General features: G+C 45.6%; 1 protein-coding gene across 1 annotated transcript; it reads right to left on the reverse strand.

Moving 5' to 3' along the window:
- Nucleotides 1-2,993: 2,993 nt before the first annotated feature.
- MXD4 (MAX dimerization protein 4) lies at nt 2,994-73,784 on the reverse strand. Its single transcript, XM_075848964.1, has 6 exons — nt 73,368-73,784; nt 70,577-70,676; nt 22,356-22,385; nt 7,975-8,089; nt 5,582-5,741; nt 2,994-3,204 (listed from the first exon to the last, which is right to left on the reverse strand). The coding sequence occupies exons 1-6, from the start codon at nt 73,429-73,431 to the stop codon at nt 3,056-3,058; spliced, it is 618 nt and encodes a 205-aa protein (XP_075705079.1). The 5' UTR covers nt 73,432-73,784; the 3' UTR covers nt 2,994-3,055.
- Nucleotides 73,785-144,179: the final 70,395 nt, after the last annotated feature.

Below are 144,179 nucleotides of genomic sequence, written 5' to 3' on the forward strand. Positions count from 1 at the left end.
ATTGTAACATTCTTGTTTATATCCATAAGCTGAAAACCTGTACAAACCTAATACTTCTCACAGCTGAGAGGTTGCTACAATTGTATCCGGTCTTGAAAATCCTCTGTAAGGCCCCAGGCACACGACCGTATATTTCATCCGTAATTACGGACCTATTCATTTCTATTGGCCACGGACACCTTTCAGTATTTTTATGGATGGGTGTCGATGCTGAAAAAATGATAGAACCTGTCCTATTCTTGTCCGTAGTTACGGCACGGACTCTCCCATGGAAGCCTATGGGCACTTCCATAAATACGGACGGCTACGGATGTGCATCCGTAAACCGTCCGTATTTACGGAAACGTTGCTATGCAACAAGTTGGTGACATCATTTGCAGCCTCCCTCTTTTTTAATGGATCCGTATATATGGATCAAATATGGACCGTATTTACGGATAGATGAAAATACGGTCGTGTGCATGAGGCCTAAGCTACATACATCAGCAGAATGAATCTCTGATAGTTTGGTAAAATATATTAGTATAAAGTCCAGATGGTTAAGCAGCATTACTGTATCTAGACTGGATACAATTGTAGCAAGTCATCAGCTGTGAGAAGTAGAGTAATAGATCTGTACAGGTTTCCGCCCATTCACTGACAGCAAACAATCCAATTCACTGACAGAGATCTTGAAAATGGTGAGGAATCGAAACACAAAATAAATTAAAAAGTTTCAGAACTTTCCATTATAGAATGATTAAGCTTTCTTTAAATAAAACTGGACAACCCCTTTAAATAGCTGCTATTTCAAAGTCCCAGATAACGTTATCAACTAGTGATACCATGGAGTGCCCTGTGCTTAGCAAGGCCACTAGTCACATTGGTTGAGCCCAAAAAAATGGCTATCTCCTCGCTGTAATATAGGCTAGGACTACGGCTCCATGACAGGCTCCGATGTAACCGTAGGATTGCGCCAGCAACAATAGTGGCTTGTCATGTTGCCAGAGCAACGGGACAACAGTTTGTCCCAAATAGGACTGTTTTCCCGTCCGCAATGGGTACGCAACCCGGCAAAGCCGTTACTGTAGCTCTAACACGATCGCCCATGTAGCCTCCGCTTAACAGGTCACGCTCCCCCCTACCCATCAAGCCTTGCTCTAACAGAGAAAATGAGGCCGCGTTACACGAAAGAAACTAAACTACGACTTCATAGTATTGCTACAATTCTCATAGATACATATTTAAAGTATACAAAATAAACAGTGCCGTTTCACAGCATGATTTTTTTTTCCCTACATTTTTTTTTTTGTTACTTTTTTCGTTCTAGACGTTAAAGTTCCTAGTGTGCTGAGGAAACACAATGTAATACGCAGCAGCCGTAAGCCATGCCGTCAGTAAAAACGCACCGGTAGCGGAAAGGTTACACACAAAACAAGCGGTTACTCCTTAGTCATTAAATTCTAACAGCTTTTGTGTTATCAAACCCAGTGCTGCCTGTTCAGAGGGGAGTCTCTGGGGGTTTCCGAGTAGATCGATGGTCCCGTTCCTGTATACTGCATTAGATAATACTGTAACTCCATAACGTTATATTGTATAATCAGGGAGTTGTGATGTCATCATGTCACAGGCTTAGCAGTGGAGGCTGCAGAAGTTCCATTTTTAAACCGTGTCTCCATATCTATGGGGCCCGCAGAAACCCCTGCCGCATAAGACAATGCCATAAGTGGACGGTGCAAGAGAGCGATGGCATACCGTGATATGATGTCATGACACAAGACAAACCTATATCACTAGAGATGAACCCTTCATTATAATGTTATATAATGGCACGTGAACCTGGACCCGACTATAACTTTTGCACCACGGGTCAGCGATTTCAAGCTAAAGGGCGTGCATAACATAGAGGTACACCCTGCGGCTGCTAGGGGGCCCTTGAAGAGAGAGGGGCCCGGCTCAGGTTGATTCCATCCCCTTTGCTACTGAACCTAAGCAGGACTTTCCTCTCCAGAAAAACGGCATTGTTAGCCATCAATGAGGTGGGGAATTGAAAGGGTCATTAGAGGACGTGGAGGGGAAAAAAACACCAGGTCTTTATATCCTGGTGGCAAAAACCAGCACCATATTGAGGGGCTCATTTTGATCTTTGCTATGAGCCCTGTTCTCTGTTATGTACGCCCCTGGGCTATATGTCTAGATATATATATATATATATATATATATATATATATATATATATATATATATATATATATATATATATATGTATAGTTAGTTCCACATTATCTGAATGCAGTAATCCTAATATCTGAAGATCATCCCCCGAACATGAGATACCATCCGGTCTGCCTCAGGCTAATCCGCAGCGCCATATACTGCAATGTAAAAGCCGATTGGTCAACAGCGAAGAGATAGAATACGATATACATATATGAAGTCACTCTCAGAACAGACTTTCCTCGTGTCCTCGTATACAGTACAACCTGTACATTGTAATAACCTCCCCAAATCACCACCAGACTCCTCTCCTCCTGCTCTCCCAACCCAAGTGCTTGAAATACTGACTCTGATAAGTCTCACTGCCTGTTCTTCAGACGCTCCACAATCCTTTATTTCGCTATGTGTAACTATGAAGATTCTCCAGCATGTAAAATACTACTTCATTCTGAAAAACTATATGATCTCTGGTAATCAAAAATATCTGACCTGCTTTTTTTTCTCCTCCTGTATATTCATGTAATACTTAGTAATGGAATGATAGGACTGCAAAATTGGGCTAAACCTTTTTTTTTTTTTTTTATGCTACTACCATAACAGCCTCCCCGCCAGGATTCCACCAGAAGCTTAGTCGGGGTCTCTAGTGCTATGGTTGCAAAGAAGGGAGCCCCGCAGCAAGAATGCTCCGTTTCAGGACTTTGCGTTGGATCGTGTCCTGGCTGAGCGGCAGATAACAATTCTTTTTTTTTTTTTTTTAGTCGTTTCCTTTGTTTGTTTTTATAATGTTTTTTTGTTTTGTTTTTTTTCAACATAAGTGCCTTCAGTTGGATGGTCCTGAATTGGTCCAGTAATTTGGCCACTATAAGAGACTGGAATTAAGTCTCAGGGAATGTGTGTAGCCGCTATCGCTTGAGCTGCTTTGCAAACTGTAGTGGTCATCAACATCGCTGGCACTTCCAATACTGTCCATTTCTCCTGGTGCAAACTCCATGCCTTCAATGTCCACTTCTGAAAAGACAAAGACAATGGAGAATGTTACTGCAGGACTCCCACTCCCCTTAATCAATATATAATACCTAGTAGGAGTGTTCCAAAACAAGTCTGTGCAGCAACGAGTGGCAGTATATTGTTACAATGTCTTATTCACAATTAACTTTGGAAACCCCCTCCCCCTCCATCATTGGTATCACGAGATACATGGGAGTCATTATGTACAATTTCGCCGGGGTGTTCATGATAACAGTTTCTATGACTTTGCAGTTTTGGACTGATTAGGACGTAACGTAATTTCAGGTCCATGAGATTAGAATAATAACCCCTCAACCAGAGGCATCTATTGCATTAGAGGGAATGGGACGTAAGATTGGGAATCTACGTGGCTGCGGGTCTGTACAGGATGGGGTATAGAGGGCAGTGCTGTAATTTAACCACTTAGAGGCCAGTGTCCAGCCTGCTGACAGTGTCCACTGTAGTAATTGTCCCTCCTAAATCTCACGATTGGAGATAATGATATAATCGGTTTACTATTATTACTGGGTAAGGTTCTTTCCCATAAATTTCAAACTCACTAATCTTAATTTATCTTGACCTGATCATGAGAAATGAGTATTATGTTGCATAACTTCTAATTCAGGTAAAATGAAAGATATTGTTCAAAAGTTACTCGGGTCCACATTATAAGACAGGGGGTCTGCAACTGTTGTGGTAATATTATCTGTTTCTGGGAAAGCTGGGTGACAACCTGTATGACCTTCATTACAGCTCCAGTAGGATTATCACAGGGCAATTAAATGGTACTACCATTATTGACAATTATCTCCTACCCAGCAGGATAGGTGATTATTCAGGGCAACAACACTGGGACCCCCATCTATCGTGAGAACGGAGGTTTCCAACCCCTGTTCATCCTCACTGCACCCCCAACAGTGAGGAGGACCTTAATTCGAGCATGCACCCCTACTGCTCCAATCAATGTTTATTAACCTGGTGGAAACAGCCAAGCACTTTACTCTGCTGTTTTTGTGCATGTTTGCTTGCAGCTCCATTTAAGAAGCAGTCGAGCAGTGAAGAGAAACAGGGAATTTGGGACCCCCGTTCTCGCAATCCGTCCCAGCCGTGGGGCCCCCGGCAGTCAGAAAATTATCACCTATTCTGTGGATAGGTGATCATTGTCCATTCTGGAAATACCCCTTTAAGTGTATGTTCACACGCAGTGTTTTCAGGCATATTTCGGGCCATTTACACCTTGAAAAACGACTGAAAAAACGGAAGCTGAACGCCTACAAACATCTGCCCATTGAAATCAATGGGAAAAACAGCATTTAGTTCATACGGGGTGTCTTTTTACGCCGCTGTTTTAAAAAAACGGAGCATAAAAAGTAGTAGCATATCACTTCTTGAGGCGTTTTTTGGAGATGATTTTCCATTGAACACTATGAAAAATGCCTGAAAAGAAGCCTCAGGGTTTGTTCACACGAAAACGCAAAAATGTCTGAAAATACGGAGCTGTTTTCAAGGGAAAACAGCTCTTGCTTTTCAGGCGTTTTTTAAGCCACTCGCGTTTTTCGAGGCATTCTTTACGGCCGTTTTTTGAGCGGTTTTCAATAGAGTCTATGACAAACGGCTCCAAAAACGTCCCAAGAAGTGTCCTGCACTTCTTTTTCCCATAGAAATCAATGGGCAGATGTTTGAGTCGTTCTGCTTCCGACTTTTTCGTTCGTTTTTCGAGAATAGCCCGTGTGAACATACCCTAACTGATTTTGTTCCAGTCTGTGAGCTCTCCTGATTTCTGCAGACAAATATTTAGGCACTGCCCTGCTAGGACCTTCTCTTCGATGACATCATGATAGATCTACATTTCCCTGCATTTCTTGGTGAAGGTTGTTGTCATTCTTGTACAATGTGAGCTCCTTTTCTCTCTCTCATTACAGCTTTTTTTTTGCACCCAAACGAAAGCGGGGGATGGTTTGAGAAAGTTGAGGTACTCCGAATGACAAAAAGTGATATGAGGAGGAATCTTGTAATGTGAACAAAGTGACGATGAGACCAGACAGCAGCAACATGAAATATACACTACATCATCCTGAATGAATAAACATTGACAGGTCTTGAGAAAAAACGGCAGAATTTTGTAAAAAAACAAAACACTAATTATACATGAGGATTCTGGATCAATGCGAAATATTCATTTTCGTCTGAAGTTGTGTTATATGCTCCTTCACTGAGTGTCAAATGCGGTCAGCGCAGCGGCATGGGTTACCACTGGGCCCTGTCGTCTGTGTCCTGGGTCTATGGACCCCTCAGCTGCAAAACTACGAGCTGCCCCCTCTACCTAATATCTGCAGACAATGATAAGGGACACATGAAAGCTGTTAGTCGCCCTCACCTTGTTCAGAGTCAGTGGATATGATGGAGCCCATACTATCAGTGCGCATGCGCTCCATCCCATGTACGGAGAGCTGATCTAGACGGCGCTTGAGGTAGCGATGTTCTCTCTGAAGCTGCTCTTTAACGTTCAGTGCTTTTCGGTCCTGTTCTTCTAATTTCTGACATGAAAGGAACAGAAATAAGCCTGGATCTGTAGGTTTATTTTGCACCTGATAAAGCAATATCCACTGACATTCTTGCTAGAAACAGGTGGAGTTATGTCATTTATGAGCAGATATAGGGCAGCGTGTGGTATATTCTGTCCAAATCCTTATGTTATATTGTGAAAATGTTACAGAGAATACACATTAAGTAAAGCAAAATCGAAACAAATTAAAAGATATAAAATACCAAGGTGCAGACACACATATATAATATAGTTCTGATAATCTGGATAGATAGATAGATAGATAGATAGATAGATAGATAGATAGATAGATAGATAGATAGATAGATAGATAGATAGATAGATAGATAGATAGATAGATAGATATGAGGTAGATAGATAGATAGATATGAGGTAGATAGATAGATAGATAGATAGATAGATAGATAGATAGATAGATATGAGATAGATAGATAGATAGATAGATAGATATGAGGTAGATAGATAGGAGATAGATAGATAGATAGATAGATAGATAGATAGATAGATAGATAGATAGATAGATAGATAGATAGATAGATAGATAGATAGATAGATAGATAGATAGATAGATATGAGGTAGATAGATAGATATGAGATAGATAGATATGAGATAGATAGATAGATAGATATGAGATAGATAGATATGAGATAGATAGATAGATATGAGATAGATAGATAGATAGATAGATAGATAGATAGATAGATAGATAGATAGATAGATAGATAGATAGATAGATAGATAGATAGATAGATAGATAGATAGATAGATATGAGGTAGATAGATAGATATGAGATAGATAGATAGATAGATAGATAGATAGATAGATAGATAGATAGATAGATAGATAGATAGATAGATAGATAGATATGAGGTAGATAGATAGATATGAGATAGATAGATATGAGATAGATAGATAGATAGATATGAGATAGATAGATAGATATTTTTGGGATTGGTGGTTCTCAGTGATTGGACTCCCACTGATCACACTTTTAACACCATGTTTTTTCCGATCTAACATTCTGTGCTGATTATCTTCTTAAAGGGGTTGTCCCATCCGGACCATACCTGTCCATAGAGGGGGGGGGGGGCGTTTGACCCTCCTCTATGTGCCAGAACAGACAACCGCTGTAAGAGCGGCGCCTGTTCTGGCGGATCCGCTGCATCCTTGCATTATATGGGCAGCCATTCATTTGAAATGTGTGGCTAGCCACTGCTTTCCCTGGCGATCGCTGGGGGTGAGATGAACCGCACTTGCGGTGATCAGCTGTCTCCTATATTAAAAGTGGTTGTCATTGATGAGACACCTCCTGTAATACATCTTTATAGAGGTTGAAGCTCCACTTTTTCTGAAACAAAGCTCCAAATCCCTTGCATGGAAATACAGTTAAATCATGTAATCAGAGTCCCTGCAGTCACCACTAGGGGAGATTACTGCCTACTGGGGGGAATATATCAACAGATTGCGATTTTTTTGGGCACATCATAGTTGCGACTTCTTACTTTTCTTGCCACTTTCCGAAAGTGTATACAAAAGATGGCGGGGTGTAGCCAAAGGGGGTGGCACCTCCACCGGAACAACAGATTTATCATAATTTGAGCCAGAAACTGGCGTAAGTTATGGCGCAAAACTACATTTACATTTCAATTGCACGGACAGCCGAAGATGCGCCAAATATATTAAGAGGTGTGCACCTTTTAATATATATATTGCATTTCCGGCAATGTAAATTAGTTTAAGACTGGGATGTGACATGCCAGTCTTAATATATTTCTCCCACTGTGTTGTTATTATTAATTTAATATATAACTAGTATGCTCCTCAGCTCCCTCTAGTGGTGGCAGCAGGTAGAATGGTATTTAACTCTATGACTATGCAGGCGATTTGGAGCTCAGTACTGTATAAAAAAAAGGAGCCAAAACTGCAATACAGAGGTCTTAAGAAATGTATCAGCACAGAACATTAAACCGAGTTAGATTAAAAAAATAAAATGGTGTTTAATTTCGTTTTTGTGCAATGGATAGAGGGAAACATTTCAATGTAGCAGAGAAAGCTTTTCATCAAATGTAATAGACTTTTTAAAGAGACCGGGATATAAGGTTGGGTTCACACGTAGCAGTCAAACACATTTTTACTGACTCCTGAGCCCTGCCTAAGGATAAGGGTTTCTTCTTCCCCAAAGAGGAACCTGCAGACACCTACCTTAATGTGCATTTTTGCTCTTTTCAAGAGACTTAGAGTGGTATGTCTGTTGCTGTCGGGTCCGAGCGGCACAAGTTGCTTCAGCTGCTCCAAATATAGCCTTAGTTTTGCTCGCCTAAAAAAATAAAAATGAAAATGGTGTCATGGGAAACTTAGTGCATTAGTCTCATTCAGTCTGACTCCCTATAGCGCTGGACATGATTATATATATATATATATATATATATATATATATATATATATACACAAACACATGTGAGCAGTTGAGCCTATAATGAGGAATAATATCCACAAATCTGTCAGCAGCAGACGTCATAAAACAGCCTGACTTTGGAGAGGTCTTTCTGAATATATAAGGGCAAGACAATTCCATACAATCCGATATCAGAACCTGACTGCAAACTTTCCAGCAGTCTAAAGCCAGAACATTAGATCTTGGATGACGACATTATATTATGTAAGTGCTTCTTAAAGCGTACCTAACTTTTCAGGTGACTTTTCAGAATAAGCTGACATATGTGTGTACATGAGGAATAACACTATTTCTGACCATTATAAGACTTGTATCCTGCATTATTTAGCAGTTTTCACCTCTGCAGGCTATCTCTCTAATGCTCTGTTTTCTCTGAGCTTTTATACATTGCACTCAGGGAAGAGGAGAATCCTGCTCTCCTATCTATCACACATATATAGAAGCTGCAGCAGCAGCAGGGAGGACATTATGCAGCAGTAATGAGCAGTGTAGCTGAGAACCCAGCACTGGGTTGAGACAGTAACGCTTACCAGGAAGTTGCAGCAGCGTCTATGTGAGTTTCTTTCTCACTCTACTCTTGCTCCCCACTCCTCTCCATAGACTTGTAAGGGCAGTGTCTGTGTCAATCTCTCTTTGCTCCCCCTCTTATCGCCATAGACTTGTATGGGCAGTGTGTCTATGTCTATCTCTCTCTGCTTCCTCCCCCTTTCTCTCCTCCTCATAAAGCTGTATTGGCAGTTTATCTGTGTCTCTCTCTCTCTCTCCTCCTGCTCACCCTCCCCTCTCCATAGACTTCTATTGACAGGCAGTGAAGAGACACACCCCTTCTTCCTGCAGTCTGTCTCCTCTGTGCTGTAACCAGGGCTGGACTTTGCTAGACCACAGGAGGTGGTCAGAAGATTACAGGAATGTAGACCCCTAGTGGCAGTAAGTTCACACAGAGTTTGCATGGATAAAACAGCAACATTTTTACAGTAAGTAAATTAGAAAGTTGATCTATATCAGGTAAACTATTAGATTAGCATAAGTTGTTTGAAAAGTTAGTCTATTTAAGCAATTCCCCAATATATTCTGAACATGACTTACAAAACCCTTTACCATATTCCCTCCAGATACCTGTATATAATCATTATAAGGCCACATGCACGCACACTTTTTTTTACATACATTTTTGGTGGCATTTTTTATTTAGTTACATTTTCTACATGTGTTTTCATGGCATTTTCTAAAGTCCTATGGAGAAGCCTATGAAGAAAATCTCCAGAAATAAAACCATACCCAGAGCATACGCCAGAAATAAAACCATACCCACAGCATACGCCAGAAATAAAACCATACCCAGAGCATACGCCAGAAATAAAACCATACACACAGCATACGCCAGAAATAAAACCATACCCACAGCATACGCCAGAAATAAAACCATACCCACAGCATACGCCAGAAATAAAACCATACCCACAGCATACGCCAGAAATAAAACCATACCCACAGCATACGCCAGAAATAAAACCATACCCAGAGCATACGCCAGAAATAAAACCATACCCACAGCATACGCCAGAAATAAAACCATACCCAGAGCATGCTGTAGTTTTTAGTTTTTTTTTTAAATATCCACCCCAAAAATGCTACAAAAACGACACAAACCAAGATGCTGTGTATGCACGGTAGGTTTTCTCATATTTTACTGTATAATTGAAACCATTTTGACGGGTAGGTTAACATATCGGTATCCAAATGATCAACTGAACCATCTCTAATACAGAATGTTTGTGAATCAATCGTATCACGTGATAGGATGTGATTACGTCACATGCCCTGACGGACTGACGTAGTGGAGCCAGGGGAGGGAGTTAAAGATTATATACACCTTTCAAATCGTTTTTTTGTTTGTTTTTTTAAATAAAATTGTCCATTATTGTGATTGGTGCAACTTTCTAAATACAGTTAATTAAAGATTATTATTGCTTTTTGAGATACAGTTGCTTTGTATCCTGTATACAGAGCAGCTGTATATCGGGCAGAATCCTGTATCTGTCGGGTCCGCGGGACTGACGGATTCAATGACAGCGGGTCCTCTGTGGCTCCGCCACGCAGGATCAAGCTGTTAACGATCGCAAAGTTCATAACTTAGATGTGATCGATACCAGGTGGATCCTGCGTGTCTCACGGACCTGACGGATTCAGGTCTCAGCGCATGATACAGCTGCTCTGTATACAGGATACAAAGCAGCTGTATCTCAAAAAGCAAAAATAGTTTTTAATATGTAATTAGGAAGTTGCAACAATCACACTGATACACATTTTTATTCAAAATAAAAACAAAAATTGATTTCAAAGGCGTATATCACCTTTAACTCTTAAAGACCCACCTTCAGGTCACTGGCTATTTGAAACATTACCACATGTGGTAAATAAGCAGCCCTCACAGGAGCCTGTGCCCACTGGCACGCCTCCACCCTACTTCCTTTTTTTTTGCCCATCTCAAGCACAACTTCTCTGGAAAACACCTTCTTATCCCCTGAAGAGTCCACGGAACGGCGGACAGAACCATGTCCTGTCCGGTAATGTTTCTACAACGGGTCAGCTAAGGGATTTTGTTAATTAGGGTAAAGTTCCGGTCGGGCGGCACCGTTAGGCCATAAGGGATGACTAGCCCCAAACTAGGGCTCATTAGGACAGCAGCTGTCCCTGCACAAACCTGCCTTTTACCTATTCCTGGATTTACCATCCACATTACCAGGACACCCCCCTAATCCATCTGACTGGGTAAGATCATTCTTGTTCTTTAATTGAACACTGTTGGATGGCCTGGCACTTCACAATTTACCAGTATATGTTATATTGTCGTTGCCACATCAATGTGAGAGACATTGGGGGAGATTTATTAAGACCGGCGTTTCATACACCAGTCTCAATAGAAAGTTGGAGTAACGCCACAATTATGGTGCAACATCCGCGGCCGTGCGCCGTCCGTTCCCCCTCATTGGACATAAAATAAAAACATACTCAGCTCACAGCTGCTCTTCTCCCCTCCGGGTCCCCTCAACATGCCGCGTCAGGGCCTTATGTGTGCCGCAACACTTCAACGTCATCAGTGCTGTATCACATACAACGCGCTGACGCTGCCGGACATCAATATGTTGTATGAGCTGCGTCATGCGGAGGGGAAAAGAGGAGGTAAGCACAAATCCACGCCCCTTTCCACAAAACTTGGTAGAGCGACGGAAAAAGGCCAACTTTTGTTTTTGTGTATCTTGACTTTGGTGGCGTGAATATTAATACACTTAGTAAAAGTAATGTTTTCATTGTCTCGTCCCTTTTGCTATTTTAGACTTTAAAGTAACATCTGGCCTCAGCATTTTTGAGCAAAAAAATGCACATAAGAAAACGCAAAAACGCAAGTAAACGCTGTGATTTCAGCCAAACAATAGCAAGAAAACAATTAAAATTTGCGATACATTAAGGTAAACATTGGCGGTTATATTGCGGTGACATTGACTATGATATAATGCGCAACTATGCTCAAGGGAATTCGAAATGTCATGAAATGATGAAGAAGCGACGAAAAAGACACAAAACATCTGGAAAAACAAAACATTCCTTAAGAAAATGACCATGTGGTAATCCCGCTGTAAAATACGACACCCGTGTCTCCAGCTGCATACAGAGTTAACTGGTCTCCCAACGCTGCTAGCTGCATGTGGTTCCGAGCCGCCACTAGGGGTGCAATTAGCATACAACTAAATACAGAACAGACGCCCTAGTGATGGCAGCAGGGGCGCTAAGATTGTAAGGGTATATTTAAATGAGTCATTTCTATTGCGGTTTTTGTTGCCTTTTCTTTGACAAAAATGGTGCGGTTTTGTACTGATTACAAAAAACGCAGCAAAAATCGCAATAAAAACTACTCATGTTAATACCCCTTTAGGCTGGGTTCCCACGGGTCGGATACGCTGCGTAGAAAACGGCCGCGTAAAAAAACGCCCAACGGAACAGAACGCCGTTTTTCCCATTGAAATCAATGGGCAGATGTTTGGAGGCGTTCTGCTTCCGATTTTTCGTCGGTGTGAACATACCGTTACTAAGCAAACAGCAGAGCAAAATAAACATTTATTAAGGGTTTTCTGGTTTTATATAAAGAAAGCTTATTCATTGTAGAATGAAATGTTATTTTTCACCAATTTCAAGATCTCGGATTGCTGTCAGTGAATGCATACATTCTTGTTTATATTCAGAGGCTAAAAACCCATCCCGATCATGTCCAACTAACACAGGTGCAGGGCTCGTTGCAATGTTTCAGAGCTCTCTCTCGTAGGGGGTGCGTTTAGATGAGATGTTTTTGCCTGCATGATAAAAAAAAGCATAAAAAATTACCGCAAAACGCATGTGGATTTACTGCAAATTGCCGCTGTTTTTGATGTGGTTTAGGCCTGTGTGGTTTTTACCGGTGAAACTTCTAAAATATATTGTTGTGTTTACCTGTAAAAACTGCACAGGCAAAAAACGCATTGCAAGTCGCAGCAATTCACAGTAAAACCGCTTCCGTTTTTGTCGCAATTTTTAATGGATTTTTTACCATGCGGCCCAAAACTTTTCATGTAAATGCAACCATAATGAACACCTTATCTGTTTGACTTGGACATGATCGGGATGTAAAATTGGGGTAGTTACCCATCGCAACCAATCAGATTCCACCTCTCTTTTACAGAGGCCCATTGGAAAATGAAAGAAGTAACTTAATTCGTTATCAAGAGCAACTACTCCGCTTTTCCTTTGCACCAGTTTTGATACATCTTTCCCAATGTTTCCATTTACTGACAGCAAGTAGAGATCTTGAAAATGTTGTGATACTGAAACAAAGTATAAGCATTCTAGAAGAGGCTGGACGCAGCTGCAGGCTTGAGGGAAGCCGACATGACCGTCCTGGTAGGGAAAGGGTTAATGTTACGAGGTCAGGGAAAGTTGAAGGAGCTGAAGGAGGGACGGGGAGGAGTTAAGGGGGGCGGGGGGGCCGTTACTGCGCTTCCCGCTGTTTCTCGGCATTGAGCCGGAAGCAGCGGGAGGAGTAACACACATTAAGCAAAGCTCCCCGTTGCCCGGTTCTTTAGTAATGGCAGAGGCCCTGATTTTAGAGCGGCTGCGTGCCGCTGCTGTGCACCACGGTCCCGGATGGCTGGAGGAGACCGTGGCTGCATTAACGCGGATCCCGGACGCCGTTTCGCCACGCCGGGCACGGCGTTCGGGGTCTGTTGTAAGGGACAGGCTCCCCTCCCCCGGCCCCCTTACGAGCATGGCTATGGCGGCGGGGGGGGAGTCGGCAACAACCGCTCCTGCGCTGGGCAGGCAGAGAGCGGTGCCAGGGGTGACGGCGATGCGGGCTGTGTCGACCCGTCCCTCTCGGCGGTCCCGACCTCCAGAGCGCCTTAGTCCGGAGGTAGTCCCGCGGACACGGCGTCGCAGAGGGAGCCCGATCCCGGACGCTGCAGGCCAGGCAGCTGGGAGGACCGCCCCTTCCCAGGCCCTGCGTCCTGGCAGGAATCCCAGGCCGCGACGGGGTCCGGCGGTAAGCAGGGAGTCGCAGGCTGGGCTCCCTGTCACCCCTCCCCCATCAGATGGAAGATGTCGAGAGCAAGGTACGGCCGCCCCGCATGGTGAGGTTCCGGCCAGGGGGCAGGCTTCGTCAGGATCGTCTGGACGGGCGACTAGATCTGCAGCGACGTCGAGGCAACAGGTCCGGTCGGAAGTCTGGGTCCCGGCGGTCGGGCGGCAGGTTGCCGGCCCATCGGTCAGCGCGTCCTCATCCCCTTTCCGAAGAGGTCGTTGGGAGGGACAGTCGTCGGCGAGAGAAGAATTGGAGGAAGGTGAACTGGACGTGTATCGTCGAGGTCAGGATGGTCCGGCTGACGGGAACACAGCGCCTGTGCAGCCCGGTGAGTGTATAACTCCATTATTGTCTTATCCAGCGATTTTTATGTCGGGTGTCGGCGGGGGGGCTGCTAGCATAGCATCGGGGGCCGGTAGTGGCGCGGGCGGACGCGACGGAGCGGGTTTGGCAGATTTAGTGGGTTGCTTACGGGAGCTGGTGGGGCGCCTGGATAGGGCCGCGGCGCCGGTAGTAACGGAATTGTCCCCTGCGGTAGTTTGGGAAGGCCCCAGGGACGTGGGATCGTTGCAGGCGCGTCCTGTGGTGGCGGTTAGAGAGGCGGTCGCGGTGTCGGTACAGACTGAGGTACAGAAGGACGGCGATCGAGTGCGCATGGATGATCGTGCTCGGGGGGAGGTGTATGTTTGTTTTGAGGGTCCGTTGGGGGCGCATTTAAAGCAGGAGGTGCGTGATCGGATCTGGAAAGATGAATATGTTGAAATTTTTTCTCTCTTGCCGCTGGCTAAATTTAATTTGGATAAGAGCAAGCGGGATGAGAGTAAAAAGGACGAGGAGGAACGGCGGCGGTATAGGCTTATCCCGCAGACGTTCGTTAATTGGTCGCAGGCGTTCGCCATATTGGCTAGTGTGATAGGGGAAAAGGCGCCGGAAAATTGTTCGGCGTTATTTTGTTATTTTGATGCTATTGGGGAGGCTCATAGGGCGTATGGGGGTCAGGCGTGGCTGCGATATGATGAGCAATTCCGTCAGCGGAAGGCGGTTCGGCCGGCGATTCGGTGGGACCAGAAGGATATTGCTCTCTGGTTACGGGTTACGGCTCCGGTTAGGCAGCCCTTTCTCGGGAGCGGTGGCCAGGGAGGCCAGTCTAGTCAGAGTGGACAAAGCGGCGGGGGAAAGGCGGGGTTTTGCTGGCAATTTAATGAAGGTCAGTGCAAGTTCGGGGCCACGTGCAAGTTCAAGCACGTGTGCTCCGAGTGTAATGGTGCATCACACGGGGCGGCAAAATGCCTGCGAAAAAAGAGGTCAGGGAACCAGCACGGGACTGGTCAAGGGGGTGTCGCCGGTGAGGGTGGAAAGGATGGCCCCTTATCTAAATGAGTATCCGGATAGGGCGGCAGCTAAGTTGCTTTATGAAGGGTTTCGTGTTGGGTTTGTTATTCCTCCACCTCCTTATGAGGTTCCGGTTACGCGGAGGAATTTAAAATCGGCTTACTTGCATGCGGAAGTCGTGTCGGAAAAGTTGTTAAAAGAAGTTTCGTTGGGTCGCATGTCGGGGCCATTTGTTGAGTCGCCGGTAAAAGATTTAGTTGTGTCCCCTTTGGGTATTGTCCCTAAACGCGAGCCCGGAAAGTTTCGTTTGATTCAACATTTATCGTATCCCAAAGGTTCGTCGGTAAATGACGGGATTGATCACGAGTTGTGTTCCGTAGTTTATACCTCATTCGATAAGGCGGTGGGGTTAGTGCGGGCTGCGGGTCCCGGGGCGCTGCTAGCAAAAACTGACATCGAGGCGGCGTTCAGGTTGTTGCCGGTTCATCCAGAAAGCCAACGGCTGTTGGGTTGTTTTTGGAATGGGGCTTTTTACGTGGATCGGTGCCTTCCGATGGGGTGTTCCCTTTCTTGTGCATACTTCGAGGCGTTTAGTAGCTTCGTGGAGTGGGTAACGAGGGGGGCATCCGGGGTCGACTCGTTGATCCATTACTTGGATGATTTTTTGTGCGTTGGCCCGGGGGGTTCGCCGGTTTGCGGTAATCTGCTTCACGCTCTACAGAAGGTGGCGAGGGATTTTGGGATTCCTTTGGCGCCGGAAAAAACGGAGGGCCCGGTAGCGACGATTTGTTTTTTGGGAATCGAAATAGACTCGGTGGCAATGGAGTGTCGTCTCCCGGCGGATAAGTTGGGTGCTTTGAGGCTGGAGGTTCGACGGGCTTGTAGAAGGAAGAAAATGTCGCTGAGGGAGCTTCAGTCGCTGCTGGGGAAGTTGAATTTCGCTTGCCGGATTATGCCGATGGGAAGGGTGTTTGGTAGAAGGTTGGCGGCGGCAACGGCGGGAGTGCGTGCGCCGCATCATTTTGTACGGCTCAAGGAGGAGCACCGAGCTGATCTCCAGGTTTGGGATGACTTCTTGGGCCAGTACAATGGTCGCTCGCTATGGATGGCCCCAGCGCAGGATACGAGTGATTTGAATATTTTCACGGATGCGGCTGGGGCGGGTGGCTTTGGAGCTTACGGGGGAGGTCCGTGGTGCGCAGGTCAATGGCCGGCTAGCTGGGTGTCCAGTGGACTCACGCGGAATCTGGCCCTGCTCGAGCTGTTTCCCATCGTGGTGGCGGCTACCATTTGGGGGGACAGGCTCAGGGATAAGAAGGTCCGGTTTTACTGCGACAACATGGGGGTGGTGCTTGCCATTATCAACATCACGGCGTCTTCTCCTCCGGTAGTTCAATTGTTGCGACATTTAGTGTTGGTGTGTTTGTCGTTGAACGCGTGGGTGGTGGCGGTGCATGTCCCGGGTGTACGGAATTGTATTGCTGATGCTCTTTCTCGCTCGCAGTGGGACCGGTTTCGGCAATTGGCCCCGGGAGCGGAACGTCTCGGTTTGGCTTGTCCGGAGCATCTTTGGGATCTGGTATCGGTCCCGTAGAGCAGCTGTTACAAAGGTCTTTGGCGCGCACGACGTGGAGTGCTTATGCTGCTTGTTGGAGGCAGTGGGAGGAGTGGGTAAGAGAGTTGGGTGACGTCAATACGGATAGAGACAGGTTGGTGGCACTTTTGTATTGGTTAGGGGATGCCTGGGAGGCGGGGTTTTCAGTAGCGAAGGTGAACCGGTTCATATCTGCTGTGGCGTTTGGGCTTAAGTTGCGGGGCTTGCGGGATGTATCGAAGGAATTTCTGGTATCGCAGGCTTTGAAGGGGTTGCGCAGAGGTAGGGTGGAGGCGGATAGTAGAAGGCCGGTGTCGTTTGCTTTGCTTGGCTCGTTGGGGGGTTCATTAGCATCGGTATGTCGTTCTTCAGATGAAATGGATCTGTTCCGGTTGGCTTTTTCGTTAGCGTTCTTCGGAGCATTTAGAATAGGTGAGTTGGTGTCGCCAAGTACTAAACAGGCAGGGGGGCTGAGATCTGGGGAGGTGAGCCTTTTTGCAGATCGGCTGGAGGTATGGTTGCGTAGATCTAAAACTGACCAAGTAGGGAAGGGAAAACTGATAGTTTTGTTCGCTCTCCCGGGGTCGGTAATGTGTCCAGTGGAGTGCATGCGGGGTTTTACGAGAAACAGGGGGTCTCCAGATTTGCCTTTGTTACGTCATGAGGACGGGTCGTTTTTGTCCAGGTTTCAGTTTGGAGCTGTATTTAAAAAATGTTTGACGGCAGTGGGGGTTGCGGCAGGCTCATATTCATCTCATTCCGTCCGGATTGGCGCAGCAACGGAAGCGGGGCGCTGGGGGTTGGATGACGAGGGGGTGAGGCGTATTGGTCGTTGGGAGTCTAAAAGGTTTAAGTCCTATGTCCGCCCCCATATGTTGTAATTTTGTTGTTTATGTTTGAAAATGTTATATGGTGGTGCCTAACTGTGTTTTCCGTTTCAGATTCGCCTCCTTGTCTGGTGTGGTTGATGGGTCATTCGTACGTGCACTGGGGGGCTTTGAGGGCGGACGTCCGCCCGGATGGTCGCCAGTTGCGCATTCCGCGACAGGATGCGGTTGTGCATTGGCTGGGTTTTAGAGGTATGTCTTGGAACAGGGTGTTGGCGGAATTCCAGACATATGTGCGGCTTGATAGGGTTCCGGAGGTTCTAGTGTTGCACGTGGGTGGGAATGATTTAGGAGTCCGCCCTTTCCGTGAGTTGGTGCGGGATATCAAACATGATATGTTGTGTTTGTGGGTATCTTATCCCAAGTTGGTGGTAGTGTGGTCGGACATAGTCCCAAGGAAGCATTGGCGGTTAGCTAGATCGGTGGAGAGAGTCAATAAGGCTCGGATAAAAGTTAACCGGGCGGTGTCCCGTTTTGTGGCGAAGAACGGGGGCATTTGCGTGAGGCATAGGGATTTGGAGTCAGGATTGGGGAATTTCTGGAGAAGTGACGGGGTTCATCTGACCGAGGTTGGCATTGATATTTGGAGCTTGGCTATAGCAGAAGGCATAGAAAGGGCGGTGGTGGTGTGGAGGAACTCACAGGCTTAAGGTGGTCAAGGCCTGTTTCGCGGTGGCGGGGGGAGTCCTTGAGGCCAGTCAGTACAAAATGGTGGGGGGGTCGCATCGGGGGTATGCGTCCCCCAAAAAAGGTACATGGTTGAAGACTTCATCGGGTGTTATCCCTTTGAAGTGGTCTTCTGGTAGAAGGTATGTCACTTGAAGGCTTCATCGGGTGTTATCCCTTTGAAGTGGACTTCTAGTGGTCGGTATATCACTTGAGGGCTTCATCGGGTGTTATCCCCTTGAAGTGGACTTCTAGTGGTTGGAGCCATCTGCAGAGGTGAACGGTGCTTCCGAGCTGGTTTACGGCTGGAGGTAATTAGTGGTTTGCAGATGGCTAATTCGGTGTGTTCTTGAAAGGAACATCTGAAGGGGCTTCAAGGACTTCCTCTGCTCGGGTTAATGTTAACGTTTAATTGTTATTTATGATTCTGACCCATGTTGGGTCATGTGAATTATTAGGAGGAATTCTATGGTGGATTCCTAACTAGTTATCCGAATGTTTCGGATTTAAATTGTTTTTATAAAACTGTGAAATTAATAAACGGCTGCTGTGGCCATTTCACATCCAACCTCGGTGTCATGTGTCGTTACTAAATGGGGGTGGGGGATAGTATGGTCTAAGGTTAACACACGACTCTACCTAGGCAGGTCAAGAAGAGGCTGGACGCAGCTGCAGGCTTGAGGGAAGCCGACATGACCGTCCTGGTAGGGAAAGGGTTAATGTTACGAGGTCAGGGAAAGTTGAAGGAGCTGAAGGAGGGACGGGGAGGAGTTAAGGGGGGCGGGGGGGCCGTTACTGCGCTTCCCGCTGTTTCTCGGCATTGAGCCGGAAGCAGCGGGAGGAGTAACACACATTAAGCAAAGCTCCCACCCTCCCACCCTTGTTTTGTTACTCCTTAGGTCTTATGTACGTCTGTCTATGAGCGTTGTGTTTTATTTTGTGTGCTTATTTAACATGTTTTTCTTTTTTCCGGAGTAGGTTCTGTTGTCATGGCAGCTGGCGGGGGGAGTCCTTGAGGCCAGTCAGTACAAAATGGTGGGGGGGTCGCATCGGGGGTATGCGTCCCCCAAAAAAGGTACATGGTTGAAGACTTCATCGGGTGTTATCCCTTTGAAGTGGTCTTCTGGTAGAAGGTATGTCACTTGAAGGCTTCATCGGGTGTTATCCCTTTGAAGTGGACTTCTAGTGGTCGGTATATCACTTGAGGGCTTCATCGGGTGTTATCCCCTTGAAGTGGACTTCTAGTGGTTGGAGCCATCTGCAGAGGTGAACGGTGCTTCCGAGCTGGTTTACGGCTGGAGGTAATTAGTGGTTTGCAGATGGCTAATTCGGTGTGTTCTTGAAAGGAACATCTGAAGGGGCTTCAAGGACTTCCTCTGCTCGGGTTAATGTTAACGTTTAATTGTTATTTATGATTCTGACCCATGTTGGGTCATGTGAATTATTAGGAGGAATTCTATGGTGGATTCCTAACTAGTTATCCGAATGTTTCGGATTTAAATTGTTTTTATAAAACTGTGAAATTAATAAACGGCTGCTGTGGCCATTTCACATCCAACCTCGGTGTCATGTGTCGTTACTAAATGGGGGTGGGGGATAGTATGGTCTAAGGTTAACACACGACTCTACCTAGGCAGGTCATGACATAAGACAAAAAATAAATAAAAAAACTTCTCTAATAAAGTGTGTGTTCCTGTGAACCTGCTGCTGCCATTGACATTTACTGGGAGGTCGTCACTCTTTTTGTGGTATAGGCTGAGCCCATTCAATGAGCCTCTTCTCTCCTTAAAAATACGCCAACCGCAAACTCCAGCGTGTCCCGTAAAGGGCAAATGAGTCAGACTGGCACGGCGGAGTGCACTTAAAATAGATCTGGAAGCAGGAAAGACTGGGAGGGAGCAGTGCGGGTCCTGCTAACACAAGATGTAACTCTGCTATGCTGCGCGCCCGACACTGCTGCACCGCAGTCCTCTACATATGTGGAGTGCAGATAGGAAAACGGCTCATTACACGCCACAATCATTTATTACATCTATACCCACATTTCTTGTAGTTATTATTTAGAAACGAGAGATTATCACCCGATCCATCATGGTGCTCTGGCAGGGCATCAGTGCCACGTCTCTGATTCTCCCTGTGGGAGATTTAAAGAGCTTGGCTCACCCCCAAACATTGGTGGCATGTCCCTAATGTTCGTTCTGCTGGGGTTTGACTGCTGTGACCCTTGCCGATAGCTAGAATGAACTGGCACGGTGCTAGGGAAACGTCCTGCCACTTTGTCTAATGTTTTTTTCCGTGTGGGCACATGAACAACCGTTATAGTGCCTTCTATGTCTGGTGCGAGTGAACTCCTTTAAAAAATATCATGGGCCCACGGGGCAAAATCAAATCTGGAATGGTACTTTGTGTTTCTATTCCTTGTCATTTCAGAGATCTCAGCTTGCTGTATGTGAATGCAAACATTTTTAAATTCAGAGGCTGAGAACCGTTCCTGACCTAGTCCTGCTCACACCACTGAAGATTTGTTACATTGTGCCAGTGTAGGTAATCTTCTCTGTGCCAGTGTAGGCAATCTTCTCTGCTCTGTTCACACTAGCGTCATTATTTCTGTTCATAATGGAAGTCATGATGGAAGACGTGACGGGACCAAACCGCCATTGAATTTAATAATATTGATAGAATAGTGATGGAGGCTCTAAATGCAAATGTGAACAGAGCCAAATCTCTATCCAGTCATGGACTCCAGGCTGAGGGCTTTTGTCTAGACTGATACATAGCAGCAAACCTTCAGCTGTGAGACGTATAAGGTCTCAACAAGTAGCGGATACACCTGTGACCACTGCTGCATCGTTGTCCATAGTTAAGTTAAAACAAGGTAGAAATGCCGCTCTCTTTCCATTCTCAATATTAACGGGCAGTGGCATAACCACCACTGTAGCAGCCATAGCGGCTGCTACGGGGCCCGCGACATGAGGGGGCCAGCGCAGCCCACCGGCACAACCCCCCCATGCCCGTTGGCGCCGCTATGACTGCTACAGCGGTACGGACGCCATATTTAATAGTATCTGCATCCTTACGACGTAGATACTATTGAACACTATGGCGGAGCAGGGAGGTATCTCCTTACTCTGCCATTTACTAGGCTACAGGCCACGTTCGGGACGGGTTTCCTGCGCAGGCCGGCATTATGACGTCACTGGACCACGCCGGCGTTTATTCGCTCCGTTCGTCACGGAAACGGGACCTAGGTAAGTATAACTTTTTTTGTTTGGGGGTCTCTATATGGCGCTATCTACAGGAGGGGGGGTCGCTATATGGTGCTATGTACAGACGGGGGGCTGTATGGCGCAATCTACAGGAGGAGCTGTATAGCACTGTCTACAGGGGGGGCTGTTTAGCACTGTCTACAGGGGGGGCTGTATAGCACTGTCTACAGGGGGGGCTGTATAGCACTGTCTACAGGAGGAGCTGTATAGCACTGTCTACAGGAGGAGCTGTATAGCACTGTCTACAGGGGGGGCTGTATAGCACGGTCTACAGGGGGGCTGTATAGCACGGTCTACAGGGGGGGCTGTATAGCACGGTCTACAGGGGGGGCTGTATAGCACGGTCTACAGGGGGGCTGTATAGCACGTTCTACAGGGGGGCTGTATAGCACGGTCTACAGGGGGGCTGTATAGCACGGTCTACAGGGGGGCTGTATAGCACGGTCTACAGGGGGGGCTGTATAGCACGGTCTACAGGGGCGGCTGTATAGCACTGTCTACAGGGGGGGCTGTATGGTACAATCTATAGGGGAGCACTATTTACAGGGGGCACTATCTACAAGGGGGGCTGTGTGCGACACCGAGAGGAAGGGGGCCTAGGGGAGGGGGAGCCCAGTCAAAAGTTTGCTATGGGGCCCAGTCTTTCCTGGTTTCGCCGTTGTTAATGGGGGTACATTTTTGACAAGGAGACAGCCCCACATGTATAACATTAAAGTCTAAGCCGTCAACATCCCCAGAACTGAGAATTTGCATGTGACAGAAGCGTCCATCTTACCTGTGCTTTTCTAGCTCGTTGTGCGATGACCTGTGAAAGAAAATAATATTATTATCAATATGCTCATATGAAGCAACTCTTCATCATTTACAACAACTGGGGGAACTCCGTTTATACAGGTGCGGCCACCGTCATTTATCAAAACTGTCTACTAATAAAACTCTTTGTTGCCCATAGCAACCAATCACAGCGCAGGTTTTAATTTTTCATGAGCACTATAAGAAATGAAAGCTGAGCTGTGATTGGCTGCTATGGACAACAAAGACAGATTTTCTCTTAGACCATTTTCATGAAGTTCCCCCATTGGGCCTCATTTATCAAAACTGCCCAGAAGTCTTTGTTGCCCATAGCAACTAATCAGAGCTCAGCTTTCATTTTCCCAGAGTAGTTTAAGTGATAAAAGCTGCACTTGGTTGCTATGGGGAACAAGTGCATTTTTACTGTGGGGTTATGTTCACACAACATATGTTTGAGAATGAAAAATACGAGGCCGATTTCAAGAGAAAACAGCCACTTAATGCAGACGTTTTTGGAGCAGATTTTTACAGCGTTTTTGAAACTTATTTTCGAAAGTTTTTTGTAGGATCAATGGAAAATCAGCTTGTAAAACGCTTCAAGAAGCGACATGTCCCTTGTTTTTTACAAGGCGTTTTTTTCATTCAGCAGCGGAAAAATACGCCTCGAACAACACCGTGTATTTCACATTGAAATCAATGGAAAACTTTGCAGGCGTATTTCTGGAGCGTAATACGAGCGTTTTACACTCCGAAATACGCCTGAAAATTGTCAGTGTCAACATACTTTTAGGCAGTTTGGGGCCCAATGTGGAAGATTCATGAAAACGGTCTAACAGAAAAACGGTCTATGCTGCCCATAGCAACCAGTCACAGCGCATTTTTCAGGAGCATGAAAGCTGAGCTGTCATTGGTTGCTATGGGCAACAAGTACAGTTTTACTATTAGACAGCTTAAGTCCCAATAGGGAATATTCGTGAGAATTGTCTAACAGAAAAAACTGTCTAAATTGTCGATAACAACCAATCACAGCTCAGCTTTCATTTCTTATAGTACTCGTGAAAAATGAAAGCTGCGCTGTGATTGGTTGCTATAGACAACAAAAACATTGTTTATAAATCTCCCTTTGTGTTTAACCCGTTAGTGACCGGCCCATCGTGTTTCTACGTCGGTCACTAACGGGCCTTATTCCAATGCCATAGACTTTTTACGTCGCGGCATCGGAATAAGTAAACTGAGCAGGGAGCTGTCAAATCTCCCTGCTCTCAGATGCCAGAGGCAGCTGAGGGCTGGGGGCGTCCCTGCTCTGCCGGGTGAGATAGATATTAGTATCGATCTCACCCGTTTAACCCCTCAGATGCGGTGCTCAATAGCGAGCGCCACATCTGAGTGGTTTTGGAGAGGGGGAGGGAGCTCCCTCTCTCCCCCACCGACACCCGGCGATACGATCGCCGAGTGTCTGTGTCTGCGATGGCAGCCGGGGTCTAATAAAGGCTCCCAGGTCTGCCTGTGGTGAATGCCTGCTAGATCATGCCGGAGGCATGACCTAGCAGATGCCTGTCCGTTTTACACGGACAGGCATAATACACTGCAATACAAAAGTATTGCAGTGTATTATAATAGCGATCGGAGGATCGCAAAGTGAAGCCCCCTAGTGGGACTAGTAAAAAAGTGGAAAAAAAAAAAGTGAAGAAAAAATGAAAAACGCACTTTTTCCCCCTTACAAACTGCTTTACAAACAAAATAAAGTAAAAAAGTTACACATATTTGGTATCGCCGCGTCCGTAACGACCCCGACTATAAACTTATTACATAATTTAACCCGCACGGTGAACGTCATAAAAAATAAAATAAAAAAACATGCAAAAATTGCAGTTTTCTGTGAATCCAGCCTTAAAAAAAAATGTGATCAAAAAGTCGCATCTACTCCAAAATGGTACCGATAAATACTACAAGTCGTCCTGCAAAAAAAAAGCCCTCATACAACCACATCGGCTAAAAAATAAAAACGTTACGGCTCTTCAAATATGGAGACACAAAAACAAATAATTTTGAAAAAAAAGCGTTTTTACTGTGTAAAAGTAGTAAAACATACAAAAACTATACAAATTTGGTATTGTTGCAATCGTAACAACCCGCTGAATAAACTTATTGAGTTATTTATACCACGTGGTAAATTTAGGACGCAAAAAAGTGTAGCGAAATCGCTGGTTTTTTTTTCTATTCCCCCTCATAAAAAGTTAATAAAAGTTAATCAATAAATTCTATGTCCCCCAAAATGGTGCTATTAAAAATTACAACTTGTCCCGCAAAAAACAAAACCTTATACAGCTATGTCGACGCAAAAATAAAAAGTTATAGCTCTTGGAATGAGTCGATGGAAAAACGTAAAAAATGGCTTGGTCAGTAAGGTCTAAAATAGGCTGGTCATTAAGGGGTTAAAGGGGCAATCCAGTCGCAATGATCGTCTGTTATAGATACATAATCCCTTTTTGACACTGCTCCGAGCTTTCTACTTCTGGAAATCTGACCCAATAGTCGAAGCAACGGTCCATTCATATCGACAAATTATCAGTTAGGCCTGATTCACACGAACGTGTTAAACATCCGTGGGACGGCCGTTGAAACAGCGGCCGTCCCACGGACCTACGTTATTCAATGTGGCCGTTCACACAGCCGTTGTTTCAACGGACCGTGTGAAGGGTCCGTGGGAAAATAGGACATGTTCGTTCTTTTCACGCATCACGCATCCTTCCATAGACTCTCAACTCCGGTGGATGCGTGACATCGCGTCCCGCAGCGCTGAGCACGGATGCACCTCGGACGTTAAAAACGGCAGTTTTTCACGTCCGAGATGCGCAGCGCTCGTGTGAATCCGGCCTTAGTGTGCAGTCATACGTGGCACATTTTGTTGCAGAAATTTTCTGTCAATGAAAATCAGCTCCATTGTTCTGTAGAAATAACACCAGTCAGATGAATAGTACAGATTTTCAGTCGCAGAAATGTCTGCAACAAAATCTGCCGCGTGTGACTGCACCCTAAGGGCAAAGCCCCACGTGGCGGAATTGCTCTTGAATTCCGCTGCGGACACTCCGCAGCGTTAATCCGCAGCGGAGCCGTTTCTCCATTGCCTTCCACTTCTTTTTAGTAGTGTTCGTTTAGACGTGGCTGAAAATTCCGCTGCGGAGCGGAATTTGGTGTCCGCAGCATGCTCTGTCTGTTGCGGAGTTGTGGCGGACTGGTTGCGGACTCATGGCGGAATTTCTCCATTGACTTCAATGGAGATTCTAAGTTCCGCAATGAAGTCCGCAGCTGTCATGCACATGTTATGTGTGCTGCGGATGCGTCTTGCTTTTTTAACATGACATTTCTTCATTCTGGCTGGACCTATGTATTTCTAGGTCTACAGCCAGACTGAGGAAGTCAATGGGGCTCCCGTAATTACGGGAGCGTTGCTAGGAGACGTCTGTAAATAGTCACTGTCCAGGGTGCTGAAAGAGTTAAGCGATCGGCAGTAACTGTTTCTGCACCCTGGACAGTGACTACCGATCCCAATATACAGCAACCTGTAAAAAAATATAAGTTCATACTTACCGAGAACTCCCTGCTTCTGTCTCCAGTCCGGCTTCCCAGGATGACGTTTCAGTCTAAGTGACGGCGGCAGCCAATCACAGGCTGCAGCGGTCACATGGACTGCCGCGTCATCCAGGGAGGTCGGGCTGGATGCCGAAAGAGGGACGCGTCACCAAGACAACGGCCGGTAAGTATGAAATTTGTTTACTTTCACTAGGGAAAGTGCTGTCCCTTCTCTCTATCCTGCACTGATAGAGAGAAGGGAAGCACTTTTACCGCAGTACGCAACAGCTAGTCCGCATCAATTTACTGCACATTTTGGGCAGATCTGACGCAGAATCTGCAACGCAGATTCTGTGCGGCATTGATGCGGACAGCTGCGGAGGAAAACCGCCACGTGGGGCCATGCCCTAAGGCCCCATGCACACAACCGTAATTGTGGATCAAAATACTGATCCGTTTATTTCTATGGCCAACCGACACCTTCCAGTATACTTACAGGTAAGTGTCCGGGCCATAGAAAACATCCGTAAAAAATAGGACATGTACTATTTTTTGATTTTACGGAACGTCCTCCCATTGCAACGGAATTCTGTGCGGAAATTCCGCAGCATTTACTGTAGCAGAAAAGTGAATGAGATTTAGAAAATCTCCTGCCCACGCTGCGGAAAAAACCTGCAGAAAAGTCGTGCGGAAAGTGTTCTGCGGTCTGATTTTCCATTCTGCAGCATGTTGATTTATGCTGCGGGTTCTGTGCGGCGATGCTGCGTTTAGTCCATAGATCTCAAATTTGTTTTGTTGCGGTTTTTGCCGCAGAAACGCAGTAAACAATGCTGGAAATCTGCAGGTGAACATATACTTTGCTATAATCAATGTCTAACACTAAATCCGCAGGTAAAATCGCTGCGGATAAAACGCAGAATTTTCGCACCTATATGCTCTGCAAAAACGCGCTATTTGATGCAGATTTTTGTGACAGATTTACCAGCGCTTTTATTTATATTCCGCTGCAGATTTTCGGTTACTGAAATTTCGCAGCGTTTGCACTACGTGGGAACCCGGCCTTAGGGTATGTGCACACGCTTAGCTACAAACTTCTGAAAATACGGAGCGGTTTCAAGGGAAAACAGCTCCTGATTTTCCGACGTTTTCTTAGCAACTCGCGTTTTTAACTGTGTTTTTTACGGTCGTTTTTGGAGCGGTTTTTCTATAGAGTCAATGAACAACGGCTCCAAAAACGGCTCAAGAAGTGACAAAAACGGCCTGTCAGATCAGAGCGCCGTATTTCCTATTGAAATCAATGGGCAGATGTTTGTAGGCGTTCTGCTTCCGTTTTTGTAGGCGTTTTTCGAGGCATAAACACCCCAAAATATGCCTGAAAACACTACGTGTGCACATACCCTGACTCTCCAAAAGAAAGCCCAGAAATCATAAACTAGGGTGGATTTCATATGCAGACAAAACAGAATAAACCCTAATGTAATATTGTCAGCATGGATGGCTGCCGGCCCAGAAAGTCTCAGCATCTTGGAATGCGGCACATTTGGAATAACAGAAGTCACCCCGTGGCATTCACGTACAATGGAAATACACAAAACACTCAAGATGTCTGTCCTTCAAATGTTCTAAGCGTTAGGGCTTGTTCACACACAACGGAATTGTTCTAGAAAATTTCTGCAGCAATTCCATTGAAAGTCAAATGCTTTCCGCTGCGGCAAAAACAGGCAATTTCCTGCGGTTTTTAACGGCAGAAAATGGTGCGTAAATTGCGGTGTTTTTCCCAATGTTGGGAGATGGAGACATTACAATTCAGGAATTGACATGCTGCGGCCCGAAAAATACGCAGCGCAGGTCAATTTCATCTCTGAATTTTTACGCAGCGTGTGGATGAGATTTGTTAAATGTCCCCCGCTATGCGGCTACTGTATTCCGCTGCACTTCTTTCCGGCCGGCGTGTGGACGAACCCTTAGTGTCTCTGTTCACATCACATTATGGGAAATCTCGCAGGGTATGCATCGAACGTAAAAATACCACTGAATACCACATAGATAGTGGCAAACGTCATCCATAGGCCGCATGCAAAAAAAACAAAACGATATTGCGATATATATGTATATTTTTCTCCATACCGATACGTCCGTGGTGTTATTTTTTACCTCCATGTGCCTCACATTAATAGAAATTAACCCCATCATGTACCTCACAGTCATAGTGGGCGACATTGGGTTAATTTTTGAGGTACATGATGGGGTTAATTACTGTTAATGTGAGGTTCAAAATTCATCACACCTGGCGCCTCACATTAATAAGTGACCCCCATCATTTCCCTCACATAATGGCACCATTGGGGTTAACCCCTTAAGGACACTGACAATTTTGCCTTTGAGGACAGAACAATTTTTTTATTTTTTTCCTCTTTGCCTCCCGCCGCACTCATAACATTTTTTTAATTTTTGCTCGACGTAGATGTATGAGACTTTTGCGGGACGAGTTGTGCTCTATGCAGGGGCCATTTTTTTGTATATTTACATTATAGTTTAATTTATATACATTTTTATTTTGACAAAAATGCAAAAAAAAAAATATGTATCATTTTTTCTTTTTTTTACAGCATAGATTGATAATCATAAATAACGCTATAAATATGTTGTGTACGTTATTACGGTTGTGACGATACCAAATATGTGTATATTATTTTATGTATTGCGATTTATATTGCATTTGTGTATTTTTGTTTACAGATTTATTTATTTAACATGACTTTTTTATTATTCATTTTACTTTTTTATTTTTTAACTTTAATGTACTGGCATATATCTATAAGCAGTACTATTAGCCTGTGTACTGATATTATTCAGGCAGTTGTTAGGGCATACCTCAGTACGGCCTAACAGGAAATATGGTCAGACAGCTCTGAGGTCCTTCAATGGACCCTGGGTTGTCTGTCCATATAAGGTATGTCCCTCGATCATGTCACAGGGATTCCCTATGACGAGATCAAAGATCTGTCCCCTTCTCATTTTCCCTTTGAATGCTGCGGTTAGCTCAGATCGTGGCATTTAATGGGATAACTGTTGGGACTGCGGCTGCGTATTACAGCCATTTCCCCAATCCTGATCGTTCGAGCACACTTGCTGTGCCCGCGCGGTCAGCGTGATTTGATGACAGAGTGAGGCACTGGAGACAGAGAACATGGGGGTGCAGTGTAATGCGCGCGCCATGTTCTCTTTCTTCAGGGATGGCGCCAGTCCAGTCACAACATACTAGTGACTAAATTCATGTATTACGATACTAAGCTGTGCGGCTGCACAGCTTAGTGTCGAAATATATGAAATCACGGAATTGAACCGTTTGCGGGTGCACAGCATCTAAATACTATCGATATTTTGCTGCATCGTGCAACCCTAATAGATAACCTACATATAGAGGACATTCTTTTAGCTGTGGGGTCTTATAGGGGGTCTTTGGACCTGTTTAGCAAAGGTACATACACTAAACATGCACACCGAACAAAGTCTCATGCTGCTCATTAGTATCCCAATGTCTTCACATGTCTATATACATGAAGCAAAGCGTGAAGAGGTTAATGGTTCCCATAAGTAGTTGCCACCCGGGGCACATGATAATCAGCGTTGAGCGTGTTGTATGGAATTGGAAAAGCATGGCTGCACGCAGAAACAAGACCACTCGTGTTTGCAGGTTGTGTCTGGTATTGCAGCTCAGGCCTATTAAAGTAAATGCTGCAATACCAGACACGTCCTAAGAACAAGAGTGGCGCTGTTTTTGTTAGAAAGCAGTCAGGTATTTTCATTTTGCCAAGAATATCAGTATTTATTGGATAATTAAGGGACCCAACAACACATTCTGGGGATCAATGTAGGATGTCATACATGGGTTCTACACTTCTGGCCTAGAATCGAAGGATCTGTGTCTTAAAGCTGTCCATACCCATAAAAAAAAATAGCCGACAATGACATTGTAGGAATTATGGGAGGGAATGACGCCATTAAGGTCGTCTCTTATGGCAATCTAAGTCCATTTCCGTATAACTGCAGGAAGTCCGGGTGTTGCGGCTGTAATACCAACAATAAAATGCGCCTGTATAATTACACCCCTCTGAAAGCGGCCTTGGGCAGACTGCGGGCAATTTATCAAAACTGGTGCAAAGGAAAAGTCAAGTCATTTCCCATAGCAACCAATCGGATTGCTTCTTTTATTTTCTAAAGGGCCTTAGAAAAATGAGTATTTAACTTAATTGGTTGCTATGGGCAACTACTCCACTTTTCCTTTGTACCATTTTTGATAAATCCTCCCCCCCCCCCTGGTGTATGGTCATTTCTGTATGGACTGAACCACTTTCCAGATAGGGGAGTCCAAGGTCAGTATTTATAAAAATCAGTCAGCCAAGGAATATGTGGCCAGCCCTAGACGGTGAAGCGTTGCTATGTCTTTAAATACACCGTGTATGGGGCCCAGTATATTCTATGCGCCAAATAAAATCAGGAGCCATGACAACTACTGTCAGACCGCCACGATTCTTAGAAATGCAAAGAAATCTAGCTATTTACCACTGCAGACAGGTTATAACCGGCCTCTCTGCCATGTAAACAGTCATTAACAACACAGGATACCAGAGAGGAGAGCGGCGGGGGCCACACTGGTCACACCTCGCACAGGGCGGCGTATACAGCTAACAATACACCAAAGAAGTGTCAGCTCTACGGGCGAATAACTGACTTCTTCATAGAAACTGATTCAGTCACTGGTACATATGGCAACAGAGGCATTTTCCAAAAGTTCTGCTATATGTTCTAATATGCTTTGTTGCAAACTGCAGGTGCCTAATATTTCTCACAGCTGAGGGTTTGCTACAAGAGATAAATACAGCAGCACAATAATTGCAATAATTTGCTACAATGTGTCAGTGCAGGTGAATAGTATCTGACTAGAGTCCATGATGTTTACCTCCCAGGTGATTGGCAGGTGTAGCAAATCCTCAGCTGTGAGTTAAGGTTTCATGGACACGACCGTTTCTTTTGCGGATCATAAAACACGGATCGTAGCTGCTTCCGTGTGCTGCAGTTTTTTTGCGGCCCATACACTAGAGTGGGTGAGACGGACTCCAAATACAGACAAGAATAGGACACGTTCTATCATTTTTCAGAACAGACACACGGATCCGCAAAAAAAAACCGGATGTGTGCATGATCCAATAAAAATGAATGGTTCAGTGTGCTATCCACAAAAAAAACTAAAAAACGGATAGGACACTGAAGGTCGTGTGCATGAGCCCTTAGGTGTAGGATTTTTGGCTGTACAGTCACAATGTTTGTTCTTTAGACTATATAGGCCTAGTTTTATGGTTTGAGGTCTGAGTGCGGCGCCTGCAATATGGACCATAAAATGTGTCCATATCCCAACCATGTTAGACTGGCCTTATGCTGGCAATACACTAGAGAAAGCTGTCGGCCGAACGATTGCTCGGCCGACAGCTATTTTTCCAGACTCCCCCATACACATGGACGCTTGGTTCGGCTGAGCGTGCATGTGTTTCTGGCAGCGACTTATTTATTTGCAGACAAACGGATCGGGCATGTTGAAACCCTTCTTTCCCCTGACATCTGGAGAGTCGGGACACCACCATATAAATGAGATGGTCGGCCGGTCCCGGCATAATCGGCAGGTTCGGCCGAAAAACATCTAATGTGGATCACCATGTGTGAATCCAAAAACAGCTCAAGAAGTCACATGCACTTCTTTTTACTCGGGCGTCTTTTTACGCGCCGTTATTTGAAAATGAGGCGTAAAATAACCCGTCGGAACAGAACGCCGTATTTCTCATTGAAATCAATGGGCAGATGTTTGTAGGCGTTCTGCTTCCGATTTTTACATTTACGCCCCAAAAAACGGCTGAAAATAAGCCATGTGAGCATGCCCTCATACAATTCATGAACTAGGAGGCTCAGGATGAAGCAAGCGATCGCTCTGTCCAACATTGGAGAGTTCTGCAAGGAATTGTGGGTAGAACTATGAGTAAATTTAAAGGGGTTGTGCAGTTTAGAAAATCCATTTTTATATACAATATTAGAAAACTCTGAGGCAATAGAGTGGGGGGCCCTCTGTTCAGGATCCTCATGACTTGGCCAGAGTGGAAAGTGGCTATATAGAACGTCTCTCACTCTGGAGGACCTGTCCTCTCCGGCATTACACTGAAAACCCATTGATAAGAATGGGTACTGTGTAATGATTAGTTTCCCCTGTGGTGGCGCTGCAGCGAATTTGAACACTCCTTGCCAGTTTGCCCCACAGATCTCTGATCGCTGGGGCACCTTGTGATCAGCTTTTTGCCAAGTGACCCTTCTAACAAGTAGGGATTGTCCAAAGCGGAGAACCCCTTTAAATGGTAAAATAAATAAATAAAACCTGATAATCATGAATAAGCAATGCTGCATCTAGGACTTCAATCTATGGAGCTTTTCATCAGATTCTTACACCTGGCACCTTTCAGATTCCGTAAAACCTATGAAACATATGTTCAGAACTGAAATAAAAACAAATGTTCAGTCCGCAGCGGGCGTATTCAATTACTGGATATTTACAATGAAAACATTCCCTGTCACGAGCTCATAGGAAGGGGTATCGTTACTCTGTGTAAGAGATGTCTGATCTTGCGCCTCAAACATGAGCCATGGGCTATGGAGGAAAAGCAGCTGCACAGACCGCACCTCAGTATAGCAGTGCCGGACCAGTACCGAAAATCATTTAGCAACCAAACTGTGTGTTTGATGTCACGTATATATTACAAGGAAAATTGACACCATTGATATAAACCATGTTGCATATACTATGAGTTGTACCCATTCGCCAACTCAGTGTATTCCAATAGGACATGGCACTGAGCAGTCGTGCAAGGCAATCAAAAAATGATTGCCCATTTGTGCGCTGAGAACTTGAGTATCTGAGACAGACTGGTTGCTAGGGATGTGTTGCCTGACAACCCCCCACAAAAGACTGCAGTGGTTAGGTAGTTTTTCTCTATCAACCAGTTTATTGCCTAGCTATTCAGCATGATTGGCATTGTGCCATCAGCAAGGAAGGAGAATAGCTGGGCAGCGGTCACACTATGCCATTCCCTAGATCAGGCTGCATTATTAATCAGATTTTTCAAAATATTTATTCAGTTGAAGAACCACAAAAACGGCATCAAAATGCAAGTGTGAATATTGTATGGATTTGTAAGACGGTGCCCAAAGCCGGAGCCCACTAGACCCCTGTGTGCCTCCGATTTTATACAAGTATTACAGAGGTATTCCCCCATAGAAGCATTGCTATTAGAGTAGAATACGGCGCCTCATGAGACACCCTGCAGTGACACACGGAGTGCCTACAGGTCCATATTATGGCTACTGTATGCCACCAAAGGGGTCCATGCTTTGCTACATGCATGAGCCCTTTTCTGCTCCAGATAACCCATTGTTATATGTCTGGGCATAAGGCACAGGCTACTACACGGCAACCGCAATGATTTTTTTTATGCCAAAAAAAACTGCAAACGATCCCTATGACGGTTGCAAAAAATCCAACCATATCAGATGTTTTGGAACAGGTTGCTTGGTTGTCTGTGTTTTTTTTAAAGTTTTTGTTTTTTTGTCATAGTACACGAAGGCCTTATTTACACGAACGTGTCCGTTTTGCACGTGTAAAAACAGAGTTTTTCCTGCGTTGCAGTTCCATGTGACATCCATGTACTGCGCACGTCTGTGTTTTTTACGCGCGTATGTCATCCGTAACTCACGCGTTTTTTACGTCAGTAAAAAAAAAAACTGATGGGTGCGTGATGCGCAAAAACGTACAAGAATAGGACATGCAGTGAGTTTCACGCAGCGGACACACGCTGCGTGAAAAACACAATGTCTGAGTGGCCCCATTGAATTGCATTGGTCCGTGTGACGTCCGTTGTTTTAACGCGTAACACGGACGTGAAATACGCTCGTGTGAATAAGGCCTTAGGGCCGGCGTAAGCACCAGACAAAGCAACTCGGCCAACGGGTGCTTTACGCTGCCATCTAGGAGCGGAATCCCCCCAGAGCTTTGTAGAGCTCTGGCAGAAGATTCCACTCCTAGAGGGAGCCCCTGTTCATATTGACGTTAGGGGCTCCTCCGAGACTGGAATCCCCAGCCAGAGCGTTGCCGACACGCTGTCCGGGATTCTGCTCCTGGAGAAGCCCCTGACGTTACTATCCATATAAGGACTGTGACATCAGGGGCTCCTTCTGAAGCGGAATCCCCGGCCAAGGATTCCGCATCTAGAGGGAGCCCTTGACGCTATCTACAGGGAAGGGGGTGTAGGGCTATCTACAATGGGGAGATGGTACTATCTACAGGGTGGGTGGGTGTGGCACTATCTACAAGAGGGTATGTGTGGAACTATCTACAAGGGGGCTGTGTGGCACTATCTACAGGGGGGAGGTGTGGCACTATCTACAGGGGGCTGTGTGGCACTATCTACAGAGGGCACAGTGGCATTATCTACCGGGGGTGTGTGTGGCACTATCTACACAGGGCACTGTGGCACTATCTACAGAGGGCACTGTGGCATTATCTACAGAGGGCACAAACTGGAGGCCTAACTTCTATATGGGGGCACTAAGCCTGTGTCGCCCAAGGGCCCACATAAACCTGGAGCCGGCCCTACGTACACAGTCACATTAGTCATGCAATTTTATTGCGAGCCCCCACAAGTCTCTATGTAGCCCGTTTCTTCACATTGCGGTTCCACTGCCGAAAATGGCTGAATTCCAGCAAATGAAGCTGCACTCCAGGAAATGCAATATGTTTCTACAAGTAAAACACTTTCTAGCAGAGTAAACAATCAACATATGTTTACACCCTACGAATCGTGCACACTACCGTGTTTTTCTTCAGTGTGTTATCTGCATTTTTTGCGGATAGCACATGACCCATTCTTTTCTATAGGGCCATGCACACATCAGTTTTTTTTACGGATTCGTTGTTCCGTTCTGCAAATTATTGAACATGCTGTATATTTGTCCAGTAAAAGTAAACTTATACTTTTGCGGACCCATGCCACCATTTAAGTCTATAGGTCCGCAAAAATAATGGATAGTACATGGAAGCCAACTGTGTGTTGTCCAAATTTGGGATACATTGCTGGGAAACGCTTTTGGGAATTCGATCACTTGACCGTCCTATGGGTGCGGACCTCAAAATACGGATGACGCATGGAAAAAACACGACCATAATATACAGACAAACAGAAAGATTGCAGAAATAACTCCGAGAAATTATGTACCCAAATATAGACGTGAACGTAGGAATCTACAAGGAGTGAACAGAGAATTCTACAAGGAGTGAACGGAGGATTCTACAAGGAGTGAACGGAGGATTCTACAAGGAGTGAACGGAGGATTCCACAAGGAGTGAACGTAGGATTCTACAAGGAGTGAACGGAGGATTCTACAAGGAGTGAACGGAGGATTCTACAATAAGTGAACGGAGGATTCTACGAGGAGTGAACGGAGGATTCTACAAGAAGTGAACGGAAGATTCTACAAGGAGTGGCGAGAGAATTCTACGAGTGAACAGAGGATTTTACGAGGAGTAAACAGAGGATTTTACAAGGAGTGAACGGAGGATTCTACGAGGAGTGAACGGAGGATTCTACAAAGAGTGAACGTAGGATTCTACAAAGAGTGAACGTAGGATTCTACAAGGAGTGAACGTAGGATTCTACAAAGAGTGAACGGAGGATTCTACAAGGAGTGAACGGAGGATTCTACAAAGAGTGAACGGAGGATTCTACAAGGAGTGAACGGAGGATTCTACGAGGAGTGAACGGAGGATTCTACGAGGAGTGAACGGAGGATTCTACGAGGAGTGAACGGAGGATTCTACGAGGAGTGAACAGAGGATTCTACGAGGAGTGAACGGAGGATTCTACGAGGAGTGAACGGAGAATTCTACAAAGAAGTGAACGGAGGATTCTACAAGGAGTGAACGGAGGATTCCACAAGGAGTGAACGGAGGATTCTACAGGGAGTGAATGGAGGATTCTACGAGGAGTGAACGGAGGATTCTACGAGGAGTGAACGGAGGATTCTACGAGGAGTGAACGGAGGATTCTACGAGGAGTGAATGGAGGATTCTACGAGGAGTGAACGGAGGATTCTACGAGGAGTGAACGGAGGATTCTATGAGGAGTGAACGGAGGATTCTACAAGGAGTTAACGGAGGATTCTACAGAAGAGTGAACTGAGGATTCTACAAGAATTGAACAGAGGATTCTACAAGAAGTGAACGGAAGATTCTACGAGTAGTGGCGAGAGAATTCTACGAGTGAACAGAGGATTTTACAAGGAGTAAACAGAGGATTTTACAAGGAGTGAACGGAGGATTCTACAAGGAGTGAACGGAGGATTCTACAAGGAGTGAACGGAGGATTCTACAATGAGTGAACGTAGGATTCTACAAAGAGTGAACGGAGGATTCTACAAGGAGTGAACGGAGGATTCTACGAGGAGTGAACGGAGGATTCTACAATGAGTGAACGGAAGGAAGATTCTACAATAAGTGAACGGAGGATTCTACGAGGAGTTAACGGAGGATTCTACGAGGAGTGAATGGAGGATTCTACGAGGAGTGAACGGAGAATTCTACAAAGAAGTGAACGGAGGATTCTACAAGGAGTGAACGGAGGATTCCACAAGGAGTGAACGGAGGATTCTACGGGGAGTGAACGGAGGATTCTACGAGGAGTGAACGGAGGATTCTACGAGGAGTGAACGGAGGATTCTACGAGGAGTGAACGGAGGATTCTACGAGGAGTGAACGGAGGATTCTACGAGGAGTGAACGGAGGATTCTACGAGGAGTGAACGGAGGATTCTACGAGGAGTGAACGGAGGATTCTACGAGGAGTGAACGGAGGATTCTACAAGGAGTTAACGGAGGATTCTAAAGAAGAGTGAACTGAGGATTCTACAAGAAGTGAACGGAGGATTCTACAAGAAGTGAACAGAAGATTCTACGAGGAGTGGCGAGAGAATTCTACGAGTGAACAGAGGATTTTACAAGGAGTAAACAGAGGATTTTACAAGGAGTGAACGGAGGATTCTACAAGGAGTGAACGGAGGATTCTACAAGGAGTGAACGGAGGATTCTACAAGGAGTGAACGGAGGATTCTACAATGAGTGAACGTAGGATTCTACAAAGAGTGAACGGAGGATTCTACAAGAAGTGAACGGAAGATTCTACGAGGAGTGGCGAGAGAATTCTACGAGTGAACAGAGGATTTTACAAGGAGTAAACAGAGGATTCTACAAGGAGTGAACGGAGGATTCTACAAGGAGTGAACGGAGGATTCTACAATGAGTGAACGTAGGATTCTACAAAGAGTGAACGTAGGATTCTACAAAGAGTGAACGTAGGATTCTACAAGGAGTGAACGGAGGATTCTACAAGGAGTGAACAGAGGATTCTACAAAGAAGTGAACGGAGGATTCTACAAGGAGTGAACGGAGGATTCCACAAGGAGTGAACGGAGGATTCTACAGGGAGTGAACGGAGGATTCTACGAGGAGTGAACGGAGGATTCTACGAGGAGTGAACGGAGGATTCTACGAGGAGTGAACGGAGGATTCTACGAGGAGTGAACGGAGGATTCTACAAGGAGTTAACGGAGGATTCTACAGAAGAGTGAACTGAGGATTCTACAAGAAGTGAAGGGAGGATTCTACAAGAAGTGAACGGAAGATTCTACGAGGAGTGGCGAGAGAATTCTACGAGTGAACAGAGGATTTTACAAGGAGTAAACAGAGGATTCTACAAGGAGTGAACGGAGGATTCTACAAGGAGTGAACGGAGGATTCTACAAGGAGTGAACGGAGGATTCTACAATGAGTGAACGTAGGATTCTACAAAGAGTGAACGTAGGATTCTACAAAGAGTGAACGGAGGATTCTACAAGGAGTGAACAGAGGATTCTACGAGGAGTGAACGAAGGATTCTACAATGAGTGAACGGAAGATTCTACGAGGAGTTAACGGAGGATTCTACGAGGAGTGAACGGAGGATTCTACGAGGAGTGAACGGAGAATTCTACAAAGAAGTGAACGGAGGATTCTACAAGGAGTGAACGGAGGATTCCACAAGGAGTGAACGGAGGATTCTACAGGGAGTGAACGGAGGATTCTACGAGGAGTGAACGGAGGATTCTACGAGGAGTGAACGGAGGATTCTACGAGGAGTGAACGGAGGATTCTACGAGGAGTGAACGGAGGATTCTACGAGGAGTGAACGGAGGATTCTACGAGGAGTGAACGGAGGATTCTACAAGGAGTTAAGGGAGGATTCTAAAGAAGAGTGAACTGAGGATTCTACAAGAAGTGAACGGAGGATTCTACAAGAAGTGAACGGAAGATTCTACGAGGAGTGGCGAGAGAATTCTACGAGTGAACAGAGGATTTTACAAGGAGTAAACAGAGGATTTTACAAGGAGTGAACGGAGGATTCTACAAGGAGTGAACGGAGGATTCTACAAGGAGTGAACGGAGGATTCTACAATGAGTGAACGTAGGATTCTACAAAGAGTGAACGGAGGATTCTACAAGAAGTGAACGGAAGATTCTACGAGGAGTGGCGAGAGAATTCTACGAGTGAACAGAGGATTTTACAAGGAGTAAACAGAGGATTTTACAAGGAGTGAACGGAGGATTCTACAAGGAGTGAACGGAGGATTCTACAATGAGTGAACGTAGGATTCTACAAAGAGTGAACGGAGGATTCTACAAGAAGTGAACGGAAGATTCTACGAGGAGTGGCGAGAGAATTCTACGAGTGAACAGAGGATTTTACAAGGAGTAAACAGAGGATTTTACAAGGAGTGAACGGAGGATTCTACAAGGAGTGAACGGAGGATTCTACAAGGAGTGAACGGAGGATTCTACAATGAGTGAACGTAGGATTCTACAAAGAGTGAACGTAGGATTCTACAAAGAGTGAACGTAGGATTCTACAAGGAGTGAACGGAGGATTCTACAAGGAGTGAACAGAGGATTCTACGAGGAGTGAACGGAGGATTCTACAATGAGTGAACGGAGGATTCTACGAGGAGTGAACGGAGGATTCTACAAGAAGTGAATGGAAGATTCTACAAGGAGTGGCGAGAGAATTCTACGAGTGAACAGAGGATTTTACGAGGAGTGAACAGAGGATTTTACGAGGAGTGAACGGAGGATTCTACGAGGAGTGAACGGAGGATTCTACAATGAGTGAACGTAGGATTCTACAAAGAGTGAACGTAGGATTCTACAAAGAGTGAACGTAGGATTCTACAAGGAGTGAACGGAGGATTCTACGAGGAGTGAACGGAGGATTCTACAATGAGTGAACGTAGGATTCTACAATGAGTGAACGTAGGATTCTACAAAGAGTGAACGTAGGATTCTACAAGGAGTGAACGGAGGATTCTACGAGGAGTGAACGGAGGATTCTACAATGAGTGAACGGAGGATTCTACAATGAGTGAACGGAGGATTCTACAATGAGTGAACGGAGGATTCTACGAGGAGTGAACGGAGGATTCTACAATGAGTGAACGGAGGATTCTACAAGGAGTGAACGGAGGATTCTACAATGAGTGAACGGAGGATTCTACAATGAGTGAACGGAGGATTCTACAAAGAGTGAACGTAGGATTCTACAAGGAGTGAACGGAGGATTCTACGAGGAGTGAACAGAGGATTCTACAATGAGTGAACGGAGGATTCTACGAGGAGTGAACGGAGGATTCTACAATGAGTGAACGGAGGATTCTACAAAGAGTGAACGTAGGATTCTACAAGGAGTGAACGGAGGATTCTACGAGGAGTGAACAGAGGATTCTACAATGAGTGAACGGAGGATTCTACGAGAAGTGAACGGAAGATTCTATGAGGAGTGGCGAGAGAATTCTACGAGTGAACAGAGGATTTTACAAGGAGTAAACAGAGGATTTTACAAGGAGTGAACGGAGGCTTCTGCAAGGAGTGAATGCCTCTCTGCCAATACTTTCAACTGTAACCTCGAGGGACATAAATCACGAGACTCTGAATATTTACATTACTTTTCAGGAACATTTTCTGCCTACTCTGCACATTCTGACTCTATTCAGTGATCAGGAGGGAAGATGAATTACACAAATCTGGCAAAATGATTACCATGTGTAAACATGAGACTCTTAAAGGGAAGGTAACAGCAGACCTGGAAAGTGGTTCAAAAACACCCATATCCCTGCAAGAGGAAAATACCTTATATTACTGGATGTGCCCTGAGTTATTCAATAGAAGATTTTCATTCCTAACCTCCAGCAAAGAACAATCTGAGTAAAGTTTGCCATACACTAGAGATTTTGGACTTCCGAAAAGGGCGATTTAGATAATTTTCTGCCGGCACCTTTTTGTGACACGAATAAGAGTGATGCTGACCAAAGACAGATATCTGTGTAAAAGTTGATCTGCCGTTTTGGACAAAGATCGATCAGGGATTTATCGTTTTAAATTATAGTTTTGTCATCCAGAACAACAACAACCTTGACAGACCAACCTTGACTTCTTGATCAACAAGTCCTTGAGAAATCACTGATGCATGGCCGGCTTTACAATGCATTCTGAATGGGGGGCTCTTTAAAGGGCTTTTCCACTGACATGTCCTTCTGGCTTGCTATTGCTCTCAAAGGGAGTGTCTGGTTTAGAAAACCCATTTTAAAATAGTATATTAAGGAACGTTATTAGAGGGGGTCCCCTATTCAGAACCCTCATAGTGGAGAGCAGATACAAATAGTGTCTCTCCCTCTGAAGGACCTGGTACGTCCATGCATTATATAGACAGCCTATTTATTTTAATGGGAACTGTGCAAAACTTCATTTCTCCTGTGGTGGCGCTGCAGGTAAATTGAACACTTGCTGCTGGGTTCCCCCACAGCTTACAGGGAATGACTTGAGGACCCACATGTGGTATAACCTGTGATCAGATTATATAGGAACTTTTCTAATAAAAAAAGATTGTTGGACAACCCCTTTTTTTTTTTCTTTATTAGCAGTCTGAAAATTTTACTATTACTTAAAAATAACACTTAAAGGTGAATAAACCGCCGGTGTGGCTGTTTCCGTAACTCCCTTAAAATTGAATGGAGAGAGACGCACAACCTCCTCTCCATTCATTCGCCGCCGGGATGTGGCGGCTGCTTTTTTAGCTGGGACGGAAGTCGGGGGATCAGGGTCCTGCATTTATTAGACATTTATGACATATCTTGTGGATATGCCATACATTCCAAAGACGGAAATTCCCCTTTAATGTAATATTTACTGCTTCCCTGTGTGTTTTAAGGCATTTACATATAAAATACCATGCCCGAAATACCACATATAAAGCAATAACGTAATTCACACAGCTTTGTCGGATAATTTAACCCCTGTTGTGTTATATCTCATGTTCAGTATTTTCTATCTCTGGCATTGTACCAGTTTCCAAAAGGAAAGAGTTTTCGTTTTATTCTTTTTTTTAAAGGGATTTTCCAGTTTTATTTCGACAAAGGTTAATCATTGTAAAATGAAAAGTTCTGCAACTTTCTAATATACTTTGTGTTTCAATTCCTCACCATTGCTGCCAGTGGATAAACAAATATCTTGTTTCCATCTAGTGAATAATATACTTCTATAAGGGTGCCTGTACACTAAGCATAGCTGCGGGGAAATCAGATTCCTCACACATGCCATCTCCAGCCCCATGGGAGTCTTGGGGTTCACACTTGCACATTGTGACAGCTCCTCTGCTCTCAACACAATTCTGAACCTTTGCACTAAAATACTAAAATGGTGTTAGTGTACTTTTTGGATCTGATAGATCGGGCACTGGACGTCACTATGTGAACTCGGGGTTAGGCTCGTCTAAGGTTAATGGCTGTACAGGCCTCATTCGCTACTCTGCCGACCCTGTAAATTATAATTATTTTTTCCTGTGGATGGAGAGACTTGCAGGGAATGCTGAAATACTAGAAACAGATGATTTTCCAAGTGTGGATGTAAGTAAAACCCTCTGTAGAGCGCCGCTGCTGACCTTTACTACATGTCATCTTCTAGCATGTAAGCTTCTCAACCGAGGGAAAAATTCTTTATTGGATGTAACTGTTATAAATACTCCCATAAATCATCATTTGCTCGCAGACAACCACAATATTCTGTCTGCGAGATGAAAAGTGACTGGTTACAGATGGCTGCACACAATCTCTACAACGCTCCTTCATGTGGGTCTAAGCACAGAGGCCCCAACCCACACAGGGAGTACACAGTAGGTAACTTTAAGAAATGCTGAGCAGTGCCAAAGGGGCTCGAGCACGCTATAGATTTCATTCTATGTCTCTCACAAGTATCTACGATATATCAGAGGGCGGTTATAGGTCTTCAAAGAACGTCTCTGGCAGGGCCTGGTGCGTCCCTGCATTAACATACGACCCATTGATTTTAATAAGCACCCTGTTATTCTTAAAGGGGTATTCCAGCTGTGAACATGTATCACCTATCCCCGGTCCCACTGGTCGGATCTCCAGCGATCTAATATTTATCACCGATCACGTTACAACGGGAAACTCCATTCCTTCCCCAACACGGGAGGGGTGGCCCTGTATGCACTCTTAGGCTCCATACAGACCTTAAAAGCGTACACGCAACATTATCACTTAGATTGACCATAATCATTTCTCAAAATGAGAGTTGGAATCTGATTGGCTTCTATGGGCGTCTTCTCCATTTTGCCATTAGACTAGGTTTGATCGATCTCCCCATCTTATTTTATCGGTTTTTAGTTACCAGACATGATAGTGATATCAGCTTGTGTGACAGACATGATAGACTTCATATTTATGAGGAACAACCATAATCATTGTGTCAAAGAAATATATATTTATAGTACGACACCATTATGCACTAAATACTAAGCAGAAAAGTTACGATAAGATGAACCGATCCGTAAACAGCAGCTTGTTGCCAGTTTACAGCACTCAAAGTACTGAGCACAAAAGCTAGGTTAAGATAAACTGATCCGTAAACAGCAGCTTGTTGACGGTTTACAGGCAGCAACAATTTTTCCCATATTGCAGAGAACTAACAAATTGTAAGGTAAGAGAAATTTTCATTCTAGATGACTATATAGCTAATCTTGAACCAAATGTTAAAAACATGCAAGATACGTAGAGACCTATAGTCTTTGCATTTAAAGAAATGGGTTCTCAGCTTTGGACAATTACTTTTTACTGGGTCCTATGATGATAAGCTGATAACAAGGTCTACTGTTGCTAGGACCATCAGTGATCAGCTGTAATCGGTGAAGAAACCTGGCAGCAAGCGTTCAATTTCCCAACAGCGCCACCACAGGAGAAATAAAGTATAACACAGTTCCCATAGAAATTAATTGGCTGTCTGTGTAATACTAGGACATGATGATGAGAGTATTAACTCAGAATGTCCTGAGGGACATTTATGACATATCCACATGATATGTCATAAATGTCAGATAGATGCGGGTCCCACCTCTGGGATGTAATGAGTAAGTGGCCGGTGGGACACGCATCTATCTGACACTTATGACATATCCTGTGGATAGCTCATAAATGTCTCTGATGGGAAAACCCCTTTAAAAATAGATTTTCTAATTTCAGACATCCCTTCGAACTTTACGTTACCTATAGAGTATAATGATCGCACTACTATACAGTCTATCAGCATTATCAGATCAATGGCTAACTATAACGTTATCATTGCGGCCCATAAGTAACAGTCAAGAACCTGGATGTGTCACTTACACTCACCAACTATTTCTATTTCACCCAGCTATGTATGATTCACCCTAACTCTGTATATTTAGTTATACTACTCCTCCAGCTTCAGCCTCTATAGTCTTATGCTATACATAGAACGCTACGTGTCTACTTGTATATTACTCATCCAGCTCTAGACTGCTTTATCCTTTGTGTCTAGACACCAGGGCATTGTAAACGCGCGCTATTTAACCTTGCAAGAACCTTTTAACATATATACTGATGTATTGACTACATACATATACATTAATGGACCTTAGTGTCTATTCACTATTCATCCTTCTAGGTCAATGTATGATCCGTGGCGGTCTAACTCACAGGGCTCCTAGTGGCACCTTCACGGCAGGACCGACACACACTTACACCACGGTATCTGGTATGACAGGTCAGCCCCGCTCACTTGAATGGGCTGAACTGCAGTACCAGACATGGCCACACACCTATGAATTTTGCAGTGTCAGGTACTGCAGGGGAGGGGCCATGGAGCTCCAATGAGCACTGCTGCCCTTTAGTTCTGCTGATTGTGGGGGTCCAAAAAATCACACCCCCAAGGATCACATACAGAAGTCCAATCCTAAGGGTAAGCCATCAATGTAAGGTATCGGAATAACCCCTTAAAGAGTACTTCCATATAAAATAAAAATTAAAAAAAATCACCAGTAAATATAAAACCAAGAGTTGTCCTCTACTAAATAGTTGAAGGGTGATTCCTATATGATCTTTGGGGTCTAACCTCTGGGGCCCCACCGATCATGAAAATGAACGGGCCGCAGTGGTGATTTAGCACTGCCGCCTATCAGTTTTTACGCCCCGGCCACCTGCACGGAAACTGCAGCCGGCCCCATTCAAGTGGGAAAAACGAAATAAAGGAGGGAGGCGTTACCCTGCAAAATTAGGTCGATTTAGGGAATGCTAGGTGACAACCACTGTCTGTTGCCATTCATATCAGCTGTCACCCAGCTTTCCCAGAAACTGATATAGCTAAGAACTTTAGGTGTATCTAAAAAACCCTATGTTGATCTCAGTTTGATTCGCCATCTGAAACTATGCTGTCCTATACGTATACCACTATTGTGGAATAAATACCTGGTGTGACGAGGTGATACACATGGATCAATGTAGTGACAGCTCAGCCACGCCCCCTTTATTTATAGACCAGCTCAGCCACGCCCCCATTCTATATAGACCAGTTCAGCCATGCCCCCTTTATCTATAGACCAGCTCAGCTATGCCCCTTTATATATATATATATATATACCACCTTAACCACGCCCCTTTATATACATATACACCCTTAACCACGCCCATGTATATATATATATATATATACACACACACAACCTTAACCATGCCCCTTTCTATATACACCAGTTCAGCCACACCCCTTTCTATATAGACCAGATCAGCCCCGCCCCTTTCTATATAGACTAGCTCAGCCACACCCCTTTCTATATAGACCAGCTCAGCCACGCCCCTTTCTATATAGACCAGCTCAGCCGCGCCCCTTTCTATCTAGACTAGCTCAGCCACACCCCTTTCTATATAGACCAGCTCAGCCACGCCCATTTCTATACAGACCATAGAAGTCAGAATTTCTGCATCAAGTAACCAATAACCAGTATCTGTAACAACAACTGATGCTTTCCATATATAAAATGATCCAAAAAATTACAAATCAAAAAAATTACAAATTACATTTTTCTTTAAAACTTGCTTCATTTTTACATTTTCCACACAAATAAAAAAATACAATGTAAATTTAAAATGAAAATTAAAAAAAAAAAAAAAAAGTTAAAACGATCATTGTTTTTGCATGAATTAATAAAAATATCAGTGTGAGAAGAATCCACCGTAAAAATGTCTCCAAGATGCTGACAAATATAGAGTGTAGTGAATGCCGGGGATGCGGCCGGATGGAAGAAAATCCCCTTTACATAATGCAGCAAATGACACACTCGGCCATGCGATATACTATATAATAAGCTCAACGGTGATGATGTCATTTACATGCTGATGAAGCGAAAACACCATTCCTGTTACCATGGCAACACCCGCTCCCATTAACCCCGGGACGACCAAATACAAATGAAATTCAGAACCGAACATTAATTAGATTTCATTTGATCAAAACCTTTTATCATTAACCACTTCATGGCCGGAGTATTTTTACCCCTTAATGACCAGATATCATTATCCAATTTTTTTTTTGTGCCATGTTGCATCATTTAGCCATTAGATAGTCGTATTCCGAAGTTTTTGTTATGAACGGACAGTTTGCAGTCAATCAGACGTAACAAACAAAGAAAAAAACCAGCACAGGGTTGTTTCATTTTCATGATCTTTGTCTCTGGAAGATCATGTTTTTTTTTGTTTGTTTTTTTTGCTTTTTTTTTTAATCAATTTTGTTTTTTATTTTCTGTTCTTTTTAACCAAGCATCCTCCAGTAAGTTTCAATAGACTTTGGAAGATATTTGAAATGTATAATTTATTTTCTAATAGTTAGGCGGTCCGCACATAGCGGAAATGCTGCTGATGTTTTGTGTAAGGAAAATCTGCAGTGGATTACAGCACCGGCCATGTGAATGAGATTTGAGATTTTGTGGTGCGGATTTTAAAATCTGTAGCACGTTGATTTCTTCTGCGGATTTTGACAGTGGATTTCATTCCTTTCAATGGAGAGGGGTGAAATCCGCAGCAAGATCTGCATGATATTACACATGCAGATTTTGCTGCTTATTCACAGAGCATTTGTGGCAGATTTTTCCACGGTGTGTGGAGCGGGCCTTAAAGAGGCCACACACCTTCAATAGCTGAAGCCAAACGCTCATTTGGCCGGCAGATTTTGCTACCGACCTCCCCTTACACACTCTGTTCGGCCGAGCGTGCATATGTTCTCAACGGGAAGAGTTGAATAAGCTGCTGCCAAAACATCTCCGGCAGCTGCTTATCTCCCTTGAGAACAAAGGATCGGGCATATTAAAATTAAACATCCCCAATCCTTTTTTTCCTGACATCTGCTGAACGAACGTCAGCCAAACATGTAATACACATTAGAGGTTGGCTGGTCCTGCTGAAATCGGTGGCTTAAAGTGTAACTAAACTTTTATAAAACTTTTGATATGTCATAGTGACATGTCAGAAGTTTTGATCAGTGGGGGTCTGAGCACTGAGACCCCCACCAACCGCTAAAACGAAGCGGCAGAAGCGCTCGGGTCAGTTCTGTTTAATTTCTGATTGGCTCTTCTAGACTTTCCCTCAGAAAGCTGAGTGAGCGGCGTACAGGCCCAGTAGAATGTCTAGGAGTCCATACACAGCTCGCTCGCCTTTCTGAGGAAAGACAATCAGAAACTAAGCATCACAGCGCTCATCTGAGCACTTTTGTCACCGCAATCGGTGGGGGTCTCAGTGCTCTGGCCCCCACTGATCAAAACTTCTGACATGTCACTATGTTTATAAAAGTTTAGTTACCCTTTCACTCTACCCTCATTCTAGAATTCCAGTGATCACTGGATCAATCATTTTTGGGCACGCACGTTAGACAATCTGATGTGTATGGGGCAGTCTCACTGTCCCGCGATGTCTGCCGTTGGGGGAAACAAGGATCGGTCATGGTTCATTTCGTCTATGAGGGGTCTTGCAGCCCCTTTTCCTCACTCTCCCGATGAGAATAAACCTGTATGTTCAACCGCTGTAATTCTTTTATTTAACTGCCATATACAATCTATATACTCGACCATAAAGAAATGTTCATTTGTATAGTCGGAATCTTCCAACGCGGCATATGTCACTGGGCCCCCCACGACACAGCGGCCTGGTTACTACTGCAACCCTTAGGGTATGTTCACACGGCTTATTTTCCGACGTTTTTGTTAGTAAGCGTGTGAACATACCCTAACTGCTACCCACACCGTTTTCATTGCCTTTCCTTATCAATGGGCATTTAAAGGGAAATTCCACCCAAACCCGAAAAAAGCAAGGGAAGCAGGGGAATGTGTCGGCAGTAGGATGTTCCTATATTCAGTCCCCACACCGTTGTTGTGTCCCTATTCAGCCGACTTGTTTGTGTTTGGGCTGGAGGTTTAATAGTTTCCACATAAAGCGCAGGCTCTGAATGCTCATGAATGGCAGACATTCACACATCGCTGGCTGCCATTGTTTTCGGTCCGGAGCTGCCACTCTTAGATAACCAGTCTTTGACTATGTAATGAAAGGCAATTCTTCAATAAAGAGGGAGCAGAGAACCTCAAAATCCATAACATCCCGGGAAAGGCCTCCCGTCTGCTGGTCATGATGTCACGAGATGCCGGGAATATGTCCTTACTTGTATTACTTATCCCTATGTATACAATTAGAATGATGCATTTTATAACATTTTTCCTACAGTCAAGCGCTGCTTATTTTAGATTTGCCTTCTAAACTACATAAAGAAAAAAAAAAATGTTTTATTGTCTCTGCAGATTTTTAAATAGTTTTACATTGTATTTTTTTGGAGGTTTTTGTATGCGGGGGTTGTTGGTGGTTGGTCATTCAATCCTGGCAGGCTTGCATGATGAAACGCTTGGTTGGCATGGGTAACAAGGATATTCGCAGTACTGAGGCCCCTGTTTTTAGCAAGGACAAAACTTGCAATCAACTCCCTTCTAAAATAATTTGCACCCGACAACTACACTGCCTAGGACACAGACTCTGCCCACTCTGCTACATAAACTAAGCCGTTACTGCAGCCGCGCTGTAGGGTTTACCGTGCCATGTAATAGAGTATATTTCATAGATATGTTCCATGGGCCAAAACATAATAAAATTGAGTTATTAGTTGTGACTTTGTACAATTATCAGTGTTGGAAGTCACAGTCCCAAAATCTGTAGCTGTACCTTGTAGCGCGTTCCTTCTCCAATGTTCGTTTTCTGATGTTCATTTTTCAATAAAGTAGGAAATTTAGTTTTCCTTTTAATACAACACTTCGCTGGATCCTACCTTCCTTTTTTCCAACCTTTCCACAGGATAGGTCATCAGTATATGATCGATGGGGGTTCGACATCCGGACCGATCAGCTGCTCCAGCTGTCTCCGGGCGCCAGATGTTATGCAGGGTATTCAGTATTCGGAGCTGGAGCAGCTGAACGGTGCGGGGTCCGGGTGTCGGACCCCTACCGATCATATACTGAATGGATAGGTTATCAGTTGTCCATGCCTGGACAACCCCTTTTACTGTACTTTCAGAAAACTTTTTATATGTCATAGCGACACATCAGAAGTTTCGATCGTTGGGGTCTAGGTGCTGAAATCCCCACCATCGCTAATATGAAGGGGAAGAAGTACTCAGATGTGCGCTCGGCACCTTCGGCTGCGATCAACTCTCCTTGTCAGGCTGAAGACGAGCTCATAGACTTTTTATGTCAGCCCATCTTCAGGCTGACAGGGAGAGACAGCGTTGACTGAGATGGGGAATGCTGCCAAGATACTTATCTGCTGTCAACACAATGCCAATCCAGCTGTGAGCTGACCAACTGAGTTTGAGCTGAGACAGATTGGTTGCTATGGATACACTTACCTACAGTTACAACTTGTTGTCAGGCAGTGAGTCCCTAGCAACCAACCAGTCTCAGATTACTCAGATCTTCCGCTCAATGTTGAATGAGCACTAATTCGGATCCAACATAGAGGATACATAATATGAAGATGACGGGACTCCATGTGCAGCTGTACAAGGTCCATGCACACAAGAAAGCTTTTTAAAATGCAAATATACTTGGCTAGTGCGACCCATACCAGTGATTCTTCTCTGCACTAGGTTTTATACCTCGCTGCCATTATCATGCTCGTGTCACCAGCTGCATCATTATCAGTTTGCCTTAAGGGGGTCCTCCGCTTTGGACATTCCCTACTAGTTAGAAGGGTGCCTTGACAATAAGCTGATCACAAAGTCCCCCCCTCCTGGGACCTCCAGCGATCAGCTGTAATCTGTGGGGAAACCCGGCAGTAAGTGTTCAATTTCCCTGTAGCGCCACCGCAGGGGATACTAAGGATTACACAGTGTCCATTCATATTGATGGATTATATGTGTAATGCAGGAAAGAACAGGTCCTCCCGAGTGAGAGACGCTCTTTGTAACTGTTCTCCACTATGGTCAGGAGAAGAGGATCATACACCTTTATAGGGTGTATGAAAATGTTTTGTTTAAACTGGACAATCCCTTTAAAGAGACTCTGTCACCACATTATAAGTGCCCTGTCTCCTACATAAGGAGATCGTTGCTATAATGTAGGTGACAGTAATGCTAAAAGTCGCTCATAAAGTGGTAAAAATAGATAGTTTTTCTAAATAAAAAGCATTACTGTCACCTACATTACAGCGCCGATCTCCTTATATAGGAGACAGGGCACTTATAATGAGGTGACAGTCTCTTTAAGCTTCCCTTTGAGATAAGATCAGGCCCACTCATTGTTATTCTGCAACCCCATATCTTCATCCTCAATGTTACACCTTCTACGCACTTCATTTATCTGCACAACAGCCCACATCAGTTACATATTTTCAACTATCCCGTCTTTCCTCGAGCACACATGTATTACGTGGCCACTATTATATATATATAGAAACATTTTAAGGCAGAAAATAATTATGCTGACCATATTTCTACCAGAGATGAATGTAATGCTGTGTGATCCTATATATAGATCCTTCCCAGTGAGGAACGCAGCAGAATGCTAAAAGAACATAAGCAAAGTGTTAAGCCCCATGCACACGCAGCAGATTTTGTTGCAGAAATTCCTTGTTTCAGCAGCAAGCACAAAATCTGCAACCAAATGTGAGGCAAAATCTGCCGTTTGTGAAGGGGGGCTTAAAGAGAACCTTTCACCTCCCCATACATCTGCAGCTGAGTGCAGCATGTAATGGGCAGAGCTGCACAAACACTGGGGCACTTTACATTTTTTTCCTACCTTTCTACCCTCCTTCGTTATTTAGATATCGGTGCCGTTATATTTAGCGCCCGATATTTAAATAATCCCCTGAACCATCAACGGGGCGTGTTACAGCAAGAGCAAGGATAGTGGAGAGAGTGTGCGCGCGTGCACGCGTGCACGCACGCTCTCACTCTTCAGCTTTCAAGATCAGTCTTCTGCCGAACTGACAAGGGGGCGTATCACTGCTATGGACACTGTAAGAGCTGGGGAGCGCTTACACTGTCCGTAGCAGAGACACGCCCCCTTAAAAGTTCGGCAGACAAAGTAGAAGACTGATCTCTTGCGCGCTATCCTCTCCACAGCTCTTACACTGTCTGTAGCAGTGACACGCCCCCTTGCCAGTTCGGCAGAAGACTAATCTTGAAAGCTGAAGAGTGAGTGCGAGAGCGGGCGCGCGAGCGCACACTCTCTCTCTCCTGTATCCTCGCTCTTGCTGTAACACTGTCCATATCTGATTGGACAGTGTCACAGCCATAGTAACACACCCCCTTGCCAGTACACGCCCCATTGACAGTTCAGGGGGTTATTTAAATATCGGGCGCCAAATATAACAGCACCGATATCTAAATAACGGAGGAGGGTAGAAAAAAAATGTAAAGTGCCCCAGGGTTTGTGCGGCCCTCCCCATTATATGCTGCACTCAGCTGCACATGTATGGGGAGGTGAAAGGTTCTCTTTAAGATAGCCAGATACATTAGAAAACGTTTTCTGGACACTGTTTAGAAAATAGTTACCACATCCGATGTCGCCTTATTGCTATGCTCGGAGGTGACATGGCATCGCTCATCCCAGAAAGAACAAAAAATAACTAAATGGCCAATCTTACTTTTCGCCCCAAACGACCACCCAAAAGGATGACCCCTCGATTACGGACATTAGATTATTTTTGGCTTCATCGATCAGCCTGTAATATGTGATATGGGGAACAGAAAAGCTGCTGGTTCCCTACCATGGATGTGCTACATACAAGATGAATTGTGTTGGGATCACAATGGTGATCACCAGTCAATGACTCGTGAATTACGTGGGGTTTTGCAGGCCACGTGTATGTGGCTCATGGGGTGATGGCAGCTGCAAATTCAATTGTACACCAATAACAATCAACTGCTGGGTAGATACCTACGTGTGGCTATAGAGGAGGAATCACGAGGGAGAACATGGATATAATTAAATCTCTGTCTCCAGTCATAAATGGAATTTGGTACTATATAGCATCACCAGCACATGACACCACATGTTTTTCACAACTTTATTGGCACCAGGCCTGGCACAGGATTAGTCATAGGCCCTAAAAGACGTAGAACCATGTCACTGCCAATTGACACCAGGCTATGAACCATATCGCTGCCAGCTGACACCAGGCTATGAACCATATCACTACCAGCTGACACCAGGCTATGTACCATATCACTACCAGCTGACACCAGGCTATGTACCATATCACTACCAGCTGACACCAGGCTATGAACCATATCACTACCAGCTGACACCAGGCTATGTACCATATCACTACCAGCTGACACAAGGCTATGAACCATATCACTACCAGCTGACACCAGGCTATGTACCATATCACTACCAGCTGACACCAGGCTATGAACCATATCACTACCAGCGGACACTAGGCTATGAACCATATCACTACCAGCTGACACCAGGCTATGAACCATATCACTACCAGCTGACACCAGGCTATGAACCATATCACTACCAGCTGACACCAGGCTATGAACCATATCACTACCAGCTGACACCAGGCTATGAACCATATCACTACCAGCTGACACCAGGCTATGTACCATATCACTACCAGCTGACACCAGGCTATGAACCATATCACCACCAGCTGACCCCAGGCTATGAACCATATCACTACCAGCTGACACCAGGCTATGAACCATATCACTACCAGCTGACACCAGGCTATGTACCATATCACTACCAGCTGACACCAGGCTATGTACCATATCACTACCAGCTGACACCAGGCTATGAACCATATCACCACCAGCTGACCCCAGGCTATGAACCATATCACTACCAGCTGACACCAGGCTATGAACCATATTACTACCAGCTGACACCAGGCTATGTACCATATCACTACCAGCTGACACCAGGCTATGAGCCATATCACTACCAGCTGACACTAGGCTATGAACCATATCACTACCAGCTGACACCAGGCTATGAACCATATCACTACCAGCTGACACCAGGCTATGAACCATATCACTACCAGCTGACACCAGGCTATGAACCATATCACTACCAGCTGACCCCAGGCTATGAACAATATCACTACCAGCTGACACCAGGCTATGTACCATATCACTACCAGCTGACACCAGGCTATGAACCATATCACTACCAGCTGACACCAGGCTATGAACCATATCACTACCAGCTGACACCAGGCTATGAACCATATCACTACCAGCTGACCCCAGGCTATGAACAATATCACTACCAGCTGACACCAGGCTATGAACCATATCACTACCAGCTGACACCAGGCTATGTACCATATCACTACCAGCTGACACCAGGCTATGTACCATATCACTACCAGCTGACACCAGGCTATGAACCATATCACCACCAGCTGACCCCAGGCTATGAACCATATCACTACCAGCTGACACCAGGCTATGTACCATATCACTACCAGCTGACACCAGGCTATGTACCATATCACTATCAGCTGACACCAGGCTATGTACCATATCACTACCAGCTGACCCCAGGCTATGAACCATATCACTACCAGCTGACACTAGGCTATGAACCATATCACTACCAGCTGACACCAGGCTATGAACCATATCACTACCAGCTGACACCAGGCTATGAACCATATCACTACCAGCTGACACCAGGCTATGAACCATATCACTACCAGCTGACCCCAGGCTATGAACCATATCACTACCAGCTGACACCAGGCTATGTACCATATCACTACCAGCTGACACCAGGCTATGAACCATATCACTACCAGCTGACACCAGGCTATGAACCATATCACTACTAGCTGACACCAGGCTATGAACCATATCACTACCAGCTGACACTAGGCTATGAACCATATCACTACCAGCTGACACTAGGCTATGAACCATATCACTACCAGCTGACACCAGGCTATGAACCATATTACTACCAGCTGACACCAGGCTATGTACCATATCACTACCAGCTGACACCAGGCTATGTACCATATCACTACCAGCTGACACCAGGCTATGAACCATGTCACTACCAGCTGACACCAGGCTATGAACCATATCACTACCAGCTGACACCAGGCTATGAACCATAATGCAGCCAGTTGACACCAGACTATAAACCAAATCATTACCAGTTGACACCAGTTTATTAACCATATCACAGCTAGTTGACACCAGCCTAAGAACTATATTACTACCTATTGACACCAGGTTATTAACCATATCAATGCCAGTTGGAACCAGAATATGAACCATACCACTCCCAATTGACACCAGGCTAAGAAATATATCGCTGCATATTGACACCAGGTTATTAACCATATCACTGCTAGTTGAAACCAGGCTATGAACCAGATCACTGGCAATTGACAACAGGCTAAGAACTTTATTGCTGCCTACGAACGCCAAGTTATTAACCATATCACTGCCAGTTGACACAAGTTTATGGAACACACCACTGCCAGCTGACACCAGGCTATTAACCATATCCAATGCCAGTTGACTAAAAGCTATAAACTACATCACTGGCAGTTGACTCGAGGCTAAGAAACTGGCTAAGGTGTATATACTATTTTAAGGGAAATGTTGAGGTGTAACAGAAAGTCAAATAACAAGTCTGAATTCCATGATCGTACATCCAAGGGAGTTTTTAATACTGGAGAATTAAAATTATAGTACAAAGGGAAAATTGGGGAAATTCTCAAAAGAAATGGCTTCACTAAAAGGAGGAGGAGGGGCCCAGACCACAGGGCGTCCTATACAAAGATTTAGGGGAGTTCCTGGATAACTATACACAATATTTGCTTTTCTGTTCAGACCATGCAGATCATTTCCTTTTTGCGTTTTCTCTTTTCTAGATACAACAGCAGACTAGAATTAAGCAGCTATTGGGGTTTCTTTGACTGATCAAACAAAAAATTGGTGTGGTTCAGTGCCCGTGACTTGTAAAAAAAATGTGTAAAGGTGAACCTTGCCATTAAAGGTGTTGCCCACTACTGGACAACTGATGACTTATCTACCGGATAGGTCATTAGTACATAATCGGTGGGGGGTCCGACACCCGCACTCCGCACCGTTAAGACACTCCGGCTACCTCCGAGCACCGGATGTACATGCCGGAAGCAGTTGGCTCTGGCCACTGAATAGCGGCGAGCTGCCGTACTGTATTCAAGTGAACCGAAGCAGTTCGGCAGTACGACCGCTATGCTATTTACGGAGCCAACTGCCTCCAGGTCCGTACATCGCATAATGGGCCGTAACATCCGGTGCCCGGAAATAGCCTAAACTGCTTAACAGTGCGGGGTCCGGATGCAGACCTGCGCTGATGATATACTGATGACCTATCCGGTGGATAGGTCATCAGTCGTTCAGTAGTGGACAACCCCTTTAACTATAATGTATTTGATAACTTCCTATATACTAATATGTTATGCCTGTGAATAATCATATACACAGGCATCTGTTAGGGCTTATCAAAAGTATGCCCCAACAGGCATTATCTTAGGACAGCCCATGTGTCCTTTCGTAGAACCCGAGCAGCCGTACATAAATATGAATTCTGGTGATTGCATGCCAATACGGGGGAGTCCAGCAATGTAAACAAAGGACAGTTCTGTTCTGGTTGTCATGGCTACGTCCAGTAATATGTGTATATTTCTACTGTAATTGTGTTTGTGTATAACTAGTATCGACTAGAGGAGGAAGTGTATTTAATTCTATACATATACAGCTGAACCTGGACGTGGCCACGGTAACCAGAACAAATCCCTGCGTTGCTTACACTGCTGGCTGCATTAAACTGGAAAACACTGCAAAATAGAAACTAGGTTGACTTAAAGGGGTTCCCCACTTTGGACAATTCCTACTTGTTAGGGATTAGTAGATCACAGTGCCCCCCTGACGGGATCCCCAGTGATCTGCTGTAATCTGTGTGGAAACCTGGCAGTAAGGGTATGTTCACACGGCCTTTTTTCAGACGTTTTTTGGCCCGTAAACCCCCCCCCCCCGAAAAATGGCTGAAAAAACAGAAGCTGAACGCCTCCAAACATCTGCCCATTAATTTCAATGGAAAAAACAGCGTTTCATTCCGACGGGGCGTTTTTTTACGTGGCCGTTTCAAAAAACGGCCCGTAAAAAAACGCCCCGTAAACAGAAGTGCATGTCACTTCTTGAGCCGTAAACATCCGAAAACATCCGTAAAAAACATCCGTAAACAAAAACATCCGTAAAAAGCGAATCAAAAAACGCCTGATGCTTAAAAAATGGCTAAAAATCAGGGGCTGTTTTCCCCTGAAAACAGCTCCGTATTTTACAGCCGTTTTTGTTTAGCGTGTGAACATACCCTTAGGTTGGGTTCACACGACCTATTTTCAGGCGTAATGGAGGCGTTTTACGCCTCGAATTACGCCTGAAAACACGGCTCAAATACGTCGGCAAACATCTGCCCATTCATTTCAATGGGTTTGCCGACGTACTGTGCAGACAACCTGTAATTTTACGCGTCGCTGTCAAAAGACAGCCGTTGGAGCCGTTTTTCATTGAATCCAATGAAGAACAGCTTCAAGTTACGTCCGTAATGGACGCCCCGCAAAACGAGAGTACGAGCAATTACGTCTAAAATTCAGGAGCTGTTTTCTCCTGAAAACAGCTCCGTAATTTCAGACGTAAATGCAGTTATCGTGTGCTCATACCCTAAGTGTTCTATTTCCCTGCAGCGCCACCACAGAGGAAACTAAGCATTACACAATGCTCATTCAAATCAATGGGTTGTCTGTGTAATACAGGACAGGTCCTCCAGAGCGAGAGACGCTCTTTGTAACCGCTTTCCACTCTGGCAAAGTAATGAGGATCCTAAACAGAGGACCCCGCACCCCCACCTGTTAACTCATAATTCCCTAATAGAGTGTATGAAAACTTGTTTTCTGAACCTGACAACCCCTTTAATCTGTAATATTTTCACTGATCAGGTTTATTTATTAAAAGGAATACAACCCCTTCGGAACAAAATACGGACGCGATAGTAATAAATACGGAGATAAATGCAGAGAAAATAATCCGGTTTATTTTCTATGTTTATATATATATATTTTTTTTTTATTGAATGCTTTATTGAAGTTTTCATTTGTAATCATTTGGAGGACACCTGCTGTTTTAGGAAACTCATATTTGGACGGAGTCTCGGCTAAATGTTACCACAACAAAGAAGCTGAACAAAATGTCCCTGTTCATGTCACGCTGAGTGACCTGTAACGCTGCCCAGCCAACATGTGAAGTGAGAGCCGAGTAGTAATGTCATCTCATTGGCTGCACTGGGCGACTGGTGATTTTACTGCTGCTGCAAAATGCATGTCTGTGTGAACGACGCGCCTACACGCCCGCGCACGTAACCGTTCTGCGTGCCCACAATATTCAGCCTACCAATCTGCAACCAGCTAGCACCATAAGGGCGGTACGAGGCACGTGGTGCCTCAGTCATGTTGTCAGGGCCTGACCGGAGAGAACGGTAGGCTATATTTAATCCCTTGAGGAATGGGCCAATTTTTTTTTAACTTTTACTCTCTCTTTTACCTTTTTATTGAATACCATAGGGGGATTTTAAATTTTTCAAAGGCGTTGTCCTCACTGTACTCAGCTATTTCCATCAGTCCCATAGCCTTTGAATGGAGTGGCAATACGCATACCCGACCGCCGCTTCTTTTAGACTCCTCCTGCAGTGTAAAGGAACGGGTTGCTCAGTACCCCTATCATAGTGATCGAAGGGGGTCCCAACGATCAGACATTTATCACCTATGATGTGGATAGGTAACAAATGTGAATCTTGTTACAATCTCTATACTGTACTTTAACCCCTTCAGGACGGAGCCTGTTTTGGCCTTCAGGACAAATGCTGATTTTTCAAATCTGATACGTGTCACTTTATGTGGTAATAACTTGGGAATGTTTTTACCGATCCAAGTGATTCTGAGATTGTTTTCTCGTGACATATTGTACTTTATGTTAGTGAAAAAATTTTGGCCGATAAATTCAATATTTATTTGTAAAAAAAACACCAAGATTTGGCGAAAATGTGCAAAAATTTGCATTTTTCTAAATTTAAATGTATCTGCTTATAAAACAGATAGTTATACCACACAAAATAGTTACTAGTTTATATTTCCTAAATGTCTACTTTATGTTTGCATCGTTTTTTGAACATCCTTTTATTTTCCTATGACCTCACAAGGCTTAGAACTTTAGCAGCAATTTCTCACATTTTCAAGAAAATGTCATAAGCCTATTTTTTCAGGGACCAGTTCAGTTCTGAAGTGGCTTTGAGGGCCTTATATATTAGAAAGTCCCCATAAATCACCCCATTTTGAAAACTGACCCCTCAAAGTATTCAAAACAGCATTCAGAAAGTGTTTTAACCCTTTAGACGTTTCACAGGAATTAAAGCAAGGTAGAGGTGAAATTTACAAATTTCATTTTTTTTTGCCCAAATTCATTTGTAATCATTTTTTTTCTGTACCACGGAATTTTTTACCCGAGAAATGCAACACAATATTTATTGCCCAGATGCTATCGTTTTTAGAAATATCCCACATGTGGCCCTAGTGCGGTAATGGACTGAAACACCGGCCTCAGAAGCAAAGGAGCACCTAGAGGATTTTGGGGCGTCCTTTTTTTAGAATATATTTTCGGCACCATGTTAGGTTTGAAGAGGTCCTGTGGTACCAAAACAGTAAAGACCCCCCAAAAGTGACCCCATTTTGGAAACTACACCCCCCAATGAATTTACCCAGGGGTAAAGTTAGCATTTTGAACCCACAGTTTTTTTTGCTAAATTTATTTGAATTAGTATGTGAAGATGAAAATCTACTTTTTTTCTGAAAAAACGTAAAAATTTAAAATTTTTACAAGGAATAAAGGAGAAAACACAACCAAACATTTGTAAAGCAATTTCTCCCGATTATAGAAAAATACCCCATATGTGGTAATAAACTGCTGTTTGGACCCACAGCAGAGCTCAGAAGAGAAGGAGCACCATTTGGATTTCTGATTTTGCTGGAATGGTTTTCGGTGCCATGTTGCGTTTGCAATGCACTGGAGGGACCAAAACAGTGGAAAAAAAGTAGACATTTTTTAATTTTTACAAGGAATAAAGGAGAAAAAGCACCCCAACATTTGTAAAACGATTTCTCTCGATTACATAAATACGCCATATGTGGTAATAAACTGCTGTTGGACCCACAGCGGGGCTTAAAATGGAAGGAGCGCTATTTGGCTTTTTGAGCTAAAATTTTGCTGAAATGGTTTTCGGGTGCCATGTAGAATTTGCAGAGCTCCTGAGGGACCAAAACAGTGGAAACCCCCCAAAAGTGACCCCATTTGGGAGACTACACCACTTTAGGATCTATGTAGGGGTATAGTGAGCATTTAGACCCCACAGGTCTTTTGCAGAATTTATTAGAATTAGGCCGTGAAAATGAATATCAATATTATTTCCACTAAAATGTTGCATTTTTTCAATTTCACAAAGGATAAAGGAGAAAATGCACCCCAACATTTGTAAAGCTATTTCTCCCGAGTGCGGCAATACCCCATATGTGGTCATAAATGTTTTTTCATTAGAAAGTAATTAACCCTTTCCGGACTGATCCATTTTTGCTTTTTCTTTTTTGTTTTTCCCTCCCCGCTTTCCAAGAGCCATAACTTTTTTTATTTTTCCGTCAATAGAGCGGCTTATTTTTTGCGGGATGAGATGTAGTTTTTATTGGTACCATTTTTTGGTACATACAACTTTTTGAGCACTTTTTATTACATTTTGTGGTAGAGCCGAAGTGACCAAAAAACAGCAATTTTGCCATTTTAAATTCTTTCTTTTTCACAGCGTTCACCGTGCGAGTTACATAATGGTATATTGTAATAGATTGGACTTTTACAGACACAGCAATACTAATTTTGTGTATTTTTTAAATTACTTTAGAGAAAAAATGTGAAAAGGTTTTTTTTTTTTGTACAGAAAATATTTAATAATTTTTTTTCACTAATAATAATTTACTTTTGTTTCTACACATTTTATTAGTCCCCCTAGGGGACTTGAACCAGCGATCGTTAGATCACTAGTACAATACTAACGTATTGAAGTATATTGTCATTTTTACAGGCTCCTGAAACAGCGCGATCACTGTTCCTGTCCGTTAGTCCCGGGTGTCTCCATACATCATCCCCCACACCACGACATGCTAGCAAGTCGTGGTGCGCGAAGAAGTTAATGCGCAGCGGATAGTGCAGAGTGAAAATTAAAATTTTTCCACTGATATGCCATTTTCGTGCACTATATGTTGCGCCCAGTTTGTGCCACTGAAGACAAATACCTCATAAAATATTAAGCGGGTTCTCTCTGGAATCGTGATGTCATATATGTGGACGTAAACTGCTGTTTGGGCACGCTGTAGGGCTCAGAAGGGAGGGAGCGCCATTTTGCTTTTGGAGCGCAGATTTTGCTTGGTAGTAGTTCTGTTTGGGGTTTTGCTGGTATTTCAGTTTATAATGTGAGGGTATGTGTAACCTGTGCGGGGTACATCAGGGCATAATAAGAGGGTATAATAATGGGGTACATAAATAATAATCCGCAGATATGTGGCCGGTGTCGCACTGATAAATGGCGCCCGATCTTATCCGCTTTAACTTCTTTCTTTTTTCACCACCGGGGCTGTGTGAGGGCTTATTTGTTGCGGGACAATCTGTAGTTTTCATTGGTACCATTTTGGTGTACATGTGATTTTTTTTTTTATCACTTTTTATTCCATTTTTTGGAAGGCAAGGTGACCAAAAAACATCAATTCTGACAATGTTTTTTATTCTTTTTTCGTTACTGTGTTCATCTTGGGCTATAAATGACAATTATACTTTATTCTGCGGGTCGGTACGATTACGCCGATACCAGATGTATATCGTTTTTTTTTATGTTTTGCAGCGTTTGCACAATAAAATCACTTCATAAAATAATTTATTTTCTGTCTCACCATATTCTGAGAGCCGTAACGTTTTTATTTTTCAGTCAAAAAAGCTGTGTAAGGGCTTATTTATTGCGGGACGGGTTGTAGTTTTTATTGGTACTATTTTGGAGTACTTGCGACTTTTTGATCACATTTTATTGTATATTTTGGGAGGAGGGGTGACCAAAACAATAGTAATTCTGGCATTGTTTTTATACTTTTTTTTTGCGGTGTTCACCGTGCGGGAAAAATAATATTATAGTTTTATAGTTGGGGTCGTTACGAACGCGGTGATACCAAATATGTGTACTTTTTGAACGTGTTCATTTTTTTCCTATAATAAAAGACTTATTATATAAGGAAAAAAAAAATTTTTGTTTATGTCACTTATAACTTTTATTTTTACACTTTTTGAAAACATTTTTATTATCTGTTTTTTACTTTTTTTACTTGTCCCACTAGGGGACATTCAGACATGCAGCGCTGATTGCTGCTAGAATACATTACACTACCTACGTAGTGTAATGTGTTCTGTCATTGTGACGTGACAGTCAGTCACGCCATTTTGATTATCAGGTACGGGGGGCGGACGGGGGTCTAATAGGCGGGGCTGGCCCTTATTTTGACCATTTCTCTCTTCTCTCACAGAATATATTCTGTGAAAGAAGAAAGAGAACTAACCGCCACTGTTTTTACAGCGATCGCCGTTATTCGGTGAATAACGGCGATCACGTGACCGGGGATCGGACAAAACGGTCCTCGGTCTGTGCTCCGAGGCCTCAGCTACCTCCGTAGCTGAGTACACAGAGTTCAAGCGCCTCCCGGGGGCGCTATCTTATGCCAAAGCTCTGGCATAAGTACCCTTAATGGCTGCCATGAAAACACGTATAGGCGGTCATTAAGGGGTTAACATACAAATGTACTAATGTATACAGTGCTAAGCAAAAGTATTTGCCCCTCATCAGATTTCTGCTATTTTTGCTAAATTGTCACATTAAAATATTTCAGATTATCCGAATAATTTTATTATAAGATAAAGACAACACAAAATGCAGCTTTTATATGATCATTCCATTTATTGAGGATAAAGATTTATTCAAAACCTATACCCCCCATGTAAATAACTAAATGCCCCCCTAGGCCTAATAACTGGTTGTGCCGCCCTCGGCAGTAACAACTACAATCAAACGTTTGCAATAATTTGCGATGAGCTTTTTACATCGCTGTGGAGGAACTCTGTCCCGCTCTTCTTTGCGGAATGGTTTTCATTCGGTTACATTGTAGGGTTTTTTGAGCACCTACTGCCCGTTTAAGGTCTTTCCACAGCATCTCAATGAGATTTAAGTCAGGACTTTGGCTCGGCCCCTCCAAAACGTCAATTTTGGGTTTTTTCAGCCATTTAGAGGTGTGTGCTCTGGATCATTGTTCTGCTGTATAACCCGGCAGCGCTTGAGCTTCAGGTTACGAACTGACGGGCGGACGTTCTCCTTCAGGATTTTCTATAGAGCAGAATTATGACAATTATGACAAGTCATCCAGGTCCTGCAAAACCAAAGCAGCCCCAGACCATCCCACTACTACCACCAACATGTATGATGTACTTACGCCAGATTTAACAAGACCCGATTCGTCCAAAAAGTTCCACTTTTTCACCCGGAATGTCCGCTGCGGAAAACGACAGCACATAGCGGGCCAGACTCCTGGGATGACGTTTCAGCCCAGGAGACTGCTGCACCCTGTGATTGATTGGCTGCAGCAGTCACATGGGATAAAAAAACATCATCCCAGGAGGCCGCGCTGGAGGGAGGAAGACAGACTTCTGGGTAAGTATGAGATTTTGTTTTTTTCTGAGTTGCATTTTTTGTGGGGGACTCGCTGCGAACCCGCCACAAAAAAACGCAACAGCTGCTATTTGTTGCAGTTGAATCACTGGGGAAAACCCGCAACCAATAATCAGCATTTAGGTAAAAAATTTAATTTCTCAGAGGTTTTTCCGCTCAGTATTGGATGAGATTTGTTTTATCTCATCCACTTTGCTGCTGCTGTATTTGCTGCGGATTTTCCTCAACAAATTCCGTTGCAGAAAATCCGCAGTATTTATGCAATGTGTGAACTGACACTTACTGTGGAATCGTGTCCATTGCCCTTAACTGAGACAAGCGCGGCCGGCAGTCCTTTACGTGTTGGTCTGGGATGTTTTGTGACCGCGCTGACGCGCTCTTGGTGACATTTTTGGAGGCAGTCACTCCTGGGAAGGTTCATCACAGTTCAGAGTTTTCTCCATTTGGCTCTCTCTGTGGTTCACTGGAGTCCGACTTTGTCACCCTGTCCAGACTGGCAGACTTCTATGACTTTGTTTGGCATCCGTGTTTGAATCTCTTTAGTGCGTGGCATCATGTGCGGCTTTTTGAGACCTTCTGTCTGATCCACATTGCAGCACAGCTTCTATGTAAGGGTAAGTTCACACAGAGGTTTCTGTCAGGCAGATTTTTAAATGCCAGCGTTTCTTGACGCTTCTTTTGGCACATTTTTTTTTTTGGGTCAATAACCGTGGCATAAAAACGCTTCAAACAAAAGGCACTTTTTTTTTGGGCTGTGATATGCGGCCCTTGCCCCGCTCCATGTGCTGTGCCCGCACGGTCAGCAAGATGAGTATGCTCGTCCTGATGCAGCAACCGCCGGACGCGAAGGAGGAGCATACACGTCCTGCGCCGGCTACGATTTGAAGTACATGAGCAAACAAACAATACGTATTCATGGTCTTATTCTGCCAAGTTCTCAAAAATTCTACTCAGTCATTTTTTTTCTGGGAGAGTTAGGCTGGATTCACACGAGGTCATTATGTCCGTAATGGACGAAACGTATTTCGGCCGCCAGTCCCGGACCGAACACAGTGCAGGGAGCCGGGCTCCTAGCATCATAGTTATGTACGACGCTAGGAGTCCCTGCCTCTCTGCAGGACAACTGTCCCGTACTGTAATCATGTTTTCAGTACGGGACAGTAGTTCCACGGAGAGGCAGGGACTCCTAGCGTCGTACATAACTATTTATTCATACATTTCCATGAGGAATAACAGAGGAACTGCACAAAGCAGAGTTCACACGCTTAACAAAAAATGGCTGTAAAATACGGAGCTGTTTTTAAGGGAAAACGGCCTCTGATTTACAGCCGTTTTTTATGCATCAAGCGTTTTTGATGAGTTTTTACGGCCATTTTTGCGGCTGTTTTTCTATTGACCCAATGAAAAACGGCTCAAGAAGTGACATACACTTCTTTTTTACGGGGCGTTTTTTTACACGCCATTTTTAAAAAACGGCCACGTAAAAAACGCCCCATGGGAACAGAACAACGTTTTCCCATTGAGATCAATGGGGAGATGTTTGGAGGCGTTCAGCCCCCGTATTTTCAGCCGTTTTTCGGGGCGTTTACGGCCCAAAAAACGACTGAAAATAGCCTGTGTGAACATACCCTGATAAGAAAAGATGCTCCAGACTTGTTATTTTGTGGGGAATACAAGTATTTACTAAAACAGACGTGTCCCGAGCGGGGACAGGTCCTCTTGAGACCCAATATCTAGGAGTAGGAATTACTTCAGGAAAATAAAATCGAATGTCGAGTGAATACAAAAAAATGTTCTAATGTTTAATTAAAGAAGAAGAAAAAAAATCTGGCGCAACGTCACAGAAGAAAATAATTGAGAACCCTATTGAGAAAGAACTGGCTGAAATCCTGGGGAACAGTGGGGGCTTCAGGGGACGGGGTTTGGAGTCACACCGTGCACTTGTTGTTAGAACATGAAAACCTTTTTCTCATTCTAGGCCTCAGTAGCAAAGCAAGGTTTTATATGAGTATTGCAAACGCTACGCAACAAAAGTCCAATGGTTTGGCAACTAATAATCTAGCAGAACTGGACCATCAGGAGCTGAAATCCTTTAAGGAAACTCTACATAGAGAATTAGGGACCTTTATAAATACTACAATGTTTTCTACTCCAATCACATCCAAAGATACAATTCTGCTGGCGTCCTGTTAGCAGAGAGCAGTACATTGTGGCAGCCGACATGTAAGTTACACAACTAAAGCCAAACCGTGCGCTCAGTGTACATTTACGAACAGCAATAGGCAGAATTTTAAATTTGACTTTGGATGTAAGTGGATGTGTGGGGGGCATTAAGGCCCTGTTCACACAGAGTTTTTTCGACAAGTTTTTTGATGCGGAAACCGCGACGCAAAACTCCTCAAAAACCGCCCGAAAATGCCTCCCATTGATTTCAATGGGAGTTGGACGAGTTTTTTTACCGAGAGTAAAAAAAACGCGTCGCGGTAAAGAAGCGTCATGACCCATCTTGAGGCGGTTTCCGCCTTCAAAACCCCATTTCAATCAGTAAGAAAGAGGAAAAAAACACCTCGACGAGTGTTTTGACGAGTTTTTGTCAAACCACTGTGCAAAAACCGTCTGGAGCAGTTTTTGCAGGAGGAATTTTCCTCCTGCAAAAAAACTCAGTGTGAACACAGCCATTGTGGGGGCAGCTTTTTGGCATTATACTGTGTGGAGGACACTATAGGAAGACATTATACTGTGTGGAGGGCTACTATTGGGGCATTATACGCTGTGGAGGTCACTATAGGGGAATTATATTGTCTGGAGGACACTATGGGGGCATTGTACTGTGTTGGGGGGCACTATAGGGGAATTATACTATGTAAGGGGCCACTATGGGGGCATAATACTGTGGGGAGGCACTATGGGGGCATTATACTATGTAAGGGGCCACTATGGGGGCATAATACTGTGCGGAGGCACTATGGGGAAGTATACTGTGTGGGGGGCACTCTAGGGGCGTTATACTGTATGAAGAGCAACTATGGGCGCATGATAATGTGTGAGAGGCACCATGGGGGCATTATACTGTGTGAATAGGCACTATGGGGGAATGATAATGTGTGGGGGCACTATGGGGGCAGTATAATCCTTCATTTCTCCTGTGGGGGAGCTGTAGAGAAAGTGAACACTTGCTGCAGGTTTTCCTGCAGATTATTGTAAAAAGCGGACAATCACTTCATAGGGGGTGGAGATGCACTTTAATAAATCTGCTTCCGGCAATTACTAATGGGGAAAAAATTAAAACTGATGAAACAGGACCAGAGCCATTAGGGATTGTGCTTTTGGTGTGAGTGGAGGATGGTGTGTGGGCAGTTGTGTGAATGACAGATGTCTGGAGGGTATTGTTTGTACACAGCAGGTCTTGTTGGATCGCTCCGTCCTTGTGGAAGACACAAGTCATTGTAATCAGGAGCCGCTGTTGAGCCGTACACAAAATTTCCATAGTATGACAATGGTGGCAGACAAGCCCCTCGCCTGATGGAGTAATGTCAACACACCGTGCATAAAGCCGCCATTATCCCCCATTCCCAATGACAGGCACGTTTTATTAGGTATGCGAAGTACAGGGCAATAACAGACACACGAGATGGATGAGACGCAATTCTAACATAATACACGGAACATAAAGTCCTCCTAAAATTAGAACAAATCGCGTAAGCTTCACCCTCAGTCTATTGGGAACACAACTTTTCCAGGCTCCTGATAACGCTCGTGATATCGGGACAGGGAGTGCAATGTTCTGATACATAACTAGGCCGATTTTCTGTTCAGGAGTCTAGGAAAGCTGGGTGATCCCCCCCCTATGTCTATATTTTATACCATATTTATATTCCATTGCATGCCGTATTATGCAGGTATTCTGCCCTGCACCACCTTGAGGCACAGCAATTAGTAATTGTGGGGGTGCAAACGGTCGGACTCCCACCAATCATATCATTATGTCACATCCTATCAGTACACCATAAAAATAAGTGGTGTGACTGTAAACAGCTCCGCCGCAGGGAACCGGCCGCTGGGGTCATTGACTTACCACGAGACAATGTGATCCTTGTTTCCCAGGTACAAAGCAAATGCTCCCTATCAGATCTCTCCTTCACACTGTGATCCCCGTACACCAGCAACGTACATCATAGACATATATATATATATATATATATATATATATGGGGTTGTATCGGTTGAGACATCCATGTGTGATCAGTGGGGGTCAGACCGCCGGCACCTTCTCCATGCACCGTGTCTGGGTATTGCAGCTTTAGCCCTATTAGGCTGAATTCACACGAGCATGTTCGGTCCGTAATGGACGGAACGTATTTCGGTCGCAAGTCCCGGACCGAACACAGTGCAGGGAGCCGGGCTCCTAGCATCATAGTTATGTACGATGCTAGGAGTCCCTGCCTCTCCGTGGAACTACTGTCCCGTACTGACAACATGATTACAGTACGGGACAGTTGTCCTGCAGCGAGGCAGGGACTCCTAGCGTCGTACATAACTATGATGCTAGGAGTCCGGCTCCCTGCACTGTGTTCGGTCCGGGACTTGCGACCGAAATACGTTCCGTCCTTTACATTTGCTAAACCTTGGCTCCGTAATAAATATCTGCAACTTTTAGTTTTTTTGTCGATGCTTAAAAACGACAAACAGCAAGCTGCTGTTGACAGATCCGTTATAGTTATTATGTATACTTTAGCTCAGTCCATAAATATCCAATTTATGCCCACTTCAATTTTTTCCTTCAGGGTGCAATCCGTTTTTGTCACTGATAGCACCCTGAACCCACTCATCTCAATGGGACCATGCACACTTCCGTTATTTTGACGGATCCGTTGTTCTGTTCCGTCAAAAGTGGAGCATGTCCTACTTTGGTCAGTGATTCCGTGACCATGGGGCCCATAGAAGTCAATAGGTCCGTCAATAAAACGGACGGCACACGGAAAGCTTCTGTGTGCCGTCCGTTTTTTACGGATCCGTTGCCCTGGCAACGGCAGGGCGTGCCAAAGTTCACAGACTGGGACATGTGACGAGTTCAACTAAAGTTCAATACCTTCCATTTGTTGATGGTTTCCAGGTATTAACCGATATTAAAAATACGTGAAAAACTTAATCAGGGAGAACCGGTCACCTCTCCTGGCCTATATAGGTAAAAGCTTGTACTTCCCATGAAATAATTCTGGAATGTATTTTCTTATAACTTTGCATTGTGCAGTTCCTCTGTTATTCCTCCTAGAAATGTATGAATAAATTGACAACTGGGTGTTACCAGTCGGGGGTGTGTCCTGACAGACTGACACTATCCAATCAGTGCTGAGAGAGTGAGACTGTGTAAGGACACGCCTCTTTGACAAGGGGAATGGTAACAACCAGTTGTCAATTTATTCATGAATAGCCAGGAGGAACAACAGAGGAGCAGCACAATATAGAGTTCTAAGAAAAGATGCTTCAGAATTGGACATGTCTTTTTTCAACCGTACGAACTATGTAACTATGCAAGAATTATTATTTCATGGGGAATACAATTATTCACTAAAACAGACATGTCAGGAGAGTTGACAGGTTTTATGTAAAAGGGTTTTCCGTCTTTTATAAAAAAAAAAAAAAAAAAAGACTGTAAATAAATTTCCGACGCCAGTCCTGATCCTCTGCCAGGTCTTGTTTATGACTGAGGCGCAACCATTGCAGACAGCTAGGGGAACGGTGCAGGCCGTATATTACTTTTTGTTACGACCTGAGCTCCTATGATAGAAATCACCAGAGCAAGCTCTCTGCAGACATTGAGACAGCAGGGAATGCTGGGAGATTTCAGCTCTGAAGCCTGCAGAATTGTGAATGCAGGCTTCAGAGCTGTAACTCCAGATCAGTACAAGAGAAGAAGTAATGTATGTACGAAGTTACTCAACTTTTTATCTAGATTCATTATATATGTAAATTAAAGGTGCACAACTCAACTGAGGTTCCTGTCCGAACCGCAGGCCGCAATAAACAATCAGTAACATTGAATCATTTACTACAAGAAAACCTTTGGTTGTGCCAATTACAATAAAGTAACCTATATACCTGTTCTAACCCCGGATTATTGTTCCCACACAGCGCCGTAAAAGTATGGCGCAGGAGCTGAGCACCTGCCGTTATCAGCAGGCGTCAGCTGTAATATACCGCTAACACCCTGCTGCAACAGCCGGGATCAGAGCGAACGCCATTACCGGCCATCTGACCCCCTAGATGCCCTGGTAAATAACAACAGTGGCCCCTAAGTGGTTCTACAAAGAAAAAAAACACGTAATTGGTAACGCCGCATCCGTAGCGACCCAAACGAGAAAAGTGAACACGTTATTTATCCCGCAGGGTTAACGCCGCAAAAATAAAAATGTAAAAACGATGCCAAACTTGCTGTTTTTTGTTCATTCCACCTCCCAAAAACAATGTAAAGTGATCTAAAGTCGGGGTAAATGGTAGCAATTAAAACGACAAGTCATCCCGCCAAAACCAAGCCGTCACACCGCTCCAGAAGGAAAAGTAAAACTGTTATGGCATTCGGAATGCGGAGATGAAAACATAAAAAAGATTGAAGCGTTTTTAAGGCCCAAAATGGCTGCGTCCTTCAGGGGTTAACATCCAGTAGACCGGACCCCCCAGTTCTGCTGAACCAGATCAAAGGGGCTGTCTGGGACCAACACAAAACGGGCCAAGGGAGGAAATGCTATAAAAGGGGGGGGGGGGGGGGTTAATGTGCACCCGTAAGGGTGTGTTCACACAGCCTATTTTCTGCTGTTTTTCAGGCCGTAAACGCACGGAAAATCGGAAGCAGGACATCTGCGCATTGATTTCAATGGGAAAAACAGCCTTCTGTTCCAGACGGGCCGTTATTTTTATGCGACCGTTTTGAAAAAAAACGGCCGCGAAAAAGAAGTTCTAGGGACGTTTTTGGAGCAGTTTTTCATTGATTATGGAAAACCGCCCAAAAAACGGCCATAAAAGACGCCGTGAAAAACGCGAGTGACTTAAAAAAATGTCTGAAAATCAGGAGCCGTTTTCCCTTGAAAACTTTTTGACTCAGCGTGTGAACATACCCTTATACAAACACTAAAATAAGACCATATTATAGCGCGAAACGTGTCGTACTGGCCCTTTAAGTAAAGATTTAATCAAGATATGATCCTCAAAGATCAATATCAGTATAAATCATCAGAAAAATCCAAACAGATACGGTCTGAAAAACGTCACAGTAATTCGAGCAGTGAACTTCTCCAGTGTAAATTCTACAACCTTGCACGCCACCTGGGCGGGGAGGGGAGGGGGCTGCCACCTGGGAGGGGAGGGGGCTGCCAGAGAAAAAAATATATATAACAAAAACAAAAACTAAACTTTCTGAAGTTTTGCAGAATTGGTAACTAAAATTGACACGTGGCGAAACGAACGCGACCCGACGACAGGCCGCGTCCTAAGTTAGGGAGTGCGGCAGAGACGCGTTATCTGCGCGGGATCAGTAGCAGTGCAGATGTGGGCGAGGACAGGGGCCGGCGCCAGTGGCAGTGCGTGCGAGGGATGAGGGAGGAGCGCGGGGCTCGCAGGCATGGTGTACGCGTGGCAGTGTTTATATGGAATCAAAACAGAGCCAAGCCCAGGCAGGAAAGATGGCGACGGCCCACAGCACCTCCCCCCTCGTGTCCGCCACGGGACCGGTGCTCGGCGCCTTCTCCACTTACCTGTTATTCTGGGATTTTCTAGAGAGTGAGGCTACTTTGGTTTTCTTCAGGGAGTAATCGTTGTCGAAGGGCAAAACGGATGCATAGCCATGTTCTGCTTCTGCAACGAGAGAGGGGGAGGGCTTCTTAGCAGTACTCGGTGCAGCAACATACAGATGGAGCAGAGCGGAGTATGCACAGCGTGTTTGTGGTAGTAGGGGACCTGAACGTGTTTGTGGTGTTGAATGCGTCAGATAATGGTCCGTTTGCGTCTGTTCATCTAGCAGAGCCGATTATGTGCTGTAGTTGAGCATACGGTGGTGAGTTTGTAAATGTAGCAGAGCCGATGTTGCGGCTGTACCAGAGCTGAGTTTGTGGTTGTAGCAGAGCTGAGTTTGTGGTTGAAGCAGAGCTGAGTTTGTGGTTGTAGCAGAGCTGATGGTGTGAATTTAGCATAGCTGGGAACGTGGCTATAGCAGAGTCGAGTTGGAGAATTTAGCAGAGCTGAGTGTGTAGCGCAGCCACTAGTTTGATGTGTGTTATTTACGTTTTTTTCCATAGGAACCGGAGATAAGAATAAATTATCTTATTAATATGTTGCACAAACAATAAAGACCCAATGTAAACAAAGTCAGCTCTGCTATATCTGTAAAACAAACACCCGCCCTCTCTGCAGGACTACATTGTAACACCCCCCCCCCCCTTCTTGTGTCAGCTGGGCAGGGACTGACAATCATTTGACACGGAGCAATGTCCCCAGCGTGACAGCAGCTCCGACACACACCCGTATGTTGCTGCACGTGAGCGCCATGTATCTCCCTGCAGCTGTATACACTGTGTATATCTATATCATGCCACACGTCGTGTATCCAGCACTGGTCACATCCACATGTATGCAGCTCCTCACAACACGGACAGAAACAAGGCGCTGCTCCTCCTGCGGATATGCGCACAGCGCACACTACACACCAGGGGGCTTATATAGAAAAGAGTGGCAATGGTCGTCATATATAGTCACTAAAAATGGCGTCCGGGCTCAGCGTTTATTATTATTTTTAGTTATTTCTTTTATAATATTCCTGCAAACTTCGCTTTGCAGCGCTGGGGGCCTGGGTTCAAATCCAACCAAGGACACATCTGCATGGAGTTTGTATGTTCTCCCCGTGTTTGCGTGGGTTACCTCCGGGTACTCCGGTTTCCTCCCACACCCCAAAAACATACAGGTAGGGAATTTAGATTGTGAGCCCCAATGGGGACCGTAAAAAAGAGAGAGGACCTCTGTACAGCGCGGCGGAATATGTTGGCGCTATAGAAGTAACTGAAAGAAATAAATTAAATAAATACATTTGCACCGCAGTCAAAAAACGCTTTATAATCGTGGCGTAGGACGACTATGTACCGTAAGTGCGAGATGTTTCATGCACGAGCCGAATGTGCACCTTTTTTTTTTAAATTTCATGTTGCAAATGCAAGACCCCAAATATGAGCAATTTCTAAACAGGTGTGGATAGATAGATAGATAGATAGATAGATAGATAGATAGATAGATAGATAGATAGATAGATATGAGATAGATAGATATGAGATAGATAGATAGATAGATAGATAGATAGATAGATAGATAGATATGAGATAGATAGATAGATAGATAGATAGATAGATAGATAGATAGATAGATAGATAGATAGATAGATAGATAGATAGATATGAGATAGATAGATAGATATGAGATAGATATGAGATAGATAGATAGATATGAGATAGATATGAGATAGATAGATAGATATGAGATAGATATGAGATAGATAGATAGATATGAGATAGATAGATAGATATGAGATAGATATGAGATAGATAGATAGATATGAGATAGATAGATAGATATGAGATAGATAGATAGATATGAGATAGATAGATAGATATGAGATAGATAGATAGATATGAGATAGATAGATAGATATGAGATAGATAGATAGATAGATAGATAGATAGATAGATAGATAGATAGATAGATAGATAGATAGATAGATAGATAGATATGAGATAGATAGATAGATATGAGATAGATATGAGATAGATAGATAGATATGAGATAGATAGATAGATATGAGATAGATAGATAGATATGAGATAGATAGATATGAGATAGATAGATAGATATGAGATAGATAGATAGATATGAGATAGATAGAAAGATAGATAGATAGATAGATAGATAGATAGATAGATAGATAGATAGATAGATAGATAGATAGATAGATAGATAGACAGATAGATAGGAGATAGATAGATAGATAGATAGGAGATAGATAGATATGAGATAGATAGATAGATATGAGATAGATAGATAGATAGATATGAGATAGATAGATAGATAGATAGATAGATATGAGATAGATAGATAGATAGATAGATAGATAGATAGATAGATAGATATGAGATAGATAGATATGAGATAGATAGATAGATAGATAGATAGATAGATAGATAGATAGATAGATATAGATAGATAACCATACACATAATTCTATACATATATACAAGGTCAGAGCATGTAGAGTATATATACAGTAGTATATTTGCATGGATACGTATATGTAAACAAGTGTAAAAGTATATAGAGTGGTGTATACATAGCTGTATACTGACAGTATATACAGAGGGCACATGTATAGATATAGGTGAGGATTTCTATAGACAGTGCATTATATAGAAGTGGATGATGACTGAGCAGTGTCACCATACAGGAGCCATGTACCAGGCTGGGCAGCCCCCTCCCTCCATATAACACCCCGGTGTCAGTGACAAATACCTCGGTCTCTTCTCTCCAAATATTCAGCTGCCTCCAGGAGGATTAACAGAGAGTTCAGCTCCATACTTGTATATAAATATAAGTCTCTGTATATAATATATATGTAAAACTAGAGATCTGGTAAAAAATAAACTCTCCACTTCGCCCCTGGCTGCAGAGGGAAAAATCAAAACAAGATGAAGTGGGACGAACTACAAGGAGTTCAGACGCTTTGGGGACTTCTTAGTCCATATAGACGGGAGCACAGCTTCATTTGACATACGGTGATTGACAAGGAAGACCTCCAATGGAAGAGCGGATAAAACAGGTAGGCGTGGTGTTCGATTTCGTTGTAGCCAATTGAAAAGCTTTTCGTAAAGGTAGAGGGCGGGGAAGGGCGAGGGGAGGAGAGTCGCGGAGAATGTTGACAGATCCCAATCAACTTACTGAAAGGGATGGTAACGATTGAGATGCCGAAGCCTAGCAACAACGAGTAAAGCCGCGCCCACCCGATGCGGGATTGGATACATTTGTGCATGTTAAGTAGGTTATCGTTGATTGGTCATGTAAAGTGCCTGTGACAGCGGGGATGCTCGCTGAGGCGCCGGCCAATAGGCGACGTTGAACTTGACGTTGCTGTGAGGAAGAGAAAAGTTGAAAAGGAGAGGAAAAAAAACACAAGTGGCCATGGCCGGTTTAGGGATTGTAGTCAAAGACAGAGGCCAAAGGAAAAACGTAGAACTGACTCTATAGGAATTATTAGATTGGATAACTTTGTGTTATGTATTTTTTATGAACATTATACAATTATAATCTATAGTTTATAAATGGCAGGCGTGCCAAAGTGCGTAATTAGTTTTTTCTTTCTATACAAAATTACATTACCTTATGTTGACCCATGGATTTAAAGGCATAGTTACCACTTTTTAAGAACCGCTGGCAGGGAAATCTTAGGGATTCCCCATGAAATAACAATTCCGGAGCATATTTTCATAGAACTCTAACTTGTGCTGTTCCTCTGTTATTCCTCCTAGAAATGTGTTCAAAAATTGACAACTGGCTGCTACCATTTCCCTTAGGGGCGTGTCCCTACACAGTTTCACCCTGTCAGCTCTGATTGGACAGTGTCAGTCTGTGTAGGGACACACCCCTTAATGGTAACACCCAGTTGTCAATTTATTCAGAAATTTCCAGGAGGAATAACAGAGGAATGGTACAACAGAAAGTTTTAAGAAAAGATGCTCCTTGTTGTTTCACGCTGCATCTAATTTACATACAAGGCGGGAAAAGATTGGATTTAAGATGATGAATGTACGCCGTGGGTTTTTGAAGTGGGAAAGAGGTCATTATACTTCTTAGAGAAGCGAGTACTGAAAGGTGACCGCGGTTTAGGTGATTAAATGAGGGTGACAGGTTCCCTTTAAAACCCTAGACGAAAACCTTGTGTCAAGGAGGCCATCGGCTGGGTTCACATGTCGCGGTCAAAATGCGTTTTTTTGCTGTGAATCGCGTCATTTTGCGGGGAACAAAAAATAAATTTTGAATACGACATGTAAGGGTATGTTCACACGGCCTATTTACGGACGTATTTCGGGCGTTTTTGCCCCGAATTACGTCTGAAAATAGCGCCTCAATAGCGCTGACAAACATCTGCCCATTGAAAGCAATGGGCAGACGTTTGTCTGTTCACACGAGGCGTATATTTACGCGCCGCTGTCAAATGACGGCGCGTAAATAGACGCCCGCGTCAAAGAAGTGACCTGTCACTTCTTTGGCCGTAATTGGAGCCGTTATTCATTGACTCCAATGAATAGCAGCGCTAATTACGGCCGTAATGGACGCGGCGTTCAAGCGCCTGCACATGCCGGTACGGCTGAAATTACGGGGATGTTTTCAGGCTGAAACATCCCCGTAATTTCAGCCGTTACGGACGCCCTCGTGTGAACATACCCTAATACTGCGCGACTATCAAGAAATTAGACTCCTACAGTCCATAAACGGGTTTTCCCAAAATGATAAATTATATCCTATTCACAGGATAGGTGATAATTTTATAATCACTGGGCGTCCCACAGCTGGTACCCCCACCGATCGGGGGTCCCGATCCCCCAGATCCCCCTCACTTCACCCCTTGCAGTAAAGAGGATGCGCCTGCCACTCTATTCACTGCCTACGAGAATGAAGGACACACGCACTTAGATGCCGCAGTCAATAGTGACCTTGGCATAGAGAGGGGGGCCCTCTGTCACCCCATCGATCCCTCCGTGATTGCAGGGTACCGATGCTTTGCCATGGCAGCTGGGGACTTAGTGAAGGCCATCTTGGTCCTAGCAGGGCTTAAAAAGTACAATACACTGCAATATACTAGTATAAGTTTTCAACAAAAATGTTCAACTAAATTTAAGAAAGTTTTAAACACTATACAAAAAAAAAATATTAAACCTTTAAAAAAATAAACCTTTCCCCATTTCTTAAAATATAATAACGTTGATAATAAAAAATAAACATAATTGCTATCACCACGTCCGTAAAACTCGAAATCATTCAAATACAGCCTAATTTATTCTGCACGTTGAATGCTGAAAACAAACAAAAAAACTTAATCTCCCCAATATATGGAATTAAAAAGTAATCAAAAAGTCGTATGTGCCCCAAAATGGTACCAATTAACGAGCGCTCGTCTGCATGATAATCGCCCAGTGTAAAAGGGACTTTACAGCGAGTCATTGTCTGTCTGAGGCTCCCAGACTTAAAGGGGTTCTCTGCTTTGGACAATCCCCATTAGAGTATCGTTATTACTTCAACAACATGCGACATTTCGGCTAATAGGCGCCTTTCTCAAGCATGTTTGAGAATCTCAGCAGACGAAATGTTGCACATTTTTGGAGTAATACAATATTTTCTAAGTACTGAGTTTGGCTCGTTTGTTTTGACTCCGATTTCTATTGAATTATGTACAGAGTGTGGGCGAGTCGGACGAAAACCGCCAGGTGACGTGCACCGGTTATGTATACATTGAGTGCTGCTTAAAATAAGAATATTTTTACTTGTTATTATAGTACCTTGACGATAAGCTGAATACAAGGGGTCGTCCTGTTAGGACCCCCAGCGATCAGCTGTAATCTGTGGGGAAACCTGGCAGTAAATGTTCAATTTGCCTGCAGTGCCACCACAGGAGAAGTAAAGTATTACATAGTGCCCATTCAAATGAATGGGTTGTCTGTGTAATGCAGGACAGGTCTTCCAGAGAATGAGACGCTGTTTGTAATTGCTCTTCCCAAAAGATAAGGATCCTGAACAGAGGATTCCCTCCCTATTAACTCAGAAAACCCTAATAGGATGTATGAAAATGGGTTTTCGAAACTAGACAACACCTTTAAGTGGCAGTGAGTGTAAAGTCCCCAAACCAAATCCACTTTGTACCCGTGTTAGGTTGTCGTTTGTAATTTACGCAAGAGGAAATGAGCAAGATATGTAAGTTAAGGGGATTGTCCACTACCAGACGACCGATGACCCATCCACCGGATAGGTCATTAGTATATGATCGGTGGAGGTCCGACACCCGGACCCCGCATCGATCAGCTGCTCCGGCTGCATCCGGGCACCGGACATCCATGCCGGAAGCAGATGACTCCGGCCACGGAATAGTGGCCGGGCTGCAGTACTGCAGCTCTGCTCCTATTTAAGTGAATAGGGGCAGAGCTGCAGTTCGGCACCACGGCCGCTATGCAATATACGGAGTCATCTGCTTCCGTCTCCGTACATTACATCAGGAGCAGCTGATCAGTGCGGGGTCTGGCCGTCGGACCTGCACCGATGATATACTAATGACTTATCTGGTAGATAGGTCATCAGTTGTCCGGTAGTGGACAACCCTTTTACGTAATTTCAACATTTTGCCACACATAATAGCCTCCCAAGGCATCTGGTAATACAAGAAAATCTTACAATTTTTATCATATATAGTCAAGAAAGAAGAAGAGACCTCGGTTGGCACAGGAGGAAGCCACAACCTGAAGGCCTCTAAAAGAAATAATTACTATGAGAAACTTGTTAACTATGTTAAAGGGACACTAATCCTATAGTTTGTGTTCTCTAAATTTGCTGTGAACTGGAATACAATATATTGTTCTCTGTTATCAGTCATTTCAGGCTGGTGAGAGGCTGCCTGTAGGACAAGGAGTCATGAAAAATCTCTGTGATCCCTACGATCACTACTTTATCTCCCAAATTTCCAGTTCTAAGAACCTCCAGATACATTTACATATATGTGACTGATATTATCTGCCCTACTTATAATATGCTGCATGCTGCTGACTTAAAGGGGTATTAGGGTATGTTCACACGACCTGTTTTCGGCCGTTTTTTGGGCCGTAAATGTCCCGAAAAACGGCAGAGAAATCGGAAGCAGAACGCCTCCAAACATCTGCCCATTGATTTCAATAGGAAAAACGCTGTTCGGTTCTGACGGGGGCGTTTTTTATGCGACCATTTTTCAAAACGGCCGCGTAAAAAAACACCAGTGAAAAAGAAGTGCGTGTCACTTCTTGAGCCGTTTTTCATAGACTCTATAGAAAAACAGCTCCAAAAACGGCCGTGAAAAACGTGAGTATGATTAAAAAATGGCTGAAAATCAGGATCTGTTTTCCCTTAAAAACAGCTCTGTATTTTCAGACGTTTTTGAGTTTGTGTTTGCGCATACCCTTAGGCCTCATGCACACGACCCTAGCCATGTGCACGGCCGTGATTTTCGGGTCGGCCGGGGGCGGAGTGTCACCCGCAAGCCGCCCGCAAATTGCGGACCGTGCACAATGCCGCGTCCATTATTTCCTATGAGCCTGGACCATGCAGGGACCGTGGAAACCACGGTCGTGTGTATGGCCCCATAGGAATGAATGGGGCCGCAATTCTCTAGTGGATTTTCGGGGGAATTGCAGCCGCAAAAGCACGTTCGTGTGCATGGGGCCTTACAGTTTCAGGGGGAAAAAAAGCTTATTCATTAGATAATGATAAGAAATAAAATTTTCTGATATACTTTATAGAGGACAGCTTTTTGATACATTGGATAAATGTGTAACTTTTAATCATACACTAAATAAGCTTTTGCTAAAAAAAAAAAAAAAAAAAAAAAGCGTAATATCCCTTTAAGGTTTAGAGCTCCTTTAATAACAGCACTTTCGTGACTACTGCTTTTAGTATGGTATAATTCCTGCAGAAAATTAAAGCAATGATTTATCGCTTGCTGAGCTTATGGGTTGACAAATATTTATTTTCCTACTAGAAAAGAGGCATTCTGGGAGCGTTACTAAGGAGAAATGAGGAGTGCAACAGAGATAATATACTCTTCCCAGTGGGATAGTCTCCTCACAGACTGACTGCCACAACTGGATGATTGCTCTGGCACCTGAAGCCACCAGGGATCGTACTTTTCCATTACTCAGGAATTACGAGCTGATGCGAGCTCAATAATGAACACAGTCATAACGGGAGGAATCATATCAAAACTACAGGGCAGGATGACATAATCCGCTTTATGGCACAGATTGTCCTCTCTGCTGTGCTTGTTTTTCCCAACATTCGGAGCAATCATGACAAGATATGAAAGTCTGAGACCTGATGCACACAGCAAAGCTGTGGGCACAGACGGTTCCCGTATGGCGGCACACAGAGTCCCTACAATTCCGTATTACGGAGCCATAGGCACACCGTATGCTGCCTCTGTAACTTTGGAAATACATTGCATTACATATCTTGTACCGATCCTTAGTTACAGCCTGTATTATACCCCGGAGCTGCATTCCAGTGATTTGCACCAAATTTATTATAAGGCACCCACATGCCGTTTTGATGCAATTTTTGGTGCATATTTTTGAACCAAAGCAGGAGTAGATACAAAAGGGAGGAGAGCTATAGAGGAAAGACTGATACTTCTCCTCCCTTTTGTATCCACACCTGGCTTTAGCTAAAAAAGCGGCATAAAAAACTGCACCAAAAACAGCATCGACACTGTGTGTGTGATCCTGGCCCTAAGCTAAATTGACACAAAGTGTTTTGCTGTGTTTTTGTTCATTTTTTATTATGCTTTTTTTTTTTGTGTGACAAGACGTTACATTGAGGCTGCGTTCACACGACCATGTTACGTCCGTAATGTACGGAACGTATTTCGGCCGGAAGACCCGGACCGAACACACTGCAGGGAGCCGGGCTCCTAGCATCATAGTGATGTACGACGCTAGGAGTCCCTGCCTCTGCGTGGAACTACTGTCCCGTACTGTAATCACGGGACAGTTGTCCTGCAGCGAGGCAGGGACTCCTAGCGTCGTACATCACTATGATGCTAGGAGCCCGGCCCCCTGCAGTGTGTTCGGTCCGGGTCTTCCGGCCGAAATACGTTCCGTACATTACGGACGTAACATGGTCGTGTGAACCTAGCCTAATGGTTTTCAGAACACGGCCGTAATAAGGCTTGCCCGTTCTTTCTGCGGTCCAGGCTCATTGAAAATAATGGCCGCAGCTGACACTCCGTGGCCAGCCGACCCGAAAATCACGGTCGTGCACATGGCTACGGTCGTGTGCATGAGGCCTAAAGGTTATGTAAACGTTTGAAGATGTGTTTGGTGCAACTTTGTCATTTGTTATTATTACTTTTTTTTAAACTTTTTGAGATACAGCTTCTATGTAACCTGGATACATAGAAGCTGCATCCTGCACTTAAGCTTGAATTCGTCAGGTCAGCTGCACTGACGGCTTCGGTCACAGCGGGTACTGAGTGACTCTGACAGTTCATAACTTAGATGTGATCTATAAGAGCGGCATCCTACATGTCAGAGGGGAATTTGTAGAGACAAGCAGGACCCGCTGTCATCAAAGCCATCAGTCCCGCTGACCTGACGGATTCAGGTTTCAGCACAGGATACAGCTTCTATGAGTTCATTTCTTTTTTATTACCCCCCAAAAGTGATTAACCCCTTAAGGACGCAGCCTAGTTTGGGCCTTAAGGCTCAGAGCCCATTTTTCAAATCTGACATATTTCACTTTATGTGGTAATAACGTCGGAAATGCTTAAACCTATCCAAGCGATTCCGAGATTGTTTTCTCGTGACACTTTGGGCTTCATGTTCGTGGTAAAATTTGGTCGATATATTCAGTCTTTATTTGAGAAAAATTGCAAAATTTAGAGAAAATTTAGAAAAAATAGCATTTTTCAGAATTTAAATGCATCTGCTTGAAAAACAGACGGTTATACCACCCACAATAGTCACTAGTTTACATTTCCCATATGTCTACTTTAGATTGGCATCGTTTTTAGAACATTATTTTATTTTTCTTGGACGTTACAAGGCTTAGAACATAAACAGCAATTTCTCATATTTTTAAGAAAATTTCAAAAGCCTTTTTTTTAAGGTACCTGTTCAGTTCTGAAGTGGCTTTGAGGGGCCTATGTATTAGAAACCCCCATAAAGCACCCCATTTTAAAAACTAGACCCCTCAAAGTATTCAAAACAGCATTTAGAAAGTTTTTTAACCCTTCAGGCATTTCACAGGAATTAAAGCAAAGTGGAGGTGAAATTTGCAAATTTCGTTTTTATTTCTGAATTTCAATTTTATTCTATTTTTTTTCTGTAACAAAGAAGGTTTTACCAGAGAAACACTACTAAATATGTATTATCCAGATTCTGCAGTTTTTAGAAATGTCCCACATGTGGCTCTACTGCGCTCGTGGAATAAAACACAAGCCCTAGAAGCAAAGAAGAACCTAGTGCATTTTGGTGGTGCTTTTTTATTAGCATATATTTTAGGCAGCATGCCAGGTTTGGAGAGGTGTTGAGGTGCCAAAACAGTAGGAATCCCCCAAAACTGACCCCATTTTGGAAACTACACCCCTCAAGGAATTAATTTATGGTTATTGTTACCATTTTGACCCCGTAGTTTTTTCACAGCGCGTATTTGAATTGGGCTGTGAAATTAAAAGAATGACAATTTTTCCAATAAGATGTCATTTTTGATCAGAATTTCTTATTTTCACAGGGAACAAAATGCCCCATTTTGTTGCCCAATTTGTCCTGAGTGCGGCAATACCCCATTTGTGGTGATAAACTGCTGTTTGGGCCCATGGGAGGCCTCAGAAGGAAAGGAGCGCTATGTGTTTGTTGGAGTCCAGATTTTACTGGATTGGTTTTCGGGTGCCATGTCGCATTTGCAGAGCCTCAGAGGTATCAAAGCAATGGAAACCCACCAAAAGTGACCCCATTTTGGAAACAAAACCCCTCAAGGAATTTATTTATGGGTGTTGTGACCATTTAGACCCCACAGTTTTTTCACAGAACTTATTTGAATTGGGCTGTGAATTTAAAAAGAAAAACTTTTTTCCAATAAGATGTAGTTTTGGCTCAAAATGTCTTATTTTCACAACGAATAAAATACCCCATTTTGTTGCCAAATTTGTCCTGAGTGCGGCAATACCCTATTTGTGGCCATAAACTGCCGTTTGGGCCCATGGGAGGTATTAGAAGGAAAGGAGCGCTATGTGTTCTTTGGAGCACAGATTTTGCTGGATTGGTTTTCGGGTGCCATGTCGCATTTGCAGAGCCCCAAAGGTATCAAAGCAATGGAAACCCACCAGAAGTGACCCCATTTTGGAAACTACACCCCTCAAGGAATTCATTTATGGGTGTTGTGACCATTTAGACTCCACAGTTTTTTCACAGAATTTATTTGAATTGGGCTGTGAATTCAAAAAAATGAATTTTTTTCCAATAAGAGGTAGTTTTGGCTCAAAATTTCTTATTTTCACAAGGAATAAAATACCCCAATTTGTTGCCCAATTTGTCCTGAGTGCGGCAATACCCCATTTGTGGTGATAAACTGCCGTTTGGGCCCATGGGAGGCCTCAGAAGGAAAGGAGCGCTATGTGTTCTTTGGAGCCCAGATTTTGCTGGATTGGTTTTCGGGTGCCATGTCGCATTTGCAGAGCCCCAAAGGTATCAAAGCAATGGAAACCCACCAGAAGTCACCCCATTTTGGAAACTACACCCCTCAAAGAATTTATTTATGGGTGTTGTGACCATTTAGACCCCACAGTTTTTTCACAGAATTTATTTGAATTGGGCTGTGAATTAAAAAAAAATTTATTTTTTCCAATAAGAGGTAGTTTTGGCTCAAAATTTCTTATTTTCACAAGGAATAAAATACCGCATTTTGTTGCCCAATTTGTCCTGAGTGTGGCAATACCCTATTTGTGGTGATAAACTGCCGTTTGGGCCCATGGGAGGGCTCAGAAGGAAAGGACCACCATGTGGCCTACTGGGAATTTTCTGGTGCTAAGTCGTGTGTGCAGAAGCCCCTGAGGTATCAGTACAGTTGAAACCCCCGAGAAGTGACCCCGTTTTAAAAACGACACCCCTTAAGGAATTCATCTAGAGGTGTAGTGAGCATTTTGACCCCACAGGTATTGTGTAAAATGTGCAGCAGTTGGTGCAGAGTGAGATTTGCAATTTTCTATATATATGCCATGTCAGTGTCCGATATATTGTGCCCAGCATGTGCCACCGGAGACCTACACCCCATAAACTGTAATGTTGGCTCTCCCGGGTACGGCAATACCCTACATGTGGCTGTTATCAGCTGCCTGGGCACACAGCAGGGCTCAGAGGGGAAAGATGAGGAGGGGTAAGCTGTGCGAAGTGGATCAGAGCGAGTAAAACTGGGGTAAATTAAAAATAAAGGGATGGATGATAAATTTGAAAACACTCTTTCATACAGAGCTCTGGTTATTCGGGACACGTGTCACATTGATATATTGTATCATCCCTTATCGCCCTCTTATAGCAGACTCTGCACCTCTTTTGACTTTTTCCCTTCTTGCCAGTTTGGGGAACTTCTCCTAAAAAGTGTTGCCCTGGTACGATGCCTGTGGCCCCGCTTCCAGAAGTACTGTAAGGCTTCAGGACTTGATCTGACAAGTCCACCCCTCCCATGTACCTATTGTAGTCCAGGATGCAGTCTAGTTTGGGGGTCCCTGTACTGGTACCTCGTACAGGTACATGGGTACTGGTGTGGCATCTCCCTGGTCTTGTACTTGACACACAATATGTTGCTGCTAGATTGTGCCCTGCTCTCACCCCTTCTGAGTGTTTGCCCAAGCAGAGTCGTAGGGAGGCCTCTCAGGTTTCTTCTAGCAGTGCCGCATGCCGCAGGACTTCTGGAAGCGAGGCAGTTGAAGAGTGGGACGCTGGTATAAAAATTATCCAGGTAGAGGTGGTAACCCTGGTCCAGCAGTGGGTGCACCAAATCCCACACAATTTTTGTATTAACTCCCAGTAAGGGGGGGCATTCTGGGGGCTGAGAACTGGTGTCCTTCCCTTCATATATCCTAAATTTGTAGGTATACCCGGATGCACTCTCGCACAGCTTATACATCTTCACGCCATACCTTGCCCTCTTACCCGGCAGGTACTGGCGGAATTGAAGCCTCCCTTTCAATACACTTCTCGGGGGTGAATGCTGGGAAAACCGGGCACTGAAACGGTCTAATAGGGGTCTCCGTTTATACAAACGGTCAAAACTGGGGTCATCTCGGGGTGGGCACGGCTCATTATCAGTATAATGTAAGAAGCGAAGTATTGCCTCATTTTTATTTTATTTTTTAGTTTCCAGCTCAGTTCTGAAGTTGCTTTGAGGGGCCCATATATTAGACACCCTTATCAAACACCCCATTTCAGAAACTAGACCCCTCAAAGTATTCACAACAGCATTTAAAAAGTTTATTAACCCTTTAGGCGTTTCACAGGAATTTAGAGCAAAGTAGAGGTGACATTTAATTAATTTAATTTAATTTATTAGGCACCATATCCGGTTTGAGGAGGTCTTGTGGTGCTAAAACAGTGGAAACCCCCCAAAAGTGACCCCTTTTTGGAAACTAGAGACCTTGAGGAATGCATTGTAGTTTTCTTGGGGCGCATGCGACTTTTTGATCAATTTTTATTCTATTTTTAGGTGGCGTGGTGACTAAAAAAACAGCAATTTTACTATTGTTTTTTATTCAATTTTTTTTACAGCGTTCACCGTGCGCTATAAATGACATATTCACTTTATTCTGCGGGGCGATACGATTACGGCGATACCAGATGTTTATAGTTTTTTTTTATGTCTTATGGCGTTTGCACAACAAAATACATTTTGTAAAGTATAATTTACGGGTATGTGCACACACACTAATTACGTCCGTAATTGACGGACGTATTTCGGCCGCAAGTACCGGACCGAACACAGTGCAGGGAGCCGGGCTCCTAGCATCATAGTTATGTACGATGCTAGGAGTCCCTGCCTCGCTGCAGGACAACTGTCCCGTACTGTAATCATGTTTTCAGTACGGGACAGTAGTTCCACGGAGAGGCAGGGACTCCTAGCATCGTACATAACTATGATGCTAGGAGCCCGGCTCCCTGCACTGTGTTCGGTCCGGTACTTGCGGCCGAAATACGTCCGTCAATTACGGACGTAATTAGTGTGTGTGCACATACCCTACTTTTTGTGTTCCCTTATTCTAAGAGCCATAACTGTTTTATTTTTCCATCAGGAAAGCCGTGCAAGGACTTATTTTTTGCGTAACGAACTGTAGTTTCGATCAGTACCATTTTTCGGTATATGCGACTTTTTGATCTGTTTTTATTCCATTTTTTGGGAGGTGAAGTGACCAAACAATTGTGATTGTGGTACGGTTTATTATTATTTTCTCTTACGGCGTTCACCGCGCGGGATAAATAACGACATCGTTTTGTAGTTCAGGCCGTTACGGACGCGGCGATACCAATTATGTATAGTTTATTTGTTTATTTATATATTTTTATTAATAATAAAGAACTGATAAGGGAAAAAGGGGGACTTTTACTTTTATTACTTTTAAATCTTTTATTTTCTTATTTTTACACAACTTTTTTTTACTTTTTTACACTTTTTTTACTTTGTCCCACTAGGGGACATGAGGGCAGGAGGCTCTGATCGCTATTCTAATACACTGCACTACATGCGTAGTGCAGTGTATTAGAGCTGTCAGCTGTTCGCTGACAGCAAGCATAGTGGGTCCTGATTTTGTCGGGACCCACTAGGCTTCCGTCGATGGCGTAGCCAGAGTCCATTGTTAGGATTCTGGTTGCCATAGTAGCCATCACGGCCCGCTATCGTGTAGCAGGCCGGCGATGGCAGCTTAACCCCTAAGAAGCCGCGATCGCTATTGAACGCGGCTTCTAAGGGGTTAATCGGCGGGGACCACCGCGATCGGTCCCTGCACACTAAGCTGTGATAGCCTGCTGTCGGAAACAGCAGGTATCACAGCTCAGACACGCGCCGGGGAAAGATGGCGCCGTGTTTACTCAGGTCAGTAATAGTACTGACCTGAGCGCGAACGTTCTACTTAGCAGGACGTACTATTACTGACCTGAGCGCGAAGGGGTTAACATACCTAGCACCGTCTCTAGGTTTATGTGCGATAGAGTCGCATTTGGCTCCCTTATTTCTCAACTTCTTTCATTCACCCAGTAATCTATATACACCAATAATGGCGCCAGTGGCATTATGGGTATCTGCACAAGTCTTGTTTTTGCCACAGTTTTTGATGCATTTTTTTGTGTTACAGATATTTCTGTCATTTTTACCCCCGACTGAAAAAAGTAAATGCGAACAAATCCAAAAAGAGAGAGGCATAGTTTGAAAACTTATCCCATTTAGGCCTTATTCACACGAACGTGTTAAACATCCGTGTGACGGCCGTTGAAACAACGGCCGTCACATGGACCTATATAAATCAATGTGGTTGTTTCAACGGACCGCGCGAAGGGTCTGTGAGAAAATAGGACTTGTTCTATTTTTTCACGCTTCCCGCATCCCCCATAGACTCTAGTCTATGGGGGATGCGTGATATCGTATCCCGCAGCGCACAGCACAGATGCACCTCGGATGTGACAAACGGCAGTTTTTCACGCCCGAGATGCGCAATTCCCGTGTGAATCTAGCCTTAGGCCTGATTCAGACGAGCGTATTTTACGTCTGTGTGCGGTCTGTTATTTTCACGGACACAACCTGGACCTCTGAAGTTAAATGGGGCTATTCACACATGCGTTGTTTTTCATGCAGCGTGTGTCCATTGCGTGAAACTCACTGCATGTCCTATTTTGGTGCGATTTTGCGCACCACGTAGCCATTGAAGTCAATAGGTGCGTGAAAATCACAGAAAGCACCTGGACGTCTTCCTTGTGTTGTTCGTGATTCACGCACCAGTTGCTAAAGAAATGCAGAGAAAAAAAAACACGAAACACACACTGATGTCACACGGAACACACACTGATGCCGCACGGAACACACACTGATGCCGCACGGAACACACACTGATGCCGCACGGAACACACACTGACGTCGCACGGAACACACACTGATGTCGCACGGAACACACACTGATGTCACACGGAACACACACTGATGTCACACGGAACACACACTGATGCCGCACGGAACACACACTAATGGCACACGGAACACACACTGATGCCGCACGGAACACACACTGATGCCGCACGGAACACACACTGATGCCGCACGGAACACACACTGATGCCGCACGGAACACACACTGATGGCGCACGGAACACACACTGATGCCGCACGGAACACACACTGATGCCGCACGGAACACACACTGATGCCGCACGGAACACACACTGATGCAGCACGGAACACACACTGATGCCGCACGGAACACACACTGATGCCGCACGGAACACACACTGATGCCGCACGGAACACACACTGATGCCGCACGGAACACACACTGATGTCGCACGGAACACACACTGATGTCGCACGGAACACACACTGATGTCGCACGGAACACACACTGATGTCGCACGGAACACACACTGATGCCGCACGGAACACACACTAATGGCACACGGAACACACACTGATGCCGCACGGAACACACACTGATGCCGCACGGAACACACACTGATGGCGCACGGAACACACACTGATGCCGCACGGAACACACACTGATGCCGCACGGAACACACACTGATGCCGCACGGAACACACACTGATGTCGCACGGAACACACACTGATGTCGCACGGAACACACACTGATGTCACACGGAACACACACTGATGGCGCACGGAATACACACTGATGCCGCACGGAACACACACTGATGCCGCACGGAACACACACTGATGCCGCACGGAACACACACTGATGGCACACGGAACACACACTTATGCCGCATGGAACACACACTGATGTCACACGGAACACACCCTGATGTCGCACGGAACACACACTGATGCCGCACGGAACACACACACTGATGCCGCACGGAACACACACTGATGCCGCACGGAACACACACTAATGGCACACGGAACACACACTGATGCCGCACGGAACACACACTGATGCCGCACGGAACACACACTGATGCCGCACGGAACACACACTGATGGCGCACGGAACACACACTGATGGCGCACGGAACACACACTGATGGCGCACGGAACACACACTGATGCCGCACGGAACACACACTGATGCCGCACGGAACACACACTGATGCCGCACGAAACACACACTGATGCCGCACGGAACACACACTGATGCCGCACGGAACACACACTGATGCCGCACGGAACACACACTGATGCCGCACGGAACACACACTGATGCCGCACGGAACACACACTGATGCCCCACGGAACACACACTGATGCCGCACGGAACACACACTGATGGCACACGGAACACATACTGATGCCGCACGGAACACACACAGACGCCGCACGGAACACACACTGATGGCACACGGAACACACACTTATGCCGCATGGAACACACACTGATGTCACACGGAACACACCCTGATGTCGCACGGAACACACACTGATGCCGCACGGAACACACACTGATGCCGCACGGAACACACACACTGATGCCGCACGGAACACACACTGATGCCGCACGGAACACACACTAATGGCACACGGAACACACACTGATGCCGCACGGAACACACACTGATGCCGCACGGAACACACACTGATGCCGCACGGAACACACACTGATGGCGCACGGAACACACACTGATGGCGCACGGAACACACACTGATGGCGCACGGAACACACACTGATGCCGCACGGAACACACACTGATGCCGCACGGAACACACACTGATGCCGCACGAAACACACACTGATGCCGCACGGAACACACACTGATGCCGCACGGAACACACACTGATGCCGCACGGAACACACACTGATGCCGCACGGAACACACACTGATGCCGCACGGAACACACACTGATGCCGCACGGAACACACACTGATGCCGCACGGAACACACACTGATGCCCCACGGAACACACACTGATGCCGCACGGAACACACACTGATGGCACACGGAACACATACTGATGCCGCACGGAACACACACAGACGCCGCACGGAACACACACTGATGGCACACGGAACACACACTGACGGCACACGGAACACACACTGATGGCACACGGAACTGCAACACAAGAAAAATAGTGCGTTTTTTGCGCCTTACTGTCGGCAATTTCGGTGCAGTATTTTTTTGCCTTTCCAAATCCTACCCCTATAAATTTTACGTTTTCCATTCACGTAGCTTTATGATGTCTTGCTAAATGAGCTATAGTTTTTTTTAGGCAACATTTTGCAATATACAAATCTAATAATTTCATGAGGGAAATGCAGAAAAAAATTTTTGACTTTTTTTATGCCATTTACCGATTACCATAAATAATTTGTGCACTGTATTGTACAGGTTCTTACGGTTACAGGGATGCCAAAGAACGTGAGAATAAGCAGAAATAAACGACACAAGAGTAAATAAAGGCAGACCGCAGCAGTGAGCCCTCCCCCCTGCACTGCGTCACTTACCCCGGTGCTGTAATTTAGTATATATTTTTTAATTTACCAAAAACAACATAAAACAGTAGATAAAAAACATTTCAAAATATTAAAGTAGAAAGTACAAAAAATAGCAATAAAAGCACAGTCATCTCTAATGTGGATAAAGCTTTTAACACTAACATAAATATACCCCAAAATTATGCCTGAAAAAACTAAAACTTGCCCATAAACAACAATGCCTTACATCTGTGTCGATGTAAGGGTATGTTCACACACTGAGTCAAAAACATCTAAAAATACAGAGCTGTTTTCAAAGGAGAACAGCTCCTGATTTTCAGACGTTTTTTAAGCCACTCGCGTTTTTCGCAGCGTTTTTTACGAAGGTTTTTGAGCTGTTTTCAATAAAGTCAATGAAAAACAGCTCCAAAAACGTCCCAAGAAGTGACCTGCACTTCTTTTGACGTGCCGTCATTTTACGCCCCGTATTTTGACAGCGACGCCTTAAATAAAGGCTTGTGGGAACAGAACATCGTAATTCCCATTGAAAGCAATGGGCAGATGTTTGTAGGCGTATTAGAAGCGTTTTTTCAGGCGTAATTCGAGGCGTAAAACGCCTGAATTACGTCTGAAACCACTGCGTGTGAACATACCCTAAAAATGCCATGATCATCAGCACATTGCAGCACTGGGGGCCTTGGTTCAAATCCAACCAAGGACAACATCTGCATGGAGTTTGTATGTTCTGCGTGGGTTTCCTCCGGGTACTCTGGTTTCCTCCCAAAAACATATTTAGATTGGGAGCCCCAATGGGGACAGTAAGTGGGGACCTCCTGTACTGCGCTGTGGAATATGTTTGCGCTATATAAGTAACAGAAATAAATAATAAATAAACGTTCCAATACTTCAGCACTTTTGCAATCCTTATCGTGTTGCATGTAAAAAAAAATATTCTCGTCGGGTTTTTATTTATGAAAAGAAAAGGCACAAAAGTAAAATATACAAACTGATGTGTAAAGTCATAGTATAACAAAAACCCCACAGCGACTATACTACAAACTGTATACAGCGGAAGAACTTCATAGCAAAAGTTTATACTATACGTACTATTACAATACCAACATAGTCACTTATATCCTAATATCAGTCATCCACATTTGAGCCGCAGAAGGACCCAATCCCTTGTCAAATGGCCAACAGTGCCTCAATTTATGGGTCTCTTAATATGCACCCCTTTTTTGTAAGCCTATCAACCAATTTGGACTACAAGGGGCTCAGAAGCTATCCATACTTCAGCAATAACTTTCCATGCCAGATATATGACTTGTACGCAGATCTTCAGTATACCCTAAGGCCTTATTTAGATGAATGTTGAAATCGTCCGTGTAATGGCGGATTTTTTTAACGGTCGTCACACGGCTGCATGTATTTCTATGGGGCTGTTCACACGGCCATTGTTTTAACGGACAGTGTGAAAGGCCCGTGAAAAAATAGGATATGACGTTTTTTACTGCCGAAAATGGTTCGGATTTTGCTGCGTTTCTCTCAATGTTGGGAGATGGTGATATCTCCTGTGAAAAACAGCAGAAATTGACATGCTGCGTTACGAAAGATACGCACCGCAGGTGAATTTCTGGTCGGAAATTTTACACAACGTCTGGATGAGATTTGTTAATTCTCATCCACTTTGCTGCTACCGTATTCTGCTGCGTATTTTCTGTCCGCAATTCCGGACGGAAAATATGCAGCAATTTCGTTACGTGTGGACGAGCCCTTACAGTTTGCATGTGAAATTTGACTGTATTATTATACTCTCTTCATTTTTTTTTGTGCAAACCAAAACATTGTTACGAAGTCTACAGCAGCGTCCAAACTCATGTTACTCGTAGAGTTGAGAGTTGAAGAAAAGCGCACAACTCTCCGGGGAAGTGTATCGGGTTACTCAATAAGCTTGTCAGCCTAACAAAACCTCTACTCTCCCTGGCCCTATCCCCTTCCCACTATTCTCTAGACCTATGAACTTGCTACTTGAACCTACTTCACTTTCTCGGTGCCTTTTTACAACCAAAAAGAATTTTCCCTGATGCAATTAAATTTGCAAATACCTGCCAAGTTATCTACCAGCTGAGCCTGTGAAAATCCCTGCAAATCCACAAAGTACTGCCGGTGTCCAGATACCTGTAAAAACTGCCTTTAAAAAGCTCCATTTATGGACTAAAGCTTCATCACGGGGACTGCTGGGTGAATACGAGTAATTTTTGCGAATGATCTTAAATCCACTACCATAAAACACTAAATAAACTAGACACTAAATATTCCATATAATGCACCGTTAGGCCTCATGTGATGGATCCAGACCAATTCCGTGTGGTAAAGATCTATAATACACTGCTAATGTTATCCTAATGAGGGTTCCCTATGGCGCCATATTTTTCCAAAGACATTTTTTTGTTCACATGTGCCAACAAAACAAAGTGGCCTGATCCTATATGTTATATTGACCCCATAGGGTCAGTTCACACAGAATTTTTTTACACGTTTTTTGACACGGAAACCGCAGGCCGAAAATGCCTCCCATTGATTTCAATGGGAGGCGGAGGCGTATTTAACCCGCGAGCGGAAAAACTGTCTCGCGGGAAAAATAAGCGACATGCCCTAACTTCGGGAGTTTACGTCTCAGGCCTGCCATTGACATCAATGGGAGGCAGAGAAAGCGTATTTCGCTTAGTTTTTTGCCCACGGTGCCTAATGGCTGCGGACAAAAAACGCAGCAAAAATCTGCCTGCAAGCCGATGTTCGCGGCGTTTTCGCCCGTGGCAATTGAGCGCCGTGGGCATAAAACGCTGCGAAATACGCTTTCTCTGCCTCCCATTGATGTCAATGGGAGGTCCAAGGCATTAACGCCCCAAGATAGGGCATGTCCCTTCTTTTTCCCACGAGACGGTTTTTCCAATGTCAATGGTGACGGAAACCTTGCTAATGCTTTCCGTTCGTCACCATTCCGGCTGGTTTCCGGTTTTCAGACGGAATCAATAGCGTAGCGTAGTATCAATGGATACAAGAATTGTGAAGGTGATATCAGAGAAGGGGTCTTATAACATGTAACTTGGCCTGTTCAGTTTTTTTTGATTGAAAGGTCTTTTGATTCCTGTAAATATGACCTCCTGATGCTGCAAATTCAACAAATTACCATTTTAGTTCTCTTTACAACCTTTAAAATGTTGTGATCTCGGTTGTGCATAATAATGTGAAGCATTTTGAGTTTTTTACTTCTAAAAAAAAATCTGTTATCATTAGGAGATTTGTTCAATAAAATTCACATTATACTCCCACGGTTGATGGCTTGAAGATTATACTGACTGTCATTTGCATCGACTATTTAGGAAAATCAGCGAAAAATAACATTTGCATAATAATTTGGAACGCGGTGTATGTGTTAATGCTTTTAATTTGGGAATGTGAATACATTTATAATGTACTTAACGGTTTCAAAATTTGCCCGTTTCCCGATGCTGGGGACGTCACTCTCTGCCCGCTGTGTTTATCATCCGCATACTTGTTACGTAGTCTAACTATTCAAAGTTTCTTCCTGGTATACGACATGTCACTAGTAACATGTGTATGGGCTGTTCTGTTATACAGCCAGTAATGCGCATCTCGAGATACCAAATATACCAAATATGTGTATATTATTTTGTTTTGGGACTTATTTATTGTAGAAAATATACAAAAGAAATTGGTCCGCTCACCACTCATTTGAAGTAAAGACGCCACATTCCACGTTTGATCGGTGCACGGGCAAGAGAGCTACGTCAGGACTAGGTAGAAATCCAGGGAACAAAGTTAGAGGTCCAGCACACGATAGGATATGAAAAAATACAAAACTGTTAATTTAGGTCAAAATTAAAACAGGAAGTTAAAAATCCCGGGGAGAGAATGCCTACGCGTTTCAAACTTTTCAGTTCTTAAAGAGGCTCTGTCACCACATTATAAGTGCCCTGTCTCCTACATAAGGAGATGGGCGCTGTAATGTAGGTGATAGTAATGCTTTTTATTTAAAAAAACGATCTTTTTTCACAACGTTAGGAGCGATTTTGGTTTATGCTAATGAGCTTTCTTAATGCCCAAGTGGGCGTATTTTTACTTTCGACCAAGTGGGCGTTGTACAGAGGAGTGCATGACGCTGACCAATCGGCATCATGCACTCCTCTCCATTCATTTACACTGCACTAGCGATATAGTTATATCACTATGTGCAGCCTCATACACAAGCCCTAACATTACTACAGTGTCCTGATAATGAATACACATGAAATCCAGCCTGGACGTCATGTGTACTCAGAATCCTGGCACTTCTGGCTCTTTTTTTGTGAGATTCCGGCAACCGATACGAAATCTCGCGAGATTACGGAGCTAAACGAGATTTGGTTTGACTTGCCGGAATCTCACAAAAAAAGAGTCAGAAGTGTCAGGATTCTGAGTACACATGACGTCCAGGCTGGATTTCATGTGTATTCATTATCAGGACACTGTAGTAATGTTAGGGCTTGTGTATGAGGCTGCACATAGCGATATATCTATATCGCTAGCGCAGTGTAAATGAATGGAGAGGAGTTCATGATGCTGATTGGTCAGCGTCATGCACTCCTCTGTACAACGCCCACTTGGTCGAAAGTAAAAATACGCCCACCTGGGCATTAAGAAAGCTCATTAGCATAAACCAAAATCGCTCCTAACGTTGTGAAAAAAGATCGTTTTTTTTAAATAAAAAGCACTGCTGTCACCTACATTACAGCGCCCATCTCCTTATATAGGAGATAGGGCACTTATAATGTGGTGACAGAGCCTCTTTAAGAACTGAAAAGTTAAAAATGCGTAGCCACTTATTTATTGTACAAATGCACGTGTGTATTTTTTTTTTTTACAAATTTCTTTATTTAACATCACTTTTTTTTAAATTGATTTAACTTTTTTTTATCCCATAGGGGTATTTTTTATTTAGATCTCGTCAGTTCGCTAGTCATGTGGTCCAATGGAAGGATGAAACAGAGGCTAAAAATATAAAAATAAAGCGGTCAGTGAGTTTTCATACTATAGTTTTTGCTGCCTCAATTGCAAACAGAGGGGGGGGGGGACTTTTTATGCTAGATGTGCTTCTTTAACCAGTTTGCGCAAACGGGTGTACCATTCCGTCCTAAATGCGGTCTATTGACCACAATTCGGCATAATGGTATGCCCAGTGGATGGCATGGGCACAAGTGTTCTGCTCAGGCCACCCACAGCAGGTGCCAGCTGATATACAGCCGACATCGCCCTACCATGGCCGGGATCGGAATTACATAGGTGCAAAAGTAGCAAAACATTAAAAGAAAACTATATACATTTTGTATGGCTGTAATCGTAACAACCCGCAGACAGAGCCAGCCTTAGGCTAGAGAGCGCCCTGTGCAGCAGAATTGTTTTTGCGCCCCCTCCCATATTACATACCTTCCACACAAATAATGGCACCATATACTGTTTACATAAATAACACCGGTATATGCTGTACGTATAAACAATGCTACCATTTACTTTATACATAAATACGTCTGTAAAATGTATACATATATAATACCGCCATATACAGTACACATTAATAATACTGTACATATAAATAATACCCCACGTACTGTGTGTGTATATATATATATATATATATATATATATATATATAATGCTGCCATATATTGTACATATAAAGTTCAACATATGCTGTATATAATTAATATAATCACTTTATACTCTACACACATATAACACCGCTATATACTGTACACATAATAATATCACTACATATTGTCTGTATAAAAAAATACTGCTATATACTGTACACATATAATACCATTATATTCGCTACACACCTATTATACTGCTTTATACTATACTCACATATAATACCGCTATATACTGCATACACCTATAATATCGCAACATACACTACGCAAAAAATACTGCTATACAGTCTTCGCAGACATAATACCACTATATATACACTATATACTCTACACATCAGTTTTGCCACTATTTACACAAAAGCACAGCAAAAATAGTTTTTAAATCATTGCTGCAAAACTACAATGTATCAATATGCCCTTAAAGTATCATATGTACACGAGAATGTATATATCCACAAGCACACAGAATAAATATATATACACACACACACACACACACACACATGCAGACACTTACACTCTCATACATATACCAACACACTCATAATATGCCTACACACTCATACACACCCATACATACACCTATACACTCATACATACACCTACACACTCATACATACACCTACACACTCATACATACACCTACACACTCATACATACACCTACACACTCATACATACACCTACACACTCATACACACACCTACACACTCATACACACACCTACACACTCATGCATATACCTACACACTCATGCATATACCTACACACTCATGCATACACCTACACACTCATACCTACACACTCATGCATACACCTACACACTCATACCTACACACTCATGCATATACCTACACACTCATACACACACCTACACACTCATGCATATACCTACACACTCATACATACACACTGATACATGTACCTGAACACTCATACATGTACCTACACACTGATACATACACCTACACACTCATACATACACCTACACACTCATACATACACCTACACACTCATACATATACCTACACATACATACACCTACACACTCATACATATACCTACTAGGGATGTCACAATATCAGAATTTGGACTTCGATATAGATACTTTGTGTAGTATTGAGATACTCTATACCAGTTCCTCCATTTTCTGAGGTGAGGCATTAACATTACTTTATTGTGCTGGCATATATCTATATACTGATATAACAGGCAGTTGTTAGGACATACCTAAGCAGTGGCGGATTATCATATGGGCGTTTCGGGCGGCCGCCCGGGGCCCGAGGCTTCCAGGGGGCCCATGGCAGCCCGAAACGCACATTATCTCGTAAATCTATTCAGCGCGCTAGCGCTGCTAACGGCCGAAGATGGGGAGGAGCAGGGAATTCGCCGGGATCCAGGGGTAGGACACGCCTCCCTGACAGTGCGGGCCGCCGCCATTGAGTAACAGAACAGCGACGGACGGCTGTTCTGTTACTCCAAAGCAGCAAGAGAAGAGCCGGCGGGCGGTCACCGGCGCTGAGGTCAGTACAGGATTATCCTCCTGCCCAACTGGTTCCCGACCGCTGGCTGTATTTTTACGGCCAGCGGTCAGGGACGGGTGCTTAAAACCCGAGCCATAGACTTTCTACGGCTCGGGTTTTAACTTGCTGCCCGCGCGATCGGGCAGCTGAATGTCGGGTCTCCGGCTGTCAGTGACTGCCGGGGACCCTGAGGAGAAGACAGAAGCAGCTTTCGCTGCTTCTGTCTTCTCCGATGTCTTCTTACACAGCGTTCAATGAACGCTGTGTACAGGAATAGAGACAGCAGCAGCGGCGCTGTCTCTATTCCTCCCGGTGATCATGTGACAGGTCACATGATCGCCGGGTGCCGTTAGTGGCAGACTGTTGCTGGGTCTTACTAGACCCAGCACAGCCCTATTAGTGACAATCGTCACTGTGAGAGGGCTGATTTCCCCTGTAACTGGGGCTGCTGTGCAGCTCCAGTTACAGTGGAAAAACATGGTGTAAAACAAAGAGAAAGTAGATATAAGGTTCCCCAAAGGTCTTTTTTGACCTTTGAGGATCAGAACATAGTAATAAAAAATAGTAAAGTGCAAAAAAAATAAATAATAATAAATACACATAAAATACCCACCCCAAAAAAAACGTTCCCCCCCCGCCAATCATTGTTGTAACGCTAGCGCTGACCCAATTACCCTAATATAGACATGTAATATATTAAAATTTACGGTAGACAATGACGATCACAGATAAAAGGTCTATTTTAGGGTAAAACAATGTTATTACCAAAAAAAAATAGCTGAAACGTAAAAAAGCTTCTTTTTTTACTATTATTTTCAAACTTTATGAATAAAAATTCTAAAATGGCAAAAAATGTGTGCATAAAAACGATAAAAAACGAAACCTGCATTGTCTACGGAAAAAACGTCGCAAAAATAACGTCGGTTTTATTTTTTTTTAATAAAAATGTGTGTTTGGTGCAACTTTGTAATTACGTTTTATTAAAAAATATTTTCACTTTTTGAGATACAGCTGCTTTGTATCCTGTATCCGTCAGGTCAGCAGGACTGACGGGATCAGTGAAACGGGCCCTGCGCTAAATTATAATCTTAGATGTGATAGATTTGAGGTGGATCCTGCGTGTCACTGATCCCGTCAGTCCTGCTGACCTGACGGATACAGGATACAAAGCAGCCGTATCTCAAAAAGTAAAAATATTTTTTAATAAAATCAATCAATCACACTGATACACAGACATACTATATATATATATATATAATTATAATATAAAGTTTTTAAATGTGTACATAACCTTGTGGCACTATATACAAGGGGGAGCGCTGTGTGGCACTATATACAAGGGGGAGCTCTGTGTGGCACTATATACAAGGGGGAGCGCTGTGTGACACTATATACAAGGGGGAGCGCTGTGAGGCACTATATACAAGGGGGAGCGCTGTGAGGCACTATATACAAGGGTGAGCGCTGTGAGGCACTATATACAAGGGGGAGCGCTGTGAGGCACTATATACAAGGGGGAGCGCTGTGAGGCACTATATACAAGGGGGAGCGCTGTGAGGCACTTTATACAAGGGGGAGCGCTGTGAGGCACTATATACAAGGGGGAGCGCTGTGAGGCACTATATACAAGGGGGAGCGCTGTGAGGCAAGGGGGGGCTGTGTAGTGCTATCCACCGTGGTATGTGTGTGGCGCTCTTTATAGGGGGGGCTTTTTGGTGCTATTTACAAGAGGGGGAGGGCTGTGTGGCGCTCTCTACAGGGGGGCTGTATGGCACTATCTATAGGGGGCTGTGTGTAACGCTCTCTACGAGGGGGATGTGTGATATATAGAGGGGGCTGTGTATGGCGATATCTATGGGGGTGTGTAATATCTACAGGGGCTGTGTGTGGCACTATGTACAGGGGGCTGTGTGTATGGTGTTTTACAGTGTGTGGTATTATATTCAGGCGCGCAGTGTTTGGTGCTATTATATTTAGGGGTACACTATGTGGCACCATGATAACTTTATTTTCGTTTATAGGTGTGGAAATGTTGGAAAAGTGAGGAGACGTCTAAGTGGCAAATTCTGCAGAAATGAGTCATGGCCGGGAGAAGTCGTCATGAGCGCTGGACCGGATGGAGAAGAAAAGAGGAAAAAAACTACTAGAATCTGAGACGTCGTCACCTGTGAGTCACTAGATTTATAGAGAATCTGTCACCTCTCCTGACATGTTTATTATAGGAAATCCTTGTATTTCACAAAAAGTCTTTCTGCGGTCCAGGACTGATAGACAATTCCCCTTGTCAGAAGGTTGTGTCCCTGCACAGTGTGATCCTGTCAGTATGTAGGGACACCGCGCTGTGACAAGGGGAATCGTAACACTGTTAATGCTTGCCCAAAAAGGTAGTGTTAAAAATAGTTACGGTGAGGAAGGGGGGCCCAAGTTTGGGTAACAGCCCAGGGCCCATGGTCTACTTAATCCGCCACTGTACCTAAGTATGCCCTAACAACATGAAATATGGTCAGACAGCCCTGGGGTCCTTCAATGGACCCTGGGCTGCCTGCCCATATATTGTATGGCCCTCGATCGCATCACAGGAGTACCCTGCTTTCTAATTTTCCCAGAATGCAGCGGTCAGCTTTGATCGCAGCATTCATGGCATTCAGGGGAATAACGGCGGAGATGAGAGGTTTCTCTGATCTCTGCCGTTAGAGCGGGGCCGCTCCTGACAATAAGTGCGCACGCGGTCAGCATGAGGTGATGCGGCTGGCACTAGACTATTGAGAAACGTCGCCGGCACTGAAGTCAGAACATGACAGTGTTTTGCAGTGCGCCCGCCATGTTCTGCCTTCAGTGCCGCCGCTCATTAGTGCAGTGCCGGCAGCATCACCTCATGCTGACCGCACGCGCACTTATTGTCAGGAGCAGGGCAATGACTGTATTACACAGCCGCAGCCCCATTGTAATGTCTGGAACTCATGGATGAACTTTGAAACGTGAGTGGCCTGGACTATAAGAGGGGTCCTGCCCCCTAGTTCTATGCCTGAGCATTGTTGTGTTCCCTATAGTTTGTCTATGTGATGGCCTCCTAGTGTGTATCCTGTTCCAGTCCCTGTCCCTGTACCTACAGCATACTTGTTTCCAGTTCCTGTACCTAGCAATCCATACCGTCCTGGTCTAGCACGGAGCTGTGCCAAAGTCGTGCTGCGCTACATCCACGTCTGACCTGCTTCATCTCGCCTGACGTCCGCCTGCTACCTAAGTCCCAGCCAAGCCTACCCTGCTGCTGTCTGAGCTGCCACAGGTACCTATAGAGCTATAGACAATCACCTGCTCCCTGTTGGCCAGCTGCCTTACCGCCAAGGCGGTAAGGCCCAGTGGGTCCACAGACCCTTCGTGACAGTACGCTCAGTCCATGGAACCCGCTGGTCAATCCAAGACTATGACGACGTCACAGGAGATGCCAGCGGATATGCTGGACCTCCGGTCTCGACAGGACCAACTCCTCCAGGCGTTGAACATTCTTGCACGTCGGCAGGAGGCACAAGCTGCCGTTCCTCCTACTACACCTCCAAGCAATGTGGATCCTCAGTCTACACCTCTTGGCAGTATTGACCCTTGTGTTTCTTTGCCACTTCCTGACCGCTATGATGGAGAAGCAAGTACCTGTCGTGGTTTTCTTAATCAATGCCAGATCCATTTCAGCCTGTATGCTAGGACTTTTTCGTCTGATGGTGCCAGGGTCGCTTTCATCATTTCTCTCCTCACCGGCAAAGCTCTTGCATGGGTGAACCTTATCTGGGTGAGACAAGGACCAGAGACCCGTGACTTCCCTGCCTTCCTCCGGACTTTTCGCATGGTGTTTGAGGAGCCTGGATGGGTCTCATCTGCAGCGGCCTCTTTGATGAACCTACGCCAAGGAGACACCTCCATGAGTGAGTATGCCATTCACTTCCGTACCCTGGCGGGAGAACTCTTAAGGAACAATGAGGCTCTGGTGGCTGCATTCTGGCATGGACTATCTTCCAGAATTAAAGACGAACTTGCCGCCCGGGATCTGCCGTCTACCCTGGATGACCTCATCCTTCTGTCTGCCCGGATTGATATACGGATCCGTGAACGCCTTCAAGAGGTTCAACGGGAGAGAGCCTTTCCTAGTCTGGTTCCTACTATGCAGCAACCCCTGCTGTCCCCCGAAGTCGGTAATAACGGACCAGTGTAAGTTATCTACTCAAGAGAGGCAACGCAGACGCACATCTGTCTTTATTGCGGTCTCAATGGTCATCTTGTGCGCCTGTGCCCCCAAAAATCCCAAAACCTAGGGTTGCTTGGAGTGACGACCTTGGGTAAAGATGGACATCCGTCTAAATTGTCCATACCTGTGACAATAGTGTCCGGCGAGAAAACGCATCAGGTCTCTGTGTATCTGGACTCTGGATCCGCTGCTAATTATATCCGCAGAGATCTGGTGGACCTTCTGCAATTGCCCACCACCCCTCTGGAGAGCCCGTTGACAGTTGCTTCAGTAAATGGACTACCACTGCCAGACCCAGTTATAGCCGTGACCAAGACGCTGAGGCTCCAAGTGGGAGCCATTCACTCCGAACTTCTGTCGTTCTATGTCCTGCCCAAAGCTGTTTACCCTGTGTTGCTGGGCCTGCCTTGGCTCCGACTGCATGCCCCAGTTCTGGACTGGAATTCTGGATAGGTTCTCCTGTGGGGCCCTGAGTGTCAAGGTCGATGCCTGGTGCAGATTCGTTCGGCTCAGCCTTCTCTGCCTTGGACATTGGCAGGATTGCCGGGTCATTATGCTGCCTTTTCGGACGTCTTCAGCAAGAGGGAGGCGGAGACATTGCCCCCACATCGGGTGTATGACTGCCCTATTGAACTGATCCCTGGTGCATCCCTTCCCCGTGGTAGAGTGTATCCTCTCTCCTTGCCAGAGACTCTGTCCATGTCCCCCTATGTGAAAGAGATCTTAGAAAGGGGCTTCATACGAAAGTCTTCCTCCCCGGCAGGAGCCGGTTTCTTCTTCGTCAAAAAGAAAGATGGCTCTCTTCGTCCTTGCATTGACTACCGTGGTCTCAACCAGATCACGGGGAAGAATAAAAATCCGTTGCCACTGATCTCCGAACTGTTTGATCGTATACGTGGTGCAAAATTTTTTTCTAATCTAGACCTGCGTGGGGCTTACAACCTAGTGCGGATTCGCCAGGGTGATGAATGGAAGACTGTATTTAACACCCGTGATGGACACTATGAGTATCTAGTAATGCCCTTCGGCTTGTGTAATGCTCCCGCGGTCTTCCAGGGGTTTGTGAATGACATTTTCCGTGACCTTCTCTATGTTTGTGTTGTAGTCTACCTTGATGACATCTTGATTTTCTCCCCAGATCCTATGACGCACCAGAGACATGTCCGTCAGGTTCTGCTACGGTTAAGGGAGAATCGTCTGTATGCCAAGTTGGAGAAGTGCGTATTTGACAAGGATACTCTACCCTTCCTGGGCTACATCGTCTTGAATCGTGGTCTCGAGATGGACCCTGAAAAGGTAAAGTCTGTCCTGGAGTGGCCACGCCCTCACGGCTTGAGGGCCATACAGCGCTTTTTGGGATTTGCTAATTTTTACAGGCAGTTTATTCCGAACTTCTCCTCACTGACTTCTCTCATGTCTAACCTTACTAAGAAGGGTATGAACGCCAAGGTGTGGACTCCCGAGGCAGAGTCCGCATTCAATAGCCTGAAGAGTGCCTTCATGTCAGCCTCTATCCTCCATCATCCGGATGTCTCTCTGCAGTTCTCGTTAGAGGTGGACGCATCCTCTGTCGGTGCTGGTGCACTCCTGTTCCAGAGAGGTCCCAAGGGCAAGTCAAGGGTATGTGGATACTTTTCCAAGCTCTTCTCTTCCGCAGAACGCAACTACTTGATTGAGGATTGGGAGTTACTGGCCATCAAATTGGCTCTGGAGGAGTAGAGACATCTACTAGAGGGCGCAGCTCATCCGATCTTGATTTTTACGGATCACAAGAATCTGACCTACCTCCAGACGGCCCAACGGCTGAACCCTCGTCAGGCCAGGTGGTCACTGTTCTTTACAAGGTTCCAGTTTGAGCTTCATTATCGCCCGGCCGACAAGAATGTGAGGGCCGATGCCTTGTCCAGGTCTTTCGAAACAGAAGACACCATTGAGAGTCCGCAGAACATTATCGATCCATCTTGCATTGTCTCGGTGAATCCCCTGCAAATTGGGGACATTCCTCCAGGGAGGACTTTTGTGCGCCTGGCTGATCGTGGAAGAATCCTCCGCTGGGGTCACTCCTCTAGACTGGCAGGTCACGCGGGTTTACGTAAGACCCGGGATTTCATTGCTCGTCATTTCTGGTGGCCCACTCTGCCCAAGGATATTGTGGACTTCGTTTCTTCCTGTGCTGTATGTGCAGCCAACAAGGCCACCCACTCCAGACCTACTGGTCTGCTCCAGCCATTGCCTGTACGCAGCATATAGCGATGGACTTTATCACGGACCTGCCTCTCTCTGCGGGATGCAGTGCTGTCTGGGTGGTGGTGGACCGATTTTCGAAGATGGCCCACTTCGTTCCTCTGACCGGTCTTCCTTCTGCTCCTCAGTTGGCCAAGTTATTTATACAACACATCTTCCGCCTGCACGGCTTGCCGCAGCATATTGTGTCTGATTAACCTCGAGGTTCTGGAGAGCCTTCTGCGGACTTCTTTGCATGAAGTTGGACTTTTCTTCTGCCTACCATCCTCAGTCTAATGGTCAGGTCGAGAGGATCAACCAGATTTTGGAGAACTACCTACGCCACTTCATCTCCAAGCAGCATGATGACTGGGTGCAGCTGCTCCCGTGGGCGGAGTTCTCCTACAATAATCACACCAGCGAATCCACTAGGAATACACCATTCTGCATTATCTATGGCCAGCACCCACGAATTCCTCTCCTGATGCCTGATACTTCCGAGGTACCTGCAGCTGACTCCACGTTTAGAGACTTTTTGGAGATCTGGCAGCAGACTCGATCCTCCATCCTAATGGCAGTGGACCGCATGAAACGGAAGGCTGACACAAGGAGAAGAGAGCCTCCTCGGTATCTTCCTGGCACTAAGGTCTGGCTGTCGTCCAGGAATATCCGACTGAGGGTGCCGTCATGTAAATTTGCCCCCAGGTTCCTTTGACCAGTCGAGGTTCTGCAGCAGATCAATCCTGTCGCCTACAAGCTTCGGCTGCCTCCTACCCTCAGGATTCCCAACTCCTTCCATGTCTCCCTCCTGAAACCTGTGATCCTGAACCGCTATTCTAAGACTCCCACCCCAGCGGTTGTCTCCAGTGGCCCCTCGGACATCTTTGAGGTCAAGGAGATCTTGGACACTAAGAGAGTGAGAGGAAAGACTTTTTATTTGGTGGATTGGAGGGGGTTTGGTCCTGAAGAGAGGTCCTGGGAGCCAGAGGAGAACCTCAATGCCCCTACTCTTCTGAAGAAGTTTCTCCCTCGCTCTGGTCCCAAGAAGAGGGGGCGTAAGAGGGGGGATACTGTAATGTCCGTGGCTGCGGGCTGTCAGCTCCAACCTCCCCCTGACAGCCGCAGCCACGAGTCGACAAGCGCCGGCCCCAGCTTCCTCCTCAGTAGACAACAGCGCTCGCGTCCACTCACCTCTGCCGGCTCCTCTGCCCGCTCTTAAAAGGGCAGCGCGCGCATCGGACCTCATGGACGAACTTTGACCCGTGAGTACCCTGGACTATAAGAGGGGTCCAGCCCCCTAGTTCTATGCCTGAGCGTTGTTGTGTTCCCTATAGTTTGTCTATGTGATGGCCTCCTAGTGTGTTTCCTGTTCCAGTCCCTGTCCCTGTACCTATATTTGTTTCCAGTTCCTGTTCCTAGCAATCCATACCTTCCTGGTCTAGCACGGAGCTGTGCCAAAGTCGTGCTGCGCTACATCCACGTCTGACCTGTTTCACCTCGCCAGACGTCCGCCTGCTACCTAAGTTCCAGCAGAGCCTGCCCTGCTGCTGTCTGACCTGCCACAGGTACCTATAGAACTATGGACAATCACCTGCTCTCTGTTGGCCAGCTGCCTTACCGCAAGGCGGTACGGCCCAGTGGGTCCACAGACCCTTCGTGACACCTGTTCCCATACATTCATGTGTTACAATGCTAAGCTGTGCGGCCGCACAGCTTAGTATCGAAATACATGAAAATAACAGTATCGAACCGTTTGAGGGTGCACGGCATCGAAACAGTATCGAAGTTTCGATGCATCGTGCATCCCTAATACCTACACACTCCTACACACACTTACAAACTCATACATATATCTACACACTGCTACATACACCTACACACTCATAAATACACCTACACACTCAAACATACACCTACACTCTCATACATACACTTACACACTCATACATACACCTACACACTCATACATACACCTACACACTCATACATACACCTACACACTCATACATACACCTACACACTCATACATACACCTACACACTCATACATACACCTACACACTCATACATACACCTACACACTCATACATACACCTACACACTCATACATACACCTACACACTCATACATACACCTACACACGCCTACATACACCTACACACGCCTACATACACCTACACACGCCTACATACACCTACGCACTCCTACATACACCTACGCACTCCTACATACACCTACGCACTCCTACATACACCTACGCACTCCTACATACACCTACGCACTCCTACATACACCTACGCACTCCTACATACACCTACGCACTCCTACATACACATACAAACTCATACGTACACCTACAAACTCATACGTACACCTACACACTCCCACACATGCCCCATCCCAGGACAGCAGATATAACCACCTGCAGAAGTAGCTGGACTGTTGGTCTGCAAGAAGAATATTGGGACCTAGCATAGGAGAGGAAGGGGACACAGGAGGGGGAAGCAAGGGCACACAGGAGAGAAATGGCACACAGGAGAGGAGGGGGATACAGGGGACACAGAAAAGGAGGAGGATACAGGAGACACAGGAGATGAGGGGGACACAGGAGAGGAGGGGGATACAGGAGACACAGGAGAGGAGGGGGATACAGGAGACACAGGAGAGGACTAGAGACAGAGCTTCCTCACTGCAGACGCACAGACCGTGAACTCTCCACTCCCCCCTCTTCTCTGTCCCGACTGCTTCAGACGAGAAATAGAGCGAGGACGTAGTTTGTATACACAGCAGTCCACAGGCAAGCTGACGAGACGGGATATGGTGCCACCCTAGAGAAGATTGTATTGTAGGAGGGAATAGGGGCTGCAGAGGGAGTAATCTACGGAAGCATCAGGCACCATGTTTATTGTCAGTGGCGGCACCCCCTTTACTTAGTAGGAGTGATGCGCCATGTGCTGCCGCACAGGTCGCACACCCCTAAGGGCGGCCCTGCTCGCAGATTAATGTTAGCGTGTTGTTTTTACCACACCGTGAATGCCGTAAAAATGAAACCCCCATAAAATGGTGGAATTTATATTTTTTTCAATTCCCCCAAAAAAACGAAAGGTTTTTTAATACATTATATGTACCCCACAATGACACCATTAAAAAATGGAACTCGTCCTGCAAAAAACAGCCGACAGAAGAATGAAAACATTATGGCCTTCAGAATGCAGTCATGAGAAAACAAAAAAAAAAAACGCTGCGTCCTTAAGGCCCAAAATAGCTGCGTCCTTAAAGGGGTTTTCCCATGAAGGACATTTATGACATATCCACAGGATATGTCATACATTTCAGATAGATGTGGGTCCCACAGGGGGCTGTGTGGCACTACCTACAGGGTACTGTGTGACACTAGCTACAGGGGGCTGTGTTGCACTATCTACAAGGGAGCTGTGTGGCACTATCTACAAGGGGGCTTTGTGGCGATGTCTACAAGGGGGCTGTGTGGCGCTATCTACAAGGGGGCTGTGTGGCGCTATCTACAAGGGGGCTGTGTAGCGCTATCTACAAGGGGGCTGTGTGGCGCTATCTACAAGGGGGCTGTGTGGCGCTATCTACAAGGGGGCTGTGTGGCGCTATCTACAAGGGGGCTGTGTGGCGCTATCTACAAGGGGGCTGTGTGGAGCTATCTACAAGGGGGCTGTGTGGCGCTATCTACAAGGGGGCTGTGTGGCGCTATCTACAAGGCTGTGTGGCGCTATCTGCAAGGGGGCTGTGTAGCGCTATCTACAAGTGGGCTGTGTGGCGCTATCTACAAGTGGGCTGTGTGGCGCTATCTACAAGTGGGCTGTGTGGCACTACCTACAAGGGGCTGTGTGGCACTACCTACAAAGGGCTGTGTGGCACTACCTACAAGGGGCTGTGTGGCCAGGGCCGCCATCAGGAATTTCGGGGCCCCATACAGCTAAATTTTCTGGGCCCCCCTACCGTGGCACCGCCTGTTAACGGTACACTATCCAGCACTATATCATGCTACCCAGGGCCGCCATCAGGGGGGTATTAGGGGTACTGATGTGAGGGGCCCGGCCAAACCTAATTGAAAGGGGGGCCCAGCGACTGCCGCGACTTGCCTTTGGTAGAAAAAAAACAGGCCCCTGCAATGGGGCCCGTTTTTTTCACCAAAAGAATGTCGTGAGCTGCCGGGCCCCCCTCTCGTCATGGGGCCGTCAAACACCGCCAGCGCGACCGATCGCGCGCACCCGCAAACTCCCACGCGTGCGCACTCACAAGCTCCCGCGCGTGCGCACACGCGAGCGTCCGCGAGCACGCACCCGCGACCGCCTGGAACCGCGCACCGAATTTTGAGGTAGATTTTGATCTGCCCACACTATCTTGCCGCGTTTTTTGCCCGCGGCGATTGAGGACAGCAGACAAAAAATGCAGCGAAAAATGCATTTTCTACCTCCCATTGATTTCTATGGGAGGTCAGAGGCGGAACCGCGGCAAGAAAGGACGTGCTGCTTTTCCTTTTTTCCGCGACTGGCTCCCATTGATTTCAGATTAAATCAATGGGAGGCGGTTTTGGAAGTTGTTTGGTGCTGATTCTGACGCAGTGTCCGAGTCAATATCAAGGCCCAAAAACTCTGTGAACTGGGCCTTATTGTTAGGGCTTATTCAGACGAACGTGTAATACGTCCGTGCAACGCGCGTGATTTTCACGCGCCTCGCACGGACCTACGTTACTCTATGGGGCTGTGCAGACTGTCAGTGATTTTCACGCAGCGTGTGTCCGCTGCGTAAAACTCATGACATGTCCTATATTTGTGCATTGTTCGCGCATCACGCACCCATTGAAGTCAATGGGTGCGTGAAAATCCCGCCCAGCACTTCCGCAGCAGTATAAACTATGAATGAAAACAGAAAAGCACCACGTGCTACAAACATACAAACAGAGTGTCATAATGATGGCGGCTGCGCGAAAATCACGCAGCCACGCATCATACGCTGCTGACACACGGAGCTGTTATAGACCTTTTGCATGCGCAAAACGCCACGTACTTTGCGCGCGCAAAAAGCACACGCTTGTGTAAATCCGGCCTTAGGGTAGGAACACACTAGGCATGAACACACTAGGCATGAACACTGCGGATTTTATGGAACACATTTTATTGCGGAAAATCCGCAGCGTATCACAGTCGCAGCCGAGTGGATGAGATTTGAACAAATCTCATCCACACGCTGCAGAAAAAAAAATTGACCTGCTGTAATGATAGGGGTAGGGAAACGGACAAGTGAGCCCTAATCTACCCGCCACTCTGTCCCTGCCTACTTGCAACGACCCGCCCTAGGCGACGGGGTACAACTGGGCGGCGGTCCCTACGCTCAGTAAGTGCACGAGACAAAACATACAAGGGAATATAAAGCAAAGGGAAAGGGGCAGTTGCCCACGGCAACACCGTGAGCAACAGAGTGGTGAACGAGCCAAGTCAAACCAGGAGAGCACGAGGTACCAAACGCAGAGCAGAAGAGTAGTCAGAAAGCCAGGGTCAGAATGGAGCAGGATCAAATTGCTAGGAGCTGTAGCTGGGCCAGGAAACCACACGGAAAGAATCACAAGCAAGGAGGAACAGGAAAGGCAGGTATAGATAGACAGAGGGCGGGAGCTAGCTGAGTCTGGCCAGGCTGCGATAGGCTCTCCCACTCCTAAGCCTGCCAGCCTGAGTGGTGGAAGCTGGAGTCAGTCTCAGAGAGATAGACTCAGGTGAAGACTGATTACCTAAGGAAGTTAACCCCGAAGCTGTGCCTGGCAGATCCTTTACAGTACCCCCCCCCCTTTTATGAGGGGCCACCGGACCCTTTCTAAGCGGACCTGGTTTACTGGGGAAACGAAGGTGGAACTTCCTGACCAATACCCCAGCGTGAACATCCCGGGCGGGTACCCAAGTCCTCTCCTCAGGCCCGTATCCTCTCCAATGGACCAGGTACTGGAGGGAGCCTTGGACCATCTTGCTATCCACAATCTTGGCCACCTCGAATTCCACCCCCTCAGGGGTGAGAACGGGAACAGGAGCCAAGGACGGGGAGCAGCGTTTAAGGAGGGAGGCATGAAACACGTCGTGTATACGAAAAGATGGGGGTAACTCCAGCCGGAAGGAGACAGGATTGAGGACTTCAATGACCTTATACGGCCCAATAAACCGGGGAGCAAACTTCTTGGACGGGACCTTAAGACGCAAGTTCCTAGATGATAACCACACCAGATCCCCGACCATAAACAAGGGGTTAGCAGAACGTTTTCTATCAGCCTGAGTTTTTTGTACGCTCTGGGACGCCTCTAGGTTCTTCTGAACCTGGGCCCAGACTGTGCACAGTTCCCGATGAATGACTTCTACCTCGGGATTGTTGGAACTACCAGGTGAAACGGAGGAGAACCGTGGATTAAACCCAAAATTACAGAAAAAGGGGGAGACCCCTGACGAGTTACTGACCCGGTTATTAAGGGAAAATTCAGCGATTGGAATGAATGAGACCCAATCATATTGACAGTCAGAGATAAAACACCTTAAATATTGTTCTAGAGATTGATTAGTCCTCTCAGTTTGGCCATTGGTTTCAGGATGGAAAGCAGAGGAGAAGGACAGATCAATCTCCAACTTCTTACAGAAGGCTCTCCAAAACAAAGAAACAAATTGTACCCCTCTGTCCGAAACAATAGTGACAGGGACCCCATGGAGACGCAGGATGTGTTTGACAAACAAGGTAGCTAACGTCTTGGCGTTGGGTAGTTTCTTGAGGGGCACAAAGTGGCACATCTTACTGAAGCGGTCTACTACCACCCACACCACCGACTTGCCTTGGGATGGAGGCAAATCGGTGATAAAATCCATGGAGATATGTGTCCAAGGTCTCTGGGGAATGGACAACGAACGTAGTAAGCCCGCTGGTCGGGACCTGGGAGTCTTGGACCTAGCACAAACCTCACAAGCGGCGACGTAGGCCTTAACGTCTTTAGGCAAGCCAGGCCACCAATAGTTTCTGGCAATGAGGTGCTTGGTACCCAGGATGCCTGGATGACCAGATAGTGCGGAGTCATGATTTTCCCTAAGTACCCTTAGCCGGTATTGCAGGGGAACAAACAGCTTGTCCTCAGGAAGGTTCCCGGGAGCTGAACCTTGATCAGCTGCAATTTCAGAGACTAAATCAGAATCAATAGAAGAAATGATTATACCGGGAGGCAAAATACAAGCAGGATCTTCCTCCGAAGGAGGGCTGGCCATGAAGCTACGCGACAGTGCATCGGCCTTTATATTTTTAGACCCAGCCCTATAGGTAACCAAAAAGTTGAATCTGGTAAAAAATAGCGCCCATCGAGCTTGTCTCGGGTTTAGCCTCCGGGCAGATTCTAGGAAAACCAGATTCTTGTGGTCGGTAAGGACCGTTACCTGGTGCCTAGCCCCCTCCAGGAAGTGGCGCCACTCTTCAAATGCCCATTTAATGGCTAAGAGTTCGCGGTTGCCAATATCATAGTTACTCTCAGTGGGCGAAAACTTCCTGGAGAAGTAGGCACAGGGGCGGAGATGGGTGAGGGACCTGGTACCCTGGGACAAGACAGCCCCCACTCCCACCTCGGATGCGTCAACTTCCACGATAAATGGCTCCATTTGGTTGGGCTGAACCAGCACCGGGGCCGAGATAAAGCACTTCTTAAGGACCTCAAAAGCCTGGACAGCCTCTGGAGACCAGTGGAGGAGATCAGCACCTTTGCGAGTGAGGTCCGTAAGAGGCTTAGCGATGACCGAGAAGTTAGCAATGAATCTCCTGTAATAATTAGCGAACCCCAAAAAACACTGTAACGCCTTCAGGGAGGCAGGTTGGACCCATTCTGCCACAGCCTGAACCTTGGCGGGGTCCATGCGGAATTCATGAGGAGTGAGGATTTGACCCAAAAATGGTATCTCCTGTACCCCAAACACACATTTTTCGGTTTTTGCAAACAGTTTGTTTTCCCGAAGGACCTGGAGCACCTTCCTGACATGCTCAATGTGGGAGGGCCAGTCCTTGGAAAACACCAGTATGTCATCAAGGTACACTACAAGAAATATCCCCAGGTAATCTCTCAAAATCACATTTATGAAATTCTGGAAGACCGCCGGCGCATTACACAACCCAAAGGGCATGACGAGGTATTCGAAATGACCTTCGGGCGTGTTAAACGCAGTCTTCCACTCATCCCCCTCTTTGATGCGGATAAGGTTATACGCCCCCCGTAGATCAAACTTAGAGAACCATTGGGCCCCCTGAACCTGATTAAAGAGATCAGGAATCAAAGGAAGGGGATACTGGTTCCTTACAGTGACCTTATTCAGGTTACGGTAGTCAATGCATGGCCTAAGACCACCATCCTTCTTCCCTACGAAGAAGAAGCCAGCACCTACCGGAGAAGTAGAGGGGCGAATGTAACCCTTGGCCAGGCATTCCTGGATATACTCTCTCATGGCTTCATGTTCGGGACAAGAAAGATTAAATATCCTACCCTTAGGAAGCTTAGCTCCTGGTACCAATTCGATAGCGCAATCTTATTCTCTATGAGGAGGTAACACTTCGGAGGCCTCCTTAGAGAAAACATCAGCGAAGTCCCGAACAAACTCAGGTAGCGTGTTCACCTCCTCAGGGGGAGAAATAAAATTAACAGAAAAACAACATGACGTCAAACATTCATTACCCCATTTGGTAAGCTCCCCAGTATTCCAGTCAAACGTGGGATTATGCAACTGCAACCAGGGAAGGCCTAAAACCAAATCGGACGATAATCCCTGCATCAACAGTACAGAGCACTGCTCCAAATGCATGGAGCCAACAAGGAGTTCAAAAACAGGGGTATGCTGTGTAAAATAACCATTAGCAAGAGGAGTGGAGTCGATACCCACTACCGGGACAGGTTTAGGCAAATCAATCAAAGGCATAGCAAGAGACATAGCAAATTCCACAGACATGATATTAGCAGAGGAGCCTGAATCCACGAAGGCGCTGCCGGTAGCAGACCTACCACCAAAAGAGACCTGAAAGGGAAGCAAGATCTTATTACGTTTCATATTTACGGGAAATACCTGTGCGCCCAAGTGACCTCCCCGATGATCACTTAGGCGCGGAAGTTCTCCTGCTGCATTCTTACGCTTAGGACAGTTGTTCACTTGATGCTTGTCATCCCCACAGTAGAAGCAGAGACCATTCTTCCTGCGGAAATCTCTACGTTGTTGGGGGGACACGAAGGCCCCGAGTTGCATAGGTACCTCTGAGTCTTCCGGGGAAGAACGAAGCAACGGAACCTCGGGAGGCATCATGGGGGAGTCGGAGGAGAAAACACATAAACGTTCGCGTTGTCGTTCAAGTCGTACCGCTAAAGCCATAACCTGGTCTAGGGAGTCAGAAGAGGGATTGCTAACTAGCAGGTCTTTCAGGGCATTCGACAGACCCAACCTAAACTGGCACCTTAAGGCAGGGTCATTCCACCGAGAAGCTACGCACCACTTCCTAAAGTCAGAACAATACTCCTCAACAGGTCTCTTACCCTGACGTAAGGTCACCAGCTGACTCTCGGCAAAGGCAGTCTTGTCAGTCTCGTCATAAATGAGTCCGAGAGCAGAAAAGAAAAGATCAACGGAGGAAAGTTCAGGGGCGTCAGGAGCCAAGGAGAAGGCCCATTCTTGGGGCCCGTCCTGGAGCCGGGACATAATTATACCCACTTGCTGGCTTTCAGAACCTGAGGAGTGGGGCTTTAAGCGAAAGTAAAGCCTGCAACTCTCCCGAAAGGAGAGTAAAGCCCTCCAGTCCCCTGAGAACCGGTCGGGCAACTTGAGGTGGGGTTCAGGAGTTGGGGTGAGGGGAACTACCAAGGTAGCCTCAGGCTGGTTGACCTTCTGAGCCAGGGCCTGGACCTGTAGGGAGAGACCCTGCATTTGCTGAGCCAGGGTCTTAAGGGGGTCCATAGTAGTGTCAGGGACCAGGGTAGACTAGGTATATGGGCTTGTGATTATGTAATGATAGGGGTAGGGAAACGGACAAGTGAGCCCTAATCTACCCGCCACTCTGTCCCTGCCTACTTGCAACGACCCGCCCTAGGCGACGGGGTACAACTGGGCGGCGGTCCCTACGCTCAGTAAGTGCACGAGACAAAACATACAAGGGAATATAAAGCAAAGGGAAAGGGGCAGTTGCCCACGGCAACACCGTGAGCAACAGAGTGGTGAACGAGCCAAGTCAAACCAGGAGAGCACGAGGTACCAAACGCAGAGCAGAAGAGTAGTCAGAAAGCCAGGGTCAGAATGGAGCAGGATCAAATTGCTAGGAGCTGTAGCTGGGCCAGGAAACCACACGGAAAGAATCACAAGCAAGGAGGAACAGGAAAGGCAGGTATAAATAGACAGAGGGCGGGAGCTAGCTGAGTCTGGCCAGGCTGCGATAGGCTCTCCCACTCCTAAGCCTGCCAGCCTGAGTGGTGGAAGCTGGAGTCAGTCTCAGAGAGATAGACTCAGGTGAAGACTGATTACCTAAGGAAGTTAACCCCGAAGCTGTGCCTGGCAGATCCTTTACACCTTCAGTGTGGCTTTTTAAGCCGCAGCATGTCAATTTATTCTGTGGAATCGCTGCTCCTCTGTTGCGGAAATGCTGCGGTTCTGCCGCAAAAATCACAAATGAGAAAAAAAAAGGTACTCGCGTCGTAGTTTAGGCGACACGATCCTCTATTCTTAGCGCAGCTCGGCCTCCTGTCATGACGTTTCATCCCATGTGACTGCTGCAGCGGTCACATGGTCTACAGCGTCATCCCAGGAGGCGGGGCTACGTTCAGAAGAGAGAGATGCGTCACCAGGACTACGGCCGGGGCAAGTCTAAACTTTTTTTTCCCTGCAGGATTCCCGCAGCGGACATGCCTCACGAAACATGCCCCACTATTTGGTGCAGTTTTGCTGGCAGAATTCCCTGCGGCTACCGGGGCGGATAAGCTGTGTAGATTTACTCAGCATATCCGCCTAGTGTGTTCCTTATGATGTCGCTCCTGGAGATGCTGCCGGTCTCTAAATAGGCAGTTGGTCCAGTAGAATTTGGAATTATTTTTTTTTGTGAACCAGCTTAAAAAAATACAAAACTTTTGTGTTAGGGCCTGTTCACATCACCGTTCGCTTCCGTTCCGGGGTTCCGTCTGAGGTTTCCGTTGGGTGAACCCCGCAACGGAAAGTGACAGCACAGCTTCCGTTTCAGTCACCATTGATCTCAATGGTGACGGAAACATCGATAATGGTTTCCGTTTGTCACAATTCCGGCTGGTTTTCGGACGGAATCAATAGCGTAGTCGACTGCGCTAATGGTGACGGAAACGGAATCACTGTGTCAGAAGAGCTGCTGGCTCCCACTCCAGTCCTCGTCAGGCGATGTCTTCCAGGCGATGTCTTCGGTCCAGACGTCCAGTCCTTCACCTCCAGCCAGGCTCCAGGTAAGTTGTGTCCATGTGTGTCCGCGGCTGCGCGCGCTTCGTTCGCGGGTGCGCGTGCTTCGTTTGCGGGTGCGCTTCTGGGCTTTCGCAGGTGCGCGCGCGGGCGGTGTCGAGTGCGGGCGTTCGTGGGTGCGCGCTCGCGGGAGTTTCCTTGTGCGCGCGATCGGTCGGTTTGACGGCCCCCATGACGAGAGGGGGGGCCCGCAGCTCACGACATTCTTTTGGTGAAAAAACGGGCCCCATTGCAGGGGCCCGTTTTTTTCTACCAAAGGCAAGTCGCGGCAGTTGCCAGGCCCCCCTTTCAATTAGGTTTGGCCGGGCCCCTCACACCAGTACCCCTAATACCCCCTGATGGCGGCCCTGTGTGTGGCATTACCTACAAGGGGCTGTGTGGCACTATTTACAGGGAGAATCTGTGAGTGGCAGGCTGATGGTCATTTTACTGTGAGTGGCGGGCTGATGGTCATTCTACTGTGAGTGGCAGGCTGATGGTCATTTTACTGTGAGTGGCAGGCTGATGGTCATTTTACTGTGAGTGTGGGCTGATGGTCATATTACGGTGAGTGGGGGGCTGATTGTCATTTTACTGTGAGTGGGGGGCTGATTGTCATTTTACTGTGAGTGGGGGGCTGATGGTCATTTTACTGTGAGTGGAGGGGCTGATGGTCATTTTACTGTGGATGGGGGGCTGATGGTCTTCAAGTGGTTTCTACCTCTGACCTCCAATTGAAATTAATGGGAGCCAGAAAATACCTGCGTCGCCCGTTTGGTGCTTTTTTGCCTGCGCCTTTTGCATTAGCTTCAATGGCTTAAAAAAAAACGCCAAAAAAAAAAAAAGGTCCAACGACGCTGTCAATTCCTGAAGGAATTTTAAGGCAGAGTTTTCTTTGCCTTACAAAAAACGCTGTGTGAACATACCCTACGAGTGTAGTGCTTGTTTTCTGTCCTTCTCTGAACAATTTTTGGTAGGGGTGTCCTAAGGAAATTTTATTTTTCCAGTGCTGCCTCGAGTCCGAAAAGGTTGGGAAATTCTGTACTAGGCTACAAGATCACGCCGGCCTACGCAAGGATCCCGTTGTGGAGCAGCTCAGTTCGTCTTGGGAACGGGGCCTAGGCGCGTACAATTTTTGATTTTGTTTGGGGCACTGTCTACAAGGGGGAGGGGGGTGCTGTATGGCACGATCTACAAGGAGAAGATGGGGGGTTATGGCACTGTCTTCAGGGAGGCTATATGGCAAAATCTACAGGGGGCACTATACTGTGTGGGGTCCACTAAGCGGACATTATACTGTGTAGGGGTACTACAGGGGGCATAATATTGTGGGCACAATTAGAGGTCAAAATACTGTGTCCTTGAAGGGGTTGTAATATACTATTGTAATGGCAGGGGGTAGGTAGACGGACAAGTGAGCCCTAATCTACCCGCCACTCTGTCCCTGCCTACTTGCAACGACCCGCCCTAGGCGACGGGGTACAACTGGGCGGCGGTCCCTGCGCTCAGTAAGTGCACGACAAACACGACAAACATACAAAGGAACACAAGCAAGAAAAAGGGACCGTTGCCCACGGCAACACCGTGAGCAACCAGAGTGGTGAACGAGCCGAGTCAAGCCAGGAGTGTGCGAGGTACAAAACGAAAAGCAGAAGAGTAGTCGGTAAGCCAGGGTCTGTATGGAGCAGGATCAAAAATAGCAGGAGCTGTAGCTGGGCCAGGAAACCACAAGGAAAGAATCACAAGCACCGAGGGACAGGAAGTGCAGGCTTAAATAGACCGAGGGCGGGAGCTAGCTGAGTCTGGCCAGGTTACGATAGGTTCTCCCACTCCTAAGCCTGCCAGCCTGAATGGTGGAAGCAGGAGTCAGTCTCAGGGATGTATTCTCAGGTGCTGACTGATTAGTTCTGGGAGTTAACCCCGAAGCTGTGCCTGGCAGATCCTTTACAGTACCCCCCCTTTTATGAGGGGCCACCGGACCCTTTCTAAGTAGACCTGGCTTACTGGGGAAACGCAGGTGGAACCTCCTGACCAATACCCCAGCGTGAACATCCCGGGCGGGTACCCAAGTCCTCTCCTCGGGCCCGTATCCTCTCCAATGGACCAGGTACTGGAGGGAGCCTTGGACCATCTTGCTGTCCACAATCCTGGCCACCTCGAATTCCACCCCCTCAGGGGTGAGGATGGGAACAGGAGGTCTCCTCGAGGGAGCCAAGGACGGGGAGCAGCGTTTGAGGAGGGAGGCATGAAACACGTCGTGTATCCGAAAAGACGGGGGTAACTCCAGCCGGAAGGAGACAGGATTGAGGACCTCAATGACCTTATACGGCCCAATAAACCGGGGAGCAAACTTCTTGGACGGAACCTTGAGACGCAAGTTCCAAGACGACAACCACACCAGATCCCCGACCATAAACAGGGGGTTAGCAGAACGTTTTTTATCAGCCTGAGTTTTTTGTACGCTCTGGGACACCTCTAGGTTCTTCTGAACCTGGGCCCAGACTGTGCACAGTTCTCGATGAACAACCTCTACCTCGGGATTGTTGGAACTACCAGGTGAAACGGAGGAGAAACGTGGATTAAACCCAAAATTACAAAAAAAAGTAGAGACCCCTGACGAGTTACTGACCCGGTTATTAAGGGAAAATTCGGCGAGGGGAATGAAAGAGACCCAATCAAATTGACAGTCAGAGACAAAACACCTTAAGTATTGTTCTAGAGATTGATTAGTCCTCTCCGTTTGGCCATTGGTTTCAGGATGGAAGGCAGAGGAGAAGGACAGATCAATCCCCAACTTCATACAGAAGGCTCTCCAAAACAATGAAACAAATTGTACCCCTCTGTCCGAAACAATATTGACAGGGACCCCATGGAGACGCAGGATGTGTTTGACAAACAAGGTAGCCAACGTTTTGGCGTTGGGTAGTTTCTTGAGGGGCACAAAGTGGGGTCAAGCCAGGGTCCTCTCCGTTAGACTGTAAAGGATCTGCCAGGCACAGCTTCGGGGTTAACTCCCAGAACTAATCAGTCAGCACCTGAGAATACATCCCTGAGACTGACTCCTGCTTCCACCATTCAGTCTGGCCAGGTTACGATAGGTTCTCCCACTCCTAAGCCTGCCAGCCTGAATGGTGGAAGCAGGAGTCAGTCTCAGGGATGTATTCTCAGGTGCTGACTGATTAGTTCTGGGAGTTAACCCCGAAGCTGTGCCTGGCAGATCCTTTACAACTATATTATTAAATGTTATTATTATATTGTGTGGGGGCACTAAAGGGGCATTATAGTTTTTTATGGGGCATTGTTTTTTTTAATGATGAGGGTGGGGTGCCGAAAGATCATTTAGCACGGTGCGCCATCTATCCTAAGGCCGGTCCTGGACATCACTATCCATATATGGAGAGTTATGTCAGGGGCTTCCCCAGAGACAGAGTGCCGGAGCAGAGCACGTCTCTAGAATGACGTGCAGAGACCTATTGTAACGTCTATGGCCGCAGACCCTGGTTCTAACTTACCCTCTGGCTGCGGCCATGGACGAGTGAGTTCCCGGCGGCATCTCCCTCCTGAGAGACGCCGGCACTCACTTCCTGGTCCGGACACTGTCTCCCGCAGGGCGCGTGCGCCCGCATTCACGGCCTTAAAGGGCCAGTACGCACAAAGTTGCAGAATACTGCAATTAGCCCAGAATGCTTCGGGACTATAAAAGGGTTCTACCCTCTCGATCCTTGCCTGAGCGTTGTTGTGTTACCTTAAGTTTGTCTTTGCAAATGGTCTTCTAGTGTTTTCCAGTTCCCAGTGTTACCCGTTCCTGCTGCCTGTACCCTGTATCCCGTGCTACCATGCCTCTGTGCCTTCAAGAGTTGGAGTCATGTTGTGCCCTCCGCTGCCTCTATTGTGTCGCACCCCGCTGGGTGTCTGTCTACTGTCGGAGCCTCATCTTAGCCTGAATCTACCGCTACCGTCTAGATTGCCTCAGGTACCCTTTCTGAACTATAGACATTGCATTGTACCTGTTTGGCCAGCTGCTATCCTGCTACGCGGTACGGCCCAGTGGGTCCACACCCTGCACCGTGACACCTATACATTTGAACACCAAGGGGTGCTATTACAAGCAGATGTCAATTCCACTGGCTGTGGATTCAACTCCTAGAAGGAGTCCCAAGGGCGCTACCTACAGGGGGGGGGGCTGTGTGGCACTACCAGGGAGGGGGCTATGTGGCACTACCAGGGAGGGGGGTTGTGTGGCACTACCAGGGAGGGGGGTTGTGTGGTACTACCAGGGAGGGGGGTTGTGTGGCACTACCAGGGAGGGGGGCTGTGTGGCACTACCAGGGAGGTGGGTTCTGTGGCACTACCAGGGAGGAGGGTTGTGTACCATTACCTGGGAGGGGGGCTGCGTAGCACTACCTGGGAGGAGACGGCAGTGTGGCACTACCTGGGAGGGGGGGACCTACCTGGGGGGGTCTGTGTGGCACTATCTGAGAGGGGGGCTGTGTGGCACTATCTACAGAGGGTGCTAAATTTATGGGGGTACAAACTGGGGGACTAACTTCTATATGGGCATATAAACAGGGCCTAACGTCTATATGGGGGCGCTGCACATAGTGACGTTTTCTGCCATTTTACCACCACTGTGAGTTCCCCGCAAAGGGGTCTACTAAGTCTGTGTCGCTCAAGGGCCTACTAAGTCTGTGTCGCCCAAGAGCCTACATAATCCTAGAGCCGGCCCGGAGTCTGTATACCTCGTACTGCCCATGCTGGGCCTTCCTTCTCTCTGTTTGTTTCACTGATAAGAGCAGAAGCTGCACATCTGACAAAGCTTTACTAGAAAGACGTGCAGAGACCTATACATTTGAACACTAGGGGGTGCTATTACAAGCAGATAATTGCCATATTTCTGCGAGGAAACATTTTTTTTTAATAACAATACTTTACAAAGTTACTCTAAAATTTATATCTTCTGAGCCGCTATTGGTTTGGCGCTGAGACTGGGGTTTCGGAGTCTAAGGATTTTCCCTATTTTTAACTCGTAACCAATTCAGGGAGGTATGGACTTTCCCTGTTGGATTCCGAAGTCACAGTTATGAAAAAGCACTCCGATTGGCTGAGGGTGCATTGTAGCAGAGTCAGGAACATAGCCAGGGTTCATCAATGAATTACAAGTCAGGAAGTAGCAAGTATGAGACAGAACTGTAGTCAGGAGTCAGGTACGGAGTAGAAGCACAGGAAGCAAGTGACAAATCTAAGAGCGTAATCCAGTAACAAGGTCAGGATCAGAGTCAAATAGCAGTAAAAAATATAGCCAAACAAAAGATGTACCTTAATCTGCAGGTGAGGAGTAAAGGCTGTAAAGGCTGGAGTCCTCTTTAAATAGAGCGCCAGGACCGACCTCATCTAGTAGCACTGGTTGTCGCATTAACCAGATCTTGCCAGCCCATGCAGAGGAGGAGGTCTGCGGCTGCATCCAGCGGGGAAGCAGCTGAAGACAGGAGCGGCTGGAGCTGCAGCTGCTTGGAGTGACGTGCCGCTGGAACCAGGCGAGGTGACAGACTGTGGCTTATGTCTTTTGGGAACAAAGGATCGTGCATTTTGAAATTCCAAAATAATCTACAGGTTTAGCCGTCATTTATTTAACGTGTATGGCGAGCTATTGTGGGGCTGGGCAATTAATCGAACAATAATCTAAATCGAGATTCAGCGCAATTAATCGACATCATCTTGCGAATTTCAGTTTTATGAATTATTTTCTCCCGGTTTAAACTGTATCTGCATCTTTAGGACACAGATACAGTTGAATCCAATGGTAGAGCAGGGGACTGTAAGGTCCCTACTCTACCACTCACTATGTTTGGCTGGACGTGAGGCAGTGACATCATCTCGCCTGTCTGCGCCGAGCTGCACAGACCAGAGGGCAGAGGTGTAGCTAGGTTCTCCAGCAACCGGGGCAAAGATTCAGTTTGCCCCCCCAACCTCTTTCCCGACATCTGCTTCCCCCTCGCCATGTTTGTTTTCTCTACCAATCAATGAGGTGTAATTTTTTCCCCACATTGTTTTTTATGTAACTCGAGCAGAAAACCATTTGTACATTTTACAAGCAATATAGTTATATATACAACACCAGAACCAAGCTCATTACATATATACAACACCAGAACCAAGCTCATTACATATATACAACATCCAAACCAAGCTCATTACATATATACAGCACCAGAAACAAGCTCAGTACATACATACAGCACCAGAACCAACCTCATTACATATATACAGTACCAGAACAAAGCTCAGTATGTAAATACAGCACCAGAACAAAGCTCAGTGCATATATACAGCATCATAACCAAGATCAGTACATATATAGGGCCAGAACCAAGCTCAGTACATATATACAGCACCAGAACAAAGCTCAATACATATATACAGCACCAGAACTAAGCTCAGAGCATATATATACAGCATCATAACCAAGATCAGTACATATATACAGTGCCAGAACCAAGCTCAGTACATATAAACAGCACCAGAACAAAGCTGAGTACATAAATACACCAGCACAATTACAGCTCAATTTAGTGTAACCCCTGCCGTATAGGTTTGCACTATACAGCTCTCAGCATGGCCCAAACAATGGTAAGGATATGCTGGGAGATGCTGTTTCACAAAACAAATCATACCACCCATGATCTGACTACAGTGCTGATTAGAGGCAGAATAAACATTTTCATTAAGTGACTCACAGGTGACGTCAGATTATAGTTGTTCTTTTTCTCTTTTCTTCTCCATCCGGTCCAGACACCAATGACGACTTCTCCCGGCCACAGCCCATTTCTGCAGTTTGCCACGCAGATGTATTCAGCTTCTCACTTTTCAAACATTTCTGCACTTATAAACAAAGATAGAGTTCTCATGGTGCCAGACACTGTGCCCCTAAATATAATAGCGCCATACATTCCACCTCTAATTATAATAGCACCATACACTGTGTCCCACACACACACACACACACACACACACACACACCGTTCCTCCTGTAGATAGTGCTCCCCAAAGAGCCCCCCTGTAGATAGTGTCCTACATATAGCCCCTGTATATAGTGTCCCACATATAGCCCCCTCTGAAAATAGTGCCCCACATGTAGCCCCATGTAGATAGTGCCCCACATATAGCCCCCTGTAGATAGTGCTCCTCTTATAGCCCACCCCTGTATATAGTGTCCAACATATAGCCCACCCCTGTATATAGTGCCATGCATATATCTCCCCCTATAAATAGTGCTCCACATATAGCCCATCCCTGTATAAAGTGCCTCACATATAGCTCCCCCTATAATACTCCACATATAGCCCATCCCTGTATATAGCTCCCCCCTAGAGATAGAGCCCCCCTGTAGATAATGTCACTTTACATACTCACCTTAATCCCTTTCCCGCGCCGACCGGTGGCAATGCAGACCTGCTCTGTTCTGAGCAGGTCTACTGGGGTTGAACGACGCAAGCGGCGCGATGACGTCAACGTGCCGCTTGTGTTTATGAAAGGCACTGATTGGCAAGGCACTATGACTTGCCCTGCCAATCATGCCTTTCAATGACGCAAGCGGCACAAAGATGTAATCGTGCAGTTTGAGTTGTTGATCGCCGGGCACGGAACGTATCGGCCATTCATCGCCTATAGTGCAGAAGGGTGTGGCGGCTGGTTTCAGTTGCGCCACCACAGAGAGGCAGCAGGCTGCCGTCATGGACGTATCGGCCCTGGTGCCCCCCCCCCACTTAGCTGCACCTGGGGCACATGCCCCGACTGCCCCCTCTAGCTACGCCCCTGCAGAGGGATCTTCTCCAGTCACCATTGTAACAGGGTTAGGTGAGCATGTATATTATTATTTTTATCAGGCACTATTGGGGGCAGCTGTGGGGGCATTATACAGCATGGGGGCAGCTATGGGGGACTTTATATTATGTAGGGTGCAGCTATGGGGGCAATTATGGGGGCATATGTACTGTGTGTAAGTTAGTTATTGGGGCATTATACTACTATGGGAAGCTATGGCAGCATTATACTGTAGAAAGAGCAGTTATGGGGGGGCATTATACAGTGTGGTGGCAACTATAGGGGCATTATACTGTGTGGAGGCAGTTATAGGGAGATAATGATGTGTGGGGGCAGATATGGGTCAATATACTGTGTGTGGGCAGTGTCAGGGGGTATATTATATACAGTAGTATACAGCAGACTCAGGGGATAAACAATAATTCATTGGCGTAGCATGCAAATAGGGGGCGTAGCATGCAAAAGCAGTGTGATCTAAATAATTGTAATCGTGGTTACATGCTCAATTAATCTTAATTTTTATTTAGGTCATAATTGCCCAGCCCTAAGCTATAGTACAACCGAGAAAATGTTAAAATTATTCATGGGACTTTTTGATGCTTTGATGTTTATGTTCAGTGTCATCAATTTAATACACACATCCACCATTTTGAAGTTCAATGATATGCATTTAACATAAACTCCTCAACATTGAAATTGCAACACCAAGAAGGAAAAGTTTTGAAATTGTGAAAATCACAGAATCGATAGACATGTTAATGATATGCAATGATATGCAAATGATAAAAAAATGTAAACAAAATATTCCAAACATCTTGATTTATTAAGTATCGAGTACGAGCGCCACGCGCAGAAATACACGCACTTACACTCCTTGGCACGCTATCAATCAGGTTATTAATGGTTGTCTGAGGAATGTTATGCCAGACTGAATGCACTTGGGCACGCAAATCATCAAGATTGGCTGCTGGTAGCTCCCTTTGCAATTGCCGACCAATGACGTTCTGGAGACGCTGAAGGCCATGGTAGCACGTTTAGGCTATGCAGGCTGCTCACAGTAGCACAAACAACATATGGCCTGGTAACGTCCTATTGAATAACTGCTTCTGGGACACACTGGAGAAATGGCCGTACCACTGGTTCCACTACCAAATCAATGTGACACTGAGCTGCTAGTGTACCTGAAATGAAGACTAGAGTTGTCTGGCTACCGTACATTATGCCACTCCACACCATAATCCCGGGAGTAGGACCGGTGTGACGTTCTCTTGTGAAGGCCTATCCATGGCGTTGCTTACGTAGTCTCCAGACCGATCTCCAGCTATCAGTGCGTCCATGACAAAAGTGGGACTCATCGTTGAAGAGGATAGACCTCCATTACAGCCTCCATTCATGTCTTGCTGTGCACTATGATAGCCTTTGGGAGTGGTGGCGTGTGGTCAATAAAACACCTGTAGCTGGATGTCTGTCTCATAGCCCAATGTCGTGCAATCGCCTTCTGATGGTTTCTGTCGACACTGGTTGCCGTCCTAGGCTTGGGATGTGACATCCAATTTCACTTGCAGTACAGAATGGATCACAACACGCCATTCTCCCAATTAGACGATCCGTCCGTGCAGAGGTTCGCCTCCATGAAGCTCTTGCTGTCATTCCCGTTCATTGTTGTCCTCCCAATCTTCGGGACATGCAACGTTGAACAGTGCTGACATCTCAGCCTAGGTGTGTAGCGTTCTGCCGGAGTGATAAACCAAGGTCTCTCAGTTCAAGGATTTTGTCATTCTCAGTTTGCGACAAGTGGCGATAACTGGCTGTAGTTCACTCACCTCCCGACGCCCGCAGCCATGGTCCTGAACCGCTACAGCAAGACCTCTAGTTCCACATTTGCTTCCAGCGGTCCTTCTGATGTATTCGAGGTAAAGGAGATCCTGGACCGCAAGAGGGTAGGAGGAAGGACATTCTATCTGGTGGACTGGAGAGGGTTTGGTCCTGAGGAGAGGTCCTGGGAGCCAGAAGAGAACCTCAGCGCCCCTACTCTTATTAAAAAGTTCCTCTCTCACTCTGGTCCCAAGAAGAGGGGGCGTAAGAGGGGGGATACTGTAGCGCCCATGGCGGCGGGCCGTCGGGTTCACTCACCTCCCGACGCCCGCAGCCATGGATCTGTGAGCGCTGGCCTCCGTCTCCCTCCTAGGAGATGCCAGCGCTCACTTCTGCTCCGTCCGGCTGGGTCCCGTAGGGTGTGCGCGCACGCTCGCGCCCGCTCTTAAAGGGCCAGCGCACGCACATGAAAACAATGATCATTAACCCACATGATTTCCTACTCTATAAGAATGCCCCAGCCCTTCTGATCCTTGCCTGAGCGTTGTTAATCTTTCCCAGTCTATCTCGCAAATGGTCCCTTAGTGTCTCCCGTTCCAGCTGTTACCCGTGCCCTGTTACCGTTCCTGTATTCCGCATTGTTCCTGTGCCTACCCGTGTTCAAGTGCCATCGGCCACGTCAAGTGCCATCTGCCACGTCAAGTGCCATCTGCCACGTCAAGTGCCATCTGCCACGTCAAGTGTCTTCTGCCACGTCAAGTGCCATCTGCTCATCGGATACTGCCCGCCACGTCTGGCGCCACTTTCCGCACCTGCCTCCATCCGTGCTGAAGCCACAGTCACCGCCCGGACTATTTCAGGTACCTAAGCATTACTGTCTGCCATCTTACTTTCACATAGACTGTGACCTGGTCAGCTGCCTCCCCGCTACGGCGGAGCGGCCTAGTGGGTCCACAAACCCAGTGTCCGTGACAGTACGCTCAGGCCATGGAACCCGCTGGCCAGCCCAAGACCCCAGTACAGAAGATTCAGACAGAGATGCATGACCTACGCACTCGTCAGGATCAACTCCTTGAGGCGGTGAATTCTATTCTGGTCCGCCTGGATCTACTCGCTGGTCCACCCCCGGTTCTTCCTCCAGAGGCTGTTGCCGTGCCACTGCCTGTTGCTCCCCCTGTTTGTTCCGGATCCTCAGTTCCTCTGCCTCTTCCTCCTCGCTACGACGGTGACCCCAGAGCATGCAGAGGATTTCTTAATCAATGCACGATGCATTTTAGGCTACGGCCTCATCTCTTCCCCTCCGAGGAGGCTAAAGTAGCGTTCATTATCTCCCTCCTCGCTGGCAAGGCCCTCGCATGGGCGAACCCAATCTTGGAGCAACAGGGACCTGTATCCTCGGACCTAGCCTTGTTCCTGCAGTCCTTTCGTGCCGTGTTCGAGGAGCCGGGTCGAACATCCTCTGCCGCAGCCACTCTGTTGACCCTCAAGCAAGAAGGCTCCACAGTAGGGGACTATACGATCTCCTTCCGTACCCTAGCAGCCGAGCTGGCATGGAACAATGAGGCACTGGTGGCGACCTTCTGGCAGGGACTGTCCTCTCACATCAAGGACGAACTGGCAGCCCGCGACCTTCCGTCTACCTTGGATGCCCTCATCCTGTTAGCCACCCGGGTTGATATGAGAATCCGGGAGCGCTCTAAAGAGGTTCGTCAGGAGAGCCGGGCCCACAGACCAGCACCCCCTGCCCAGAGACCACAATTGTCCACTCCTAGTTCGCTACCTGAGGAACCCATGCAGGTAGACAGAGTCCGGTTATCTGAACAGGAGAAGCAGCGCAGACGCTCCTCTGGACTTTGCATGTATTGCGGCCTCAAGGGTCATTTTGTGCGTCAATGCCCACAGAAACCGGGAAACTCCAGTACCTAGGGTTGGTTGGAGACGCAACTCTAGGTGGAACGTCTCCAAACGTAAAAACCTCTTCCAAATTATCGATACCTGTGGCCATCGTCACCGGACAGACTTCACATCCTTCCTCCGCCTATCTTGACTCTGGAGCGGCTGCTAATTTTATCCACCAAGATCTAGTGGATCGGTTTCAACTACCCACAGTCCGTCTGGAGAGACCCCTGGCAGTTGCCTCTGTGAATGGTCTACCGCTGCCTGATCCAATCATGCTCATCACTGAGCCGGTGACATTACGGGTCGGAGCTCTTCACTCAGAACAGATCTCCCTTCCTGGTACTACCCAAGGCTATCAATCCTATTCTGCTGGGTCTGCCATGGCTCCGTCTACACGCCCCGACACTCGACTGGAGTTCTGGAGAGGTTCTTCAATGGGGCTCCAGATGCCATAGCCATTGCCTGTCACAAGTCCGTCCTGTTGTGCCCCCTCTGCCTCAGTCACTCTCCGATCTACCTTCTCAGTATGCCAGTTTTGCGGATGTCTTCTGCAAACGAGAGGCTGAGACGTTGCCTCCACATTGGAATTATGACTGTCCCATTGAACTGGTTCCCAATGCTTCTCTTCCCCGTGGACGAGTATATCCTCTCTCCTTGCCAGAGACTTTATCGATGTCAGCCTATATCAAGGAGAATTTGGAAAGGGGTTTTATTCGAAAATCTTCCTCCCCGGCCGGGGCAGGATTCTTCTTCGTTAAAAAGAAAGATGGATCTCTCCGACCCTGCATTGACTACCGTGGTCTCAATCAGATCACGGTCAAGAACAAATACCCGTTGCCACTCATTTCCGAGCTGTTTGATCGCATACGAGGAGCCAAAAATTTTTCCAAGCTAGATCTGCGGGGGGCCTATAATCTAATCCGGATTTACCAGGGTGACGAATGGAAGACGGCATTTAACACCCGTGATGGGCACTACGAATACCGAGTGATGCCCTTCGGACTGTGTAACGCTCCCGCAGTATTTCAGGAGTTCGTTAATGACATCTTCCGAGATCTCCTCTATACGTGTGTTGTAGTTTATCTCGATGATATTCTAATATTCTCCCCAGATCTGATGACCCATCGGAGGCACGTTCGTCAAGTTCTTCTGCGACTAAGAGAGAATCGCTTGTATGCCAAGTTAGAGAAATGCACCTTTGAAAAGAGGTCTCTGCCCTTCCTGGGCTATGTCATCTCGGATCAAGGCCTTAAGATGGACCCTGAGAAGTTAAAGTCTGTCCTGGAATGGCCACGTCCTCAAGGCCTAAGGGCCATACAGCGGTTCCTGGGTTTCGCCAATTTCTACCGGCAGTTTATTCCGAACTTTTCTTCTCTGACGGCCCCCATCTCTACCCTTACCAAGAAGGGTGTGAACGCCAAGGTGTGGACTCCGGAGGCAGAGTCCGCATTCATTAGCCTCAAGAAAGCCTTCACTTCAGCTTCGATCCTCCATCACCCTGACATATCTCGGCAGTTCTCACTGGAAGTGGACGCTTCCTCTGTTGGTGCAGGCGCACTTCTGTTCCAGAGGAGCTCCAAAGGAAAGGCAGTAGTGTGTGGCTACTACTCAAGACTGTTTTCCTCTGCTGAGCGCAATTATTCCATTGGAAATCGGGAGCTACTGGCTATCAAATTGGCCCTGGAGGAGTGGAGACATCCTCTGGAGGGCGCTGCTCACCCCATCCTGATCTTCACCGACCACAAGAATCTCACTTACCTTCAGTCCGCTCAAAGACTGAATCCTCGTCAAGCCAGGTGGTCACTGTTCTTCACCCGTTTCCAATTTCTGCTCCACTACCGTCCCGCGGACAAGAACGTGAGGGCCGATGCCCTGTCCAGATCATTTGAAACGGAAGACACGGTGGAGTCCCTTCAGACGATCATAGACCCATCCTGCGTTGTCACCGCCAATCCTCTGCAGCTTAGAAATTTCCCTCCAAGGAGAACTTTTGTTCGGTTGGCAGACAGAAAAAGAATTCTCCGCTGGGGACACAGTTCTAAACTAGCTGGGCACGCCGGTGTCCGTAAGACCCAAGACCTGATCGCTCGTCACTTCTGGTGGCCCACGCTGCCTAAGGATGTTCTGGACTTTGTCTCTGCTTGCACGGTGTGTGCCTCTAACAAGGTGTCTCACAGCAAGCCAGCCGGCCTGCTTCAACCCCTGCCGGTACCCAGTGCTCCCTGGCAGCACATCGCTATGGACTTCGTCACGGACCTTCCTCTCTCAGCAGGATGCAACACCATCTGGGTGGTGGTGGACCGGTTCTCTAAGATGGCACATATTATCCCGCTGACCGGCCTACCCTCTGCTCCTCGACTGGCAAGCTTCTTCATTCAGCACATCTTCCGCTTGCATGGCTTGCCTCTTCACATTGTGTCCGACCGGGGGGTTCAGTTTACCTCCAAGTTCTGGAGAGCCCTCTGTAAACTCCTGGATGTGAGTTTGGACTTTTCCTCTGCCTATCACCCCCAGTCCAATGGGCAAGTTGAGAGGATCAACCAGATCATGGAAAATTATCTCCGCCACTTCATCTCTTCACAGCACGATAACTGGGTACAGCTACTACCATGGGCGGAGTTTTCATATAATAACCACACAAGTGAGTCCACCACTTCCACTCCGTTTCACATCGTGTACAGTCAACATCCCAGAGTTCCTCTTCCAGTGTCGACTTCATCTCAGGTACCCCCTGCTGACTCTGCATATGGGGACTTCCTGCAAATCTGGCAACAGACCCGGTCCTCTATTTTGCTGGAGGTAGATCGCATAAAGCGTAAGGCAGATACTAAAAGAAGGGAGCCGCCTCAGTATCTTCCTGGGACTAAAGTCTGGCTGTCCAATCGAAACATTCGCTTGAGGGTGCCTTCATACAAGTTTGCTCCCAGGTTCCTTGGTCCCTTTGAGATCCTGCAACAAATTAACCCTGTTTCCTATAAGCTGCGGCTGCCCCCTACCCTCAGAATCCCTAACTCCTTCCATGTGTCCCTCCTGAAACCAGTGGTCCTGAACCGCTACAGCAAGACCTCTAGTTCCACATTTGCTTCCAGCGGTCCTTCTGATGTATTCGAGGTAAAGGAGATCCTGGACCGCAAGAGGGTAGGAGGAAGGACATTCTATCTGGTGGACTGGAGAGGGTTTGGTCCTGAGGAGAGGTCCTGGGAGCCAGAAGAGAACCTCAGCGCCCCTACTCTTATTAAAAAGTTCCTCTCTCACTCTGGTCCCAAGAAGAGGGGCGTAAGAGGGGGGATACTGTAGCGCCCATGGCCGCGGGCCGTCGGGTTCACTCACCTCCCGACGCCCGCAGCCATGGATCTGAGAGCGCTGGCCTCCGTCTCCCTCCTAGGAGATGCCAGCGCTCACTTCCGCTCCGTCCGGCTGGGTCCCGTAGGGTGCGCGCGCACGCTCGCGCCCGCTCTTAAAGGGCCAGCGCGCGCACATGAAAACAATGATCATTAACCCACATGATTTCCTGCTCTATAAGAATGCCCCAGCCCTTCTGATCCTTGCCTGAGCGTTGTTAGTCTTTCCCAGTCTGTCTCGCAAATGGTCCCTTAGTGTCTCCCGTTCCAGCTGTTACCCGTGCCCTGTTACCGTTCCTGTATTCCGCATTGTTCCTGAGCCTACCCGTGTTCAAGTGCCATCGGCCACATCAAGTGCCATCTGCCACGTCAAGTGCCATCTGCCACGTCAAGTGTCATCTGCCACGTCAAGTGCCATCTACCACGTCAAGTGCGATCAGATTGAAGGGTGGAGTATTTAAATCTGGCTTGGTTCTGTTTTCTTTGCTTGTGATTTTCCTTGTTTCCATGTGTTTGATCAAGCTACTGACTATACCCTGTACCTTTTGACTATTTGCGCTTTTTGGAACTAGACCTCGGCTTGTCTCTGGATTACCCTTTGCTTACTGATTTAGACTTTTTGCTCCTGGCTGGTTTTGACCTTTGCAATCCCTGATATCCACTAGTTTTGTGATTTGGACTTTCTGTTTGCCATCGGGCTGTCTTGTTATCTGCTCTGGTATTGCCCGCATTGCACCTTTTATCCAACACCGAACTCTGTTAAAACAACCTGGGTTCTATGCTGCAAAGTCCAACCTGTATTGCGGTGGGCTCTGGTGAAAACCATAGAGTAGCCTTAGATTCTGTTGATCAGAGTTGTGACGGATTTGGGGTGTGCGCAGATTTATTTGCACGCTCATTCCTGACAGTCTCCAGAAGCCACCTAGCAATTCCATAATCTTCCACCCTGGGAATTGCTCAACTGCTGATTCCATAAACGCACAATCATGCCTCTACACGTGATCCAATTTTTGAGGTTTCACGTGGCTAAAAAACTTTGCTTTCAAACTGGCTTTTAAGCCTCCCACATGCTACAGATTGGATCAAGGTGCTTGAAAATTTGATCATTTGCAGATCTTAGCGACACCTGATACTTCCTCGATTTGCACAACCTTACTGCTTGTCCTTCTCGGTGTTGCAATTTCAATGTTGAAAAGTGTATATTGAGCCGCAAATGTGTCCTACGCCTGTAATATGCATTAAAGAAGATTAACGCTCAAAACATAAAATTGTATTAGTAAATCAGAAGTTAGAGAAGCAGACAAAGTTTGATAATTACATTTTATTAATTACATAATATTTGGGGTGAAAATCCTCTTAAAAGGGGTTGTCCAAACACAGACAAGACTTTAAAGGGCAACTAAACGTTCAACAAACTCCTGACATGTCATAGTGACATGTCAGAAGTTTTGATTTGAGGGGGTCCGAGCACTGAGACCCCCACCAATTTCTAAAACGAAGCGGCAGATGTGGCAGAAGCACTCGTGTCAGCACCGACCCGCTTCGTTTCTGTTCGGCTTTTTCCGTAAAGCCGATGTAGCGATGCACGGGCTCATAGACTTTCTATTGAGTCCGTACACCGCTACATCAATTTCTGGAAAAAGCCGAACAGAAACAAAGCAGGTCAGTGCTGACACGAGCGCTTCTGCCGCTTCGTTTTAGAGATTGGTGGGGTCTCAGTGCTCGGACCCCGACAAACCAAAACTTGTGACGTGTCACTATAACGTCAGAAGTTTGGTGAACATTTTGGTTACCCTTTAAATTTGGGTGCCACCCCAGCGATCAGCTGATTGCTACGGATCCTGCTCCTAAGACCCCTGGCAAACAGCAGATTTTGTCCGTGGAAGCTGCAGCCAGCCATTCACAGTTACGTATTATTTCATAGAGCCATTGGCTCAAGTCAGTCAATGAGCCGCTGCTTACTAGAGGCTGTCTGTTCAGGCCTTGGCGCCAGTATATTACAAGTTTCAAAAATATGCACCTAATAGCAGATAATTGCTGAAGGATCTGTCACCTAAAAGGCTCATGCTATCAAGAAACCCTATCATTATCTGCTAGATTAAGACCAGACAGAGAAGATTTTACTTCACCAGGACACGCAAGTATTTTTTTACACTCTTCTTATAGGTTCATTAAATTCCAGTAAGACGTCATATAACGTGGTGTATAAGTATATTGTTCATATATTCCATTTTTTCTATTACCTAATATCTCCAAACTAATTTTGAAGAAGATCCGAAGAACTTTTTTCATTTTGATTAGTTTTCTTTATTTTGAAGATACATAAGTGTTAGCATTATTTTTAGCATTTGGTAATTGCTTAAAACGATTGTTTTTGACGTTCAAATTATCCATCTGTTATAAAACGCAGGAAACAAAATTCATGATATTGGGTCACCTCCAGACTCCCATCTAACTGGTGGTCCCTGCCATGATGAGGGTGCTTTCAAGGACCATACTCCACACCTTTTGGGAGTTCCCTAGTCTTCGGGCATTTTTGTAAGGTACTTCCAGATGTTTTCCTGGATGGGCTTCTCCTTTTGGTCCCATATTGTTCTTGTTATAACCCACCACTCTGCCGCTTTAGAGGTGTAAGAAGTCTCAAGCATGTATTCCAGAGATCAGGGGCGTAGCTAAAGGCTCATGGGGCCTGGTGCAAGAATTTAGCTTGGGCCACCCTACACCTCCCCAACACTACAAGACACTTGCCCGCGCCTATGCCCAGCCACCTTACCCAACAGCCCCCATGGATGCCCCCACATTATAATGCCCCCCATAGGTGCCACCATATAGTATAATGCCCCTATACAGTATAATGCCCCATGGATGCCCCCACAGTATAATTTTACGATATCAGCCCCCCCCATACATTATAATGCCTCCATAGCTGTCCTAAAGAAAGCACCAAAAAAGTAAATGTTTATCGTAAAAACCTGATTTAAATAAATATGTAATTTTCTAGTAATACATTCCATTCAACAGAATACAGGCTGCTCGAAAACCACTGCCTTTGAGATAGTGGTGGGGAATCTAAGGCCTTGTTCACATCAACGTCCGGTTCCGTTTGGGGTTTCCGTTCATCCATTCCGTCGACTACGCTATTGTTTTCGCGAAAAAAACTGAAACCATACGGAACAGAAACAAATGGAAAGCAATAGAAACTGAAGCATTACCATTGGAATCATTGGTAATGCAAACGGAAGCGATAGTTTTAGTTTGGCTTTCCGTTCATCTGTTCCTTTGACAGAATGGATGAATGGAAAGCCCAAATGGAACCCAACGCTGATGTGAACGAGGCCTAAAAAGTCCAAAAGTCACTATACAGGAAGAAAAAAAAAAAACGCGCTGGAATCAGGGAGACACCACTATTCAGGTCAGTAAACCAGTTCAACTTTTATGACCTAGTGACAGGTTCTCTTTAAGCACAAGCACTACATGGCCAAAAGTATGTGCACACCCAACAACTGTATAATCGTGCTAAACTCTTGACACTCTCTGCAGACCACAGCTAGTAATTTGATTAAAATTAAGGCATAATATTTCGGCAGCATTATATTGTAAGTTAAAAACTTTTTTGATCAATAATGTCCAGTTATTTTAATGATTTTTAAATGAAGAAAAGTGGAGCCCCCATTTAGTGGAGGCCACAGACAATTGCCATGTGTGCTCGCACTATAATACGGCCTTTGCGTTGAATTTTGCCATGTCCCAGGTAGGGCGAACGAACAAGCGATTGATATTTTTGTCTAGTTCTTAACCCATGGCCCCATTGTTGGGTAGGAGTGCCAACCACGCTATGTTTACAGTGTACTTGGTATCTTTCGTAGACAGATTTCCCTAGATTTTTCTGTAGCCCATGCTCCATCTGGGATTAATGTTGCCTAATGCATCTGTCCAACATAGTTCTGCCTCCAGGGTATTTCATTTTTCCTCTACAGATGGATATGAGCTGTCAGATATCTACTCGGCGTTACCAAGCGTCATGTTACTTTATTTGGGCACATGGTTCTAATATCTGTCACATTTCACTGTATTCAAAGACTCTGCAATTGTAGCCATGAAATTTGACCTTTTCTCTTCCAGAGCGGGGAACTGATCCTATGTCAGGCCGCGGCAGCTCATATAGTTATGAGTTAAAATGAATATGCAGACTTAGCGCTCATTCACACGTATATCGGATCTGTATTAATTCAGGTTTTTAAAAAAAATGAAAATAGGGTGCCAATCCTTTTAAATGGTTTTATTCACATTTCTGTTTTTTTTTTTTTCTACAGGCGTGTTTTATGCACCTTCCGTTTGTTGTTTCCAGCACGCAGCATGTTCCAACGGATCCGTATTGACACCATTTTTAGCCCATACAAATCAAAGATTGATTTTAAAAACACATGTTCTTTTGCATAGTTCACATGTACATACATAGTTCAACATTACAAAAACAGCAAATAAATAGTTAATCCTAAAAAAAGGAACAAATACGGATTAAAAACGGAAAACCCATAATAAAACAAAAGGGAACAGCGTCACGTTGCTACAGACGTGAGGTGAGAGCAGGGAATTGTTGGAGAGCGGCACTGTGTATTGTGTGTGTGTATGTATATATATATATATATATATATATATATATATATATATGATCAGTTACGATCCTTTCCAGTACAGTATATGGTCCGTATCACTTTTGCACTATTTCACTTAACGGGGAAACCCCTTAAAACTAGTGAGTGTTCTGCGCATAAGCAGAAAAAAGAAACAGGAACGCTTGACTTAAAGGATTTTCCAGTTTTACGCAGATAAAGCTTTATCATTGAATAATGAAAAATTCTGCAACTTTCTAATATACTTTGTGTTTCAATGCCCCACAATTTTAAAGATTTCTGCTTTCTGTCAGTGAAAGGGGACATTATTGTTTACATCCAGAGATGGAAAACCCGTACAAAGCTTGTCTTTCTGACACCTGAGAAGTGCATGCTATTGTGTCCAGGGTAGACAATCCTATGTGATCTGAAAACACTGGACTCCAGACTGATACATCTAAGGCCTTGTTCACATCTGTGTTTGGTATTTTCGTTGCTCTGCACCTATGATGGAGCAGAGCGGCGAAAATAACGGAAGCACCGGATCCATTGCATGACGGACACCATCAGCACTTGCTGGACCCCATTGACTTTAATGGGTTTCGTTGAGTTTCCGCCATGGTCTCGCTCATTACTCTATTACACTTCAAGAAATAATAATAGTCTTTGCATACATATGGTAATGGAGTCGTAGCTAGGCCTTCCTTCGCTCGGGGCGAAAATTCATTTAGCTGCCCTAACCCTATATCTAGTTACCCTGGACAAGGCATAGTGGATTATTGTGGCCTCCACCGGGCTACCTAAACATTTGCAAGTCAAAAGCTTGAAAATTCTGCTGCCATTTATCCCAATATCTTTAATATTTGGAGGATACAGTAATGTGGTAAGTGGCATTAACCTGGTCCCTCATGGTCCTAGCTGGGACAAGGGATAGGCAAGCATTACCTAGGAAGTAATGAAATGATGGGTGCTCCATTTTTAATCACTTTATTAACCCTTAGACATTGTCTTCATAGCTCCGAGCTGCCTCTACATTGCATGCGGAGCACCTCCTCAACTGATCCCCCTGTCCCCCACTCCAGTTTCCCTCCCACTAATGATTTGGTTGCCTGATAAATGAAGTAAATATTCGATGTAGAAACAGGAACCTACTGAAAGGGGTCTAAGTAGCAGCAAACCTCCTGTTCTGAGTGCAAAAACCTGGCACCATAATAGTGGTACCACTATATGTATGCCACTGACCACTGCGATGGGGCCAGGGGTAAAGGGGGGACGGACTCATTTTTGTCATCTGCCTTGAACATCAAAACTACTGGTCCACCTTCTGGGTGGGAGCAGGACAATGGAGGACCTGTTGTCACACATAAATGTTTCAGTTTCTCAATGGTTTGAGCGTATTTGAGAGAGAATATGTAGGACAATAACAAGGCAGCTGTAACGTGACATCTAACCACAAAAACATCAGCAGTTCAGATTCGGTATTCTGCAATCACAAGCGCTCAACGCAATGTGTCTGGTACATCTCAAAGCAAAATATCCACTCAGAATGAAAGTAATAACACGCCACTTAGTCCGCAGCGCAACATACATTTACTTTATACCATAGACCAAAAATAGCTTATTGTATCTAGATGACTATATACTGTGAACTTTAATAATGTATATGCTCGTATTAATTCAGTCCCATGAAAGACTTTAAAGGGGGCTGTGGACAATTCCTACTTGTTAGGGTATGTTCACACGGCCCGTTTTTCAGGCCGTAAGAGCAATGGAATGGAAAAAACGGCGTTCTGTTCCGATGGGCCGTTTTTTTACGCGGCCGTTTTGAAAAAAAAGTGCAGGTCACTTCTTGGGACGTTTTTGGAGCTGATTTTCACAGACTCTATTGAAAACAGCTCCAAAAACGGCCGTAAAAAACGCTGTGAAAATCGCGAGTGGCTTAAAAAACGTATGAAAATCAGGAGCTGTTTTCCCTTGTAAACAGCTCCGTATTTTCAGACGTTTTTAGTCTAGTGTGTGAACATACCCTTAGAAGGGTTCCTTGGCAATAACCTGATCACAGTGTCCCCCTGCTCGGATTCTCAGCGATCAGCTGTAATCTGTGTGGAAACCTTGCAGTAAGTTATCAATTTCCCTGCAGCACCACCACAGGGGAAACTGAGAATTACACAGTACCCATTCATATCATTGTGTTGTCTGTGTAATACAGTACAGTTCTTCCAGAGAGAGAGGTGCTCTTTGTAACTATTCTCAACTCTGACCAAGAGATGAGGATCCTGAACAGAGGAACCCCCTCTATTACCTCTTAATTCCCTCATAGGGTAAATAAAATTTATTTTCTAGACTAAAAAACCCCTTCAATGACATGTTGTCATGGTTCTGGGGTATGTGGACCCACTAGGCCGCTCTGCCGTAGCGGAGTAGCAGCTGGCCAAACAACAGTCAATGATAGTCTTTAGGACAAGAGTACCTGGATAATAGAATTGGCAGACACCTGGTGTAGGATGACACTTGGCACAGATGGTGAAAACGACTTCGAAACTAGACTTCGCACTGGAACAAACACAATTACTGGATACGGGATACAGGATATGGGAACAGAGGATACGATTAAGAGACCATTTGCAAATGAACATGGGAAAACACAACAACTCTCTGGCAAGGAGGAAGATGGCAGAATCCTTTTTCTAATTCAGTGTGTGTTGGAATTGGATTGGGTCAGGGTGTGTTGGGATTGGGTAGGGAGCATTTTACAGGTGCGCGCTCTTGCCATTTAAGGCCTGGAACGAGCATGCGCACCCTAGGAGAGACATTGTGCTGACGTCTCCAGGGATGGAGACGCCGGCTAGTTCATTGGTCTGCGGTCGTAGCCGCTGGAGCGTAAGTGATGATGGTGGTTCGCGAGCGCCCACTCGCCCCTCTCCTCAATGTCAGTAACACTGCCTAAGAAGAGCATAGAGATCCATTGTGGTCAACTGCGGATCTTGTCCCATGTCACTGAAAAACTCCGAAAAATTAGCTCACTAGAAATAATAGAGGTGAGTGTCCCCTTGTAATGCTTTAGGAGAAATTAAGACATTGAAGTAGAATGTCCATGCATCATATGGAACGACCAAGTTCCCCTGTGGTGGTGCAGCAGGAAAATATCACACCTGCTTCCGGGTCCCTCAGCAGATTCCAGCTGACCACCAGGGGCCCCAGCAGCAGGATACCCTGTGACCATCTTATTTTTATGGGACACTGCTAATAAAGAATTGTCCAAGGTTGAAACCCCTTTAAGCACCATCCCACATGGTGACCATTTATACAGAACATTTGGTATTGTCCTATATAATTTATCCATCTTAGTAAAACCTAACATCAGTAATACCACCAGCCTGTAGGGAAGAAAATAGCTTTAATAAGTATGAATATCCACCATTCTGCGGACTCAGTAACCTTCTAACACTTAACCATTTAGGTGCCTCCATGTTTACTTCCAGGCAACAATGTAATTCTGCTTTGCTCACAAGATAAAGAAATATTTGTGGTTTTGTCCCATGTGGTCTGAAGAAATCAGGATGACCGTATCGTCTGAAAATCCATACTTCTGTCAACATTCAGCTGACTTAGAGAACACCTGTATTACATTACTCTATGATGAGAGGTAGCACTGGTCAATGACATGTCACAGAAATAATATGATTGTCTCTGGTTACAATTACTCACCAAAACAGAAAGAGAGAGAGAGAGAGAGAGAGAGAGAGAGTGTGTGTGTGTGTGTGTGTGTGTGTGTGTGTGTGTGTTTTTTTTGTGTGTTTTTGTGTGTTCTGATTTTGTCATGGCCAACAGGGACCCCAGATAGAGTATTGGGCGGTATGGGTGGCTTGGTGACCTCTTTACTATAGGGCAAGTCCACCATATAAAAAAAATGGGGAGCTAATATCAGGACAACCTCTAAAGCAGAAATTCCCAACCTTTTAAATATGACAGATGCTGTTGACTCGCTCTGAACATTAATAGGGAGAAAGTCTATGAAAGATATGACCAAGTTATATGACTTTTCCCCCTAGTGTTAACTTCCATGGTTTTGTGTTGACCCTGCTACAATTTTTTTTTAATACTATGACATCCCTGGTGGCAGTAGTCACAATAGTATCTGGAGTTGCCAATAGTTGGGTAGCCACATGGACAGGACCCAAGAGCCACATGTGGCTCCTGTAACACTGGTTGGGAAACACTGCTCTAAAGGCTGACAGCAGAGAGGGAAGAGATGTTGAAGAAGTTGGGGCACCAGGTGGCTCCTTTTATAATAGTTTTGCTGAGGTGGTCCACATTTTTACAGAAACAGAGGATAAGGGAGCAGAAGGTGAGTGGGCTCATAGTAGATAGGCCAGAGGGAAGTGGTCTAAGAGAATGCAAGGGAGTGCAGCTGGAAATGAATAGAATATCCTGGGTATAGTAAGTGTTTTATGTTATTAATTCTGTCTATATATGATAGAGTTTGGACATTGTACTTATCCAGATCCACAGTCCGTTTCTCATATAAGCGGTAGGTAATTCTATCTATAGACTGTATGCAGGGTGTTGTGTCCGCGTTTCCTGACCGCCGGCACGCTGTTTTCACCGGCAGTCGCGACCACGGTACACTGTAGGCCTGTCGGTGTAGGAGACACCAACACATGCGGCTGCACTTTCCTGCCTCTAGGGTGCGCGCGCTCGTCCCTGGCCTTAAAAGGCCAGCACGCGCACAAACAAAGTGTTCCCTAACCTATCCCCTTACATCCTGGACTGTATAAATGCTCTGACCTTCCACTCCTTGCCTGAGCGTTGTTGTTGTATTCCCATGTTAGTCTAATCAAATGGTCCCTTAGTTGTATCCTGCTCCCAGTGTTTCCGTATCCTGCTTCCTGTATCCTGTAACTGTGTTTGTTCCTGAGATTATCATAGTATTGGAGTCATGTTGTTCCATTGGCCACGTTCCGTGTCATCTGCCACTTCCAGAGTCATCTGCCACGTCCAGTATCATCTGCCACGTCCAGTATCATCTGTGCCAAGTGTCTGCTTCACCACGTGCCTGCTTCTCCAAGTATCTGCCAGATCATCTTCCCAGGTACTCTTACCCCAGAGTCTGTTATTGACTGTTGTTTGGCCAGCTGCTACTCCGCTACGGCAGAGCGGCCAAGTGGGTCCACATACCCCATAGGTGTGACACGGGGTGAGGTTAGTACTAAGGTATGGGATGTACTGTGTGTTTTGCTGGAATTGGAAATTAAAGGGAATGTATCATCTGAAAATGTTTAAATCAAGTTTTTATTTATATTTTGGAAGTTTTTTTTGTCATTTTCTAGGTCATTATCAGTATTTTTAAAAAATTATACTAAAATCTTGCAGTTTTCACTCTGGCCACTGAGCCTCACAAAAGATTGACCCTTTCTGTTCTGTAGAGGTCACTTCTCAGCAGACATCTAATTTATTATCACAGTCAGGATTACACTGACAGGTAACACCTCTATATAGATAACACAAGATCCACCTTTCATAATAGACTGATCCTTCCTGGTCTGTAGAGATCACTTCTCAGCAGATGTCCCATTATTATCGCAGGCAGGATTACAGTTAAAATGTAACACCTCTATATAGATAACACAAGATCCACCTTTCATAATAGACTGATCCTTCCTGGTCTGTAGAGATCACTTCTCAGCAGACGTCTCATTATTATCGCAGGCAGGATTACAGTTAAAAGGTAACACCTATATATGGATAACACAGGATCCACTATTGATAATAGACTGATCCTTCCTGTTCTGTAGAGATCACTTTTCAGCAGTCATCTCATTATCATCACAGGCAGGATTACAATGACAGGTAACACACAGATAGATAGATAGATAGATAGATAGATAGATAGATAGATAGATAGATAGATAGATAAACACAGGATCCACCACTGACTATAGATGATGGACACAGCTCCCCTCCTCCCCTCCCTGCACAATGACCTCTGCACAGGTCACAGAGCATCCCTAGAAAACTCTACCATACAAGTCAATGGGTCCCCTCCTGTTCACAGGTTCCTATGGTCCATGTGACTGCTGTAAAACATATCTCAAAATTCTTTTAACAGACCAGAGAAGCAGCTCAGGCAAGTTCACTGTCCCTATAATCATGTACAGAAAATAGAATTAAAAAAATGTACAATCAGAAAATTAGAATAGATCAGAAAAAGAGATTATGTTTCATTATCTGGTTTTAATGAGTAAACAAAAAATATATATGGACGATACATTGCCAACCATTTCGACAGTTGGAGTTGGGGTGTTGGCAAATATCATTTCAGATTTCTCATAGTTTACCATAAGGCCGGAAACCAATGCAGACTTATCTAGAACAGAGATAAAGTGGCGTTAGGAGGTCAAGGCCTGGGTGAGTAAGCGGAAGTTCATCTGCAAAAAGGCTCATTTTAAATTAACAATTTATTGCCTGCGTAATATACAGTATATGTATTGGAGCGGTGGACTACGGTAAGGGGTACTATAGCTAGAACAAATAGGGCACGACAAAGTGGGACACGTTGTCTTTTTCCTCTCCTAAGAGGAATAAGAAACTCGGTGGGGGAGGGTAATTTTTAGTAAGGTTGAGGGATATAAGTAAAGTGAGTGCAATGCCATGAGAAATGGGCCATAAGGGCCTATACATTGGAGCTATAGATGAGCGAAACTTTGAGAATTCAGTGAATCTGGGCGTCGATTTCTACCCATTGAGAAATTAAAAATGACGAAACCCACATTTTTTTGTGTGGATTGGTGGCTTAAAGGTAATGTGTCGCTAGAAATTATTTTATTTTTTTCAGTTAAACAATTATTATTTGAGTGATTACACATTGTTCTAATTTTTTTAAATTTTTTCGCAAGTCAGGAAATATTATAAATTAGATTCTAATTTATAACATTTCCATGTGCTGGGCACTAGAGGGAGCAGTTCCCAAAATTGCAGCATGGTCACTGTGGTAAAGCAACCTCATTGATTTATGCTGCAAATTTGGGGTAGACACACTCGCTCTAGTGTCCTCACACAATCCCCCCTCCCTTCTTCTGGCTAGTGCCAGGAGAAGGAGGGGTTTGAATCTTCAAACCTCCTACACTGTGTGCTGCCATTTTCTGTGCGACTGCACAGTGTAGGAGGATTAGATACGGGGCTTAGCAGACAGTATCACACGAACATACACGAACCTAATACACGCCTCACATACACGAACATAAATTACATGCCGCCGCCTCCACTGGTTTACGCTCCTATTCCTTGCGCCTGAACATATGGCCGGAAGCCGCGGCCGGAAGTCGTCATCTTACTGTCCGGCAGCGGCTTCCGGTTCACATGAAAATGGCGCCGGATTTCGCTCTGCAAACGAGCTTCGTTTTGATCTGTGTGGGAGCAGCGCATGCGCCGTTCCCACACAGACGGCGTACGCTTCTGAGAATTGAACGGCTTCCGTTCGTATTCTCTATGGAGTTGTATGTGCCGTATTCCATCTCTGTATGTGTTGTTAATCGACACATACAGAGATGAAAAAAAAATAGCAGCCCCCATAGAGAAGTAAAAGTTTGAACACAATAAAAATTAGAACGTGACAACACTAGTAAATACAATTTTTGTTTATATTTTATTAAAAGCAATATAATACAAATAAAATACAAATCATGACACCTTCCCTTTAAGTTGTAGAAGCATAGGGAAGTTGTCCTGCCTATTAACTGTTAGGGTATGTGCACACGATAAGTGGCTTTTACGTCTGAAATGACAGACCGTTTTCAGGAGAAAACAGCTGCCTCGTTTCAGACGTAAAAGCTCCTCCTCGCATTATGCGAGGCGTCTTTGACGGCCGAACATTTGAGCTGTTCTTAATTGAATTCAATGAAGAACGGCTCAATTACGGTTCAAAGAAGTGTCCTGCACTTCTTTGCCGAGGCAGTAATACGCCTCGTTTACGCATGAAAATAGGTCGTGTGAACCCAGCCTTAGGGTATGTTCACACCCAGTGACTAAAAACATCTGAAAATCCTGATTTTCAGAAGTTTTTTTGTAGCAACTCGTGTTTTTCGCGTCGTATTTTACGGCCGTTTTTGGAGCTGTTTTTCAATGGAGTCAATGAAGTACGTCTCCAAAAACGTCCCAAGAGGTGTCCTGCACTTCTTTTGACGAGCCGTCATTTTATGCACCGTATTTTGACAGCGATGCGTAAAATTAAGGCTTGTGGAACAGAACACAGTAAAACCCATTGCAAGCAATGGGCAGATGTTTGTAGGCATAATGGAGCCGTTTTTTCAGGCGTAATTCGAGGCGTAAAACTAATTACCCTAAGGGTATGTTCACACGCAGTGTTTTCAGACGTAATTCGGGCCGTTTACGCCTGAAAAATCGGCACCATTACGCCTCCAAACATCTGCCCACTGCTTGCAATGGGATTTACGGTGTTCTGTTCCCACGAGGCGTAATTTTACGCATCGTTTTCAAAATACGGCGCGTAAAAAGACGCTACGTAAAAAGAAGTGCAGGTCATTTCTTGGGACGCCGCGAAAAACGCGAGTGGCTACAAAAATGTCAGAAAGTCAGGAGCTGTTTTCACTTGAAAACAGCTCTGTATTTTCAGACGTTTTTGAGTTTGCGTGTGAACATACCCTTACGGTATGTCAATTGTTTGAGGGTCTTGTCAGTACGATAAACGTCCGTAGACTGCGATCTTTGGGGCAGGGAGAAGTCGATGGGAGTTTAATAGGAGAATGAAATGCAGCATTAAATGGGTAGGACCACCACACGCCATAAACTTGCTTTTTTTCCCCACACAGGGATCAGAGGTTAATGACAATTCCCCTATTCTCCACCTTACACCCAACTCTGCTCTGCAGACACGATATTCCTTTTGTGCGCCCTGAAGAGACTGCTACTGGTTGTGACTAGTACACTAGTTGTGATACTTAGGCGGGATTCACACGACAGGGTTTCCCGGCCGGGTGCCGGCCGTTCATAAATCGGCCGGCACCCGGCTGCATTAGGAATAGTAGACCCCTAATGGGGCTATTCACACGACCAATTTTTTGACGTGCCGGGAAAACCGGTCGTCAAAAAATGGGACATGCCCTATTTTCGGCCGGGTACCCGGCCGCCTGGCTCCCATAGAAGTTTATGGGGCCGGGTAATACACGGCCATCACCGGAATGTGTACCGAGTGATGGCCGGGTCTACCATTGCTCGTGCACTCTCTCCTCCTCCTCACAGCGCAGAGTGCATGTGAGGAGGAGGAGTTGATGCCATTCGGACAAATGGCTACGCTGGAGATACTGTGTGGCAGGGCCGGGGTGTACAGCAGGTGGAAGGGAGCGCTGCGCTGGCTCCCTTCCCCTGCTTGTTACGGTTCCCGACCGCTGGCTGTGTTTTTACGGCCATCGGTCAGGGTCCTTAAAACCCGAGCCATAGACTTTTTACGGCTCGGGTTTTAACTTGCTGCCCGCGCGATCGGGCGGCTGAATGTCGGGTCTCCAGCTGTCAGTGACTGCCGGGGACCCTGAGGAGAAGATAGGAGCAGCTGTCGCTGCTTCTGTCTTCTCCGATCTCTTTTTACACAGCGTTCAATGAACGCTGTGTATAGGAATAGAGACAGCAGCCGCGCCGCTGTCTCTATTCCTCCCGGTGATCATGTGACTGGTCACATGATCGCCTGGTGCCGTTACTGACAGACTGCTGCTGGGTCTTACTAGACCCAGCATAGCCCTATTAGTGACAATCGTCACTATGAGAGGGCTGATTTCCCCTGTAACTGGGGCTGCTGTGCAGCCCCAGTTACAGGGGAAAAGCCTGGTGTAAAAGAAAGAAAAAAAATATTAAAAGTTCCAAAAAGGTCTTTTTTGACCTTTGAGGGACAGACCATAATAATAAAAAAATAAGTAAAGTGCAAAAAATTCATCCGATTAAAAAACGGTCAGGGAAAAAACCGGATGCAAATCGGCCGGTAAAAACGGCAACACGGCCCGGAACGGAATCGGAACGGATGCAAACCGGCCGGGAAAATCGGCCAAAAACGGCCGATTTTCCCGACCGACACTCGGACCCTGTCGTGTGAATGAGGCCTTAGGGTAGCTTTACACAATCCGGTAACGATCATTTTGATTGTGAGATCAGCAGATCAATGGTCTTACAAATACAGTAGTAGTAGTAGCATACACAGTCATGATTGGTTATGATGATTGCTAAACTAGGAGATCACACGGTGTCCCAATGCTGACATCCC

The sequence above is a fragment of the Rhinoderma darwinii genome, chromosome 1 (genome assembly GCF_050947455.1).
Source record: "Rhinoderma darwinii isolate aRhiDar2 chromosome 1, aRhiDar2.hap1, whole genome shotgun sequence".
Classification (NCBI taxonomy): Eukaryota; Metazoa; Chordata; class Amphibia; order Anura; family Rhinodermatidae; genus Rhinoderma; species Rhinoderma darwinii.

Bases quoted from the DNA above. Each gene is read 5' to 3' on its own strand.
- MXD4 (XM_075848964.1), bottom strand. From the start codon at position 73,431: ATGGAGCTGAACTCTCTGTTAATCCTCCTGGAGGCAGCTGAATATTTG. The intron at 8,090-22,355 runs GTAAGATGGACG...TTATTTTTTTAG, and splicing joins AACGAGCTAGAAAAGCACAG to GCGAGCAAAACTAAGGCTAT. The intron at 5,742-7,974 runs GTAGGTGTCTGC...CTTTCATGTCAG, and splicing joins GAGCAAAAATGCACATTAAG to AAATTAGAAGAACAGGACCG.